Source organism: Musca autumnalis, unplaced genomic scaffold (genome assembly GCF_047663935.1).
Source record: "Musca autumnalis isolate F117 unplaced genomic scaffold, ASM4766393v1 scaffold_2, whole genome shotgun sequence".
Lineage (NCBI taxonomy): Eukaryota > Metazoa > Arthropoda > Insecta > Diptera > Muscidae > Musca > Musca autumnalis.
Genome location: NW_027411755.1, coordinates 150,809,823 through 150,937,306, shown reverse-complemented (window position 1 = coordinate 150,937,306; position 127,484 = coordinate 150,809,823). Strand labels below are relative to the sequence as shown.

The 127,484-nt window shown below is 35.5% G+C and overlaps 10 protein-coding genes and 3 long non-coding RNA genes across 16 annotated transcripts in view; 3 read left to right on the top strand and 10 right to left on the bottom strand.

Annotated features, from left to right (window-relative positions):
• Positions 1-15,018: 15,018 nt before the first annotated feature.
• TM9SF2 (transmembrane 9 superfamily protein member 2) lies at positions 15,019-26,733 on the bottom strand. 3 transcript variants are annotated; one of them, XM_073969540.1, is made up of 6 exons: positions 26,520-26,733; positions 25,818-26,315; positions 18,387-18,581; positions 16,057-17,045; positions 15,827-15,986; positions 15,019-15,757 (listed from the first exon to the last, which is right to left on the bottom strand). In XM_073969540.1, the coding sequence occupies exons 2-6, from the start codon at positions 25,992-25,994 to the stop codon at positions 15,254-15,256; spliced, it is 2,025 nt and encodes a 674-aa protein (XP_073825641.1). In that variant the 5' UTR covers positions 25,995-26,315; positions 26,520-26,733; the 3' UTR covers positions 15,019-15,253. The 3 variants fall into 3 exon arrangements, with proteins under 3 accessions (XP_073825641.1, XP_073825642.1, XP_073825643.1); XM_073969541.1 differs by having other exon boundaries at positions 26,390-26,532; XM_073969542.1 differs by having other exon boundaries at positions 26,439-26,528.
• Positions 26,734-32,486: 5,753 nt separating this feature from the next.
• On the top strand, positions 32,487-45,986 carry Fs(2)Ket (Importin subunit beta Fs(2)Ket). Its single transcript, XM_073969551.1, has 7 exons — positions 32,487-33,004; positions 33,089-33,211; positions 34,911-35,152; positions 35,226-36,254; positions 36,355-37,281; positions 37,426-37,917; positions 45,224-45,986. Exons 2-6 carry the CDS (start codon positions 33,151-33,153, stop codon positions 37,825-37,827), a joined length of 2,661 nt encoding a protein of 886 aa, XP_073825652.1. The 5' UTR covers positions 32,487-33,004; positions 33,089-33,150; the 3' UTR covers positions 37,828-37,917; positions 45,224-45,986.
• Positions 45,987-49,378: 3,392 nt separating this feature from the next.
• On the top strand, positions 49,379-57,921 carry LOC141394734 (uncharacterized). Of its 2 annotated transcripts, XR_012410481.1 has the most exons (3): positions 49,379-51,216; positions 51,461-51,920; positions 55,940-57,921. It is a non-coding gene; the product is annotated as an uncharacterized lncRNA (long non-coding RNA). The 2 variants fall into 2 exon arrangements; XR_012410480.1 differs by lacking the exon at positions 49,379-51,216 and having other exon boundaries at positions 51,237-51,920.
• A 7,209-nt stretch (positions 57,922-65,130) lies between these two features.
• Positions 65,131-66,376, bottom strand: LOC141393129 (aquaporin AQPAn.G-like). The gene is made up of 3 exons (XM_073966083.1): positions 65,974-66,376; positions 65,649-65,861; positions 65,131-65,542 (listed from the first exon to the last, which is right to left on the bottom strand). The coding sequence occupies exons 1-3, from the start codon at positions 66,296-66,298 to the stop codon at positions 65,271-65,273; spliced, it is 810 nt and encodes a 269-aa protein (XP_073822184.1). The 5' UTR covers positions 66,299-66,376; the 3' UTR covers positions 65,131-65,270.
• A 4,575-nt stretch (positions 66,377-70,951) lies between these two features.
• On the bottom strand, positions 70,952-72,414 carry LOC141394732 (uncharacterized). Its single transcript, XM_073969550.1, has 2 exons — positions 72,270-72,414; positions 70,952-71,870 (listed from the first exon to the last, which is right to left on the bottom strand). The coding sequence occupies exons 1-2, from the start codon at positions 72,277-72,279 to the stop codon at positions 71,098-71,100; spliced, it is 783 nt and encodes a 260-aa protein (XP_073825651.1). The 5' UTR covers positions 72,280-72,414; the 3' UTR covers positions 70,952-71,097.
• A 461-nt stretch (positions 72,415-72,875) lies between these two features.
• LOC141394731 (alpha-methylacyl-CoA racemase-like) lies at positions 72,876-74,611 on the bottom strand. Its single transcript, XM_073969549.1, has 2 exons — positions 74,180-74,611; positions 72,876-74,118 (listed from the first exon to the last, which is right to left on the bottom strand). The coding sequence occupies exons 1-2, from the start codon at positions 74,285-74,287 to the stop codon at positions 73,078-73,080; spliced, it is 1,149 nt and encodes a 382-aa protein (XP_073825650.1). The 5' UTR covers positions 74,288-74,611; the 3' UTR covers positions 72,876-73,077.
• A 1,196-nt stretch (positions 74,612-75,807) lies between these two features.
• Positions 75,808-77,832, bottom strand: LOC141394730 (alpha-methylacyl-CoA racemase-like). Its single transcript, XM_073969548.1, has 2 exons — positions 77,029-77,832; positions 75,808-76,968 (listed from the first exon to the last, which is right to left on the bottom strand). Exons 1-2 carry the CDS (start codon positions 77,134-77,136, stop codon positions 75,925-75,927), a joined length of 1,152 nt encoding a protein of 383 aa, XP_073825649.1. The 5' UTR covers positions 77,137-77,832; the 3' UTR covers positions 75,808-75,924.
• A 309-nt stretch (positions 77,833-78,141) lies between these two features.
• JMJD4 (jumonji domain containing 4) lies at positions 78,142-80,272 on the bottom strand. Its single transcript, XM_073966082.1, has 2 exons — positions 79,432-80,272; positions 78,142-79,371 (listed from the first exon to the last, which is right to left on the bottom strand). Exons 1-2 carry the CDS (start codon positions 80,034-80,036, stop codon positions 78,606-78,608), a joined length of 1,371 nt encoding a protein of 456 aa, XP_073822183.1. The 5' UTR covers positions 80,037-80,272; the 3' UTR covers positions 78,142-78,605.
• A 1,870-nt stretch (positions 80,273-82,142) lies between these two features.
• On the bottom strand, positions 82,143-83,241 carry LOC141393127 (uncharacterized). Its single transcript, XR_012410008.1, has 3 exons — positions 82,999-83,241; positions 82,514-82,597; positions 82,143-82,449 (listed from the first exon to the last, which is right to left on the bottom strand). It is a non-coding gene; the product is annotated as an uncharacterized lncRNA (long non-coding RNA).
• Positions 83,242-87,989: 4,748 nt separating this feature from the next.
• LOC141393126 (uncharacterized) lies at positions 87,990-89,577 on the bottom strand. Its single transcript, XM_073966081.1, has one exon. The coding sequence runs from the start codon at positions 89,510-89,512 to the stop codon at positions 88,106-88,108; it is 1,407 nt and encodes a 468-aa protein (XP_073822182.1). The 5' UTR covers positions 89,513-89,577; the 3' UTR covers positions 87,990-88,105.
• Positions 89,578-91,469: 1,892 nt separating this feature from the next.
• LOC141393125 (uncharacterized) lies at positions 91,470-92,236 on the bottom strand. The gene is made up of 3 exons (XR_012410007.1): positions 91,994-92,236; positions 91,842-91,925; positions 91,470-91,776 (listed from the first exon to the last, which is right to left on the bottom strand). It is a non-coding gene; the product is annotated as an uncharacterized lncRNA (long non-coding RNA).
• Positions 92,237-96,600: 4,364 nt separating this feature from the next.
• On the top strand, positions 96,601-96,959 carry LOC141393124 (MICOS complex subunit Mic10-like). The gene has a single exon (XM_073966080.1). The coding sequence runs from the start codon at positions 96,714-96,716 to the stop codon at positions 96,921-96,923; it is 210 nt and encodes a 69-aa protein (XP_073822181.1). The 5' UTR covers positions 96,601-96,713; the 3' UTR covers positions 96,924-96,959.
• A 30,246-nt stretch (positions 96,960-127,205) lies between these two features.
• Positions 127,206-127,484, bottom strand: part of LOC141392411 (lamin-C-like) — a 1,437-nt gene continuing 1,158 nt past the window's right edge. The window contains exon 1 of the mRNA XM_073965356.1: positions 127,206-127,484. This exon is cut by the window's right edge and continues 1,158 nt beyond it. Coding sequence (XP_073821457.1) covers positions 127,206-127,484 — 279 coding nt within the window.

Here is a 127,484-nt window from a genome sequence, read left to right as displayed (position 1 = left end):
AATTTGTTCAATTTACGAGCGTCGAGACAGAACCTGTTTTTCCCCGGCTTCCTGACTACAGTGGTACGGTTACTCCAAGGGCTCTCGCTCTCTTCTATTACATTGAGCCGGAGCATATTATCTATTTCCTCGTACACTATAGCTTGGACAGCTGGGGATAACGGATAATGTCGGTCCTTTACAGGTTCCGCTCCCTCCACTAACTTGATGGTATGTTTTTCTAAAGTAGTTTTGCCCAAACCCTTTTCTTCGAAAGTGTCAAAGTTTTCTATGACCTTGTTTAGTTGTTGTTGTTGTTGGGGTGACAAATCATGGGGGTGAAGCTTATAGGCTTCATCATTTAAAATGTCTTTTGGCAACTTTTCGACATCTATTTCGTTTACTTCCAGATCTCTGGGCACCAAATCATATGATTTCCAAAAATCAATACCCAAATACAATTCTCTTTCTAGGTCGGGACAAAGAAAAAATTCTAATTTTCTGATTTTCTCTTTATATTTCAATTCTAGTGTTACTTTGCCAATAATCCTATGTTGTTGACCAGAGGCAGTTTTAACATTGGTAAACAGAGGTTTAATATCGGCATCTATGGATTCTAAGAATTCCCTACAACTTTTCCCAAGGATACTGATTGACGCCCCTGTATCTAGCAGGCCCCTAATTTTGACCCCTTGAATCTCTACCTCGGCAAACAACCGTGGATCAATTTTAGTATTAAACCTATTTACGGACTCAATCACCATTTTTATTTCATTACGCTTATCCTTAAATTTCTGACGCACTTTTTTGATTTTTGATACAGTTTCCTTTGGAACTTCACCTTCACCCATTATTCTCGCTCGGACCCTATCATAATTTTCTTTTCGAGTTTCAAATGGTACATAATGTCTCATATCGGGATTATAGGTCCCATCATTAGCTTTAGTTATATATCCTAATATAGATTTCCCATTAGTTTTTGAACGATTTTTAAAATTTTGAATTACCTTTAGGGGTTCGCAGTTGGACGTGGCCCCCCCGTAGTGTCCACGCCCCTGTTGCGGTTTCCCTGCTGACAAACATCGCACTGTGGAGTTTTTGTTCCGGGTTTACCGCATCTATAGCAAAACAGTGCCCTGGTTGTTGACTCGCATTCCCGGAACGTGTGCCCAGATTTTTGACAGTTCCAACAACTAATATTTGGGTTCCTTTGTCGCCCCGATTGTAGGGCAGAAACCTCTTCGATTCCCCCTTTATCCTGGTATTCTTCTTCATGATAGTAACCACTGTCAACATCTATTTCATTTGCCTGTCTTATCGGTCGAGATGGGGGTGGAATGTAAGGTCTGTTTTCTCTCCTAAGAAACGTCTTTTCCGCTTCGTTACATTCTATGCGGAGTTGTTCGACAGTAGAAACCTGAATGGGATAAACAATACGGCTTATATTTTCCCTAATATTCCTTTTCATTATTTTAATCATGTCGAAATCTCGCACTGGTTGAAATAACTTGGCCCTCATCTGACCCATAACATGGAAAAAGGCATCAATGGACTCATTTGGTTGCTGTCTCCTTTGGGCCAATTCAGCTATCAACTCAACATTTGTTTTGGACGACTGATATTGGCTTAATAAGTTGTATTTAAGTTCCTCCCAATCATGGAATTTGTTGGTCTTTTCGAACAACCAATACCACGATTCCGCCCTTCCAGTAAGTATAAGGGGGAAATCGCGTATTATTTCGGCCCACGGAATACCATATTGGCGTTGGAAATATTCCAGTCGATAAACGAACTCTTCGACTGACAGTCCTGATGAACCATCGAAATTTAAACCTAACTTATTGATTCTCACCCCATACCGGCGATCGAATGGAACCGAATTGTGATTCTGGGTAGGAACCGACTGGTCTGAAGAAGAATTTCGCCGTTGCGTATCATATTCCCTGGCCCCATTAGTAGTTGAGGGTGTGGGGTTGCTATTTGGAACCGTAGGACCTTTTGTTACTTGTCCTGATGTTGGATTCTGAGGGTCTGCGTCCCTGCTAGTAGAAGCTACGTTTGCTGCCCTATTAGTAGAAACTCCTGGCCTCTCTGGTACCTGACCACGTTCCCCTGTTCTATTCCCTTCCTGTATCGCCTTGGTCAAATTAATTAATGTTCTCTTTATATCATCCATTTCTGTTTTCAGGTTCTGCATTTTAATTTCCAGGATTCGTTGTCCTACTAAGTTTCCCTGAGCTGTTTCACCAGTCTGAGGATCACCTCCCACTGCCCCTTGCAGGTACAGTGGACCCAAAGAATTTGTAACCGGTGAGCTGACATTGATTGTCTGAGACATATCCCTAATTTGACCCTGATTGTTTTGGCTGGTATCTTCCATTTCGAGGTTAGTATTGTCTCTTTTTTTCTTGTTTTCCACAGCTAATGATCTGTTTAAATCAAAAATTTCAGGCCTGTCCCGCTTTCTATTTTTTTCTTTAGTTTTTGATCGGGTTGCTTCATTCATCCCCAACGAGACGGTTTCAGTTTCAACTCTTCTATCAGTACAAAGGAAAACGCCTGTAATACCTTAATATAACTAGTATCTATTAATGTCAATTATTTCTTTACTATGAGGACTTCAGGACGAGATGTGATGTGTGCGGTGATTTTCGGTCTTTCAAGGAGTAACATAAAGGGGTGATGCATAAAACACTTAATACGAAATCACTAACAAAATCATAATTTGAGATGTGACGTAATGAATCATCTTCACGATAACATACTTGACTATTCAATCTGGACAGATACAACAAATCCTAACATTTTCATAGGACGGCTATCTTACACTTGAACAGGCTCACAACACAAATATACTAACAAATATGCTAACACTTTTCCCAAAGAATGATTTGCAACTATCCTGGTTCAACTTTGTACCTGGTAGGCCAAATCCTTCTCTGTTTCGAATATTTTCATTTACCCACTTTTGCTTCAGTATTCCAAAATGTGTCACTCCATACAACATTCTAGCTCATGTCCAGAATGGCTATGGAGTGAAAAAACTTTGGATACTGAAGCTCGAGTTGGAAATGTTGGGCTATTGCTAATCTACTACTGGGCTATTTCCAAGTGTTTGGGTGACATACACTTCTCTATAACATCCGGATTGGTATCCGGATCACATTTTATTGGGCGCCATATTGTTACATGACCTGTTGTAGGGGAGTCATTTTTACATGGGCACCGACTAGCTTTGTCGACTCTCTGGGTGTGGTCCCAACCCATAAACCCCTACTCCTGACATGCAGCAATCATTTAATGAAGACTACACAACATATACACTTAACTAATACAAGATGCATCACCTCCTACAGTACCCCCAACTGTTGACCCATATATCGCCCGCCCAACCATGATCACTACCTCCTTTTTTTTTCACTTAGCGACCCCACGTCCCGCCCACATCACATCACTTACCTCGCCCTTTTGTCCCCTTCCAAAATCTTTAACACATCATCATTTTATATCCTTACACAAAAAAGATCAAATCATATTTATATGTTTTTAAAAAAAAATCCTAATGCTAACATATATTTAAACACTAATACTAACGATAACAAGTCTCACAGTAATCATTATAAATCTTTCTAAATAATATAAATTTTGTTTATGATAAAAGGAATTATAATAAAGAAATTAAAAATTATTGTTTATATGTTTTTAATTATCCAGATTAGGAAATTTTAAACTTAACGCCTATTGGCCCTATGAAAAAAAAATAATATATTTCTTTAAAAATCAACGGCTATCTGCCGAATTAACTATAAAACGAAAGGTCTGTTGACCACAAACATATACCCACTGGGGTTTATTTTTGCCACTTTTTTAATGGACATCGACACATACGCATTAAATTAACACTCGCAAAGCGATATTATGACTCCACAATGATAGTGGTTATACCATATTTAAAACCTCAAATTTTCAAACCCACCCTAGTATCCTCAACAAAAGAGCTCTTTTACTAAGAAATTTGATGGGGAAAAACTATAAAATATTTCCAAAAGTTAAGCTTTGAGAATGATAAAAAAAATATTAAACATGCAATAAACAAATCTTATTTCTAAACAATAATAAATAAAATAGGTCAATAAAAATACTATGAATAATATGAAATAACATGCAAAAGTTAAAATAGGTTATAGTCAATAAAATATCTTCATAAAAAAAAGGTCGCGTTTGCAATTACTGGATTTTCTCCTTTCCCCGTATCTAAATTGTCATTTCCAAGCTTTTCACGTCTTCTTCTAATCATTCGGTCGAAAATGTTCAGTATCACGGGATATTAGCATTGGTTAAATGGTTAAGATATTCTCGCTTGGAAACATCAATATTTCATTATAAGTAGTTTTTGGTTTCGAAGCACTGTGCCATAAATATATGGTATGTGGAATCTATGCAGTGTCTTCAGTTAATGGCAAATCTTTGTGGCGTTGAACTGGGAGATTTGTGCTGATCTTGACCGCGACTCATAGATGGCGGTCTGCAGAGATATTTTTGCATATAGGGAAATACAAATTTCCTACCTTATTAATAGTGGGGTGATGTCCGGGATGGTTTAGTTTCCTCGGTTTCCAACAGATACCACTATGTGTCGGTAACACAGTTTACAGACAATTTGGCCGGCCTAACAAAATTTATCAAAATTAAATATCTTGCTTTTTCTTAATAATTTTCTGATTTTTCCATTACCTTTTATCTTTTGCCGATTTTCTTATCACATTGAAGATTCAGACTATGTCACCAAGGCTCTCTCGCACAAAATACACTCCGTTCACTACCTAATTTTAAATATTTTATTAACACTTTCTTATAACACTATACTTGTTGTGAAAGTTATTAACTACCTTTTTTAACTGCTATTAATGCTCCTTTTATAGTTTTTTTTTTCTTATTCTGTTTTATTTAACTTTTCACACAGAAAATAAACTTCGCTAGGCAATTAAAAGGTTATTTTGTTCAACGCCACTTTTAGAAACTAATAACCTCTCTTTAAATGCTACTCCCTTTTATAAACTCTTTTGTGCGCAAACGTAGACTTCCACTAAACGACATTTTGCAGACAGACATCATTTAAACACCATTTATCCTTCTCTAAATTAGTATAAAGGGGTCCCTTTCTATAGCCATTTTAGAGTTCGGTTTCACTCAAAAAAGTGAGAACATAATTTTCTTCAAAAGTGCTATTTAAGAGAACACAGCTCTGTACCGATAACACCGTACCCTACTATTAGTTAATTTCATGGTTGGCAACGCTAGTCCCTATCGTGTTATTAGTCTCCTGTGCATATCACCTATTTGACAGCCCGTCAGCTGATCTTTAGTTTTTGTTTGTCTCCACACATTTGTATCGTTCCGGGTTTTTTCTTTTTATTAAGTACAATTAATTAAACTTTACTAATCTATTTCTTTTTCTTTCTTTACAGGTATTATCCATGTGACGGCGAACTTCCCATGCAACATCGGTAAGCTCACATATCCTTCCTCGGAATAATATGTGGATTTATCGATAGAGTATGGAATCTCGTGCATTCCGTCACATGGACAATTTTTGCTGGAAATTCGACAAAGCAAAAGTCCTGGCATAGCATACCCAGGCATTATGGGTGTATAACAAATAACTTCGCCAACACCCCAACGATTTCCTCGAAATCAAACATTTGCCACCACGACTATGTGTGCAAATGCAAACAAATTTTTGCCACCCCTAACACTAACAACACTAACATGGCATGGCTAACCTGCAACGTAGTAAAGGTTACCCCTAGCAAGTGCCTCATTAGAAAAATACTAACCCATTCACTAATAATTAGCTATCCCTAGCTCCTCCATCTCTACCGGCAATCGGGGGCTAGGGATCTTTTAAATTTTTGACGTGGTTTAGAGACCGCCACGAAGGCAAAAAAGGTCTCCTCTACGGTACCCCCACGCAAAATTTTTTTTTGCTGTCCAGGGCTGGACTTTGCATTTAAAGGGCCTCGCAACAAATGGTACTGGTATCTCTGGGCTGGAACCGTTCGACGTCTGTAACCGGTGATAGATGTTGCTGCGGGACACGATTTTGTTCATACGATTTGAATGTTTGCTGATCTGACTGAGTATGAATCGTTTTCATAGAGACAGCCGTTGTTGACACTCCGTCAATGTCCGTTGGTATGACATATCGGATTTCGGGGCTATAATGCCGGATGTACTTAGGCGATGGGTAATGTCCCACAATATAATGGTTGGGATTCGATGGCTGATAACATGTCAGCAGGAATTGTCGATTGAGCAACACGTTATGTTTTTACACTGCCTCCTAGATACATACATCTGCTAGCGGTTCGTAGGACATTATTTTGTGTTGTTTGTAATACCATACACTAGAGGTCGCTTAAAAATGAAGTCCAAACATGGGCGGCATAGTTTAGAACTCAGCGGCTAACGAATTTCTACGTAGTAAGCAAGATCTCATTATCCTTAACCCAAACAGTACCCGAGTTGACTTTGAGTAACTTATTTCTCTTCTGGACTTTTAATTTTAGAGCGATTGCATGTTTCGAGAAGGCAAGCAGGTTGTCGAAGATAACACCTAGTGTTTTCACACTTTGGACTTATCTTCTTTGTCCATGACGTGAAGATTGTTGCTGTAGATTTTGGCGCTGATTGCTGCAAGTTTCTTTATTTAAAAAACATAGCCAATGTGTTAACATAGGCACTGATTTTTGTCCTCCAGTTCACTGGTGCATCAATTTGACAAGTCTACGCCTACTACTATCGTCATTTTATCAGGACTTTAGTTTAAGCCGTTTGCAATGCTGTTGACGATAACTGTGACGACTGTGGTGGTGCTATGAGCCTTTTTGAATTCATGCTGGTGTTGTGCTACACGTAGATGTTTAGTCAATCTAGGTAGAATTTCCAAAACCTTGGCTAGGTGGTTTTTCACTGCCTGCTGATTTTTCAGGCGCATGTAGCCGAATTATCCTTGTCATTTTCGTTGTCTCTGTAATCCCTGCAAGCAAAAACTATCGCAAAAGTGACTTAAGCGTGCCGCCGGAAGGCACCCTGAAGTGAACTCAGTTGTGAAGAAATGGAAAACGCCCGCGTCGCTTCTTGGAAGTCATGTAGATGTTTAGTCAATCTAGGTAGAGTTTCCAAAACCTTGGCTAGGTGTTTTTTCACTGCTAGCTGATATTTCAGGTGTTTGTAGCCGAATTATCCCTGCAAGCAAAAACTATAGAAGAAGTGACATAAGTGTGCCGTCTAGTCGATGAAAACAGTCGCGGAAGTCACCCTGAAGTGAACTCAGTTGTGAAGAAATGGACCACGCCCGCGTCGCTTCTTGGAAGTAAATTCGGGGACGCTCTAGAGGATCATTTCCGCGATAGTTCTTGGAATTATTGACGATGTATTTTTACTTTGAAGCTGGGGTAGGTTCAGCGGGGCCAGAGTCGTCACAATAATTTATTTGTTATAGGGCATTAGAGAGAGGAAAGACACACAATTATTCTTTCCTTTTAAAACGTTATAAACCATCCTTTATTGGTTAGTACGAAAATACACTTAACACAACACTATAATGAACACTATATGAAGCGGCGTATGACTTTTCGGTTGGAACGAAGTTTGAGCTTGAAGAGGGTAGACACTGATGGCAGGGCGTATAGCACGGCAGCGGTCGGTAGATGTTGACGGTGATGATTATTGATGACAGGATAGTTGAATTCGCACGGGAATGACCAAAGGACGTTGACGTCAACGTGGCACCACACTGGTGGATATATGTATGTATAATATGTCTAAAGCAAGGAGCACGGCAATCTCCCTCCTGACTCCAAACACACAAATATGTCTAAAGCCAGGGCCACGGCAATCCCCTCCTGACTCCAAACACACAGACACAAATATGCCTAAAGCCATGGGCACGGCAATCCCCCACTTGACTTCAAACACACACAGACGCACACAAATATGTCTAAAGCCAGGGGTACGGCCTCTTTAGCCTTTAGTCTCTACAACCTTGACCACTGGATATAGGGGCTACCTAGATGTGCGGGTTTTCTGGATTTAGGCACATAAGGTTAGGTTAGGTTTAGGATGCGCTGCTGCCGTGCTGGCAGCCACTCCACTCGGAGACCTTGAGGTCCATTGTGATCATCATCATGATGTTGGTGTTGTGATGTCATTGGGGTGTATGTCGGTTATGGATGAGGTGGTTATATTTGCTGCTATATGGCTTGTCTGCAGATGATGATAATAAAGAGTGTGTGGCTGATGGGTATATGGTGATTTGTGCATATGGTGATGATGGTGTACAAGAAACATGGGTTGTGATGTATGTTCTGACTGGTGCTGTGTGCCTGCACATGGTCATACAAGACTGTTGATGGTGATGAAGTGTGCTATGTGGGAGGAGATGTATTGAGTTGGAAAGACGGGAAAGGAGGGAAGTGGAGAGTGATAAGACAAGAGAGAGAAATAAGAAGAATGAGTGAATGTAGAGGAGAATGACAGATTTAGGAGAAGAGATTGATTATTAAAAAGTAAAGTATTTCCCTATTTCGGGGACCTCAAAGGTACTAAATAACACATAGGTAAAATGTATGGGCAAGGTAGGCTGCACCATTTTGACCAAATGTTTTCGAATATTTGTTGATAAACTATCTGGACCAATTGTTATGTAGCTTTTTGTGATTTGACTACTTGCAAGCACATTATTCATTGCGGTGAAAGGGTTGGTATCTGGTCTAAAGACAAGGCAATCTCGATGTATTTTTCTTATTTCACAGTCTGGTGCGAAAGTGCTTCAATTGTCTGCAAAAAAAAAATGCAGCTTTACGGGTTGAGGACTGTAGAGTTGTTTCTCCAAATGATATAGGTTTGTTATCATTTCTCCTAGGATTCGAAAGATTTCTGATCGTGTTCCAAAGCCATATGAAACCAAAATTAGATTTTTCCAGGTTCTTGCGCCATAGACCTGTTTTATGAATGGACAGCATAAGCTTGTCGAGCTGTTTATTGATGTCTTTAATCCTGATTGCTTTTCTTTTTTAAGGCATATCATTGGTCAACTAGCTTTATGGGTTCGTTAGGGAAATTTGGTCTAATATTTTTTATACGACCTGAATGTAAAAGTTACTTACAGGCTTAGATGATAATTTTCCTGAAGAAATTTTCGCTTGCTGGTGCCGATGTTGGCTGTGAGGCTACGTAAAATTAATTTTCTGTTATTCTGCTGAACCGTTGCTAGACAGCCTCTTCAGCCTTTTTAAAGTTCACGAATGTTCTTTCTTCAGAGTAGTTAGTGGGGATGTAAGAATATTTAGTTACGATATTGCAATAGCAATTAGGCCCCCGCTGACCCATGTAACTTCAGGGGAGCTACAACAGAATGCTGTTATAAGGGCAGGGTATTCCTCATTTATGGAATACCCTCATCTACCTGCTCGACAGTGCTGTTTCCCTTGTCATAATGCGCATTTAGGTCACCTAGCAAGATCCTGTGGTCTTCCAGTAGGACAGTGCTTAGGCATGGTTTTTACCCTGTTCGACAGAATGAATCAAGAACACGTTAAATTTGAATTATAAACCCAATTTTTCCGCCTTCATCTCTATCAAGTACTTGTCTATTGTCAGAGAAGGCTGAGGATTTCCTCCATCAATTTCTATTTCCCAGTTTTGTCCCCTGCAACGCTGCTAGAGGGTTCCCCTCCCAGTTCATAACGTCCGTGATTTCTGTCATCTTTCTACATAGGCCATTGTAATTCCATTGAAATATTTTAATGCAAATAATAGTGTTCCTACTTGATGTGATTGCGCCATCCTGGGGTCAGGGGTGGGGAAATGTTTCCAGATGGGGTTTCAAATGGGGATGAAATATCATTGTTGTGTTTCTGGGGGTCTACTTGACATTATTTACGGCAGCAAGAGCCAACGAAGTCAGGGGAATGCTGCGCGATGTTCATAAGTTCAGATGTGTTTCTGTACTGCATAGGAAAAATTTCATGTTATTTTATTAAAGGTTTCACAACGAATGAAAATTGATTTTAATAATTTTCTGTATAACATGACAACTACAAAAAACTATGTTAACTAGATATTTTTCAAATACAATAAGTACAATAGTAGTATTAGGTAGTTCATTCTTCTTTTTCAACACCCCCACTAGATTGAACTCCTAATCCCATCAGTTCACAGCAATACTGGTGTTTCAGTCTTGATAAAGGCTTCGTAAAAATATCGGCGATCATCTCGTTTGTGTTTAGATATTCAATACACAATTTCTTATCTTCAACCAATTCCCTAATGAAATGGTGTCTTATATCAATGTGTTTTGATCGTGCGTGGCATGTGCTATTATGGCTCAAACTTATTGCACTTTGATTGTCGCATTTGTTACTGATGAAAGAAGAATTTCCAAGCTCTTTAAATAGCGATCCCAACCATAATGCTTCTTGCGCAGATGCAGCCATTGCCATTTATTCGGCTTCGGTAGTAGACAATGCCGTTGTTGATTGTTTCTTGGAGTTCCATGAAATGTAACCGTTTTGAAATTTGAAAATGTATCGAGAGGTAGATTTTCTATCATCAAGGTCACCTGTCCAGTCAGCATCGGAAAAACATTCTATAAATTTGGGGTCATCTTTCGAAAATTGAAGTTTATAATCCACTGTGCCCTTGAGGTATCTAATTACCCGTTTGACAGCTTCCCAGTGTGGTTTTCCATGATCATTGTTGAACCTTGACAGTACCCCCACTGCATATGATATATCGGGGCGACTGACCTGAGCGGCATAGGACAAACTTCCGACAGCTTCTTGATAAGGTACGTCATGGTCCATTTTCGAAGAGTTCATATCTTTTGTTAATTTTTGATTGACATCTAATGGTGTAGAAACAGAATTACAATTTTGCATATTAAATCTTTTCAATACACCTTTAATGTACAATTCTTGGTCCAACCACAATTTTCCATTTTCACGATCTCTTGTGATTCTCATGCCCAGAATTTAACTTGCCTCACCAATATCTTTCATTTTGAAATTTCTTCACACTCTCTTCTATTGCTTGATCATTTGTACCTTGCAATGTATCATCATTTACATCATCATCATTAGTGGCATTAGAAACATTATCATCATTAGGGACATTAGACGATATTTCCCCCCACTGAATCGCATCGGCGGAAATAATAGAATTTTGCATAATCTTTTGGCATATCTTCACAAAATGTATTTTCCAAAAACTTAGCATCTCTACTTAATTCAACGCTGTTTCTACCGGGATCAAAGAAACGATATGTCTTTTCGGAGTTGCTGTAACCAACAAATATAACTTCTTTTCCCTTTGCATCCAATTTCTTACGCTTTGGCTAAGGGATGTGAATTACGGCTCTACATCCAAACACTCTGAGATACGTTAAACAGGCGTTAACAGGCGAATATGGTACTTTAGTTTGGTGATAAATACCGTTTTCAACAAAATGCGTCTCATTCTTTCATTACAGTATTCGGTTCCGTTGTCGCTCCTCAAGGCTTTAATCTTTCGTCCTGTTTGATTTTCGACAAATTTTTTGAATTCGACGAACTTTTCAGCAAATTCAGACTTCCATTTCAAAGAATATATAAAAACTTTTCTCGAGTTTCAAATTTTTTGAATTCGACGAACTTTTCAGCAAATTCAGACTTCCATTTCAAAGAATATATAAAAACTTTTCTCGAGTTATCATCTATAAAAGTTAATATATATCGAGAACCACTTAAGGAATCTGTATCCATTGGACAACAGAGATCAGTATGAATTAAATCCAATATACCGTTGACTCTAGTTCCTGTATCGTTAAATGGGGTTCTTGATATTTTCCCTTTCAAGCAAGGAATACAATTTTCTTTACTTATCTCACAATTTATTCCAACGACCGCTCCTGATGCCATTTTCTTCAGGGTTTCATTGTTTACATGACCGATTCGCTTGTGCCACAAATTGCCTTCAATCTTACCTTGAGAAACCATAGCTTTGTTACTTGAAAAATTCATACGAAACATTCCTTCAACCAAATCTCCTGTAGCAATAACATCGCCACAATTGTTGATAACTCTGCAGCCTTTTGAATCAAATACAACTTTGAACAGCGTTTTCAACAATTTTTGAGACAGACAGTAGAACATCTTTAAAAGTAACGTTTTCTTTCTTGGAGTTTCCCACCAATGAAACCATGTTGACATTTCCAATTCCATCGATACGCATTGTAGAATTATTTGCTATGATTACCTCAGAATTTTTTTCTTCATATCGATCACTGAAAAATTCCTTAGTTAAACACATATGGGCTGTGGCACACCGGAATCGAAGTACCAATCATTGTTATTCAATTTACTTACCGTAAACGCTCCCATCGCAGAATTCCCACCATCTTTCTTTGGGAATACTTTCTTGGATGATTTTTATTTGGGCATTTGGCGGCTATATGACCATATTGATTGTAATTATAACACTTTGATCCTTTAACATATTTGCCAATTCTCTTTTTGTTGCCAGCTAGAGCCATTTCATTTGCTTCATTCTTCACATCTTGCAATATTTTCAACTTTATAGCGTCACCTGTTATTTTTATACCCGTGCTTTGAATCCCCATAATCATAGGTTTATACTCATCCGGTAATCCAGCTAATAACATTGATCCGATCCACTCTTCATCTACGTTAAGTCCAACAGCCCTTAGTTTGTGCGCCGAGTTGATTATCTCATTGACATATTCTTCAACATTTGAACAATCTTTCAATTTTGTTGAGCAGAATTTTTGAATTAATCCAACTCTCCTGACTAGGCCATTGTCCTCATAAATTTTTGCTAATGCAGTCCATACAGCTTTTGCACTTGCACATTCTCGTATATGAGGATAACAGACTTGTCCACCAATAAGACTAATTCTGCCTTGGCTTGAATGCTCTTGTCTTCTTTATCTTTCGTCCCTTCAATGGATTTCCACAGACCTTTCATTTGGAAATATGCTTCCACTGCAAACTTCCAGTCTTCGAAGTTTTCGCTTCCGCGAAGTTTCTCCAATTACATATTCGTTGCCATATTTCTTTCTCGCTATTCTTCTCGTATGATCACAAATTATCTTAATTTTCGAGTTTGAAACGCGGAAGGGCCCATAACCTTTTATTTTATTAAAGGTTTCACAACGAATGAAAATTTATTTTAATAATTTTCTATATATGTAACATGACAACTAAAAAAAAACTATGTTAACTAGATATTTTTCCAATACAATAGATATTTTTCAAATCACTAGTCATGCAACTCTGGTAAATATCCTTTTGAGCATTTGCAGACAATTGTATGTCTATTTTTTTTGGTTGTTATATGTGTACGTGCATTTTGGAGTTAGCATGTCGTGGTATTGGGGGTCTGGGGAGATTGTAAGGATGTGGACATTGAAGAAGGATTTGCACAAGGTAAATACTAAATGTGTTAGTATATTCTTCTAGTCCTGAGCACCTTAAATGTATCCACTCGTGGCACTCATTGCACATCATCGATCATCCTTTACATGTGCTGGGAGCAGACTGGAAACACATAAATCAGTGTCAACGTCGTAGAGAAAGTGACTGAGCAAGCAGGCCATAGTTGCCAAGTTAGGGAAAGGTAGCAATCCTTGGACAGTTGCTCCTTGCGTCCACACCGGTGTAAAGAACGAACTGCGATGAGTGATAATGTTTTGGTTACTGTCGTATAAAAAGCCCCCCATCCCCATAAAAAACTTATCCAGTTCTCCAAGCGAAGAATTCTATTATTATCCTGACAAATCCACTCTGGACTACATAACTAGGTTTCTAAGTTGAAAATCCAGTAGTGACTGTGTGAATCATCCATTGCTTGCTTTTCATCCATACCCATTGTAAACATTCAGCTGTAGTCTATACATTTTTGTGTTTTATTTATTAAATATATAGTTTAAATATTTTAAACTAATTATTATTTTATATGAAATTATCATTACTATTATTGTTTTAATATTTTTTATTAATTGTTTTTTTTGTGTTTGTTTTTTTATTACAAAAAAGAAATGGCAATAACATTAAGGGGTCGATTATGGATAGCAACCGAACTCCAGTTGCGTTGCCCACAGCAAATTTAGTAATATAATTTTTTATTTCCGCATTAAAATTTACACTTTTTTACCATTAAATTAATATCTGAAGGTTCAAAACACTAATATTGATTGGATTTGACAACAATTTCCGTCTTTTTACTCATTTTAATTGCATGATTTTCTCTTCTGGCAACGCAACTACAGTTGAGTTGCTATCCATAATCGACCCCTAAATTATCATTGTCTTCACTACAAAATTACGATACGTTATTTAGAATAATAAGGATAACACAAATTTAATTGAATGTCAAAATGAAAGAAAAAGATAAATTTTTGTGCAAGATGCAATCAAATCCGGAATCGAAAAAATCATTAAATGGAAAGTTCAAAAATCACATCAGCATAAAGGAATACTTTTGAAATTTCAAAGGAATTCTCCTTATTACTTAAACAAAATGGTAGTCTTTGAAAATCGCAGGCGATTCATTGAAATTTGAAGGAAAAATGTCTAATTTCAACTACAAATAATAAAATCACCCTTGGGCATAATAAATAATCGAAGACTATGTTCGAAAAATACTTGCTGAAAATACGAACCTTATGTGACGTAAGACCTACAATAATTTCCTATTTTTGCACAATTTACATCAAAATATAAATTAGGTATGAAAATGTTAGAGGAAAGAGAGAGAGAGGGAGTTTTTTTTAATACATTTGCTTTTATGATTCATTTTATTGCGCGTTTCAATCGAAAGATATGTGTTAATAGTGACGGCTATACGCTGAATATAAGGACACAAGACGACTGACTGAAGGACTGGCCACATTCTTAATTTTTATGATTCTCCTGGACAGCCTCATTCTTTTACAGATTACGAAGAAAAGAAAAAACGAACAGAACACAGATACACACATATCTTTACGTTAATTCTATATTGAAATAAATCACAACTTAAATATAATTCTTGTTTTTCATTTATCATATGCACGTGTCAAGAATCCTCTGGACATGATGTTGGCCGCTATACTAGGGGCAGACACACTTTGGAGGAGTCATAACACAATTCTATATAATAAAAAATTATAATAGCTTAAAAGCTATAAATCGTAAAATAAAGCCATTTTAAATGTATACTCCAGCCGGGTGTTTTAATCCACTTTCACTACACTGTAAATCTTGCGTATAAACCAGAAACAAGCAAAGAAACCAATTGAACCGGTCAGCAGGAAAAATAGGAATACCATAATTGCTGTATAGCCAAAGTATAAGAATGTCGAGGGAGCATCTTTTATCGACAGTTTTGTCACGAAATAATGGCAACAATAAATGAACAGATAAACAGCTGTGAAACCAGACGTCAAGAATGAACGCCACCACCAGTGATAGTCTTCTGCACATAAATGGAAATAGCACAATAAGATGGTGGTCTCTGAACAGGTTATGACCAAAATGACAAAGACCAAAAATAGGAAACCGAACATGTAATACATTTGGTTCGACCAAATTGAGGACAGGATGAAGAAAAGTTGTATGAAAATACAGCCAAAGGGTAAGACGCCACCCATAATAATGCCAGGAATGGGTTGAGTATATATCGATTGATCAGGAATTTGACGGGGTATTTGATTTGTGCGTACAGGATGTTCCAAGGACTAGAAGAAAAGAAAAATAAAAACTATTAAATAAAATTTAACATTTAAATAATTCCTTAAATAACTTACCCTTTTACGGAATCCAAAGTAGGCACCAACAAATGTCAATGGCACCGAAACGCCAAACCACAAGGCCAACAGGGCAATCAATGTACTAAAGGGTACAGCACCTGAGGAACCTTCTCCCCACAAAACGAGATTCATTACAAAGAAAAGACCAAAGACAATGCTGTAAAAAAAAATTCCAACATAATTTGCATTCTGCTCATAAACTTTCTCCACCACTCCCTCTCTCTTACCCTGGACACAACATTGATGTTAAAATAACATTACTCTTCCACTTGATGCCGCCAAAACTCTTGTAGATACGTGCCGAAACATAACCAGCTGGTGTTCCCAAAGCCACAAACAATACCATGGAACATGTCATCAAAGCACCACGATTAGCTGGCGACAAGAATCCCAAACAGGCAAATGCCAATGTAATCAAAGTCATGCAAAACACTTGTATACCCGAACCCAAGAACACCGACAACAGCATACCCTTACGTGGTGGTCGAAATACGTCACCATGTACCAATTTCCAACCGAATTCCTCCTGGGCATCTTCACCACTTTCCATTTGATTGTAACGGGCAATATCCTTGTGCAGGGTGCGTAACATAATCATAGCCACCATACCGGATAGGAACAAAACAATAACCAAAGAATTCAAAATCGAAAACCATTGAATATTGGTATGGGGCATAGATTCCAAAATGTAATCCCATCTTGATGACCATTTGACATTATCGTTGCGTGTGAATTCCACACTATAAGTGTAGATAATCGATAGTTTTTCGCCGGATGGTAATGGACTACCCTTAATGGCTAAAGGATCAGTGTTGTCACAATTCAAATTCTTAGGATCCACATGATTAATGGAGCGAGGTGTTACTTTTACGGAAATAATACGTCCACCATTGGCACGGAAGCCAACACCCCATTCTTCAGTTTGGCCACTATGATAGGTTATCTTCAAGTCAACATGATTGAAGGGATAATAGTAGCCACGTCTATTGTAGTTGGGATTGATCAAACAGCCGGCATCACTTTCGCCACGTACCAAACAACCCATTGGAAAACCAGTGCTGCAATATTGTTTATTATTCTCCAATGGATAACACCATGTTACTGGCATATTGTCAACAATCCAATGATGCTGATAATTCAAGCTGATGCCCTTCTTTAGGACCATCATACGTCGATCGCTATCCGAATCGCCACCAACATAGGTTTTAGTACAGACCTGGAAGAAATAAAAGGGACTTGATTAAGCTGCTTGTTTTAATATGCGATACGATCTCACTTATTATATATTGAATCTTAAGTACTCCAATATTAACTATTCTGGATGGAATCAGGAAAAGAAAAGGAGTACCTTCAATATGTTTAATAAAGGTTAACAGTGTAGTATGGAATTGCCGAAATCGGCCTTGAGCTCTGGGGATTTCATTGCTCTTCAAGAGATTTGGTTAGTTATGACCAGAAAGGTACAGCATTTTCGAGCTAATGTACCCCAAATATATTTCTCTTTTTCGCGACGTGAAGATCTATGTTTCGAAACAATTCTTGTCTCATTCGGTTAACGACTGTAACAAAACAGCAACGGTATTGGAAAATTTAAGGGAGAATTAATATTTAATTTTTCTTGATGTTTCATTAATATTTAATATTTATTTATTCTTTCCAATTCCAAGTCCGAAGACCTCATTTATTTCAACATTTTTTAAACACTAATTTTGCCTAGGTTTTTTTAGGAAGATTTCTCCTGATGTGACTGGGGAGGTTTTATGCTTCTTTTCGAATATTTATTGATGCGTTGTCAGTTTTGGTAAAGCAATCGGAAAAGTCCTGATTTTCCTCATACCGACTCATAAGTGAAGATCTTCAATTTATATAAAGTATTTGAATGTTGGCTTATCTGAAGATTTATACACTTTCTAAAGCCACATACCCATATTTAACGAATGAATTTTAGATAATTTCAAAGTCGCTAAGGTTTTAGGTAGACTATGCGAACGCTATTATAGTAATACAAAAACAGGGGTAGTAATTTGAGGAAATCATATATCTATTTAAATAAAGACATTGATATATAGATATCACAAAAATTAATGTAGTTTTCTTTATAAAAAAATAATTAGCAAAATATGTTTAACAAACATTAACATAACATCCGTTCTTCCCTAGGTTGTATTAAGTTCATGTTGTAAGTATGTATTTGATTATAATTACATTAAGTGAATGTTTTGTTGTTTTTGTTTTTATAAAATATACAACAAAACCAACGAGAAAACGTTGTATGTTTGCACAAGTGCTATGCTAGTTGTTTAAACAACTACTCCCATTACCACCCCATCACATCTGAAGCACATTGAAAGGGAAGCTAGTGTCAAAGTAAAAAAAAAAACAAACAAACTGACAGACAAAATGTATCCAAAGTGTAGTATGCGCTTCCAAAATGGAATACAATACTTTATGTTAAAACATTTCATTTCACGTGATAAGATTTTTATCACTAACTTTTAACAACAGAAACAATGATGTATGTACACTCATGTACATACTTAAATATAACATTACTTACCGCCTTACATTTGACGTCTTCGAGGAAATTGATTTTATATGGTCCGGGACGTATACGTTCGCCAAATACAACCTGGCCCAAATTCTCAACAGGAGAATTGTTTTCATTACCGATACAAAAATCAAAATGATGATATTCATAAGGTATAACGGATTCTTCGGTATTCAAGCGATTAACGTAGAGGGTTACATTTGACTGGAAATAAAGAAAAGGAAAAATTTAGGAATAATTAGTATTGCTATGTTGATTTAGAGAAATAACACATCTTTATACATAAATAAATAAATAAAACTTTAATTGTGTTCTAAAATAGTAAAAGTTGCATATTGTTTAAAAATATTTATAAAGCAATGTGTATATTTTTGATTGTACTTGTGTCAATTATGGCTGCGATTAAAGGCCGCGGCACATACGGTCCGTTGAGCATCGCGTTACAACAACCACATGAAAACTTCAAGAACAAACAACATGTGGTTGTTGTTTTCAACGCGCAACGCGTCACACAACGGATTGTATGTGCCGGGGCCATAAGAGTAATCGACGCTAGAGTACAGTTTTGTTCATCATTGCTTTAAAGAAATGCTGTTCTTTGGTATTGTTGAAGTTACGAAGTTTTTCGGCAATTCACACACGACCCGAAGGCAACGAAAGAGCACATAAAAGGGAGCAAATGTTTTGATTTGTTTTTGTTTTGCAGCATGCGTGCATACAACCTTACTAACACACTGTCAAAAGATGCCAATATTCAGAATTTTGTGTGCCCTCTTCTTGGTCGGCAGTGCTTTAAAGTAAAATAATTAAAAATATTCAAAACAAGTGCAAAAGAACCAACCGAGATTGCCGACAAAAAGGCACTGTCATACAAAAAATACATAATCCTACTTATATTTCTAAAATACCATTTGGGCGGGACTTTTGGAACATTCGGGACGTTAGAGAGGGAAGTATGGGGAATTGTAGGATTGTAACAAAGTAGCCTTTGAATCAGTGTGAGAGGTAGAGCTGGCAAACCATCGATATTCCCAACATTAGATATTTTCGATATAATGTTTTAAAATATCGATTGTTATCGATATTATCGTTAAGTTGTCATCACCATTAATTTGGAAATGAAAGTGGCGGAAATGTCAATGATTTTCTTGAAATGTCAATGATTTTCTTGAAATTTTGCACAAGTTTCGCCTTCGCTGGATTTCTATGCAGCGAAGGTCTCTATCCCTGACAGAAGTGAATGGGAGCATGGCAGGCTACTACCCGATAGCCTCTCCATCTTTACTGATGGTTCTAAGATGGCTGAAGGTACTGGAGCGGGGGTGTACTGTGAGGAGCTGAACATTAGGCGTTCATATAAACTCAATACAAATTGCAGTGTTTTTCAAGCGGAAGTCTTCGCAGTATTGAAGGCCTTAGAATTGGTAGTAGGACTGACGGATCAAGTGGGTAGGACAGTCACAGTCTACGTAGATAGTCAGGCTGCCCTTAAGGCGCTTGGGTCATATGCTATCAAATCTAGGATCGTTCAAAATTGTAGGTCCACCTTAAAAACATGTAATTTAAGCGTTAACCTTTGTTGGGTGCCAGGACACTGCAATGTTGAAGGAAACGAGATTGTTGACGAATTAGCAAGGCGTGGTTCCCAGTCCTCTGACCTTACGGTAGAGGAATATGTCAGGCCACCGCTCTGCTACTTCCTCGGCAAACTCAGCAAGTTCTATGCAGAGAAAACCGGAAGAATTTGGCAAGACGCACCTGGTTGCAAGGTGTCGAAGTCAATCTGGCCGGCAATCTCAGGGCGTAGAACTGCGTCCCTTCTCTCACTTTGCAAGTAGAATAAGAATAGAATAAGATCTTTGACATGTAAGTGGGATGATAATAACATTGAGTACTGTAGGTTATGCGAGGATGAGGAGGAAACGGAGACAATCGAGCACCTTTTATGTAGATGTCCTACACTGATGACCAAAAGGCATAGACTATTTGGTGTACATGTGAGTGACTCTCTATCTTACTTCTCCTCTATTGACCCTACTATCCTGGTGGTTTACTGTAAGAGTCTAATGTGGCTCTGGGGCGGGTCAGAATAGGCTTAACACAGTCTAGGAAAATAATCTCTCTTTCTTCTTAAAACAATCTGTTACTCTCCTTTACAATTACTCACTCTTCTTATTCTTGTCTCTTTTGTCTTATCACTTTCACCTTCCCTCCTTCCCATCTTTCCACCTAATCCACAATCTCCTCCCACATAGCTCACCATATCATCATAAACAGCCTTGCATCATCATCTGCAGTCCTACAGCACCATTCAGAATACAATCTGCAGTCTCGCAACATCATACAGAATCGCTCACAACGAGGAACACATCACACCATCTGCACTTACACACCACCATATACCGTATGCACAAATCACCATATACCCATCAGTCACACATCACCACAATCTGTAGTCACGCAACATTATGCAGCCTCGCTAATAGCAAGAATCACATCACACTTTCCACTACACATCAACATCATCAGCACTCACACATCACCATATAGCAGCATCTAACATCATCTCATCCATAGTCTACAGTGAATCTTCCCTTCAACACTATCCATCGTCCATCCATAAAATCCACAACCGCACACTTCATCATCATCAACAGGCTTGTATCAACATATGCAGACAATAGGCACCATTCAGAACCCAGCAAACCAATCGTACCGACATCGTAACGAAATCGGAACAAAATTCGGACGATTCGTCCGATATCTGATCCGAAATCGTAACGATATCTTAACGAAAGTTGTATGAAGTGGTTGACATAATTTCGGAACGAAATGTCTTAGCGACATCGGATCGATTTCGGTCCGATTTCGTAACGAAATCTGAAGAAAATCCTTGGGAAATTCGGATAGGAAATTTCTTTCCGACATTCGTTCCGAAATCTGAACGAAATCGGTACAAAATCTGAACTATTTCCTCTCCGAAAAATCGTTTAGAAATCGGAACGAAATCTGAACGACTTTGCTTCCGAAATTGTTCAGACTTGTCGGATATCAGATATTTGGTTTGCTGGGAACATACATCATAGCTCCCCAGCAAACCAAATGTCTGATGTCCGACAAGTCTGAACAATTTCGGAAGCAACGTCGTTCAGATTTCGTTCCGATTTCTAAACGATTTTTCGGAGCGGAAATAGTTCAGATTTTGTACCAATTTCATTCCGATTTCGGAACGAATGTCGGAAAGAAATTTCCTTTCCGAATTTCCCAAGGATTTTCTTCAGATTTCGTTACGAAATCGGATCGAAATCGATACGATGTCGCTCCGACATTTCGTTCCGAAATTATGTCAACCACTTCATACAACTTTCGTTAAGATGTCGTTACGATTTCGGATCAGATTTCGGATGTATCGTCCGAATTTTGTTCCGATTTCGTTACGATGTCGGTACGATTGGTTTGCTGGGTCATGACTCTTGTACACCATCATCACCACACGTAACATCCCAGCAAACCAATCGTACCGACATCGTAACGAAATCGGAACAAAATTCGGACGATTCGTCCGATATCTGATCCGAAATCGTAACGATATCTTAACGAAAGTTGTATGAAGTGGTTGACATAATTTCGGAACGAAATGTCTTAGCGACATCGGATCGATTTCGGTCCGATTTCGTAACGAAATCTGAAGAAAATCCTTGGGAAATTCGGATAGGAAATTTCTTTCCGACATTCGTTCCGAAATCTGAACGAAATCGGTACAAAATCTGAACTATTTCCTCTCCGAAAAATCGTTTAGAAATCGGAACGAAATCTGAACGACTTTGCTTCCGAAATTGTTCAGACTTGTCGGATATCAGATATTTGGTTTGCTGGGATCATATAACCTCATCCATAACAAACAACATATCACACTTCTACTTCACACCATCACCTTCTATGTACATTCACACTTCACCATACAGCAACATCTATAATCACTTCATCACATACAACACATATACTTCAATTGTCAGGATGATCACAATGGACCTCAAGGTCTCCGAGTGGAGTGGCTGCCAGCACGGCAGCTGCGCATCCTAAACCTAACCTAACCTAAGTTCTCAGAAATGTGAGGGAGAATAAACAATTGCTTTTATTTTATAAAATTTACCGAAAAATGTGTACGTGTGACTACGGGCTTACTTTCTCACACACACATAACCGAAAAGTAGCGACATTTCTATTTATTTCAATGAATTTCAGGTTAGGGGTTTTTATTCCGATAATATCGATAGGTAAAACTATCTATCGATACTGAATTTTTAAATAACAATCGATATTATCGATAGTGCCATCGATTTTTTTGCCAGCTCTAGTGAGAGGGATATGTTGTGTCATTTCGGGTCAATATACAGTGAGCGTCAAAATAAATTGAACACCTCTCATTTTTTTTTGATTGCATTATTACACCGACATAGAGATATTATACGTATAACATATAAATGCAACTTTTTTAAGTATTTAATGGTGAATTAAAATCCTGAAAATATTAGGCCCTTCCCACGTTTCATTAGGGAATAAATGAAGATTGCCAAAATAACCCAAAATTTGACGCGTCAAAATAAAGTTTACACTTTTGCCAAACGCAAGAATTTTCTTACTTCATTAATAAAATGGAGGTATATTTTTGCTTTTGAACTTCTTTTCATCACTTACAAGCCTCCAAACAATAACTTAACGAGTGTTTTGGTGTAATCCGGTGATATTTCCCCCCATTGGACCCGTGGTACCCACTTTCGTGTAATATTGGCATAAAATAGGCTTCTATTGAGGTTTTTTTCGAATTTTTTCGGCAAGTACTCGTACTCTATGGATCTAACCTTCCTGGACCTTCCTCACCTTCTGATTGTTGTGTGTGGCGTGCGAATAGAAGTGAAGAAGATTGTCGAAGACTACTGCCATGGATCCTTGCATTATGAACGCCTATCATCGACGAAAATATGTCCACTTACGTCGTCGATGTTGACATAGGATGAAATTATAGTGCAGTCATCTGTTTACGACACCATCTAAATATCATGTTAAATAAAATGGGGGACAGTATTATTCCATAGGGAAATCCAATTTTAATCTTTCGGAACTTGAATTTATAATTTAGATAGTTATCAATCCAACTTTTGAAACCACTTGGAAGAGTGGAATTCATGATGTCGGATGGATCGTTCGTGTGGTAGTCACTAATTTAGGACATTCACAATCTTTGCAAAGTCGTGGTTACGCTATGAGCTTCCCTTGAACCATGTTGATGTGGAGCAAGATTAAATGCTGTTGCAGGGATGGAAGTAATAGGGATTCTAAGACCTTTGCTACAGGCGAAATAAGGGAGATCAGACGGTACAATTCTCCATTGGCAGTAGAATTGTCGGAATTACCAAGTGGGAAAGTTCCAAGTCTTTTGTCATGCAGATCAAACTTACTCCTCCCACCTCTATAAAATGACCTAGAAATGTCGTCCGACCCTAGGTCTTTGGATTGTTGGGAGTTGGACCAAATTCTCCCAAATTAACCTGTGTTGTGAGGATGAACTGCAAATTACGCTTAAGTTACTTGCATCTCCGGAATACAGCTCGCCTAGACCTATTCTGCACGTGGTCGATTTACACCCCAGTGTTAGGGGATCCCACAATTATTTTCGTAGGGGATCGCTACCAAATATGTGTCGCTCAGTCCAGAGATACTGCCCCCGACTATTATAATAGTATTGGCGGCTTTATTATATTTCACGGCAACATTATTATATTTCACACATGTACGCTGTTCGTGCTCAGCGAATTCTTCAGGTTTCTCCACTGTGACCAGGATGGAAATGTGGTCTGAATTTAGTGCAACATGTGGGACTTACGATAGAAATATCCGAAGACCTCGAACATCCTGCTGTAAGTCCATTGGAGGATTTTTCATTAATGGAACCGAAGTCGGATTCGTCTATCTGTTTCGCAATAAGAACACCGATCGTTCGGAAACTGAGAGAGCCATATCTCGTGACGAGTTAAAATAAAAATTTCAAAATATAAAATTCGGATAACTCTTTTATAATAATTCTGTGGTGTTGATTTAAAGCCTCAGACAGTCTACATTCATAACTAGAGTTTCCCTTGGAATAGGTCGGACAGAGACAGAGATATCCGCCAGGTAGGTAAATTTAATTTTACAAATTGAAATTTTTCTATATCTCCACTTCACCACTTTTGGTAACACTATTTGGACAAATTTGAAGCTCAGCATGTATTATTTAATATTGCTCACTTCTGTTGATATGCCCCAACCAATGCTAGGATATTCGTCACTACATTTAAAATTAAAAAAATGACTTTTGCAACATCGCTGTTTGGCCACATATACCAACTTAATTGGCATAAATGTAAAGGTGAGATTTTCTATTTTATTTGGTATATACATAATAGAAACGTAGATACTTATATGTATACGAATAAAAAGTTGACTATTTTCCCACGGAAATATTTTTCCCGTTTCGAACCCTAATTATGAACTGGCCATAACCAAATCTTCCTCTTTGGTACCCCCATTACCACCAAAAATTTCCTGACAATCCGATCAAAATCTGCGGCCTGATGTGGTTTAGACGGACGGACACATATAACCAAATCTTCGAGACTTTTATATGTATAGTCAAAGTGCACCTAAAGATCAAAAAACAAGTGCCGTACCTCATAACAACAAAAACACTTTGAACTTGGGTTTGTTTTTTTTTCAATAAAGATGTACGAGTTTTTTACTTGAAACTTATTGACACCTTGAACTTGAATGTATTCATGGAAAAATATATTTGCCAAGGCATCTATCTTGATATTTGCCTAGGGTTTATTTTTTATGAAAAAGTAAGAATTTTGAATATGAACTTATTGACATGTAGTTATTAAATTTTAAGGTCAAAGGTTTGTTAAAATCATACCTATTAAACATATTTCGGCACTATTATAGCAATGAACTCGATATAAACGAAAATCTTTTGGGCCTTAACAAAATATTTCAAATTTGTGAAAACAAATGGATTTTTTTTCTACGGTTTGTCTCCCCATCAACTTTGCAAATGTTATCACGACTAAAGATTAAAAAAAACGATTCAATCATTATCACTTCTTAAAAATATACCAATGGAACTTAGCATTTTATCTTTTTTTGCTTTCTTTTGTAAACAAAACAAATGCAATAACAAGAAACAGGCTTATCTATGATACAAAATGCTCACTCAAAAAATTGAAACTAAAACTATGCCGTAAACTAATTGAGTAGTTGGTGTCAAGATAAGAATTTTCGTTACAAATCAAAAAATGCGGAAATTTCTTATCATTAAGACCAGAAACGCACACACTTTAACTTAAATCCCAAATTGGCAGACAATAAGAAAAAAACTACTCTGAGTCATTTATTACTTACCTTGCAATTGCTGGATGCATCTGACTTCATGCAATAGTTTACGGGTGCCAAACCTGGCAAATAGAATTCATGACTGACACCGACAAGCTGCAACAGCAATATCAAATATAGACAATATTCAGCACGCATCACTGTACGATGATGTTTTGGCCAGCTTTTTCGCTGGCTAGCAAACATTTCGTCTTTTCTTAGAACTAGAATTTATTTAGATAAAACTGCCGTCGTTGTCGAATATCTCGTTTCCCCACTCAGCTCTTCTCACAGGAAGTTACGTTTTGCCTGCCTGCCTGGCCCAAAAAGTCAAGTGTTTCTTCTGCTTTCTACTTATGCAGCTTTTTTGTTTGATGTACGAAGATAATTACGATGATGATGTTGTTGTTGAGTGACGGTGATGATGAGTGGACAGCGACAACAGTCAGTCAAATTTGCTGTATTTAAACAAGAAAAACTGATGTTTCTTTATTTTATTTGTATTCTTCTTCAGCTTCAATTTCGGGCCTACGTAGACAAAACATGTGAATAATGTTAATGGAATGGAATTGTTAAAACAAATATTGTTGTTGTCTTTTCACACTTCTTTACACAAAGCAGCTTAAAATATAAATTGCAAAACAATTTTACAATTATTAAATTAATAGTAATATATTAAATATCTCAAGTGGAAAAATTCTCGTTCCTTAAATCGTCGTCGTAAAAAATTACCTTTTTTCCAACTTCTTATTTTTTCTATATTTCGAAACGTCACCGTGATATGGTATTGCCAGATTGTGTGTTTTATTTTATGATTGAGGGGTGGCAAAAATTCATGACTTTTGTGGTGCGCTTGCATGATGAGCATTTAAGGCAGGAATTCAATAAGCTTGTTGCTTGCTTTCCAAATGTCAAAATTAAGGTGAGAACACAGTCAGCTCTTAAGCGCTCGGCACATACGGAACGTTGTGCGTCGCGTTACAACAACCACATGAAAACTTCAGGAACAAACTTGGCATCACTTACATTTTTTTCATGTGGTTGTTGTTTCTAACGCGTGACGCAACGCACAACGTACCGTATGTGCCGGGGCCATTAGCTTAACTTTCCTGCTTAGCTTATTTATTCACTAGGCCGCTTATTTCTTGATATCACACATCGAAGCGCAAAATTCATGGGTGCTATTAACATATTTATTTCAGCTCTGTTCCAGAACTAAAAAGTTTTTACAATTTTTACCACTTTTACACCTTTTTCGTTCCCGTACACAAAATTTATATGAAAATCGTTTACCACATTTACAACTTTTACGACTTTTACCACTTTATAAAGTACGGGAACAGGGCATTTAATTAGTCTGTTCCTTTACTTTTGAAAGTGGTAAAACCGGCAAAAGTAGCAAAAGTTGTAATCTGCTTCCATATGAATTGTATGGTGTCTGAAGTAAAGGAACGCTTTTCGAGTAAAAAGTTGTAAAACTTGAAGATTCTTGCACGTAAAGGAACAGAGCTAATATATCAAATAAAATTCAATTTTTTAATATGTGCTCTGTTCCTTTACGTGCCTGAGGTTACCATTTTTAACCTGTAAAGTGTTCCCTTATGGCCCCGGCACATACGGTCCGTTGTGAGTCGCGTCACGCGTTAAAAACAACAACCACATGAAAAATGTGTAAGTGATGCCAAGTTTGTTCTTGAAGTTTTCATGTGGTTGTTGTAACACAACGCTCAACGCGCCGTATGTGCCGGAGCCATTACTTTTAATAGCATATAATTTATATGAGTCCCAATTTACATTGGGCGAGTTTACTTGCGGCAATTGTCATTTTGTGGGAGAGAGAGGTGAGGCATATGGTAACCCTTTGCCTCTCAGCACCCTCTCTCACCTACAAACTGACAATTGCCGCAAGTAAACTCGCCTCATGTAAATTGGGACTGATAGCAGTTTACCACTTTTACCATTTTCTGGCACTGTTACCACTTTTAAAAAATAAAGGAACAGACCATATATGATAGCAGTTTACCACTTTTGCCATTTTCTGGGCGTCGAGAAAAAAACAACAACAACAGGGCGACGACGACACCAAAGTCCAGCGTTTATCTGTTTGCCGGCATATATTTCAAATGAATTTGAATTTTTCGGCATCATGCCCAACAGTGTAAAAACGGCCAAAACGACACAAAACTTTAATCAAACGTTGTATCTGTTTTCAGCTTTAAGCTGTAATCAAACGTTGTATCTGTTTTCAGCTTTAAGCTGTAAACAGATACAACGTTTGGGTAAAGTTTTGTGTCGTTTTGGCCGTTTTTACACTGTTGGGCATGATGCCGAAAAATTCAAATTCATTTGAAATATATGCCGGCAAACAGATAAACGCTGGACTTTGGTGTCGTCGTCGCCCTGTTGTTGTTGTTTTTTTCTCGACGCCCAACGTAAAACTCTAATCAAACGTTGTATCTGTTTTCAGCTTTATTACCATTTTTAAAAGTAAAGGAACAGACCAATGAATTGTTCGTAAATAATTAGTACCGACCAAATTACAGCCAAATTCTATTTTTCAGATTGAACACGCGTTTATATCAAATTGAATGTCGAAACGAAATGCCAAAAATGAAGCCAAGCGAAGAATTCAATAGTTCAACAATTTTCAACCTTGTGGCCTGAAGCCTCGCTTCGTTGTGGTCTGTCCTATTAAAAACAGTACAATTTCACTTTTGCGCTTTGAAGCGAGGCGGGAAAAAAAAGCAACAACCCCTTTTTTGGGTATCACACATCGAAGCATGTGGACTTATGATTTCACTACATCCTTCGATGCAGTCAACACGGAGTTTTGAAAAATGCACTCCGTTGAATACATATTATAAGCAGTTGCTTTAGAGATCCCTACAAAACAGAAAACACATCATTCCTTCAAAAGAGAAACAAGAGTGTATATATTTCAAAGAATTTGATATAAAATAAAAAATACAAACTAAAAGCCCTGTTCCAGAACTAAAAAGTTTTTACCATGGTATAAGTAAAGAGGTAGATTTAAATGAAAAAAATCTATAGAACCCTTGTTTTTCTTGAATTCCTAAAACTTCAAAATAAAAGCAACAAGTGGGTTTGTTTACAATGCATTTTTTGAGCATTTTATAAAAAACGCGAAAAATGAATGAAGAGTTAAGTATTCTCCACATAATCAAGTTGTGAATATGATAAACTGATTGTTTCAATGCAAATCTCAACAATTTCTTCCATACAAATGGTCTAAAAACAATTTTAAAAATCATTGAATTCGATTGTTTTTAAAATTGTTTGGCATATTATTCAAACTCCACACACACATACACAGTTTGTTTATATTGTTTTGAAGTTTTAGGCATACTCGAATGAAAAAATTTAAATTGCCATAAAGCTTTGGCTAACCTTTCTTATTAAACCATGGTTTTTACAATTTTTACCACTTTTACACATTTTGCGTTCCCGTACACAAAATTTATATGAAAATCGTTTACGACTTTTACAACTTTTACGACTTTTACCACTTTATAAAGTACGGGAACAGGCCAAAAGTTGCGAACGTGTTTGCGGTAATTTACGAGACGGAAAATTTTAATGGTGTGGAGTTGGAGTCCATTTCGAAAGCTGAACTAGTAATGGGAATGCAACATAAAAAAGCCTTAAAGGCCTGGATACATAAGCTGCTTTGTCTGGTTCCCTTGCTTTCCTGCTTCATTTTTGACATAATGAAAATAAAAGAATAAAGGAGGCTGAGCAAATTTCGAACTGGGTTGCCCTTTTCTTTTTTATTCTTTTATCAGAAGCAAGCAAGGTAAGCAGGCAAGGCAGCTTATGTACGCAGGCCTTAAGGGGTTTTTATTATCTTTTGATAAAAAATTGTAAAAAGTAAACAGACACCTTCCCAGCAAGCAATCAGCTGACTTGCCAAAACAGAACAATTTGTCCGCCAACAAAGGAAGCAAACACGTTATATTTTATTAAAAATAAAAAAGAAAATGAAACAAAAAAGTATTTTTCCACTTTACAAATTTGTTCTCCATAAAACAATACAATTAGACTATGTTTTTTCCACAATAAAATTGTTTTTAATGTTCACAAACATAAATCAACAAAAAACTAAAAAACGGCTGATTGATTGTTTTCAGGAAGAAGAAGAGCTTGCAAGTGCTTGCTAGAAGAAATTTGTCCAGCAAGAATTTGCAAGCTCTCAGTGAAAGAACTGTCAAAATGTCTCTCTCGAATCGCTCTCTTTTCCTGGTTTTTTTGTGTTAACAGACGACTTCCAGCAACAATTGGTACAAATTGTTAAAAATTTTAGGGTAACCAGACGCAGCTTTTATACTTTCCAAAAAAACTTGGCATCACTTCTTACTTCATGTGGTATGTGCCGAGGCCTTTATGGCCCCGGCACATACGGTACGTTGTGCGTTGCGTCACGCGTTAAAAACAACAACCACATGAAAAAAATGTAAGTGATGCCAAGTTTGCTCTTGAAGTTTTCATGTGGTTGTTGTAACGCGACGCACAACGTACCGTATGTGCCGGGGCCATTAGTTTCAACGGCACAGCTGATTGCATATGGGCTGTTCCCGTACTTTATAAAGTGGTAAAAGTCGTAAAACTTGTAAAAGTCGTAAACGATTTTCATATATATTTTGTGTACGGGAACGCAAAATGTGTAAAAGTGGTAAAAATTGTAAAAACTTTTTAGTTCTGGAACAGAGCAATAGTTTGACATTTCTAAATTTTAATTCACTTTACAATACCAACACATTTAAATGTCAAAACGTCACGGTAAAAATTGGTACTGCCCTGATGAATAAACACGAAAGTGTTCTACCAGCAACATATATGGCGACATATAGAAGTACAAAAAATGATGCATCTACCTTGATTAATGTGGCAGTTACAAGAAAGGGCGCGGCACATACGGTCAGTTGTATATCGCATCACGCGTTAAGGACTCGGCACATACGGCGCGTTGAGCGTTACGTTATAACAACACATAAAAACTTCAATGACAAACTTGGCATCACTTACACATTTTTCATATGGTTGTTGTTTTTAACGCGTCACACAACGGACCGTATTGGGCCAAATACATACGGTCTGTTGTGTGACGCGTTGCGCGTTGAAAACAACAACATGAAAAATGTGTAAGTGATGCCAAGTTTGTTCTTGAAGTTTTCATGTAGTTGTTGTAACGCAACGCTCAACGTGCCCTGCTGAATAAACACGAAAGTGTTCTACCAGCAACATATATGGCGACGTATAGAAGTACAAAAAATGATGCATCTACCTTGATTAATGTGGCAGTCACAAGAAAGGGCGCGGCACATACGGTCAGTTATATATCGCATCACGCGTTAAGGACTCGGCACATACGGCGCGTTGAGCGTTACGTTATAACAACACATAAAAACTTCAAGGACAAACTTGGCATCACTTACATATTTTTCATATGGTTGTTGTTTTAACGCGTCACACAGCGGACCGTATTGGGCCAAATACATACGGTCTGTTGTGTGACGCGTTGCGCGTTGAAAACAACAACCACATGAAAAATGTGTAAGTGATGCCAAGTTTGTTATTGAAGTTTTCATGTAGTTGTTGTAACGCAAAGCTCAACGCGCCGTATGTGCCGCGGCGTTTAGAAACAACAACCACATGAAAAATGTGTAAGAGATGCCAAGTTTATCGCAGTTATTTTTGTTTTGCGTAACAAAAAATACCAGCTGATTAAACTTGCACTGCCAAAATAAGTTGTTTTAATTTGAATTTTCAGACAAAAACACAGCAAATGTTGACATTTTAAAGCTGAAACACATCCGACGTTTGAGTAAAGTTTTGTATCATTTCTAGTAAAAGAATAAAGAAAAACTGAAACTTGGGAGAACTTTTCTTTTATTCATCTACCAGAAATGACACAAAACTTTACTCAAACGTTGGATGTTTTTTCAGCTTAATGTGCCAAATACATACGGTCCGTTGAGCGTCTCGTTACAACCATGGTTTAATAAGAAAGGTTAGCCAAAGCTTTATGTCAATTTAAATTTTTTCATTCGAGTGTGCCTAAAACTTCAAAACAATATAAACAAACTGTGTATGTGTGTGTGGTGTTTGAATAATATGCCAAACAATTTTAAAAACAATCGAATTCAATGATTTTTAAAATTGTTTTTAGACCATTTGTATGGAAGAAATTTGTGAGATTTGCATTGAAACAATCAGTTTATCATATTCAAAACTCGATTATGTTGAGAAAACTTAACTCTTCATTCATTTTTCGCGTTTTTTATAAAATGCTCAGAAAATGGATTGTAAACAAACCCACTTGTTGCTTTTATTTTGAAGTTTTAGGAATTCAAGAAAAACAAGGGTTCTATAGATTTTTTTCATTTAAATCTACCTCTTTACTTATACCATGGTTACAACAACATAAAAACTTCAAGAACAACTTAGCATCACTTACACATGTTTCAAGAGATTTTTGTTTTTAAGGCGCAACGCGTCGCACAATGGACCGTATGTATTTGGCCCTTAAGTGTACAATAAGCGGTTTTTTGTTTTGTTTTTTTTTTGCGATGCATCTACCTGTTTCTATACAGTTTGATTTTGACAGCACAAATCCAAATCAGCTGTTTTTGGTGGGGGTGATATAAAACTGATGTGTGACCCAAGCACTTAAAAAGCTTCGTTTTTAAAAACGGCGATAAAACTGAATGACTTGGTACTCTTGTCGTTACCATCGAATTTAGTCATTCGTTTTTCGCAAATTTCCAGCCGGGCCACGCGCTTTCTTTGTGAAAATCTAGACAAAAAGAGAACAAAGTAAAAGTAATTTTAATTCGAATTAAACGTGCAAATTAATGTTGAGTATTTGTGCTTTTTTCTTTTGGAAGTATTGAACAATTGAGAATTGCACAAACGTTTATTGAAAGGTGGCAGTGAAATAAAACGAAGCAAAAAATAATTGTGAGACATCCCAATTACATATAAAAAAAACACACACAGATCATAGCAACACAATAAGAAATACGAATAAGCAACAAAGAAAAGAAGCAAACAGCGAGTCAGTGGAAGCAAAAAAAAAGACAGAAATCAATCATTGACAGGCAACGAACGAATCAATACCAATCCAGACGAACCTCTTGTGCATTTAAAGCGAAATTAAAGTTTTGCAAAAATTAAGGATTGAAACTTCAACCAGGAAGGTAAGCAATCGAAAGAAAATACATTGTTAAATTGCTTTGTGAAGGTTAAGAAAAATTTATCTTAATTTCTTCCATGTCACACAGACGTTTGCCTTGCCCTACGAATAATCAACGTTTGGAATCCAGTGCAAAAACAAAGTGCTATCATGATGAATCCACAAATTACCATGCAGCTGATACAGATCTTGGAAAAGACTGTTTCACCAGGTAAGAATTGACTAATGAAAATAAAAATGCATTTTTCTAGCAATTTTATGGCGCTTGTATACACATAATTATTAAAGAGGCCGTTTATTTGTATAGGTGCAGGCAGCAACATTTCTTATTGTTTCCCCCGACTGTATTCGTTACTAATGCCCCTCTTCCATAAATATTTAAAGTAGCTGTGTGTGAGTGCGCGCGTATCGCACTTCTTTTTTGCACACAACGAAAATGGGGGAAGAAACAGAATTGGAATTAAAATTATTTAAGGCAGCTTTTTGTATTGAGTTTGTTGGTGTTTATGTGCTGTTTTACATTTAAGCGACTTGTCTTACGATTTTTTGTCTCCTCTTTGTGGTGGTTATTCTTGTTAGGCAGAGTTGCAAAACATAGTAAGAGAAATTGAAACAAAATTTAGTTTTGCAATGAATTTTGTGCATAAAAAATCATTTAAAGCATAAAATGATTAATTGTTATAAGCATTTTAAAATTTGTATAACATATTTTTATAAAATACCTTCTTTTTACGTTAAGTATTTTTAACAAAATGTACACTTGGTACCATGTTACAAAAAAATGCAACCCTGTGTGTGAAATTTACGAAGATGAGCAAAGAGGAGACAAAAAATCGTAAGACAAGTCGCTTAAATGTAAAACAGCACTATGTGTGTGTTTGTTGTATTTCTTGTTCTTATGTGAAGGGATTTTGTTGAGTACACGCATGGTTGTATTTTGCGGCTGCATTTCGTTTTTCAAATATAACGGACGTTTGGCGTGCATTTAAATAAAAAGGGATGTGTCGAGGGTCAATGTTTAACCATTGTGAAATGATAAAGCATTCTTAAAGTTAGATGTGACATTGCTAAGTTTTTATTATTAGCTTGTGACGTAATTAGGGTTTATACTATTTTAGAGAAACGAACCTTTGCTTAAATCCTAGTGGTATTCAAAATGTTCGGATAACTAAGATGACACACCAAAGGAATGGTTTCATAATTCTCATAATTAAATCATTCCAATTAGAATACTCCCCTTCTTCATCTCTATGTCCTTACTCAGGATGAACGAAATTTGTCAAATATCTCCTAGCATAGTGTCGGTTGCTCCAGTGGCCGCATATGTGAGGATTATTTTGAATGTTGGGTTTTGAAGGAAAGATGCCACTTCTACAGAATGTACATGTGTGTGCAACTGCACTATATTATCTGGTCCCTGCCTGCGTTTGGGCCACATGTCCAGGATAATTTAAGCTTGGTAGGCTATCAAAATAGGCATATCTAAGTTGAGCCAGTGTGACTCTGCTGCGTCTAAGAGGGAGTTTTCACTGTTCGCAATTGTTAGTTTTGTGCTTCGAGCCCATGGGAAGAAACGTTTGGATTCTGATATGACTAGGTCGGCAACGGGCATGGCCTACTCTGACCATAGGGAGACGAACAGAACACACTTGGACTACAGGCAACATCCTGTGCTTTCGTTTGGTTGAGGCATTTGTTGTTTAACACAATACATGCATGATGTTTAGTCTTTAATTGTAATCGTGTCCGATAATGGACTAGGTACATCATCTTATCCTCGCTATCTTCGGACAGTAAGTTTTTCCACTTTCTATGTCATCGAAATAATCATACCATGCACTATACACCTATATATGTCCCCAATCATAACACCGTGTCCACGTACTCAAAATCTCTGTATTATATTTCAGACAAAAATGAATTGTTATCGGCGAAAAACTTCTTGGAACAGGCGGCCGAAAGTAATCTTCCCGAATTCCTTAAGGCACTCTCCGATATACTGGTCACTGTTACCAATAGCCCTGTGGCTCGTATGGCAGCTGGTCTGCAATTGAAAAATCATTTGACCAGTAAGGATGAGACGATTAATTTACAATATCAACAGAGATGGCATCAATTTCCCGAAGCAACAAAGGAGTACATCAAGAAAAATGTAAGTAGAACTGTTTTTATTATGTAGTTAGTTCTCGATATAAATGTACTTTCTGTTTCCATCTACCACATAGATCTTAGATGCCTTGGGTACGGAAAACACCCGACCATCTTGTGCTGCTCAGTGTGTTGCCTACGTTGCTGTAGCCGAATTGCCCATCAATCGTTGGGGTATGCTCATACAAACGTTGGTAAATAAAGTTGTCAATGCTGGTTCCAGTGAAATGGATCGTGAAGCTGCTCTGGAAGCCATTGGCTACATTTGTCAAGATATTCGTTATGGTGTTTTGGAGAATCAATCCAATCAAATATTAACAGCTATTATTCACGGCATGCGCAAGCAGGAACCTAGCAATCATGTACGTTTGGCAGCTACAACAGCTTTGTTAAATTCCCTGGAATTCACAAAGGCCAACTTTGAGAAGGACGTTGAGCGTAACTACATCATGGAAGTAGTATGTGTTGCAACTCAATCTCCCGACACTCAAGTGTGTGTAGCTGCCTTACAGTGTTTGGTTAAGATAATGTCGTTGTATTATCAGTATATGGAACCCTATATGGCCCAAGCATTGTTCCCCATAACACTGGAAGCAATGAAATCAGAAAATGATCAAATCGCTTTACAAGGTGTTGAATTTTGGTCTAATGTTAGTGATGAAGAAATCGATTTAGCCATTGAAAATCAGGAGGCCAATGATGCTGGTCGTGCTCCAACACGTGTTTCCAAGCATTATGCAAGAGGTGCTCTCAAGTTTTTGGTTCCCGTACTTGTTGAGAAGCTTACGAAACAAGATGAATGTGAAGATGAGGATACATGGAGTCCAGCCAAGGCGGCTTCGGTATGTCTCATGCTCTTGGCTACTTGTTGCGAAGATGAGATTGTGCCTCATGTATTTCCCTTCATCAAAGACAATATTGAATCGGCAGATTGGCGTTTCCGTGATGCTGCTGTCATGGCATTTGGTTCTATACTGAGTGGTATTGAGGCGAATACATTGAAATCGTTGGTAGAGCAGGCTATGCCAACACTCATTCGTTTAATGTACGATCAAAGCGTTAATGTTCGCGATACCACAGCCTGGACATTTGGTCGCATTTGTGATGTAAGTAGAAAATATTTTTGAACTTTTCTATATACATATGTACATACATACATATTTTAAAAATTTTCAATATCGAATTACTAAAATTGTTGTTTTGCAGATTATTCCAGAAGCTGCCATCAACAAAACCTACTTGCAGCCTTTATTGGAGTGTTTCATACAAAGTTTGAAGGCTGAACCACGTGTAGCAGCCAATGTTTGCTGGGCATTCATTGGTTTATCAGATGCCGCTTATGAAGCTGCTGAAGGCGGCGAAAATGAAACCCCTGAAACGTATTGTCTATCACCATACTTTGAATACATTATTACCCAACTTTTGGAAACCACTGATCGTCAAGATGCCAATCAAGGAAATTTGCGCGCTGCTGCCTATGAGGCACTTATGGATATGATTAAGAACTCGCCATTGGATTGTTATTTGATTGTTCAACGTACAACAATTGTAATTTTGGAACGACTTAATCAAGTTTTGCAAATGGAAACTCACATTTCCAGCCACAATGATCGTCATCAATTCAATGATTTGCAATCTCTACTCTGTGCCACACTACAGAGTGTATTGCGTAAAGTACGCGAAGATGATGCACCCCAAATTTCGGATGCTATTATGACAGCTCTACTAACCATGTTCAGCTCAAGTTCCGGCAAATCAGGTGGTGTCCAAGAGGATGCCTTCTTGGCCGTTTCTACATTGGTTGAGTTGTTGGGATTGAAATTCGTTAAGTACATGGATGCCTTCAAGCCATTCTTGTATATGGGTTTGAAAAATCACCAGGAATATCAAGTTTGTTGTGCAGCAGTAGGCCTAACTGGAGACATATGCCGTGCTCTCAAACAACTCATTATTCCCTACTGCGATGAAATAATGAATCTCCTATTGGCCAATTTGTCTGAGCCCACATTACATCGTAGTGTTAAACCACAGATATTGTCAGCATTTGGCGATATGGCTCTTAGTATTGGTGGTGAATTTGTTAAATATTTAAATGTGGTCTTGGAGATGTTGAGAGCTGCATCACAATTAGAGGTAAGAAATAAGAAATTTTCTTTTCTATGTAAAACTCCAGTTATGATAGAGTTTATATTGCTTTATTTTTATTTATTCATTGTAAAATGTTAAAAAATTACCAAGATCACGATTGCGAAATAAAATAAATTTCCTTTCTTACAGGTCGATCCCAATAGCTACGATATGGTTGAATATTTGAATGAATTGCGTGAAAGTGTCTTGGAAGCATACACCGGTATTATCCAAGGTCTTAAGGGTGTTGAGAAAACTCCACATCCAGATGTCTTCCATTTGGAACCACATCTTGGGCACATTCTTATGTTCATCAAACGCATTGCTGCCGAAGGTGACAATCCCGATTCCATGATTGCCAGCGCTGCTGGTTTTATTGGTGATTTGTGTTCCGCATTTGGTCCCCGCCTATTAGCTTTGGTCGATAATGCCACCATTCAACAATTCTTAGCCGAAGGCAAACGATCAAAATCCAGTCGCACCAAATCTCTGTGTAATTGGGCATCAAAAGAAATCAAAAAGTTACGCGATCAACAACCCATAGCTCAGTAAATTGAAGTGAAATTCATATTTTAAGGAGTCTCACTTCAAAGTAAGATCACCAAAAATATATGAAATTCAACAATAAACTTTCAGAAAATGGTAAGTTGTAATTTTAATTTTTAATGATTTACAATAATTTGCAATTTTTTTTAATAACCTTTACTTTTAAGTATTAATTGCTGCTATTTACACAAATTATAAGATAATTATGATATAATTATAAGATTTATCCCCAGTTTATATATTTCGAAACGAAAATGTGTGCGCATGAAAGACACCCAAACTTTAGTTTTTGAAATATTAGCGGTATTCACTCATGTTGGTAAAGTGGCATTGTAGATCTTGTACATCTTGTTAATATTGTAGATCTACAAGTGTTTACAACATCACAACAACAAAATACATGAAAGTTTAATTTACCACAGGGTTGTTAATTTACTCGACCTAAAAGTATTGTAAACATTCCATTGTAGTTTTACAAGGGTTAGAACAGCTGATTGTTGTGCGCCACTTTGTTGTCAGTTTTATTTTATGTCGCAGTTTTTTTTTTTTTTTTTTTTTTTTTTTTTTTTGGTAGAATAATGGGAAAAATAAGAATAAAAGAATGTAGGCCAAGAAAAAAAAAACAATTTTTTATGAAAAAGTGTAATAAAACTGTAACTAAAAGATAGACTTTCGACGACGTTAAGATGCTTTGATTTGTTTACGATATTCACAAGAAAGACATTCACACTTCGTTGTAAAAAACCTTGGTACATATAGTACATTAACAAGAGTTGTAAATCTACAACAATAAGTGAATACCGCTATTATTTCATTTGCTTTTACTTCAAAACAAAAAACAAATTTGAAATACACACTCAAATTTGGTAGTTTTTCTTCATTCGTTTTCTTATCGACATACATAAACAGGCCCTTAAAGAGACATTTTAAGGTGTTTTAGAAATGGACAAGAAGGAATACGTTTATCACAAAAATTTCATGACAGGACATCATTTAGTTAAGACTCGTTGTTTGTTTAATGGTTGAATATTCGCTTCGCACATAGAAAATGGTATTTTAGAAAATGAATCCAATCAAATATTAACAGGTTTTATTCACCGCATGCCCTAGCAGGAACCTAATAATCATGTACGTTTGGCAGCTACAATAGTCTTGTTAAATTGTCTGTAATTTACAAAGGTCAACGTTGAGAAAGACGTTGAGCGCAACTGCATTGTGGAAGAAGTCAGTGTGTCAGCTTAATCTCGCGACACGCAAGTGTGTGTAGCTGGCTTACAGTTTTAAGATGTCATTGTATTGTCAGTATATGGAAGAGAAATAAGACAGAGATGCAGACTAACTTTCAAAACGCTATAAAACTGTGTTGTTTCAGTTATTGTTTATGCATTGTAAAATGCACATCGTTGCAAAATCTACCTAACACATCAGTTGTGTACCTGATGCTTATTTTGTTTGTATTCTGCGTTTCAAATGCGCATCAGTGACGTTTTGGAGTATAATATTTCCCATTAATTCTGTTTCACTGCGATATGGAATAGAATGCTTAAGACATTTATAAAGCAATTGACGTTTCGGAAGGAAGTCAGCCGTAATCTCATGGATACCAGACAGCCTGTCTTCTGTTTATCGGACTAGGACACCGGCAGAGAAGGTGTTCGACTGTTTCAGTCTCTTCCACATCGTCCCTTTTTTGCTCTAAGTGCTGTTTTAAGTGTGAGACCCAACATATTTAGCAAAAAAAAAAAAAAAATATTGTCTAACAATCGTTGATATGCGACGAGTATCCCGTATGTGGTAAACTTAGGCGAATGTAGTTAGGAAACCCTCGGGCGAATACCACAACGGCGGGATTCATGACGGTCAGAAAAGTGGGCTTTTAGTTGGGCATTTGAATAGGTGTTAGCATATCGTGTGGCCCGTTTTATTTTATTGTGCCGACGATCGAGAAGGGTTTTCACATAAGAAGACATCAGGTTTGGAGTTTCCTCCACTGAGTGTCACTAACATTAGCAGACAAAACATGTGTTCGAACCGGTTTCCTTATCAGCAAAGCAAGTGCTATGAATTAGCACCTGTGATGAATTGAGGCGGCTACACAAACCGCATCTCAGTCACAAAAATTTTCGCTTTTCTAGGTAGTCGTTGTTCTTCCTCTGCCACGGATGGTGGGTGATCTCCGAGCACGGCGGTGTTCATATAATAGTAATGTATTCATTGTAGCCTCGGCGACTGCATCAGTATGAATATTCCCCAAACATGTCTGATAAGACTGTTGATCAAGAACTTCCCGTTTTTATGTTTGTACCTCTCTCTCTCTCTCTCTAGAGTCTAGGCCATGATCTTCATGACATGCCTGGGCGGAGGTACCCATCCACTATATGGTTATTTAGATTGTTTTGCCTATAGCATCTAAGCAGATATTGCATCGACAACAACATCCTGTTATGCCAACACAAAGACAAACTTTTATGGGCCGATTCCGTACAGCGAGGCGAGTCATGTCGCGTCGTCTATCGTCTCTGCGACAAAATTTAAAAAATGTACTACGTACAGCGATAGAAAATAATCGTCGATAACAAGTTATTTTTATTTTTTTTATTTTATTTTTATTCGTTAGTAAAAATGAACGGCGACAGCTAATTTGTGGGTCGATTCCGTACAGCGAGGCGAGTCGTGTCGCGTTGCCAAGTGCAATTTTTCGATTCCGTATGGCAATATCGCCTGACGTCGTCAAATTTTGTCGCCGAAATGTTAATTTTCCGGCGACAACAAATTAGCTGTCGCCGTACATTTTTACTAACGAATAAAAATAAAATAATGGGCCGATTCCGTACAGCGAGGCGAGTCATGTCGCGTCGTCTATCGTCTCTGTGACAAAATTTAAAAAATTCACTACGTACAGCGATAGAAAATAATCGTCGATAACAAGTTATTTTTATTTTATTTTTATTCGTTAGTAAAAATGTACGGCGACAGCTAATTTGTTGTCGCCGGAAAATGAACATTTCGGCGACAAAATTTGACGACGTCAGGCGATATTGCCATACGGAATCGAAAAATTGCATTTGACAACGCGACACGACTCGCCTCGCTGTACGGAATCGGCCCATAAAAAAAATAAAAATAACTTGTTATCGACGATTATTTTCTATCGCTGTACGTAGTGCATTTTTTAAATTTTGTCGCAGAGACGATAGACGACGCGACATGACTCGCCTCGCTGTACGGAATCGGCCCATTGTTGTCGCCGGAAAATGAACATTACGGCGACAAAATTTGACGTCGTCGTGCGACTTTTGCCATACGTAATGGAAAAAATTGCAACTGGCAACGCGACACGACTCATGTCATGTCGCGTCGTCTATCGTCTCTGCGACAAAATTTATGGGCCGATTCCGTACAGCGAGGCGAGTCGTGTCGCGTTGCTAAATGCAATTTTTCGATTCCGTATGGCAATATCGCCTGACGTCGTCAAATTTTGTCGCCGAAATGTTCATTTTCCGGCGACAACAAATTAGCTGTCGCCGTACATTTTTACTAACGAATAAAAATAAAATAAAAAAAAAAAATAAAAATAACTTGTTATCGACGATTATTTTCTATCGCTGTACGTAGTGCATTTTTTAAATTTTGTCACAGAGACGATAGACGACGCGACATGACTCGCCTCGCTGTACGGAATCGGCCCATTAAAAAATGTACTACGTACAGCGATAGAAAATAATCGTCGATAACAAGTTATTTTTATGGGCCGATTCCGTACAGCGAGGCGAGTCGTGTCGCGTCGCCAAATGCAATTTTTCGATTCCGTATGGCAATATCGCCTGACGTCGTCAAATTTTGTCGCCGAAATGTTCATTTTCCGGCGACAACAAATTAGCTGTCGCCGTACATTTTTACTAACGAATAAAAATAAAATAAAAATAACTTGTTATCGACGATTATTTTCTATCGCTGTACGTAGTACATTTTTTAAATTTTGTCACAGAGACGATAGACGACGCGACATGACTCGCCTCGCTGTACGGAATCGGCCCATTAAATTTTATCACAGAGACGATAGACGACGCGACATGACTCGCCTCGCTGTACGGAATCGGCCCATTATTTTTTTTTTATTTTATTTTTATTCGTTAGTAAAAATGAACGGCGACAGCTAATTTGTGGGTCGATTCCGTACAGCGAGGCGAGTCGTGTCGCGTTGCCAAGTGCAATTTTTCGATTCCGTATGGCAATATCGCCTGACGTCGTCAAATTTTGTCGCCGAAATGTTCATTTTCCGGCGACAACAAATTAGCTGTCGCCGTACATTTTTACTAACGAATAAAAATAAAATAAAAAAAATAAAAATAACTTGTTATCGATTTGACGTCGTCGTGCGACTTTTGCCATACGTAATGGAAAAAATTGCAACTGGCAACGCGACACGACTCGCCTCGCTGTACGGAATCGGCCCATTAGTCTCCTTATGTAAATGGTCCACTGAAGATATAACCGCCTTAATCTGAACGTAAATTCCCCGTGAGTTTTATCTCTCCTTTAAGTTGAAATCAGAAAGACAAAACTCACGAGTAGTTTAAATTCAGAAAAGAGGCTGGAGGGAGACACTCTTTTGAAAATATTGGGAAAATTTGCGATGGTTTGGAATTTCTGATGTCGTTTGTCGCAACATCGCCCATCGTATGGGACCTTTATATTCCCTTGTCTTTCTCTTCATCGATAGCTCGCCAAAAGGAAGATTTTATCTTCCTATGGTTCAAGAGTGTTTTAATCAATGTTTTTTTCCTTATGACATCGACCCACCTTTTAACTTCCGATGTCAATTCAATGCTGAGGCCTGCTTTCAATAATAGTGAAAGCAGTTGATATGTTTAAGTACTTCTCCTAATTCTCTTAGGATACATGTATTTATGTCCGGAGCTGCTTGTGGAGTTGAGGCTGCACCTTACAACCTGTCTAAATTTCTGGATGTCGGTTTTGTGCGTAATGAGTGCCACCAGACAAGAGACCCATAGGATAGGATGGTCCTTACCACTGTGTTATGCACCTAGTGTATAATCGTTATCTGAACCTCCGAGCTCTTTCCAATCGAACTCTTGCAGTAATAGATTGCGATTAATTCTCTCTTCGTCCGCTCCTCAACGTTCTCTTTCCACAATTGTACGTAGGTACTAAAATTCGGGCGAGAGATATAGTGCTCTCCATTCATCGGAAGGGTTGGAGAATTCTTTGAAGTGGTTCCCCTTGTATTTTTTGTTTACATACAAAACAGAGGAGTTATTAATGTGAAACAATTAGGAAAAAATATGCTATTGGTATTATGTTTTCTCTTCCCATGAGTTGAGGTTATGTAACGACTTTTAATATTTTATTTGTTTTTATAAAATTCCACATAGAATCCATGTTAGTTGAAGAGCCCAACCAATTTATTTTTAATATAAGTTTATTTATTCCTTACAAAAAATCCTAGACTTTCGCCACAATTTACTGGCATGGCACCGACGCATGCTTTAGTGTCCCATACACCATTTTTGACTTTTTGAGATATAGTTGGTTTCTAGGGTTTTCGCGTATGCTTTTTTGAGTTTGTGGTCGGCGTTGTCCCATCGGCTTTTATCTTTAGAGATATCCACTTCTCGGCCTGAAAGCTCATGTTCTTTTCAGGTATGAAATTAACATTTTAATAACTTACAAGCAAGCTTACAAGTTTAAAAAGGCGTTCCAAAAATTCGAACCTTAATTTTCGATATAGAAGATTTGAATTTATTGAGGCAAAGGTTTGAATATTTTTTGTCACTTTGTTCCATGTGATCTACAAAATTTTGGATTTTTGTCATAAATGTGGATATCGTCACCAGAAATGCCCAAAGACGTAACCCCCAACGTAATCCTTTGAGGGTTACGTCTTTGGGCATTTCAGGTGACGATATGGAACAAATAGACAAAAATTCTGTTTTTAAAAAATTCTCTATAACATGTACATATATTCCACCAGATATTCCTCTATCTTTTCTCAATGATGTTCTATACACTATTACTAATAAATCTAGTCAAAAATATAAACATATTCTTCAGTCAGATCCAACCTGCTGTGACGAAAACATTAAAATGCGATTATCTCAAAACCGGAAAATGGCGTTTAGGACACTTAAGCATGACACCGACGATATGTATATCTATTTATTGTTGGTCATCTGTAGTGGGATTCTGTAACTCATTTTTGCTGTTACCTACAAAAATCGGTAAAATTAAATCGCAAAATTATGACTAAAAACATAAAGAAAAGTTGGCATCGCTGTTTGTGTCGGTAGAGGCTAGCGACTACTTTTTATTCATCGTAAACTTACCGAAAAATTTTGGTAATTATCGAAATTATAAGCATTTTAATTTTACCGACAATTATCGATAACAGCAAAAATGAGTTACAGAATCCCACTACTGATCGATTTTGATAGAAGAAAACATAATTTTTTCTGTGAAGCTGGAGTTAAGATTTCAATAAAATTTGTTTTACAATTGGTTTACGGGTTGTAAAGATAAATTTATTTTCTTCAAAATAAAGTTCTAAAAAATTGGATAATTTTGAAGTTGAAAATAAACAAAGATTAAAAGCAATTTATGTGGGTTATTATACTGACGACGTTGATAATTTCTCTAAATCTATAGAAAAACATCGTCCGGCAATTTTCAAAAAAAAAAAAAAAAAAAAAAAAAAATCATTGCACATGAACCGTATTATATACGTCTGAAACTATAGACGAAATGGAGTAAAATGGCATTTAAGATTTTTCGTTTTCCCATCCTGTTGACCTTTTTAAGGACATTCAAATTTCAAAGAACAACATTTAAAAATAATTTAAATACTTGTACTCATCGCACGATGCTGGTGTTGGTCTCATATTAAAGAGGAGAATATTGGCTTTATATAATAATTATAAATTATTGCATTGCATAAAAATCGAATTTGCGTTGCTATTTTAACCTGTAAGAACCTGGTTTATTGAGATCTAAGGAACATTTTTGTAGTTGGTTGTTTGCTTCAAAATTATAAAGGAATTTGACCTGAATATGACGTTTGGTGGATTTTATGTGTTCAGAATTAGTTCATTAAAACAAAAGCTACAACTTTGTCTCCGAGAGCAAATTAAAATTTGTTAGCGGTTTAGAAGATATGAGCCTGACAAAATCATCCCGGGACATGTGTCTTCTTATTTTGGTCTTCTATCATACTGCGATGTCAGAAAAGGGTTTGTTCGTGATTTTTTTTTGAAAATTGTTCGTGTCGCACGGTGATTGTCATTTTACTCCATTATACATTAGTTTCAGACGTATATAATCCGGTTCATGTCCCAATCGACTAATCAGCAATGGGATAATAACAACATTTTTATTTTCTTTACAGCAAAATCCGCTCCCGCCCCTTCACACTTAAATTTAAATTATTTTTTGCAATTAAGATAAATCAACGAATCGACCGTGTTCAAAATGGCTTTGTTAAAATTATTTTGATGTGCCGAGAATTACTACCAACGCCAGATATCATCATTCAAAGGTGCATTGTTTTCTTTTGTGTATGTATATGTATTAAAAACAAATCGATTAATTTTTGAAATTTCCACTGTAAGAGAAAACTGAAAAGCTCATAATCCTAGTAACTTGTAATTTTTTTGAGGACCTTCTTATTTGACTAAGTCAACAACAACATATTCACTTTGAAGCCTTGTTGCTTTCTCCCCTCCTTTAGCATTTTAGTATTTAAATTTTGTTTTTGTTATTTTTCCACAAACTATTTATTTATAAAAAATCTCTTGAAAAGGTATTTCTTACAAAATGATTGTACTCATTAATGTATTTAAGTATTTTTTCGTTGATTTTCTTCCCAACTTTTTTTACTATCACTGTCGAGCATTTTCTATAATATTGGCTTATATATAAAATTACATAAACAAAACATTAAATACTTCAACAATATATCGAGAAAATAACACTGTATACTATACAACATTATTATTTAATTTTCTTATAACATTACTTTTGTTTTTAGTTTCATTTAGTTAAAATAGGCATTTCCTCCCCCCTACACCTCTTCTTGTTTCCATAACACTACAATAATAATTTTTAGTTCTTATTCTTTTAAAAAAATACAATTAGTTTTGATACGAAAATAATCTTACAATTTAATTTTTTTTTTCTTTTCAAAATTTTAATAACATAACAGTGAATAGAAAAATAGGTACTCAGTTATTTAAAAAAATCATTGGTCTCTTATAAAACATGCAGAATTTTTATAGTTTTTTTTTTTAATTTTTGGAGTGTTGAAAAACAATTTGGAAACACTTGAGACAATGATTAATTATGCCACAGAATGTCAAGTGAAAAGGTTTATACACACTGAAACAAATTTCTGCGATTTCTAGGGGGTTTTGACCTCAGTTTCACAACTTTTCAATTTAATTATGAAAAATTTATGGAACAAGTGCTAAACATAACACAAAATTTCATTTCTTTAAAAGGTTGTGTCCCATTTTAAGGATTCTTATTCATATTTTCTGGTTTTTTCATTATATCAGCCAGAAAATTAACATATCTTTCAAATTAAATTAAAAAAAATGTAAGATGTGTATAAACTAAAACTTGACAAACTGTATATAAAAATTTAATTAAAAAGTTTTCCTTTTATTTTCTTTCAAACAACTTGATTATCTTGAAAAACAACACATAATTTAATGGAAAATTTAGCTTAAAATCTTTAGGAAAAATTATTCAAAATAACAATTTTCAAAATATGAAAAAGAAAAAAAAAATAATAACAACAGTTAGTATGTAAGCAACATGATTTTTCACATTGTGTGAATGAATTTCGAGTGAAATAAAAGTGAATTGCATGATGTGAATTTACAAACATTAAAAACAAATGTATGAAATATATGCTGTGCATGTGTGTAAGTATGAAATTTCTAAGTATGCCTGTGTGTATGTGATAAATATTGCGTGAATTTATTAATTATAAGAGTATGATTGTGATATAAGAGTTTTTCTTTTAACTTGAGTGCATATTTTTATGTGTGTCTAATAATTTGTGTGAATGTGTATTTAGGGCAAATGTGATTTTTCAATAGACAGACAGAGCTTAGAAGAGAAATTATTTTGTACTTTTTCTGTAGGGGTTGTGGTAGAATCTAAAAATGAAAATCGGGGTGGAAATATTAACTTTTTTGTTCGACCAAGTAGGTTTTGATTTTTACCTAACAAAAAGTTAAACTTAGGATGATTTTTTTGCCAGAGATTGATGAGTTGTCATGTAAACTATCAGTGTGTACTATTTTTAATGCCGACAATTATCAACTGAACATTTGCTTATAACTTCATTAATTGTCGGAAGGTTTGATTAAAGGACCCGTAACTATCGTAATTGACAGTTCCTTCTTCGGAAACCTTATGGTACATTGTGTTCATCCTATAGAGTACTGAAAAGGAAGTTATACAAAAATTTTTGTTGGACACAGAGGAGATATTCAAGAATTATAAAGAATATAAGTATAAAGGAGAGGAAGTATTTGTCGCGTATTGAGGTGGGATAATTTCCTTTCGTTGCACCCTTCTCAGACCCTTGGCAAGATGAAAGAATATTTGGGGGGTTATTCTGAGTGAAATTTTCCCGTGAGTTTTTTCACTTTCCACCTTAAGTTCAACGGCGGAAAAACAAAACTCGCGGAGAATTTTTCGTTCCAGCCCTCTTTGGCTGGGTTTGGCAGGAGGCTATCAGCCCAATTATGAATATCAACTCCCCGTGAGTTTTCTCACTTCTTCCTTTAAGTTGAAACGGCAAAAAGACAAAATTCACGGGGAGTTTATATTCATAATCACCCTGTATCAGAGATTGTATCGTATGCTCATCATTATTTGTTCATGAGCATGAAAGAAAACTGCGTGATTTTACCCACTCTCCGTTAAGTTAAAATGGCAGGCAGACAAAACTCACGGGGAGTTTTCATTCGGAATAACCCCCAATAAGTGCTTGATTGTCCCTGTTTCTTCTTCATTTTCGAATAGCTTACCGTAGTCAGCAATTTTATCTCTATCCCATTTGCAAGACATATATCTGATTCCGCAGTGTCCCGTGATTCTTTCTATTTCGAGTTTCATTTCGGATTTTTTCATGAAAAGTAGAATGTGTTTCTTCGCTTCGGAGACCAGCGGTCCATTGTTCTCATCTTAATCTAGGATGACCCGCCCCATAGCCACTTAAGGCTCCAGCAATAAGTTAACAGGTATGCAGGGTCTATTGGAGGAAACATTAAGAGAGTGATACCATCTCATCTTCTGGCTACCTATCTGCAAAGTCTGTCATTCCCACTAATAGTTCTACGGCTGTCAATACTGCGAAAACTTTGAGAACGAAATGGTTCAGAAAAAATGAAAAGTTTTTTGATTTGTGTGAATGGTACGGGAATCGTATCATTTGTTTGTGTTCATTGACGGGCGCCTAATGTTCACTTCTTCACAATACACACCAACACCAGCTCCCGTGTCTTATTCCATCTACGACATATTTTTGAAAATAAATAGCATTGTCTTAGCTGAAAATTCAAGGCGGTCCAGCTCTGTTATACAAACTCCCAGATTTTTAATTCGACATCTCCTGTCCGATCGCCTCTCGATGTGGAGAAAATTGTGGAGAGAAAGGGAAGCCGAAATAGAAATATGGGCAAAATATGTGTAATAATGGAAGAATAGGAGAATGATTCCGATATGAAATTAGAACAGAAATGCAACAATGAAATGTCACATCGGGATATAAGTGAATACATGGAAAATATGTCGCTGGGGTACAGAACAGATACAAGACCATCGCCATCAGCCACTGACATGTTGACGTACACACAAATTTAACTACTTTTATTATCGAATCGTCCGGATTACCGAGTCGTGACAAAAATCACATAATATTATATTTAAATCTTCTCACTAGGGCACTAGACCAAATATGGCCCCCTGTGTCACCCCTATCTAATTCCTTGAGTATCTCGTTCACCACCAAAAGCCATAGCAAAGGTGATAAAGAGTTCCCTCTGTGGGATGCCTTTAGTGACAAACTTCCTTACGAAACTCTCTCCAATATTATTCTGCTTTCTAGCATTATATCAATCCAACTAATTAGGACACTCAATAGTTCCTAGAGCCGTCAGTAGGAGAAAACCCTTAAAGTTCACCTTCAGTATGTGGATCAAGACAAGCGGTGCGTTCTGAAGCATCCAGGAGATTTATTGGGTAATCTATCAACAAAGATCGAAATCTTTTTCTGCTCCAGCAGTTCCAACAGTCCGCTCTTTAGTTAGTTTTACTACTAAAAAAGTACTGGAACGAAACTGTTCTTATCGTTCCACATGTCTTTCACAGACAATAAACTTAAATTTCATATTTTTTATTTCTTAAGCTCTGTCATTTTATTTAGAGTGTGAATGTGAATTTGAAATCTTTTTTCCTCTCAATCTATGGAAGCCCAAAAAAAAAATAGAATTTATTTTATTATAGAATTTTATATTGGGATTTTCAAGAAGCTGACTAAAAATATTTCCTTGAAAATAAAATGCAATAAAAAATAAATTCCTCTTGCGTCTTGTTTTATGTGTTGTCCTTAAACTTCAAATATTAATTATTGCAATTTATTTCATTTAATTCTTTTAAAAGTATGAATGTATGTGTGTGAGAGTGCAAGTGGATTTTGTTATTATTATTTTATGATTGTTTTTGCTTGTTTGTGTCAAACAATTGATTTCAAATATTTTATGATTGAAGACTTATTATTGCGCGCGTGCGTGCTTGTGTGATATTAATTGTAAGTTAATTTAAATGAGAGAAACAAAAAACATTTAGACTATAAGAATACAACAACAACCAGAAACATTAAAAACTAGCTCAAAAGAACAAATACAATAAAGGATTTTAAACGGATTTGAAATTCGCAAAAAATGTAAAAGAAATTGAAAAATTAAAAAAGAAACATTTTTATATTAAAAAAAGTTAAAATGTTGTAACCCAAACAACTACATAAAAAACAACCTTAGTAAACATTTAACAAAACAAACATACAAACAATGAAACACAATATGCAATTGTTTTTGTTTATTTTACACATATAAATATATATTTTTTATTATTTAAACAACAACAAGAAAACAAACTAAACCAAACAACATATTACTATATACATTATGACGTACTATTAGACTATATACACAAAACTTTTTTACAAGAAACTAACGAAACAACGTTGAAAAAATGACTTAAAATAACAAGAAAACAACTGACGACTTAATGCCTCGTACAAATTTAGAATTTTAGATTAATTATTAAATAAAAGAATACAATCGTTAACGAGAAAAAAACACTAAATACATACAATTACACTCAGAAACATCAACATGCAAAGAAATGGAAGGATTTATGCAAATTATTAAATATTTTGTATTTCTGACTCTCTCTCTATAGGGGATATCTTTTATAAAGTGGCATGTATAATTGCCAATGTTGCAACTGAACTATTTATGTTTTATGTTTCCTTTAAAGACAATTTGAAAATGCACATTCTGCAGGTTTGGAGTACACCCCTTACTTTACAGATGTAAAACATCAGAATTCTGCCCAACAGATATAAAAATTTCAAAACTTAGACATCTTTTAGTTTATGAATTACCACGAATGAAGATCGTGCACAACTCAACACATTTTCCTTGCTGGAGGGAGGTAAAAGTTTTTAATTTTTGGTAAAACAAAAAGATTAACAGCAACTTTAGAGAGTTTCCGAATCACATTTGATGGGTGAAATTGTCCTTTGATGGAAAAAGTGTCATCATCCGCCAGTTTAACGGGAATTGTTCATGTGAAACATTTTTCATTAGAAACTTCGGTTTCAACCACCTGCTCACTTGGAATTACTTTTCCGTTATGATATTCTCGTTTTACCGATTTATCTGTGGTGGGACTACAAATCTTTGATTAAGTTTTTAATTCACTAACATTTTTCTTTTGTTTTTGTTCATATAATAATTAAACATTCTACTCATTGTACAGACTTATACAACAACATCAACATGTACGAACTCACGCGACTTAAAACGACGAACACTATGGAAGACACTTTTAATGAAAAAGAAGATACACAATACAAAATACTATACATAATAAAAATTGAAAAATAAAACTAAAATTAAACTCAATTTATTAAAATTACTAAAACAAAATGACCGTTTAAGATCTTTTACACATAAAAAAATGAAATATACAACATAACATCAACAACAACAAAAATACATGTAAACACATGTATTTTTTGACACAACATCACTTTTTTAATTTAATTTAAAAATATAACTTTAGACATTTTACTTAGGGGTCGATTATGGATAGCAACTCAACTCCAGTTGCGTTGCCGACAACAAATTTTATAATAGAAATTTCCATTACCGCATCAAAATTCATACCTTTTACAATTAAATTAATAGCTAAAGGTTCAAAACAATGATATTGAATGAATTTGACGAAAATTGCTATCGTTTCACTTATTTTAATTGTATGATTTTTCTTCTGGCAACGCAACTACAGTTGAGTTGCTATCCATAATCGATCCCTTAAAAAGTTCAAATTGTCAGTGGTGGAGGTCGTTTATAAAACATATTTCGCAATCTTAAAATCATGAAACTAGTTTTTTCTCAAAATTTCAAAATTAAAAAAGTGATGCGAGCTCATTTTATCTTAAGTAGTGAGTGAGAGTGTGTTCGTGTGTGTGTATGTATGTATGTAATGTGTGTGCGTGTGTGAAAGAACTTTTTCTTCTATTAATTACATATTTTTATTTAGTGTGAGATTAATTCTGGTGTGATGATGATTTATAATGTTGATGCTGATATGATATACACTTGGTATGGATGTCTCAAAAAATTTCTATTTACAGTTCTATTAGACAAGCTACATTATAATTAAAAAATATATATATTAAAAGAAATCGTCGAAAGAAAAAAAAAAACAACAAATATTTGCTGCTAAATTTAAATCCAGAAGATGATCCCCCCCAATTGTGAGCAGTAAAAAGCGTGAATGTAAGTTTGTAATAAAATATTCTATGCATTTTTTTAGATATGTTATATTGATAATTTATTTAATAACTCTACTTTGAAAATTTTGAAAATATCTGACTACTTATACAAATAACGTATGAATGAGTTAAGTCGGACTCTGGAAAAAAGTTGTTTTTAATTTTCGTTATTTTTTGCTGTTAAACATTTCAGTACATTTCAGATTTTTGGAAAAAGTCGAATTCTATAAAAATTATATGCAAGAAAATACTCATAACTTCACTAAGTCTTATGCCAAACTATGAAAATTTTCATTGAAAACTTTTTGTCATTTTCTTCTAAATTTTCATTGACGTCTACAGACATTTGTGAAATCATACATATGAAAATGTTGATATTTTCATTGCTTTGCATTGGTTTGAGAGTTACGAATTTAAACACAAAGAATAATTTCAGATTACAGAACCTTGTGTACAGAGTTCCACCCCCTTCACACCTCTTGTCTATAAACTCATTTTCACGTACTTGAAAATTTTCATAGTCTGGCATAAGACTAATTTTAGTCCAAATAGAAAAAAATATTTTTTTATTTTGCACAGTGGGCTTGGTTGCAATTTTCGCGATTTAATATTCAAAATATAAAAAAATCAATTATAAATGTTAGTGTTCAGATCCAAACTCCAAACTTCCAAAGACAACGATAAGCGTTTGTCATGAAAGCCGTGCAATGAATGGACACATATCCATCGCTGTAAAAACAAATTGCATTTGAAAGAGGAAAAGTTAGATGATAGCGAAGCCGCTCGAGAGGTGATATGTCTGATGAGTCTCTACCAAAGGTGGAACATGTCAAATACTGGGGTCTAATTCTCGCATCCATTATCGAGCGAGTTTTTGTTCGAAGACAAATTACGAACGATCGAAATTTTTGCATTTCCTTATACGATCGAAGTTATTTAAAAAAGGTTATCGATACATACGGTTATCGAACGGTGAAACATATGGCAAACAAGAAATATTACAAACAAAGAAGATCTTGTGCGGCAAGTTTCTCGTAAAATGAAATGAAAACATGAAAATTGTGAAAAATTAAAATAGTGATCCGAAATAAATTCCACTATGGAAAAGCATAAAAATCGCATTCTGGAATTGGAAAATGTATTTTTAAGAAACAGTCCCTTTTTGTCTAGTTTTTTTACTCATTTTACTGGAAAAAGTCTTTAGTATGTGATTTTTATTAGTTTTATTGCAAAATGTTTCATTAAAGTTCGTTTCTGCCACAAAAATAATCATTTCGACAGCAGATGTGTGGCGGGAAAAAACTCGCAAGATTCCACTCGAAAGTGTATTCGACAACAGATGCCGTAATCCAAATACCGAAATAACTCGATCACGTATGCGAGAATTAGGCTCCCTGGTGGTTGTGTGGGTTCGAATCTTCGGCTTTCCTTTTTCACTTGCAAAAAGCATCAGTCATTAAGCTCGACTCCAACGAGAAATTAATTAAAAAATATAAATGAAATAATTAAAATTCAATAAGTGAAAGCGAGAGGTGGGAAAAATATCCTGAAGAACACTATCAGGGTTATCATGAATAAAAATTCCGTGCGGAATTTTTCCCTTTCCTCAATTTCATAATTTTTTATTTCCATAGTTATGTGCAAAAAGGGAATATTTTTGTCGATTCGGCAAGAATATTCCATAATTAAGTGATTCTAATAATTTTTAACTTTTTAAAATATTGATTTTAAAATAATATCACTCTTTAAAATTATTTTCCGTGCGGAAAATTCCGAGGGAAATATTCATGATAACCCTGTATATATTTATCTGGAGGTACATGGTATAAAGAAAAAGAGGTCCTAGTGACCACCTACAACAACCAAGTTCCTAAAAGTTATTTAAGCAGCGTACCCGATGTATTGACATTTCGACGAGTATTCCAATTTATCACCGACTATTAATATTAAACATGTAGCCTACCTTCCCTCATTATAAACTCAGCCTTTAGGCTAACGATGGTATATGAGTGAAAGTAAAAAAATACCTTGGGTGAATCCAAGGATTTTTTCTTATTCCATGCATGGTAGAACAATATAAGGTAACAGCAATACCCAGCTGACTGAATTGGACTGTAATGTTAGTGTCAAATTCCGTACGATTTTATTTTCATTTGTTTCAAATTTCCATGTATATTGGGAAAAAATATTTTTTGGGGAAGAAATCAAATATATCATTCCGAAAAAAATAATTCCCACAAATACTTCTTCATATCGAGGACATGTAACCTCATCCAAGTCCGAACGACGGCGGTACAACATTTGTTTATATGTGTGGTATTTTGTTATATTTGAAAAAAATAAAAATAAAAATAAAAAAATAAAAAAATAATAAACATGTGCCTTTTGATTTCAAAAACAAAAGACTGAAACAGCTTCACCTTTCTCAATGAATTTCCAGCGATCAAAAAAATGTTTGCAAGAATTCTACCTTCTGCGAGAAATTATCCATTTAGTGGAAACATTCAAATTGAAAATGAAACGAATTTTCATTGATGTTTTTCAAAATATTTAATGAAATGTTAAAAATATTAGTTTTTTTAATTCCAATAATTTATAGACATTTCCTGGTTTTGTTTACATATACCGGTGACACTAACATAACAAACAAAAACAATTTTCTATGTGGTTGTTGTTGAGTTGTATTTGTTGCATTATTTACGTAAGCTTGTTTGTTCTACCATGCATTCCATGCACCTAAACTCTTCCATGTAGTTTCAAAAAATATAGATTTTTAAATGGACATCTAAAAAAATTTCGTCCAATTTTTTTACAGACAATTTGATGATGATTTACCCATGTCCGTCTGTCTGGCTGACTGGAGCGCACGATAACTCTTGAACCGATCCGGCGATTGGGACCTAAATTTTGGCTTCGTAATATTTTGTCCAAACCTAGTTTAAGTTCGAATCGGTCCACTCCTTCGGGTACCTCCCCACAGAAGCTCAACAATTTTCGTAAAATGCTTTCGAACGATATCTCTTGAGATTATCCGATTTTGGTTCATACTTTGCAAATCATAATATTTTTACCAGTTACATAGATCAGGTTCGAATGTGTACAATATCGGTCTACATCTTCGGATACCTCCTACACAAAATTTCGAAAAAGTGCAGTTTAAGAGCTGATCTCGAATCTACTATTTGATTTTTGTTGTGAAAACTTGTATTCGCTGTCCCCATTACGATGCTGCAAGTTTTTTCAGGTCAACTCCATACTTCCTGAGAAATTAGCTCGAAAGCTGTAAAAGAGGACTATATCACCATGTTGTTTTCAGAAGTGATGGATCGCTTTGGTCTCAAATTTGACCTTCGTAATATTTTATCCAAACTTAGTTTAAGTTCGAAGATGGGCTGGGCCACACCCCCTCCCAAAAGTTGAAAATTTCAATAAAGTGGTACACTCGATATCTCTTGAACGGTGCTACCAATTTGGATATCCTAATATGTTGTCCAACTTTAGTTTAATATCGAAAATGGTATATATCCTTTGGGTTCTTCGAGTACCTTTAACATTATTGTTTAAGTGCAGGTTAGGTTCTGTTAGAAGATCCTTTCTAATATTATACCAACTATACTCTTTGTGATCCTGTTTCCGATCCGATTTTCGTGGGAGATAGCTTCCACGCTTCCAGACTATTTTTTTTTTTCGTTTCAGTCTGCATGGCTTTCATGACAAACGCTTTTTAGAGTAGCCTTCGGAAATTATGAGTTTGGCTTCAATTTCCAGCCCGGCTAAAGTTGGTTTTTATTTGAAATTTTGTTTGCTAGGCCGAATTATTTAATATTAATTTTTATTAATTTCTTGTTGTTCAGCGCAACTGGAAATAATTACTCTCAATATTATAAAATAATATTTTCTAAGAGTTATTAAATAAATTATTTACTAATTTTCGATTACGTTTAAAACTATATTATGTATTTTTCATTCATATAACTTTTCGAGAAATATACTTTTATTAACATTTTTCTTTTACCTTTTCAGGTGTTTTCTTTTAGAAAAAATTAAAAATTTTCTAAAATGTGTGACTGGTTCTAAATGAATGATGTTGATGGTCGTGGTGATATATTGACAATGATGTTATGTAAAAAAAGTGTGAATGCTGGACAAACCAAGCTTTTGATAATTGGTTTCATTTACATTGTAAACAGAACACAAATCTCAAACCAAAAAAAGAAAAATACATCCGATTAAATGGTATATATTTCTAGCAATATATCCTCTAAACATAACACTGAAGACAACAACCTACGGAAACATGACAAAATCTTATCTGAGATTGTGTGGATGCTAATGATATTTTAATAATTTATTATTTCATTTTCGTTATTACTTCTAATGAATGTATGGACCATCCAATGATTCAACTATGTAAAATCCTTTCCATTTTGTGCGTAGAGTGTAATATGTATTAGAATGATAAACATTAATATGTGTGCGGGTGCTCATCATTCCATTTTCGTGTATTGAATTAAAGAAAAGCAATGTAAATGATAGAATTTAGTATGTATTTAATAAACAAATGGTAGAATATGATAAATGTGACGATGATGATAATTTCAATAATGTTGAAGGTGTTGATAATAAAAATGTAATGAAAAATGTATCCAATTTGTATGATGTGTAAACTCTAGTAATAGTATTTTGTATGTATGAAATCTTAGTGTAATATTGAAATGTATGAATGTGTCATGTATGACTGATAACTAATATATAAGACAAAAACCCCCCAAAATAACATTCGAAATAATTAACAACAAATAACTTATGACACAAAACAATTGAACATTAAAGACTTACAGAACCATTTATACGGACCAAAAAAAAGAAGAAAAAAAAACAAGTAAAATCATCTACAAAAGTGCTTAACATTAACAATAGAAATACGTGACTTTTTATATACTCAACAAGCAACAACAACAGCACGACTCAATGGACTGAAACTTTTCAAAAAAAACCATAGCAACGAAAATAAAATAAAAAATAGGTAAAAAACAATAATTTTAAGGACAGAATTTTGAGAGTGAACGAAAAAGCAATAGCATAGCGGCAAACAAAGTTTGAAACAGAATTATTACACCCAAGAAAGTTAAGGAAAGATTAGACCTACAAAGTTTGTTATCGCCATGAGAATATATTCCTTATTATTGGGTTACTTTTTTAACAATGGATTTCAAAATGTTTAAAATGGAGTATGAATTAACTCAATATACATAACACGGTTTTATATAATTATTACAAAAAAAGTGGAGAATATTCTATACTAATTTCAATAATGACTGTTTCAAAATTTGTTTAAGAGATTTTTAGGAAACTAGACGAAAAACAACAAGAACAAAACAAACATATATTCGAATGTTAAAAAGAATATTGTGCGTGTTATTAATTTTAATTTATATTTTGTGATATATAGTATGTATGTAGTGTGTAATGTATGTGTTGAATGAGTGCGGATGCGTGTTTGTTGTTTATCCTCCTCAACTCCTTCATTTCATAGTTATGTACGACGTACAACTAAGTAAGATTCTTTGTATGTATGACAAATTTGTGTGTGTTTTATTGTGCTCTAGAGAGTGTGCCTCTTCCCATCATCCAAAAGTTATTTCTCTTTAAATAGGTTCCTTAAACGTAAATATTTTGAACCCAAACAATAGTTGAATTGACATTTTAAATTGTATATCTTATCTTCTCCGGTCTACACAAAACTCTTATATAAATGTTATCCATTTAATAACAGTTAATTTTTTTAAACCAAAACTCTTACAAAGTATTTATCATTTAACTTTTTTTAAAGGAACTTAATTTCATTTTTCTTCTAATTGTAATTTCTATTAAAAACCTAAGATTCAATTCAATGAAATAACATATTTATTGTAATTTGTATGACTGATAGTTTGTACGTTCAAAACAAAATTTTATGTGTGTGAAAAAATAAAGAATCATTTTTTTCTTTCGACGCAAACAAACGACGAATGTCCATGTGTTTTATTTTAAAATGTATAAATAGCAAATATTTTAGTAACGGTGGTGCAGAAAGCAAGCTTAGTTGTTGATATAACTGCACATTCGACCGGTATCTTAAGCTTTCGAAGGACTAAGACAATCTGTTACAAGAACAACAACAGCAACAGCGCCTTAGACCAGCTCAAGCTTTCCATATGGTCAGTCAACCACTCAATATGGAATGCTTAATAAAATTCATGACACAATCATACAGGTACCCGCATCAGAACAATTGAAAACGCAATATTAAAAAACAAAACTTTAATTAAAAATTTGTGTATTGCGTTTGTTCCCAGCAAAAAAAGTCCTCCCAAAATCATGGGTTTCGTAAGGGATTTTTGGCAGCCGTAACTACTCTCAAACCCTCTTTCTTCCCCATTATTTTTACAAGGGCATGTCGCACTCAGTTTGTAGTTATTTTAGGACCACTAGAATAACTAGTTATTCTGTGGCCACTAGAAGTTGAAAAGTAAGTTGAAAAAAATTCTATTTTTAGAACAATTGATGTAGAGAATTTGTTTTTATTTCATCACACTTCTTACTTTTATTGTACTTTATTTTATTTTGCTGTCTGCCCGAATTGAACCCACGAACCCTCTGATTTTTAGCCAAAGACACTACACACTATGCCACACACTCGAATATTAAGGGTTGCTTAAGAACTTAAATGTGCAGTGTACACGTGCACCACGAACTGTTATTTTTTAATTAAAAAACTCGCGTGCCGACGGTGGGCGTTGAATACACAACCGTAGGATTTATAGTCGGACACACTCTCACTGTGCCACCGTCGTCATTAGTGAGGAGTAAAGTAAGTAGGTTTACCTTGTAATTTTTTTAAGAGGTAACCCATTACTTTTCGGATTACTTGTAGTGCGAAAAGAAACTTGTTTACATTACTTTGTAAAGGGTTACATAATGACTACCGGATCCAAATTTTTGCTGGGTTAATACCTGCCCAATGCAATTTTGTTGATATAATGGTGTGAAAAGCTTTATTTTTGGAAAACATTTTTAACATTTCACAGTACTGAACTGATTTTTGTTGTAGTTGTTGGCTGATGTATTTACAAAGGTAATTGTGCCATGATACAATTTCAATAAGTAAAAAATTTGCTTATTTATTTCCCTGTAGGAAGTGTGGGGTCATGTGTTGACATGTCGCCACTTTGTCTACTAATATGGTGACAATGTCAACACTTTGTCACCAGGTTGTCAACTATTGATACCTTTACCTTCCCTGTAGGAAGTGTGGGGTCATGTGTTGACATGTCGCCACTTTGTCTACTAATATGGTGACAAAGTCAACACTTTGTCACCAGGTTGTCAACTATTGATACCCTGTAGGAAATGTCAATAGTGAATCTATACTGACTTACTACTGACATTGTCAACAGTACTACTGACAAACTGTAGACAACTAATGTAATTTCCTATAGACATTTTGTATGAACGTGTCATTCGAAAGTCAGTACTGACAATGGAACTAGTATGTCAATAGTAAGTCAGTAGTTCCTAAGGAACCATGTGTTGACATTGGAGGTAGTGAGTCAGTATAGACAATGGAGGTAGTGAGTCAATAGTACCAGATTTTCAATAATAATTTTTTAGCTTATTTGGAACTTTTCATAGATAAAACAGCTATATAGTACGTTTAATAAGAAGATGAAGCTACACATTTGTTTAAATACTATATTTCATTAAAGAATAAAACAAATAATATTGAAAATGCTAAAAACGCACAAATTGCGTATTACAGTATTTTTATCTTTTTAAATGGCTAAGCCAAAGATTCCACATATGTAAAAATTAGTAAATAAAGACAATGTTTTCAAGGCTACATATAAATAATAAAAAAGTTTTCGTTTTATTTTCTTGGCCAAGTCGCACCAATGACTTGTCTGCTTAAAATAGTTCTTCTGTTGCACTTAACGTTTTATCAGGCGATTCGCTGAATGTTGATATAACATCTAGGAATTGAAAAGAATAAACATGTATAAATAAACATAAATAAAAAATATGTCCTTAAATTTGCTTGCCTATTACAGATTTATAACATTGGAAAAATCTCACAATCGATTTTTGCCAAATAATTCTTCAACATTGTAATTCATTATTATGTTTAGTTGCATTCAGCATTTCCAGCGAGACGGGACAATATATACATCAGGCTCCACAATCTTCTATAAAGGTTCCACATAATGTCTAATTGTCGAAATTTCACCAAAAATGTTGTTAGTCGCCTCAGAATTCGTACTTTGCTATAGAATTGTTTATTTTTCACATGTCTTTTATATTTTCTTTTGCTCATACTTGTTATTAAAATTATATGCTTTAAGTTTTCACGATATTTTATTGATTTTTACAAAAAACTTTTTTCACCAACCGCAAAAATTATTTTACGCCAAACAATTAAGAAAATTAAAAAAGGATGCTTCGTTGGGCTATCATCTGTCAATATACACAATGCTTCTTCTTATTAAGGTAAAGGTATCAATAGTTGACAACCTGGTGACAAAGTGTTGACTTTGTCACCATATTAGTAGACAAAGTGGCGACATGTCAACACATGACCCCACACTTCCTACAGGGAAGGTAAAGGTATCAATAGTTGACAACCTGGTGACAAAGTGTTGACTTTGTCACCATATTAGTAGACAAAGTGGCGACATGTCAACACATGACCCCACACTTCCTACAGGGTACCTTTACCTTAATAAGAAGAAGCATTGTGTATATTGACAGATGATAGCCCAACGAAGCATCCTTTTTTAATTTTCTTAATTGTTTGGCGTAAAATAATTTTTGCGGTTGGTGAAAAAAGTTTTTTGTAAAAATCAATAAAATATCGTGAAAACTTAAAGCATATAATTTCAATAACAAGTATGAGCAAAAGAAAATATAAAAGACATGTGAAAAATAAACAATTCTATAGCAAAGTACGAATTCTGAGGCGACTAACAACATTTTTGGTGAAATTTCGACAATTAGACATTATGTGGAACCTTTAGAGAAGATTGTGGAGCCTGATGTATATATTGTCCCGTCTCGCTGGAAATGCTGAATGCAACTAAACATAATAATGAATTACAATGTTGAAGAATTATTTGGCAAAAATCGATTGTGAGATTTTTCCAATGTTATAAATCTGTAATAGGCAAGCAAATTTAAGGACATATTTTTTATTTATGTTTATTTATACATGTTTATTCTTTTCAATTCCTAGATGTTATATCAACATTCAGCGAATCGCCTGATAAAACGTTAAGTGCAACAGAAGAACTATTTTAAGCAGACAAGTCATTGGTGCGACTTGGCCAAGAAAATAAAACGAAAACTTTTTTATTATTTATATGTAGCCTTGAAAACATTGTCTTTATTTACTAATTTTTACATATGTGGAATCTTTGGCTTAGCCATTTAAAAAGATAAAAATACTGTAATACGCAATTTGTACATTTTTAGCATTTTCAATATTATTTGTTTTATTCTTTAATGAAATATAGTATTTAAACAAATGTGTAGCTTCATCTTCTTATTAAACGTACTATATAGCTGTTTTATCTATGAAAAGTTCCAAATAAGCTAAAAAATTATTATTGAAAATCTGGTACTATTGACTCACTACCTCCATTGTCTATACTGACTCACTACCTCCAATGTCTATACTGACTTACTACCTCCAATGTCTATACTGACTCACTACCTCCAATGTCAACACATGGTTCCTTAGGATCTACTGACTTACTATTGACATACTAGTTCCATTGTCAGTACTGACTTTCGAATGACACGTTCATACAAAATGTCTATAGGAAATTACATTAGTTGTCTACAGTTTGTCAGTAGTACTGTTGACAATGTCAGTAGTAAGTCAGTATAGATTCACTATTGACATTTCCTACAGGGTTGTCATAGTATTTTATAAATATCGATTTGTTAGCTGGGTTATCTATCCAAGATAATGAAAAGTAATCTTGACATGTCAAAGGGTTAATGAAAATACGATTTAAGGGAATTGGTTAAGATACCATGGCAAAGGGGAGTTTTCATTTAGAATAACCCCCATTATCGGATTTTCAAGGTCAGGGCACCGAATAATATGAAGGCACATTAACAACAAAAACAGAATACATACAACTAAAAAGTGGCTATGATTATCGGACGTCGATGCCTTGAATTCTGTAGACATTTCAGTTTTGGTCCTCCAAGGATTAAGATACGAATAACTTTGCTTTTTGCCTTCGGCCAAATTTATTGAGAATCAATCTTACAACTAAACAGGTTGGCTTACTGTTATAACAATATAAATAAACATGTGGCTTTTCGCCTCCTTCTTAACATCCGATTAAATTGCTGCAGGAACACTGCTAGCACTTGTCTAATTGAGCATAATTCTTTAACAATAGAACTGTGTGCATGTATAATGGGTCGATTCCGTATTGCGACGCGAGTCATGTCGCGTCGTCAATCGTCTCTGCGACAAAATTTAAAAATTGTACTACCAAAAGCGATAGAAAATAATCGTCGATAACAAGTTATCGGTGATGTAGCGGAGCGTTTTTTGTTTTGATTTGAATAAATAAGAAAAAAATTATCAGAGCAAGTTGTACACAAAAGTTATAGGGGGTTATCATGAACGGCAATTCCCCGTGAATTTTTTCACTTTCTCCCTTAAGTTGCAACGGCGGAAAGACGAAACTCACGGGGAAATTTCATTCATGATAACCCCCATAGTTTTCTAAAATGATAAGCTCAGTGGAACTATTTTTTGATGACAATTAAGAAAATATAGTTAACGCAGCATCTATCAGGCGACACTTAAGAGATAAATCGAATCCTTTAGCATTTCCATCAGTATTGTGAGTATGTTTGGTTTCCAACATTCATCAAAATAGTTAATTTTTTAGGTTTAAAGCGTATTTTCGGCTTCCAAAAGACGTTGTTATTTATATAGTAGAGGCATTAAAAAATTACTTGGAAATACCCACAGATCAACAGCAATACAGCAAACCTTAAAGTGTGTGCTGCTTTAAGATTTTTTGCAGATTTTTGAAAGCTTCCAAAAACCCATGGCAATGACTTTAACCTCGGGATGGCTCAGCCCACATTGTCAAATGTATTAAGTGAAGTTCTGGAGTTAATAGAGGAAAAACTGTGTAAAATTTGTTTGAATTGTTTCTAAATTAACAGAAGGGAAAAGCGTCAAAATAAAAACTATTTTTATTCAAAACCAAATTTCCCGGGCGTTGTCGGATGTATTGACGAAACACACGTACATGTAATGAGACCAAAGATAGATGTTCGCTATTTTTATCTGAATAGACATTTTGGCATTAAATGAGCTGGCCAACTATGCTCGGATCGAAATGAAATTTTTATCACAGGTAGATGTCGTCACCCTGATCACAAATATATATAACATTTGTTGCGGAAGTCCATACTTCCCGTGATATGGGCCTTTGAAGTTCCAAAAACTTCTTTGTTAAAGGCCAGCTGATAAGAAAAAAATTTTAAATTAAAAAAAAAGTTGTTCCCGTGCCCTAGATTTGCACCTGTCCATAGGAGAAAGTCGGGTGCCACCGTGGTGCAATGGTATGCACACCCGCCTTGCACGCTGAAGGTCTTGGGTTCGATTCCCCGGCTAGTCAACATCAAAATTTTAAGCGGTGGCAAAATACCCCTCAGTAATGTTGGCGACATTTCCTGAGTATTTCAGCCATGTAAAACTTCTCTACAAAGTGGTGTCTTAAGACACGCCGTTCGGACTCGGCGATAAACTGTAGGTCCCATATCATTGAGCTAATATGAATCGGGTGCACTCATTGATATGAGAGAAGTCTCCCTTGTCCCGTATGGGATGTTTGTGGAACAATTATTATATATTATAGGAGAAAGTCTTAAATTCCCGGCCAAAGGCCGGCTACTTGAAAAAATACAATTTTAAAAAAAATTTGAGCATAGTGCGTCAACTCAACTTATTCCGACAATTTTTGAGACATGTTTTTCTTTAGTTTGGATTTAAAATGGGTCCATACTCTGTGCCATTCATTTGGTGTACGCACACAACCTTCCACACCTCAACAAAAGTGGCTTTAGTTTCGCCAAATTGCTGTTTTGTAGTAATTTTTACCATTATAAGTACTGAAACACCAAAAAACGTATACAATATTAAATAAATTCAGTTAAAATAAATGAAAATTTGAATCATTGTGGCGTTTTATTATTGGGATAGCGTTTGCAATTTTGTTTTTTCAAAATAGTCTGGCTTAATCCCATTGTTGTTGTTTTAATATTTTAAAACAACTATTTTATTAGTGGAAAAGATTTGGCATTGTTCGCCAAGGGGTAAGGCAGGGAATACTATAGTTTCGATCCACGCCACTGCATCTCATCAGTTCCCTTGTTTCTTGTTTGTGGATATTCTCCACCGAAGTTATTTTTCAATAACTTCTTCAACAAAACTTTTTTTACCCAAACATCAATCGTCAGCTCGAAGTATAAAGGTAAGCAAAGAAAAAAGTTCAATGAGAAGTTTTTCCTTGGCAACCTCATACAACTCCGACGAAAGTGTCTGCGAAAACAATTCAAACCTCGACGACGTATACAAGTGGAAGAGGCGATTTTTGCCATACGTAATGGAAAAATTGCAACTAGCAACGCAACACGACTCGCGTCGCAATACGGAATCGATCCATAAATAAATCCCAAAAAATACAATATTAAAAAGGGGCATTAGATACGAGTCATATTTTTGGTTCGTAAGTGTTAATTTTTTTGACTATGTTGTCTCATTTTTTCCCGAAGCCAAAAAAGATTAAATAAATTTTATTAACTTTAGGAAACAGTAGCCCACATATCATTGAGCTTATATGAATCGGGGTGCATCCATTGATATTAGACAAGTTTCCGTTATCCCATCTGGGATGTTTGTGGAACAATTATTATTTCATAACAATTTCAAGAATCTATGTAGGGGACCTCCCAACTATAATCTCAATACGTTCTTTTATTAAGATCTTCCTAGAAAATTTGGGAAATCTAGAATCAAAAAATAACCAGCCTAATCATGAATATAAACTCCCTGTGAGTTTTCTCACCTTCCCCCTTAAATTGAAACGGCAGTAAGACAAAACTCACGGTGAGTTGACATTCATGATTACCCTGAACAGTTTTAAATATTCATAACAATTTTATTAATAAACAACATTTTAACACAATTAAAAAAGGCAACATTAACATATTAACAAATAAAAAAAATATTTAATTTTCTTATAATACAAAAATTATATACAAAAAATGCCAAACACATTTAAGAAAAATCTCTGGCAATCTCTAATTTCTTCATTTCACGTTCATAGGCATGAATGCGATACTTATCAGAGGCTTCAATAGGTTTTGGTGCTGGAGGCGTGTTTGGCTTTTCCAAAATTTGTGAATAAATCATACATGCAACAATGCCACCCAGTATGGGTCCAGCCCAATAGACCCAATGTGATTCCCAATTATCAGTAGCAAAGGCAGTGCCAAACGATCGTGCAGGATTCATACCCGTACCAGTATAACGTATGGTACCCAAATGACCTAAACAAATAAATTTGGAAATACAATTTATTGTTATTCAATTCATCTGTTGCATTCGGATGTTATGCATACGTATATAATTTTAAAATAAAAGAAGAAAACATACCTAAAGTCACCGCCATTCCAATACTAAAGGGTGCAATGAATCTATTATCCGGTTTGTTCGAATCACACGCTCCAAAAACGGTTAAAACCAACAATAAACCCAATATAAATTCAATACCTAAACCCTGCAGCTGCGTAATGTTTTCCGCCAATGTTGTGTGGCCCAAACCATTGTGGTATGCTTCGTCTAGCAGAGTTTTTACTGCACATGTACCTGCAAAGTAAGATATGGGGAGATAAGTAAGTATGTAAGGAGGCATGTACAAGATTTTCCTATTCTTATGTTTGGCAAGAAATTTTAGAAGAAAATGACAAAAAGTTTTTACCTGCTGCTGAACCCATACATTGAGCCAAAATATAGAAAATCATACGTATAAGGCTTACACGGCCAGCCAAGGCCATGGCAACGGTAACAGCAGGATTTATATGTCCACCACTAAGACCCCCAATTATGGTTATTCCCATGAAAATGCTAAAGCCAAATGAGAACGCTTTAAATGTTCCATCTTCCGGTTGGGTACAAGCACCAATAGCAAAGAAATTTAAAATGAAATTTCCCAGAAATTCAGCTGCTATAGATTTCCAAAGGCGATGATCTTTCGATCGTAATTCTTCAAATCCAATGGAATATTTTGGCGCCGGGGTAGACATATTGAAAGTTGCAATAAAAAACGATGGATGATCACAAAAGAAAAACACGCACTATTCGCAATGATTTTAAGCATTACAAAAACAAAACATAACGGTAAATATATTCTGAAATGTGGTTGCCATATGTCGTGGAATCATTTGATTATTTAAAGTTTGGCAACATTTGGGACATGCAGCTGCCACATGCCCGAATCTTTAAAATTGAATTATTGGAAACGTATCGTACAAACATATATGGGCAATGCTGCCCTGCAAACATTTCTCAAAATTGTAGACTGTTTGCTTAGAATAATCTTCTGTGATTCCCAACATTTTTTTTCTTAGATTTGTAACATGTTCGTCCAAGCGAATAACCTTTAACTTGGGAGGTGAAAATGTAGGACATACTTTTTGACGTGATTGTAAATTTTACAAAAATTGTATATGTATGTGTAATAGGCCTGTTCGATAACTTCGCAAGTAAAAAGTTCATGCAAATACTTGCAACTACTTCTCATTTCTCTTTTACACCTATTCATAATATTATACGTGATTTATATCAAAGTTTTGTAGAAAGTGTATATGAGAAATATATATAACCACCCAGCCAGCATTTGGAAGATTGTTTTTTAAAAATCACATTGAGGGGTCATTTTAGAGTCCTTTTGGTGATCAAAAAATGATTAAGTCGCTTGTATGATCAGAAAGGGACTCGAAAGTGACTCCCTGTAACGATTGAAAAGAGTTCAAATTAAAATACAACAACAAATGTGTAGTAATCACAAATAAATCAGTTAGGCGTTTAAAAAGTGACTATTTTTTCGTTATTTATTGTCACATTTTGATCATCAGAAGATTGAAAAATGCTTAATCAAAAAATGGTCATCCAGGTGTTTGAAAAGTGATTATAATTATGTATCTTCTGATCATATATTAAACAGATAGGTGATTAAATACTGATTGTTTTGTTTTATTTTTGTTTTGTTGAAAATAATTCTCATATACACTTTCTACAAAACTTTGATATAAATGTAACGTATAATATTAAGAGTGTAGACAAACACAACACATGTTCAGGTAAAGGGGATAATTAAAAGTCATAGACAAGCAGAAAAGACAACACAACAAAGGAATGGAACAAAAAAAAAACAAAGAAGAATAAAAAGAAAATTTGTTTAATGTTTTCGTCTAAGAAAAAGACTCATAAGTGACTCCCTAAAGACTCATAAACGATAATAAACATGACTCAAAAAAGACTCAAAAAAAGTCCCAAATTGATCAACAAATCACCAATAAATGATTAAAATACTACTCGAAAAAGACTTTATATACCATCAGAAAAAGGGCAAAAATGACTCGAAACTAATGCAGAGGAAGACTCATTTGTTTAGAAAAGTCGCCTGAGGTTACGTTTTCCTCCCGACAAAGGAGTCATTTATGATCAAAAATTCGCTCATATTCCAGCTTTTTAATCGTGCAGTCGGATCAAAAAGACTCGAATTTGATTAAAATTTTCAAAAAATGCTGCGTTATGTTTGAAAAAAAAAAAACAAACCAATCAGTGTTTAATCAAAATATGATCAGAATATACATAATTCTAATCACTTTCAAACAACTGCATGACCTTTTTTGATTAAGCGTTTTTATACCTTCCACCATAATATGGAGGGTATAATTAAATTTGTTATTCCGTTTGTAACACATCGAAATATTCATCGTAGACCCTATATAGTTTATGTATATATTCTTAATCAGGGTAAAATTCTAAGTCGATTTAACCATGTCCGTCCGTCCATCTGTTGAAATTTTGTATAGAAATTTCTATTACTCCTAGGATGTTTGGTATTGCAAATGGGCCATATCGGCCCACGTTTGATATAGCCCCCATAGAACGGTACCACCCGATTTTTGGTATATTGAAAGTTTTAGCTTCATTATCACACCGACTTGGCTGAAATTTGGAACTTAGTCATCGCTGGGGATATAAAACTTTCCCCTAGAATTTTATTGTTATAGGTCCACGCTTTCATATAGCCCCCATAGAACGGTACCTCCCGATTTGCGGTATTTTGAAGGTTGTGGCCTCAATATTCCTCGGAAATGGCTTAAATTTGGGGTCATAAAACTTTCCCCCAGAAATTTGTCGGTACAGGTCCTCGCCTTTGTATAGCCCCCAAAGAACAGTACCTCCCGATTTTCGGTATTTGGAAGGTTGTGGCCACAACAACCCACCGAAATGGTTAAAATTTGGTATTTAGTCTTCGTTGGGGGTACAAAACTTTCCCCCAGAAATATGTCGGTACAGGTCCTCGCCTTAATATAGCTCCAAAGAACCGTACCTCCCGATTTTAGGAATTTTAAGGTTATAGCCACAATAATCCATTGAAATGACTGAAATTTGGTACGTAGTCTTCGTTGGGGGTATAAAACTTTCTGCCATACAGGTCCATGCCCCCAAAGAACTGTACCTCCCGCTTTTCGGTGTTTTGAAGGTTGTGGCTGTAATATTCCATCGAAGTGGCTAAAATTTGGTGCCCTATAGAATGGTACATCCCAATTTTCGCTATTTTGCAGGTTGTGGTCTCAATATTCCTCAAAATGGCTGAAATTTGGTATTTACCTCCTGTTTTTGTAAAAGTTTTTATTTTTCTCACACGAATTGTCAAATTTTGTAGACCGATTTACTCGCCTTAGCGCAAATGTAGAGCACTGATTTTAAAAAGAGGAATTCATAACCATATATGGAACGCGCTTACGAAACATTAGGTCCGTCTGTCATCTGTGGTCTGAGCTATGGATGCCTGAATTATTACGAATATAGACGAACGAACAAAAAATAGTTACAAAAACAGGGGGTTAGTCTTCGTTTAGTTTTGTACCCCAGACTTTCCACCTGAAATTTTTAGGTATAAATCCACGTCTTCATATTGCCCTTATAGAACGGTACTTCCCGATTTTCGGTATTTTGAAGGTTTTAGCCACATTATCTACCCGAAATATTGGAAGTTAGTATTTAGTCTTCTTCGAGTCTAAAAACTTTCCGTCAGAAATTTGTAGGTTTAGATCGTAGTTTTAATATAGTCCACATAGAACGGTAATTTTGGTATTTTAAAATTGCTGAAATTTGGTATATAGTCTTCTTCATAAATGAAAGGAATCTAATTTTTTTTTTGCCAAGGCCATATTTATTTGGATAGATATCTTATATGCTAACAGAATGGCTTACTTACTGTACTATTTTAAAGAAATCCCGTAGCTACTTCGCTACCTACTCCATAAAAAGGAATCTAATTGTTCCATTTTACTTCAATGCATCGCGTGGTAGATGGTATAACAAGTTCGGCCCGGCCGAACTTAACGTCGTTCTAATGGGTATTTTAAACGATATGTTTTTACATATGGGTTGTCACTTTTCATATACAAAATGTATGTATATGCAAAATGACAATACATATGTAAAATAACATATCGCGTAAAGTACCCATTACTTGTTCAATCTTCAGGTGATCAAAATGTGACTATAAACAACGAAAAAATAGTCACATTTTAAATTGAACTCTTGTTAATCATTACAGGGAGTCACTTTCGAGTCCCTTTCTGATCATAAAAGATACTTAATCAGTTTTTGACCACCAAAAGGACTCTAAAAAGACTCCGCAATGTGATTTTGAAAAAACAATATTCCAAATGCTAGCTGGGATTGAACTAAAATTCATCAACATTTTGATGAAACAAACTTTTGAACATATACAGAAGCTGACTTTGTTAAGAAAATTTGGCCTGTCATTAATTTTTCGCGTTTTTAGGTTATTGATCTAAAATATCAACGGCCTGTTTCTGTATATCGAAAGAAGAATGTGTGCGAAAGAAACACGCCCAAACTCTTGTGTGTTTTTCAAATTTGTTTTTTGTTTTGAAGCAAAAGCAAAGGTAACATTGTTTCGAAAACTAAAGTTCGGGCATGTTTCATTCGCACACATTCTTCTTTCGACATACAGAAACTGGCTGCAAATAAACTGTAAACCTGTTGCATATTTAGTTATGGTAGTTCTGACAGAATAGGCAAATACACCCGGCCTTGTTTTTCACAATTTTTTCGAACTAGCCTACCTTCTATCTAGATTATTGTACCATATAAGTTCAAGTTGGGAAATTGCAGTCATGACATTGTTTTACGAGGAGACGATACAGACAGTGAATTGTCCAAATTTGAACTCATTTGTCTCAAAAATGGTAAAACCAACGAAAATATCAAACAGGACAATGTTGTAGAGAAGTTTCACTGCTACAACATTTTCTTTAGTCCGTTTTGATAAGGCTTGCAGTTTCCAAGAAAAATCGTAAAAACCCATAAAAATGTTAACTTTGAACGCAATTTATTTTTAAAAGCGCTCCAGCGATTTTTTGGTTTTTTTTTTATTTTTCCGATCTATAAACATTGTAGTTTCAGATCCGCAACAACTTCCCAAGTGTAAACACCTTCAAGAGCACCGTGATATTCGTATTACTTAAGAAAAATGTTATAGAAATGATTAACTATGGCAATTTATTCCCAATTTTGGACGAAAATAGCTACTACCAATCATTTTGCAACAATATTCGAGGTCTCATATGAAAATAAATGAAATCAAACACTTATTACCCCTGTCCCACGAATATACACAAACAAATTCCTATGACTAAAAGTTTTATTAGTTTTGTTTTATACATTTCGATGTATGTACATAATACATATATACAAATTAATGTGTGTAAAATTGATATTAGATTAATTTAATTAATTTGAAGTTAATGAGATAGGTGTCATGGGCAAGTAGTATTTATGTTCTATAAATGCTCGATTCTTGTATAAACGAAGTACAAAAGACAGGGGTTTTTGTTAGAACTTGAGATTTGGACGATGCATTGTGTGGCCATATTTTGGATTTAACTGACGGCATTTGCGAGTTCATTGTTTTAGGTTGCATTGTGTGGCAAATACCAAAATTGCCAAGCAGCGATTCATCTAAATAGTCTCTTCTAAAGAGATTACTGCTTGTTATATTTTCCGATGGTCTTTGTGATATGGAGAGATTATTTTTAGCTGAAGTTCCAAATCGCTCACTAGGCTTTACTGACAATTTCTTTGTGGTGAGTTTAGTAAGTTTACTTGCAGGCTGTGTGTCTGTGGTTTTAGTAGATTTATTACATGTGATCTGTTTCTCTGCGGTATTAGATGTTGTTATTGAACGCCGAGTTAAATTTAAAGATTCCTTCTGTTTCTCTGTGGTTTTAGATGTTGCTAGTGAACGCCGAGTTAAGTTTAGGGATTCCTTCTTTGGTGAGACATCATCTTTAACACGTATTTTTGTATTTATTACAGTTTTTACGCTTGAACGGGCTTCTGCGGGTTTTTTTGTTCCAAGACGTTTAACATTTTTGACTGTTTTTTGATTACCACCACCAGAAATGCAAGCTTGTATTTTACGTATGAGTAATTTTCGGGTTGAGTCTGTAACGGGAATGTTTGTAAGGCCACATTCTACGCATTTTTTACGCAATTCCTTATTGCTGAGTTTTTCCAAATCGGCCATTATTTGACTGCGTGCGATTTCTGTAACAACATTAAAAAGATTTGTATTATTTTTTTATATCAATATGGGCCATTATTATATACTATTGGATAGGTTTAAAAACACAAAATAAAGCAATTTGGATGCATTAAAAGTATAACTTTCACATTAAAATTTAATGCAAAGAAACCCCTCCTTGAAAATAATGATCACTTTTAACTAGCGGGAACCCTATAAATCTGTACGTAAAATTCAAACTACAATAGGGGTAAGAGTTTTTTATTTCTTTGTTGGAAACGGTGTAGTTTACAAATACAAGAAAATAGAAATGAATCACAAAATCGTTCGGAATTTCAACTAATCGCAAATAACTTATTATGTCCACTAAATATCTAATTGAATTTTACCATTTCTGCAGACAAATTATTTAATAAATTTACCTCTTCTCATCCAAATTAAATGAAAATAAACACGTGTAATATTCCAATATTTCGTTTAAGATTATTTTACATGAAAATATGCGTAACGACCTGATCCATTGAGAGCTAATTTCAAAATAAACATCGACGCCAAATAGAGAACAAGTAGAAGAATGCGCAGTGTTGTGTTAATACGAATAGTCAAGTAAAAGAGAAATGAAACTTGTTTGACATCATCCCATTCAGAGACGTGGCAGAGTATGGGGGCGCTTCCCATTTATGAACTGAAGCATACAAATTGTTGAGACAGGTTGCTAGCAATAACAATTTTAGACGAGTGGATGGATATTATAACTGCAGATTATAGTTGTCCCAGTTTTATGAATAACGATCTACAGCTGAAAATAAGGTAAGTATCTAATTAAATAGGATTACAGAGATGTTGACTACTGCAGATTATGTACAAATGCAGGATAGAAACGGCCTCTTTTTTAAGACAAAAAGGCACCACTGCAGCTTCTAAAAATAACGACGGCAGAGGCTCAATATTATAGATGGTCGATATAGGGATCATCATAAAGGTTGTCTAAATCACACTCCCTAAATGAAATAAATACAAACAATATTGTTTTTTTTTATACTATGTATGTATGTACATATATGTACATACATACATATCTTTATTTAAACAAAATAAACCCTTAGAAGATTAACCTATATTTACTAAATATTTAATGTATAAAAAACATCATTACCTTATCAAAATCTCTTGACAATCTTATCACAATATAAAAATCATCCAAATATTATACTTTAGAGGGACTGCTGATTACAATTTAGCTTCAGTGGGTAATATCAACACTTTGTCACTTACTAATTTTTGCAATTCGACATTGCTTAGTTTCAAATCCCGTATCATATCCAAAGCCTCTTCAATAGCTTCTGATGATGTACTGGGAAGTGTTGAAAGTTTACCAGGTGTTCGGTTTAGGCGCGGTGCAGGACATGGTGCCAAACAACCATCATCCAGCTTTTCAAATGATCGACGAGTTTTATTATGATCATGATCCAAAACTGATTCCCAGTCAATAATGGGATAAACACAAGCATCAACATCTTCAAATATGGCCGACCATTCAGCTTGAGTTTTTTCCAGGAATCGTTTTGTGACCATATCTTTGGCTGCCTTCTTTTCATCTTCGTCTACAAGCACTTGAGAAAGTTCGGGTAGACCTAATTTATTTTTAAATTCATCGAAAAATTGATATTCCAAGCAACCAACGGACATATATTTTCCATCCTTAGTCTCATAGACGTCATAAAAGTAAGAACCACCATCGAGTGCATTGGTGCCACGTTCACCTTGGAACAACGTAGGTACATTACGTGCCATAAACAACCAACTAGCTACATATGCGGCACCATCAATCATGGCAGAATCTACAACCTGGCCACGTCCTGAACGATGACGCTCCAAAAGTGCTAGGCAAATACCCAATGAACACATTAGACCGCCACCTGCAAAATCGGCCAAGATATTGATGGGAGGTTGAGGTTTCTCGTTTTTATGACCCAGCATTGATAAGACACCCGAAATGGCAGCATAATTTATATCATGACCAGCACGAGCAGCTAAACGGCCTTGTTGTCCAAAACCTGTTAGTCTGGCATAGATGAGTCGGGGATTGTCTTTGCATAAAAGTTCGGGTCCCAAATTAAGTTTTTCCATAACTCCAGGGCGGAATGGTTCGATAAGCACATCCTGAGTTCCGGCTAATTTACGGGCAAGTTGTTGTCCTTCGGGCACTTTTAAATTAATCGCCAATACACGTTTGCCACGATTCATGCAATTCAAAACATTATCGGGCACCTTTGAAAATAAAACAAATGTGTAAATACGCGACTGGAAGGTTGATAGCTTATTTACTCACCCTATCTATCACTGTAACCTTTGCCCCAAAGTCAGCTAAAATTTTGCCACAAAATGGTGCTGGTGCCAGACCAGCAAATTCCAAAACCTTTATACCTTTCAGAGGCATCTTGTATGCCACCAATTCGTTGCTGCTGCCTAATACGATCTGTTCCCAAAGAGCAATGTTAACCAATTAATATGCCAGTTCACATTATAAAGCAAAGTCGGGAGTTTGTGTTTTTAAACAAGGCGATTTCAAAGAGATTAGCTTGTTCACTCGCATTGAGTTGTATAAAGTATTATTTGTTGTTGTTTCTTTTTTTAATTTATTCCGGTGCGGGTCTATATTTGTTGGGTCTTGTGTTTGATAATGCGTCCAATAAAATGTTAAATGTTTATTAATCAGCTGTGTTGTTGCTGTGGTGTTTTAGCGGATAGTTAACCAAAACAAAGAGTAAAATAGCACAGAGTCGTCGTATGTCTCTCATTGCTTGGAGAGAAAGAAATAGGAAACCAGATAAGGTTAACGAAGTTTGAAGTTTTGACATCCAAACTTGAATTGGCGCAATCTTGGCATTAAAGTTTAGTCGGACGAAATCAGGATATATTGAGATTCCAGATAATACAATAATCGCGAATTTTTCAAAGAGAGTTTTAGGATAATTAGAAAAGACCCTTGGAACCTTTTTTAAGATTTGTATGAGAATCTAAACATAGAAAACATGTCTGCATTTTTATGTTTTGGATGATTATTCGAAGGATGAAGATGGAAAAATTATAATAGACGTTGATTTTTAAAGATCGTTAGGAGTGCCCAAAAACAACAATGGACGTAGCTTTAAAAAAAGAAAAAAAAAACGATGTTAGGTTTGACATTTAAACTTGAATTATGGCGCAATCTCAGCATTAAAGTTTAGTCGGACCAAAACATGATATATCGAGGTTCCAAATAAAGGAAGTCGCTCGGATTTTTCAAAGTTTTTTAGGAGAATTAAAAAAGTAGACCATTAGCCCTATTCTGTAACTTTTTAACAACTTTACTCATTGTTTATTTTACAACAATTTCATTTGTTTGTTTTGTAGTTGTTACAAATACAAAAGAAATTTTAACAACTTTGTAGTCGATAAAAGTTACAGAATAGGCCTACTGTACTGTTGTTTTTAAAGATTTGTATGAGAATCCAAATATTCGACGTTGATTTTTTAAAGTTCGTTTGGAGGATCAAAGCACGACAATATGTAGATGTTGCTTTTATGTAGATGTTGCAGATAAATATTTTCAGTAAGACCATGGTGCAAGAAAGAAGATTATGATGATGTCTTCATTTGCTATCAAAACATATTTTAAATCAAAAATAAATAACAAATATTTTGCTGCTATAAAGAATACATATCTGTTACAACGTCTTTATTTAAACTTCGCGAAGAATATTTTATCGTTTTCTTCCATTTTTTTTAGATTTTTCGGGTAAAAACTTTTGACAGCATATGAAGACTACGGCCTGTAGGGCTATTCTGTAACTTTTATCGATTGAAAAGTTGTTAAAATTTCTTTTGTTTTTGTAACAACTACAAAACAAACAAATGAAATTGTTGTAAAATAAACAATGAGTAAAGTTGTTAAAAAGTTACTGAATAGGGGGGCAGAATTTGCCTTTTTTATCACCTTCCTAAATTCGCTTTGAGTAGAACTCAATATGAGCTAACGAATTTAATTTTTTAAAATCTATACATACAAATAGTTTATTTTCGTAGAACTGCTGATTACAATTTAGCTTCGGTGGGCAATATCAACACTTTGTCTGTTACTAATTTTTGCATTTCGACATTGCTTAATTTCAAGTCCCGTATCATATCCAAAGCCTCTTCAATGGCTTCTAGCGATGTACTGGGACGAGTTGAAAGTTGGCCCGGTGTTCGGCTTAGGCGTGGTGCAGGACAGGGTGCCAAACAACCATCATCAAGCTTTTCAAATGTATGACGAGATTTGAGGTGGTCATGATCCAAAACAGATTCCCACTCAATAACAGGATAAACACAAGCATCAATATCTTCAAATATGGCCGACCATTCAGCTTGAGTTTTTTCAAGGAATCGTTTGGTGAGTATATCTTTGGCTGCGATCTTTTCATCATCGCTTACAACTTTTTGCGAAAGTTCGGGTAGACCTAGTTTATCTTTAAATGCATCGAAAAATTGAGGTTCGATGGGAGCAACAGACATATATTTTCCATCCTTAGTTTCATAGACGTCATAAAAGTAAGAACCACCATCAAGTGTATTGGTACCACGTTCACCTTGGAACATCCATTTTACATTATTACGTGCCATAAATAACCAACTAGATACATATGCAGCACCATCAATCATGGCAGAATCTACAACCTGGCCACGTCCTGAACGATGACGCTCCAAAAGTGCTAGGCAAATACCCAATGAACACATTAGACCGCCACCTGCAAAATCGGCCAAGATATTGATGGGAGGTTGAGGTTTCTCGTTTTTACGACCCAACATGGATAGAACACCAGAAACAGCAGCATAATTTATATCATGACCAGCACGAGCAGCTAAACGACCATGTTGTCCAAACCCCGTTAGTCTGGCATAGATGAGTCGGGGATTGTCTTTGCATAAAACTTCGGGTCCCAAATTAAGTTTTTCCATAACTCCAGGGCGGAATGGTTCGATGAGCACATCATGATTTCCAGCTAATTTTCGGACAAGTTGTTGTCCTTCGGGTACTTTTAAATTAATCGCCAATATACTTTTGCCACGATTCATGCAGTTCAAAATATTATCGTTCACCTTTGAGTATAAAACAAATGGTCAAATATGCGACGGAAAGTTGATACCTTATTTACTCACCCTATCTATCACTGTAACCTTTGCACCAAAGTCAGCTAAAATTTTGCCACAAAATGGTGCTGGTGCCAGACCAGCAAATTCCAAAACCTTAATACCTTTAAGAGGCATCTTGCCACAAATTCGTTGCCGTGCTACCTAATGCGATACGATCTGTTCCCAATGAGTAATATTAACCCATTAATATAAAAGTTCACATTATAATGCAAATTTGGGAATTTGGATTGATTGCAAAAAGATACTGTTAAAGTTGTACTGATTATGCTTTGCTGTTGTTTCCCTTGTATTGATAAGTTATTTTGGTGCAGGTCTATATTTCAGTTCTTGTGTTTGATAATGTGTCCAATAAAATGTTTATTAAACAGGTGTTTTTTTTTGCTTTTGTATTTTAACGGGTAGGATAAAGAGTAAAATAGCTAAACACATATTCGTTGTGTTTTTCTTGGAGAGAAATGGGAAGGCAGATAAGGTAGAGAAAATAGGGTTGACATACAAATTAACTTCCAAATCTTTTTTGGACAGTTTTTAGTGGGATGTAGAGACGACTTTAAGGGAAGATAATATAAAAAATCGATTTCGCGTCCAAAGTAGACAATTGAAGAGATACGGCACAATCTGTTATCCTAATCTAATGCTGAATATGAATTTTTTTCCATGTCATGCAACAGTTTGACACGATGAGAGTTAGTTATATTACTTGGACTGCTCTGGAAATGGCGTGTAAGACAGTGCAATTAAATTTTTTGCAGGAATATGACGTTTTATAATTTTGAAATAAATGGCATACTTGTTCTTTCCTCGACATATGAATTATTATATTTTTGGCCATAACATGTCGCACCTATCAATAAAAGGGTAGTAATACTACGTTTATATATAACCGGATTTAACAAACCCACTGGGTTTTAAATGTCAATTCCATTACATATACGTCAAACAAATCCTCATAAGGAAGGTTAACCCTGCAAAAGGCTATAATATAAACATGGATTAACTCAACATTTTGAAATTTTTACTTTTTATTAAAAACTATGCATAGTGATCAACTCCAACAACTGTAAAAATTTACCATTATGTTGTCTACTCTTTCGTCAATAATACCTCTTTATGCCTTCATAGTAACTACTAATATATAAAAAGTTTTTTTGTCTCTACAGTAGGCTTATTCTGTAAATTTTAACAACTGCCGATATTGTTTAAATTTCTTTTGTTTTTGTAACAACAATAAAACAAACAAATGAGATTGTTGTAAAATAAACAATGAGTAAAGTTGTTAAAAAGTTACAGAATAGGCCTACTGAAAAACAGAAAATTGTGAGTTACTATCCATTTGTTGAACAGGTGCAATGTGATGAGTATTGAAATATAGACACCATATGATTGGACCGGGTGGTTCCTGTACTATCCTAAGAACTTTTTGCAATGGAGTTTAAGGAATTATGACTTTCGCAATGAGTGAGTTTTTACGATAGGCTTTATTTATAAAAAATCTTATTTTTTTGTCATTCAAAATAAGTATATATAGTGTGTATATATTATATACTATAATATAAATATAATATTTAAATCTATTATAATATTCATGATGATGTTGGTAATGCTGATGATGAATTTAATGTTTCCTTTAATTGTATACATTTACGATATAAAACTATGCGATCATCACAAATAACCGAATCCTGTAGCATTAAATCAACCACCTCTGCAATGCGTTGCAAATCATGTTGTATGTGATAATGATTAGGTGTATAATGATCAAAAAATGTCAAATTGGAAGACATTATTGTCGTCGGTGGTGGTGGTGGTGGTGGTGATGATGATGATGAAATTTGTTGTTGGTGGTTAGTATCTGAGGCAGTGTTATTATTATTTCTTGCTATCAAACGTCTCTCGGTTATTGATTGTATGAGTTGTATAAAATCGAGGTAGTTTATGCCAAAACTTGCACGCAACATTGTCTGACAATGTTCATTGAAGTTATCCATTTGGCGACAGTCATCTATTTCGGCCATCACACGTTGCATTTGTTGCGACAGATTGTTCCAAATACGTTGTAGATTGCAGGCATTAAACCAATTATGATTTACAGATATAGTATCGGTAACGTTGCATACTTGATGATACCAGCCACTGGGTACAAATATGGATTCATTTTCTTTTTGCATTAGTACATAAAAATGGACGTTATGTTGGTCTAATAGTTGTTCATCGATGCTAAAGGGTAAATTACCCAAACGATCGGCAAGTTTTAACTCTTCTCGGGGAGGTAGGAGTAACCATTTCTTAATACCAATTATGTTGGTTGACCAACTAAATGATCCAAAGACATCAGAATGAAATGGCGTCCTAAATGGAAACAGATTTTAATTAAAACTTGAACATTTCATCAGCTAAACAAATGCTTACCATGTCCCCTTTGGTCCCATATAAACAAAACGATAATCATCACTGTTCGTAGCCAATAAATGTTCATTTAACCAATCCGAGGCAAAGTGTTTAGGAACTTTATAAAAGTCATAGTTGGGATTCTGAGCTTTCAAATGCCAGTCTTTTAGGTACAATAAGTCGGTGGTATTTTCATTTCTGTTACTTAACTCAGTGGGATTGGTAGTATCATGTTCACCTCTCTGCTGCTGCCAGTATTCCAAGAAATCATAAAACAACATTTCACTTTTGGCATGGCTATTAAAATACTCCACAGCACAATTAGCAACTGGTACAAGTATATTGCCAATTTTTTCCTTGAGGTAGTCATAGTTTATGGAGTTGGGGTTGACCCTATCAGATGCACAGCCTGATTTTGATTTTATCCAATTGCGACATTCCCAGCTGTTTGATACCTGTTCCAAAACAACCGGTATATTACGTTCCATAAAAAGCCAATAGAAATCATTGTAACTTATTTCGTCGACTTGGAAACGTTGTATATTCTGTGGTGGATACTGTGGGAACTCTTCGTTATTGGACGATGAATGTGTATCCAAGTCTAGAATCTCTAAATCACTGGCCATAAGAGGTTAATGAATTGATGTGTTGTTAAAGAATTATTCCCATATCAGAAACAAAGATCACAAAGTGAATTACACAAAAAACATAGACAAAAACTAAAATTGAATAAAAAGTAAATTAAATAATTTGGATGTGATGACTAGAGTTCAAAGAATCCTTTCAGTGAAATAATAATGGGGTCTAGTTCAACAAATTGCAATTGAAGGAAAATAGCGAACAGCTGTTCCACGCTTAATGTAATAATTAAGGTAGCCTAGCCTATTGCTATCGTAGCAATTCATAGACGGATATGACTAATTAATAATTCCCCGTAGTATAATCGTATGCATACATAACTATGTTCCCACAATATCCCCCAAAAGGACAAGGGGGACTTCTCTCATATCAATGAGTATTCGCCATGATGAAATAAATAGATCTTGGAACTCGCCGATTCATGTTAGTCCCAATTTACATTAGGCGAGTTTACTTGCGGCAATTGTCAGTTTGTAGGTGAGTCCCAATTTACATTGGGCGAGTTTACTTGCGGCAATTGTCATTTTGTAGGAGAGAGAGGTGAGGCATACGGTAACCCTTTGCCTCTCAGCACCCTCTCTCACCTACAAACTGACAATTGCCGCAAGTAAACTCGCCTAATGTAAATTGGGACTGAGAGAGGGTGCTGAGAGGCAAAGGGTTACCATATGCCTCACCTCTCTCTCCTACAAAATGACAATTGCCGCAAGTAAACTCGCCCAATGTAAATTGGGACTTAGCTCAATGATATGCGACCTACGTTTTATTGCTTATGCTTTGTTTACATTTACGAAATCCACTCGATTTCAACTGTTAATTCCATTGCTAAAACGTCAAATGAAATCCAATGATTTCAGATAAGTTTTCATTTGACGTATACGCGAAGGAATTGACAGTTGAAATCAAGTGGATTACGTAAATGTAAACCAAGCTCATGTTACATGCGCTGTTGTAGGGGGATCATTTCCTTATGGGGCCCTGGCTAGCCATGTCGCCTCTCTGGGTGTGGTCCCAACCCTTCACCCCTACCCCTGACATGTAGCAATTAAATCATGAACAATATACTGACACTACTACACTAACACAAAGATGTATCACCCCCATAATAAACCCCCCACCTGATGACCTATATGATGCCCACCCAACCATGATCAGTACCTCCTTTTCTTCTACTTACTGACCCCACAAACCGCCCACATCCATCACTTACCTCGTCCTTTAGTCCTCCTTTAACTAACTCAACACATCATCATTATGGTCTTAACAAACATTCAAATCATTTTATTAATGTAAATTACTAATACTAACAAAATTATTCTTATCAATACTAAAAGTCTTCTTATGATTTTTAATAAAAACTATCACAAAAAAAAAATAAAGAAAATGAATATCAAAATTATTAAGTAAAAGTTTAAATAATTGTTTTAATTTATCAATAGTTTCCCTGTTAGAAAAAAAAATGAAATTTAAATTTCAACGGCTTTCTGCCAAATCAATTAAAAACGAAAGGTCTTTTGACCAACAAAATACATAAATCCCTCAATGGGTTTCTTTTATATCCAACACAATGAACTTGGACATACAAGAACAAATTTCACATTCGCAAAGCGATATTTGAACCCACAGTGAAAGTGGTTTTTAAACATATAACATTAAAGAAATCACACCCACCCTAAAGTCTTCAACAAAAGAGCTCTTTTTACGAAGGAAATTGATGGGGAACAAAAAAAAACTATATTCAAACTTTACGCTTTGAGAGTGCTGAAAAAAAGAAGTTTTAACATGTACTAAACAGATACTTAAAATATATATTAATAATAAAATAAGTCAATACAGATAATTAAGAATAGTAATAAATAAGATGGAAAAGTAAAATATTAAGTCAATATAAATTTAATAATAAAACTGGTTCAAGAATGGTGACGTCGCTTTTTATTCACCGATTTTCTGTCTTCACATCACTCAGACTTCATTTCCAAACATCTTTTCATGGTCATCAACAATTACGTTTTACAGTTTTTTTGGTTATGGTTAGAATGCTCAAATCTTCTAACTTGGAAAATCAATGTGGCACTAGGTGCATATTTCGGTAGAATGGACACGGTAAAATTATTACAGTTTGTTGATGTCTATGTGGATCTTATTCCGTGTCTTAGATTATTATAACAGTTAATTCTTTGTGGTGCTGAACCAAGATCAAGCGGACTACTGGTATAGCCACTGCCCCGTAGATGGCGGTTGGGCAGAGATAATGGCTCTAGATAATTTTTTGTTTGGGAAATAATCTTTCCTACCTTATGGCAATACCGGGGTGCTGTCTGTGTTAAGTTGACTTTACTATACTCCACAAGATGCTGCTGTCCGTCGGTCGGTCAACCAGTGCGTGTAAATGTGGCTTGCCTATCCAAGGAATAAAAAAAAATTAACTTTTTTGTTTGGTAGATTAAGCCACTTTCTAGATTACCTCTATGGCTTTCGCCTAACACTTGTTAAATATTCCTTCACTGGTTTAACAGCACAAAAACAAACACAACACTCCACCGCAAACCTAATTTAATCAGAATAATTTTACATAAATTTGTAATAATTTTTATTTATTCTCAGACTAATTATAATAATAATATAATAATTGTTCCACAAACATCCCATAAGGGACAAGGGAGACTTCTCTCATATCAATGAGTGCACCCCGATTCATATTAGCTCAATGATATGGGACCTACAGTTTATCGCCGAGTCCGAACGGCGTGTCTAAGACACCACTTTTGTAGAGAAGTTTTACATGGCTGAAATACTCAGGAAATGTCGCCAACATTACTGAGGGGTATTTTGCCACCGTTGAAAAGTGTTTTGATGTTGCCTGGCCGGGGAATCGAACCCACGACCTTATGTGTGCAAGGCGGGTGTGCATACCATTGCACCACGGTGGCACCCGATTATAATTATCACCTTTTATTCTGTATATTATTTCACTTAGAGTTTAATCTCTTTGATTGTAACAAAATTACACTAAAATTTCACAGGTTTTCAATAAAAAGGTTATATCCCGTTCAGCACCAATTTTCTAACTATTAACCTCTCTTAATTCGCTACTCTCTTTTATAGCCTTTGTAGTGCGCAAATGCAACTTTCCACTAATCGACATTTTGGTAATAAGACACCATTTATCCTACTCTAAATTAACATCCATGGTCCCTTTCTAGTTAAATTTTCATAATTAAGTTCATTAGAAAAATAAGAGCCAGAATTTTCTCCCAACTGCTATCTAAGAGCACACAACTCTAGGTCGGTAACACCGTATCCCTACGTTGCTTAGTTCCTCTAATGTAAATTAGTTCCATTTGGGTTATCCTTCCTAGTGAATGACTTTCATAGCCATCTGACAACTGTCATTGTTTTGGCTTTTAATTCGTGAGGTGGTATACATTTTGGTGTCGTTCTAATTTTATTTTCCTTATTTACAGAAAAATACATAAATTCATTTTCATTAATCTATTTTTCTCTTTCATTTCAGGTGTTCCTCATGCAAAGGAGTGCATGAGATTGCCCAAAACGTCAGTGGATGCATATTTTATTGAAATGGAATGTGTGTTCACAGATAGAATTTTGGGCTGCCTCATGCATTTCTTCACATGTGGTTTTCTTGCAATTTAAGTCCTGGCCAGCATACCCAGGCAAGAAAAGGGTGTATTAATTAAAACACACAATCATTCATCGACACCCCAACGATTGGCACAATATCCAATAAAACATTTGCCACACCGAATATGTGGCCCCAAAACAATTTGCCACACAACAAAATAAGAGGCAACAAAAAAAAACAACAACAAAAACTTGCCTCCCCGCCAACAACAACTAACCTCACTAACAAGGCATGGCTAACAGTGAATGTTACCCGCAGCAAGTGCCTAAAAAACACAGATACTAACCCCCTTACTACCATTTAGCTCTCCCTAGCTTCCTCATCTTTAGCGGCACATTGGAAGCTAGGGATATTTTAATTTGACCGTGGTTTTGAGACCGCCACGAAGGCAAAAATGGTCTCCCCTAAAAAACCCTCCACGCAAAATTTTTTTTTGGGGTCAAGGCACGGACTTGGGCTTCGAGGGCCTCGCAACAAAACTCCATCACTGGCAAAGTATGCCGACAGTGATGGTGTGCGATGGGCTTGCAGATTTTTGGAGAATAATGCGGATCAAGCCCAACGTGGGGAACTCTCACGCCCTGAGATAAGCCGGGCAAACTTATTAGGGAAGTATTATCACGATTTTGTCTTAACAGTTCCGATACTTGGTGACGGGTTTGTTTCTTTCCAGGGCTGAACCACAGGATAACACTTTTCGGACTTTCATATGGACCATCTAACGAAACATGTTGGGGTTTATATCGGACCATGAGTTGGGTAAGTTTTACCTAAGGGGTGTATACTTAAATTAGGAGTGTATAATCAGGATAGGGGTATAATTAGGCTATGTGTATAAATACGATAGGTGTATAATTAGGGGAAAGGTGTATAAATAGGAGAGGTGTATAAATAAGAAAGGTGTATAATTAGGCTAGGTGTAAAATAGGGACATTGACGAACATTATAATCTCAGGTACTGGTTTATCACAGGTATTATTAAATCACTATATTGCACTATTAAATTGAACCTAAAACTACTAGGACAACACAAACACACTTGCTTAGTTCTAATAGTATCACAGGTTCATTTCAATATTGCACATTAGGATTTAATATCCTTTACGTGATAAATGCCAATAGGCTGTCCTTGAAGATTCTCCAGCTCGTACATATTGCCTCCTACAGGTTTCACAATCCGACATTTCAGGAATTTCTTGCAAAATTTTGCATTGACATTCCTTTCAAAATCGGATTGGACAATATTCCGCCTATATACCTCCTGGCCTGGTCTAAATTTTACGACACGGGCCCTCCGGTTATACCGTTCGGAGCTTCTCTCATAGGCTTTATGGAGATTTTCTTTTACCTTTTCTCGTATAATCCCAAGTTTTTCGTGTCTCTGTAAATCTGTCAATTCGTGGTCTGTCATTGACATCAATTTCCGGGCCAGGTTATAATCTTGTCCACTGGAAAACATGTGGAACCCATATATTGCGAAGAATGGCGTTACTCCTGTAGCCGAATGTATCGAGTTCCGCAATGCACATTCGATTTCATTCAGATACAGGTCCCAGTCTCTGTGATCTTCTTCTAGATAAGTCCTTATAGCAGTGATCACAGACTGGTTAACCCGCTCAGAAGCGTTTGACTGAGGGGAATAGTAGGCAGTCTTTAAATGTTTAATTTTATACGAGTCGATCATTGATTGAAAAGCCTTAGAGACAAATTGGGCCCCGTTGTCACTATGGATCACTTCGGGGACCCCAAATTTATAAAATATTTCCTCTACCAAAAATTGCACAACGTTTGCTGCAGTGGCTTCTTTCATTGCCTTTAAAAAAGTAAACTTCGAGAAGTGGTCGACAATAATAAAAATATAAGCATTCCCCTTTTTAGATCTGGGATACTTTCCCAGAAAATCGATGTATAATTTTTGAAAGGGTCTGTCGGTGACCACTTCTTTTCCTATATCGGGCATTAGATGTTGGTTGCTGGCCTTCGATTCTTGGCATTTTTGGCAATTTTTTATAAATTGTCTGACCTGACTTGCCATTTTCGGCCAATAGAAGAATCTTTTGATCTTTTCCAGGGTCTTGGTTATCCCTCCATGGCATGCCGTAAGTGAGGTATGTGCCTTCAAAATTATTTCATGGGTAATCCCGGTTGGTAGCCAAAGTTTCCACTGAAATTCATCCCCTATTAATTGATCTGGAAGACTTTTCTTGTAGACCATACCATTGTCTACTTTCAGATCTGGCAACCGTTGGCTATTTTCATTAATGGTTTTGATCAGGTCGAGATACTCCTCGCTTTCAAATTCAGTCGTTTCGAAGTCTAGAAATTCTTCCATATTTAGTTCATCGACCTCCTTATCAACAGGAGCTCGAGACAACATATCGGCCACAACATTTTCCGATCCCTTTCTATGTTGGATCTCAAAATTGTATGCCTGTAATTGGAGTGACCACCGTGCTAATCGACCACTCAGATCCTTTAAGGACATTAGCCACTTTAAGGATGCGTGGTCGGTTATCACGGTGAAAGGCATCATTTCTACATAAGGCCTGAATTTCCGAATAGCCATCACCGCTGCCAAACACTCCTTCTCGGTCACGCTATAGTTTCTTTGACACGAGTTTAGCTTCTGTGAGTAGAAGGCTATAGGGTGTTCCTCCTTATTGTCATTCAATTGGTATAAAACGGCCCCTATGCCATACTCTGAAGCGTCGCACTGTATGTAGAAGTGTTTGGTGAAGTCGGGATGGCGTAATACGGGAGCTGAGGTAAGGGCCTTTTTCAGATTTTCAAATGCCTTAATCCCTGCCTCACTAATTTCAAACTTTTTCGACTTCTTGAGACTATCAGTCAACGGGGCAGATATTGTAGCAAAGTCCTTTATGAACCTGCGGTACCAGCCCGCGGTTCCAAGGAAACTCCTAACTTCGCGTGGGTTCCGGGGTACTTTTATACTCCTAATCGCCTTAATTTTATCGGGATCTGTCTTCAGTTGTCCTTGGCCAATAATGAACCCTAGGTACTTCAATTCCTGAAAACAAAATTGTGATTTCTTCATTCCTATGGTTAAATTTGCTTTTTTCAGGCACATCGCAACTTCAGTTAAGAGTCGAAGATGCTCTTCAAAATCGCTAGATATAACTAAGAGGTCGTCAAGATAGATGAAAACGTGTTCTTTTAAGCGCTGAGGAATAACTTTATCCATAAGTCGGCAAAGGCGCTGCGCTGCGTTACAGAGCCCGAAAGGCATTACCCTAAATTGGTATAATGGCCTCCCGGGGACTGTAAACGCAGTACAGGCCTTGCTTTCCTCGTCAAGTTCGATTTGCCAGAAGGCATATTTTAAATCGACACTGCTTATGAAGTACGTTTCATCTATCCTGCTCAAAATCCCATCAATATTTTGAAGTGGGTATGCATCTTTCACTGTTAGTTTATTTAGTTTTCGAGCGTCGAGACAGAACCTGTTTTTCCCCGGCTTCCGAACTACAGTGGTACGGTTGCTCCACGGGCTCTCGCTCTCTTCTATCACGTTGAGCCGGAGCATGTTGTCGATTTCCTCGTACACTATAGCTTGGACAGCCGGAGATAACGGATAGTGACGATCCTTAACAGGCTCTGCTCCATCTATTAACTTTATTGAATGCTTCTCTAAAGTGGTTTTCCCTAAACCCTTCTCTTCAAAGGTGTCAAAGCAGCTTATGACCTCATTTAGTTGTTGTTGTTGTTGGGGAGATAAATTATGGGGATTTAGCTTGTAGGCTTCATCATCCAGAATGTCTTTTTGCATTTTTTCAATATCTAGTTCATTCGCCTCAAGAACCTCGGGTACTAAGTTAAACAATTTCCAAAAATCTATGCCCAAGTATAATTCCTGTTCCAGGTCGGGACATAGATATAATTCTAGTTCTCTAATTATCTCGTTATATTTTATTTCTAGTTTTACTTTTCCCAGTATCCTGTGTTGCTGACCAGAGGCAGTCTTTACGTTTGAAAATATCGGGCTAATGCCGACATCTAGGGGTTCCAAAAATTCTCTGCACCCTCTTCCCAGGATACTGACCGAAGCCCCGGTATCTAACAGACCCTTAATTTTGGCCCCCTGGACTTCTACCTCGGCAAATAATCTTGGGTCATTCTTACCACCAAACTTCTTGACGGAATCTATAACCAAACTCATCTCTTTATGTCAATTTCTGAATTTTTGGCGAATTTTTCTAATTTTGGAATCGTTTCCCTTTTGGACATCGCTATTACCCATAATTCTTGTTCGAACTTCCTCATAATTTTTCTTTCTGATTTCTAGCGGTATATAATGCCTCATCTCAGGTTCAAAGGCCACATCATTGGCTTTTGATATCTGGTCTAATATTGATTTATGTGTTATTGACTGATTTTGGAAATTTCTTAAAACTCTTAGGGGTTTACAGTTGGACGTGGCCCCCCCGTAGTGTCCACGCCCCTGTTCCGGTTTCCCTGTTGGCAAACGTCACACTGAGGTGTCTTGGTCCCCGGTTTTCCGCATCTATAACAAAATAATGCCCTAGTTGTGGCTTCACATTCCCGGAATGTATGGCCTGATTTCTGGCAGTTCCAACACCCGATGTTTGGGTTCCGTTGCCTCATGGTTTGTAGGGCATCTACTTCCCCCACCCCATCTCTATCCTGGTTAAAATCTTCCGGATAATACATCCCATCATATTCAACCTCATTGACCTGTCTTTGTGGACGAGATGGTGGTGGAGCATAAGGCCTAATTTCCCTCCTGAGGAAGTTCTTTTCAGCTTCATTGCATTCTATGCGAAGTTGCTCCACTGAAGAGACTTGAATGGGGTATACTATGCGGCTAACATTTTCCCTTATGTTCTTCTTCATTATCTTAATCATATCAAACTCACTTAGTGGTTGAACCAATTTTGCCCTCAATTGACCCATGGCATGGAAGTATGTATCTATGGACTCATTTGGCTGTTGTCTCCTTTGGGCTAACTCGGCTATTAATTCCACATTAGTCTTGGAAGACTGATATTGGCTTAATAAGCTATGCTTCAAGTCTTCCCAATCATGGAATTTGTGAGTCTTTTCAAACAGCCAATACCATGACTCTGCCCTTCCTGTGAGCATGAGAGGAAAATCTCTTATTATTTCAGCCCACGGAATGCCATATTGTCTTTGGAAATACTCCAGACGATATACGAATTCCTCAACAGAGAGTCCCGAGGAGCTCCCATCAAAACGAAGACCTAACTTGTTCATTCTGATTCCATACCTTGGGTCAAATGGTACTAAACTGCTACTCTGGGCCGGGAACTGTCTTACCAACTGGTTAGAAGTATTGACACCCTGTGGAGCTACGTTTTCCCTATCGACTCTATTTTCCATTGTCCCATTGGTAGATGCCATACTGTGGCTATTGGGGACCTGACCCTGTATTGCCAACTGGTTTGGTGGTGGATTTAGTTGGTGTGCTACACCTCCGCTAGTGGAAGCTACATTTGCGGCACTATTTGTAGAATGAACTCGCCTTTCGGGTACCTGGTTATGAATTTGACCTACCCTATTCCCTTCTTGTATTGTTTTGGTCAAATTTAACAACATATTTTTAATTTCATCCATTTCTGTTTTCAGGGTTTGGATTTTACTTTCCAGGACTCGTTGGCCTAACAGATTTACCTGGGGAGTGTTTTCATTTCCCTGGAGATCCCCTCCCACTGCACCCTGCAGATAAACTGGTCCTAAGGAATTAGTAATCGGGGAGCCAACATTGATGGTCTGAGACAGGTCTCTAATTGTACCCTGATTATTTTGTTCGGGTTCTGCCATTTCAAGGTTGGTATTATCTCTCTTTTTCTTACTGTCAATCACTAACGATCTATTTAAATCAAAAATTTCAGGCCTGTACCTCTTTCTATTATTTTCTCTTGTTTTGGAACGAGTTGTAATATTCATCCCCTACACAACAGTTACGAATTCAAATCCTAAGTGGTATAATCTACTATAATATCTAATATAATCGGTATTTCTTACAGTCAACTTTTTCTTAATATACGAGGACTTCCGGACGAGATGTGATGTGTGCGGTCATTATTGGTCTTTCACAAAGGTCTATTCTAGGAGGTGATACATAAAACAAATTTAACAAATTACTAACAAAAGTCCCAAATTTGCGTTGTGACATGATGTATCGTCTACACGAACACATCTTACTATTCAAACTGGACAGATACAACAGATCCTAGCAATCCACTAGGACGGATATCTTACATTCGAACAGGCTCACGAAACAAATAAAATCGATACTAACATTCAAACAAATCTTCCAGAGAGTGATTTGCAACTACTTTAGTGCACTCATCTAATGTAGGCCAAATCATTCCCTGTTTTGCATATGTCATTTCCCAACTTTTGTCATAGTCTTCCACAATGTGTCGCCACATACAACATTCTGGCTAATGTCCAGAATGGCTATGAAACGAACGCACTTTGGGTTACTACAGCTACAGTGGGAAATGTTGGGCTATTTCCAAAACTCTAATTGGCTATTGCCAAGTGTGTTGCTGTCATACACTTTATCAAATTATCCGGATTTACATCCGGATTACATTATTTTTGGGCGCCATACTGTTACATGCGCTGTTGTAGGGGGATCATTTCCTTATGGGGCCCTGGCTAGCCATGTCGCCTCTCTGGGTGTGGTCCCAACCCTTCACCCCTACCCCTGACATGTAGCAATTAAATCATGAACAATATACTGACACTACTACACTAACACAAAGATGTATCACCCCCATAATAAACCCCCCACCTGATGACCTATATGATGCCCACCCAACCATGATCAGTACCTCCTTTTCTTCTACTTACTGACCCCACAAACCGCCCACATCCATCACTTACCTCGTCCTTTAGTCCTCCTTTAACTAACTCAACACATCATCATTATGGTCTTAACAAACATTCAAATCATTTTATTAATGTAAATTACTAATACTAACAAAATTATTCTTATCAATACTAAAAGTCTTCTTATGATTTTTAATAAAAACTATCACAAAAAAAAAAATAAAGAAAATGAATATCAAAATTATTAAGTAAAAGTTTAAATAATTGTTTTAATTTATCAATAGTTTCCCTGTTAGAAAAAAAATGAAATTTAAATTTCAACGGCTTTCTGCCAAATCAATTAAAAACGAAAGGTCTTTTGACCAACAAAATACATAAATCCCTCAATGGGTTTCTTTTATATCCAACACAATGAACTTGGACATACAAGAACAAATTTCACATTCGCAAAGCGATATTTGAACCCACAGTGAAAGTGGTTTTTAAACATATAACATTAAAGAAATCACACCCACCCTAAAGTCTTCAACAAAAGAGCTCTTTTTACGAAGGAAATTGATGGGGAACAAAAAAAAACTATATTCAAACTTTACGCTTTGAGAGTGCTGAAAAAAAGAAGTTTTAACATGTACTAAACAGATACTTAAAATATATATTAATAATAAAATAAGTCAATACAGATAATTAAGAATAGTAATAAATAAGATGGAAAAGTAAAATATTAAGTCAATATAAATTTAATAATAAAACTGGTTCAAGAATGGTGACGTCGCTTTTTATTCACCGATTTTCTGTCTTCACATCACTCAGACTTCATTTCCAAACATCTTTTCATGGTCATCAACAATTACGTTTTACAGTTTTTTTGGTTATGGTTAGAATGCTCAAATCTTCTAACTTGGAAAATCAATGTGGCACTAGGTGCATATTTCGGTAGAATGGACACGGTAAAATTATTACAGTTTGTTGATGTCTATGTGGATCTTATTCCGTGTCTTAGATTATTATAACAGTTAATTCTTTGTGGTGCTGAACCAAGATCAAGCGGACTACTGGTATAGCCACTGCCCCGTAGATGGCGGTTGGGCAGAGATAATGGCTCTAGATAATTTTTTGTTTGGGAAATAATCTTTCCTACCTTATGGCAATACCGGGGTGCTGTCTGTGTTAAGTTGACTTTACTATACTCCACAAGATGCTGCTGTCCGTCGGTCGGTCAACCAGTGCGTGTAAATGTGGCTTGCCTATCCAAGGAATAAAAAAAAAATTAACTTTTTTGTTTGGTAGATTAAGCCACTTTCTAGATTACCTCTATGGCTTTCGCCTAACACTTGTTAAATATTCCTTCACTGGTTTAACAGCACAAAAACAAACACAACACTCCACCGCAAACCTAATTTAATCAGAATAATTTTACATAAATTTGTAATAATTTTTATTTATTCTCAGACTAATTATCACCTTTTATTCTGTATATTATTTCACTTAGAGTTTAATCTCTTTGATTGTAACAAAATTACACTAAAATTTCACAGGTTTTCAATAAAAAGGTTATATCCCGTTCAGCACCAATTTTCTAACTATTAACCTCTCTTAATTCGCTACTCTCTTTTATAGCCTTTGTAGTGCGCAAATGCAACTTTCCACTAATCGACATTTTGGTAATAAGACACCATTTATCCTACTCTAAATTAACATCCATGGTCCCTTTCTAGTTAAATTTTCATAATTAAGTTCATTAGAAAAATAAGAGCCAGAATTTTCTCCCAACTGCTATCTAAGAGCACACAACTCTAGGTCGGTAACACCGTATCCCTACGTTGCTTAGTTCCTCTAATGTAAATTAGTTCCATTTGGGTTATCCTTCCTAGTGAATGACTTTCATAGCCATCTGACAACTGTCATTGTTTTGGCTTTTAATTCGTGAGGTGGTATACATTTTGGTGTCGTTCTAATTTTATTTTCCTTATTTACAGAAAAATACATAAATTCATTTTCATTAATCTATTTTTCTCTTTCATTTCAGGTGTTCCTCATGCAAAGGAGTGCATGAGATTGCCCAAAACGTCAGTGGATGCATATTTTATTGAAATGGAATGTGTGTTCACAGATAGAATTTTGGGCTGCCTCATGCATTTCTTCACATGTGGTTTTCTTGCAATTTAAGTCCTGGCCAGCATACCCAGGCAAGAAAAGGGTGTATTAATTAAAACACACAATCATTCATCGACACCCCAACGATTGGCACAATATCCAATAAAACATTTGCCACACCGAATATGTGGCCCCAAAACAATTTGCCACACAACAAAATAAGAGGCAACAAAAAAAAACAACAACAAAAACTTGCCTCCCCGCCAACAACAACTAACCTCACTAACAAGGCATGGCTAACAGTGAATGTTACCCGCAGCAAGTGCCTAAAAAACACAGATACTAACCCCCTTACTACCATTTAGCTCTCCCTAGCTTCCTCATCTTTAGCGGCACATTGGAAGCTAGGGATATTTTAATTTGACCGTGGTTTTGAGACCGCCACGAAGGCAAAAATGGTCTCCCCTAAAAAACCCTCCACGCAAAATTTTTTTTTGGGGTCAAGGCACGGACTTGGGCTTCGAGGGCCTCGCAACACTCAAGCATAAGTCAGAACCATGGCCCAAATATACAGGTCCTCTCTCAAGCGAATTCAAACAAAAACAAAGATTTGAAATGTCAAAATTCATAAACAAAGGCGACAAATTTGTTTTCAGCGACACGGAATATGTTTGGGGCGAATTTCTTTATTGTCAATTAAGGTAGATGCATACATAACATTTTCCGAGAAAAAGTTGTTGACGCAGTTATTTTTGTTTGGCGAAACAGAAAATACCAGCTGATCGATCTTTAACTGCCAAAATAAGTTATTGTAAATTAAATTATAATACAAAACACAACAAATGTTGACATTTTACGTGTACAACATAAAGTTGATTTGTTTTCTTTTTTCGATATACATCTACCTGTTCCTCTACAGTTTGTCATTTCTCTACCTCACAGCGAATTCAAATGACAAATATGAATTTTGACAGCTCAAATCAAAATCATTTGTTTTTGAGAGAGGACCTTTATAATTGGGCCATGGTCAGAACGATGTGTCTTATAGTACGGTTAATACTATGTTTACACTTACAAAATCCACTCGATTTTAACTGTCAATTCCATTGCTCAAACGTCAAATGAAATCCAATCGATTTCAGATGAGTTTTCATTTGACGTATACACAAAGGAATTGACAGATGAAATCGAGTGGATTTCGTAAATGTAAACATAGTATAAACCATGGTACAATAATACAGGTAGCATTATCATGTCAGCTGATGGTAACATAATGTGTCAACTGCATTGAATTGATGTCAAATTTTGACATCTTATGTTGCCAACAATTGCCGATGCGGCTACCTGTGTATTTGTACCATGGTATAAACTAGAGATTTTTGACGGGTTAACCCACTTCGAGAGGATTTATTTGACGTTTGCGCTATGGAATTGACATTTGAAACCCCAACCCACTGGGTTAATCCTGTTAAGTGTAACCATTTTGTACATTTAACATGTTTTATGTCATGTTCACACGAGCGTTTCAATTACGTTGTTCGCCTGTCGAACGACGTACACGAATTAACCCGTTTCCACGACACCATTCGTAATTAACAGAAACATAAACAAAATTTCATTCATGTTTGTTTCCTTGTTTTCACGAAAATTTGAACCGAAAACACATAAAATATACATTAAAAGAATAGGAAAAGCAATAAACTTTCCTTCAAATGTATCTTCTATATTTAACTACACACATTTCATTCGTTTTTTCCATAAATTCTAAATAATTTTGTATTTTCAATATATTTGTACATATATGTTTCGATTTTCAAAATTAAAGAGAGAGAGGGACATGTCAAAACAATGTTTGTGTATACAGACTTTCAGTTATTTGTTTTCCTTTGTTTCTGATTTTTTACGCGATTTTGAACTAATGGACAAGAAATGTGTGTAGAATTAAAAAGGAAACACAACCATCTTCCTTCTGCATCTTTATAAAATGTTTAGTTCATTAATATTCATTCATCTGTTTCCGTTTTTCTAAAAATGTTTATGTTTTCAACAAATTTTTCAATTTTGAATTTAGACATGTCATAATTAATTTTTCCGATAAATTCTCTCATTTGTTAGGGATGGGACATACTTATTCGTCGATCGGAGAGTATTTCTAATCGAACAACGTAGAAAAATCGTCGTTCGTTCATAGAATTTTGTGTGGGGAAATAAGTAATTTATTCGTAGTTATGGGCCGAACAACGAATAAAGAACATGTATGATTTAAGTTGTCAATTCCATACAATAGCTGTGTTCCTTTACTTACCTGAGGATACCATTTGTTATCATTTTTAACCTGCAAAGCGTTCCTTAACCCCGAAAAGTGGCAAAACTGGAAGCAATTTTTAAGAGAGTGAGAGTGGAGAGAGAGCGAAAATGTCTTTCTCTTCTACCACAGGCTACCAGCAAAATTTCTGCAGGTAAAAAATGGCAGAACTGATTTTTCGACTTTTGTTTGACGATTATTTCACAATGAAAAAGAAAATGGACGGAATGGAAAATGGAAGAAAAAGTCGAACGCTGACAAAACTAAATTAAAAACTGTGAAATAAAAGACGAAAATTGACTTTTTATGTTTCTTTTTGACATTGCTGCCAGATCTACCATTTTTCCGTTCCTTTACTTTTCTGGTAAAAATGTTCATGTTCATCTTTTACCACCCTTACCATTAAAAAAGTAAAGGAACAAAGCTAAAATTGCTGTAGTGGGGAATTCGATTTAAGAACGCCTAATTTCATGAAATTCACGCTAGTGTGCACTGGGACCAAGGAAATGTGTATAAATTGTTGAAATTTAAAAAAAGTGATATTTTGACTTTTTGTTAAATATTTTGAAAAACATGAATGAAAATTCGTAACATTTTCAGTTTGAATGTTTTATATCATTGTCATGGATAATTTCTCGCAGAAAATAGAATTATCGTAAATATGTTTGGGGTCGCTGGAAAATCATTGAAAAAGGAGAAGGTATTTGAATCTTTCGTTTTGGAAATCAAAAAGCACATGTTTATTAGAGCTTTAATTTTTTCAAACTTAACAAAATACCACACCGCCTCCACAGGCGGTGTTTTAGTGTGCGGCAAGTCATTAGGACTTGGAGGAGGCAGGCAGTTTTGCCATTTTTACACAAGTGAGTTTGATGGGTTTCTACTGGTTTCTAATGGCTTTATCACACCATATGCTTTTCCACGTGTATGTTGTCACTTTGGGTATACTAATATATAGACCAGCTGATGTCATACATGTGAAAAAGCATATGATGTGATATAGCCATAACGAAGAATGCATTAGGGGCCAAATACATACGCTCCGTTGTGTGACGCGTTGAAAACAACAAACATATTGCTAGGTTTACATTTACGAAATCCACTCGAAATCCATTTCATTTCATTTGACGTACACACAAAGGAATTGCCAGTTGAAATCGAGTGGATTTCGTAAATGTAAACTTACTTTATGAAAAATGTGCAATTGATACCAAGTTTGTTCTCGAAGTTTTCATGTGGTTGTTGTAACGCGACACTCAACGGACCGTATTTATTTGGCCCTTTATTGTTTATTGTGTCCATGGCACAATAATACAGGCACAACGGGAAAAACAGCTGATTATCACACTAGTTTTCAAAATGCATTATTGTGAATAAAATCACATACAGAAGGTAAACAAGCAATTCACAGCAATGCGTTATTGTGAACAATTTTGACGTTTGGTATGATTTGATGTAACACCTTCTTATTCCACCATGGTTATTGTGAACAATTTTGACGTTTGGTATGATTTGATGTAACACCTTCTTAACAGAATTGGAATGGAATTGACAAATTTTTTGACGCGAATTAAATCACATTTAGTCTAAATGCGGCTTAATTTTGTCTGCCATTTGCTGTACGTACTAATTCAGGAATGCCAATTGCTGCTGTCAAAATGAGAAAACCACCAAACAGCTGATATAATTGAGTCGCTAGGCCGTAATTCATAAGAGGAGAACGAACGAAGAGTTTTTGCATTTTTCTCAAATAACAAACAAAAAATACCGATTCCCAACAAGATGCCACAAGTCAGCAAATCAGAAGATGAATTTGGAAAGAAAATCGATCGCTGCATTACCGATATGGGTATAAAAAGTGTCAGCGGTTTGGCCATCGGTTCGGTGCTGTCGCTGCTCATTTTCAAGAGGAAAGCATGGCCCCTCATAATGGGAACTGGTTTCGGTGCTGGAGTCTCATATAGAACATGTGAAAAAGATCTTAATATGTAAATTTTCGAAATAAAAATGTAGAAAAATGCTAAACAAGTGATTGCAGTTATTACCCTAGGGATTATGTGAAAGTATATTACTTGTGCATTTTACCTAACTAAATCTGTGTTTTTGCTAACATACCGTGTAGTGTAGTTGTTGCAAAGTTCGATTTTTCAAACAATAAATCTGTTACGTAATTTTGGTTTGCTATGGCAAATTCTCATATTTAATTTTTGACATTACATATTGATGATGATGACGAGAAACGATGATGAACAAAAGTGAAACATTTGGTGAAAATTGAAGGTGCTATAGACTCATTAATGATATGGAGCATTGTAGAAGACGCTTTCTACTACTGTTAGTCATCATCGAGTTGCCAGATATTTTAATAAGGCGGCTTTGGGGCATTTATTAAAAAAATGTGGATTCAAAATTTTCAATGGGCAAGTAAATGTAATAAAATAAGTCCCAATTTACATTAGGCGAGTTTACTTGCGGCAATTGTCAGTTTGTAGGTGAGAGAGGGGACTGAGAGGCAAAGGGTTACCATATGCCTCACCTCTCTCTCCATCAAACTGACAATTGCCGCAAGTAAACTCGCCTAATGTAAATTGGGACTAATATACATTGTATATGTATATAAGCTCTGTTCCAGAACTAAAAAGTTTTTACAATTTTTACCACTTTTACACATTTTGCGTTCCCGTACACAAAATTTATATGAAAATCATTTACGACTTTTACCACTTTATAAAGTACGGAACAGGCCAATAATTGTTCCACAAACATATCAATGAGTGCACCTCGATTCATATTAGCTCAATGATATGGGACCTTCGGTTTATTGCCGAGTCCGAACGGCGTGTCCGAAGACACCACTTGTAGAGAAGTTTTACAAGGCTGAAATACTCAGGGAATGTCGCCAACATCACTGAGGGGTATTTTACCACCATTGAAAATTTGATTTTGCCTGGCCTGGGAATCGAACCCACGACCTATAGCGTGCAAGGCGGGTGTGCATACCATTGCACCACGGTGGGTTTGGATTTAAAATGTCAATTCCATAGCGCAAACGTCAAATAAATCCTCTCGAAGTGGGTTAACCCGGCAAAAAACTCCAGTGTAACCGTACTATTAACGCTGATGTACTTAACATCTGCGAAGCTACGTGTTTCAAAACGTCAAAAAATACGCGTTTTTAACGCTGGTAAAATGTAAACTGGTATCATTTTTATTTCTAATACATTTAGATGCAATCAGCCTTATTACGGTTGACATAGTCGTATCCAAAATTGCAAGAATTCTCTTTCTTCTCATATAAAATTAAAACAATAAAAAGTAATTTAAGAAAATTAAGATAAAATGTTTTATCTATAAATTCACTTTTTTTAATTTTTTAATCTTTGTTTACTTATAAGGATGATACAATTCATAATGCCCCAGCGCCATTTGGCATTTTATGGGCTAGCTTAAAACTAGAAAATAATTTTTCGCTTAGCCTCAATAATTATATTCTTCTTCATGATGGAATCTACCAAATAAAACTCTTGCATTTAAATTATACCTAAATGGTGGCAAAATTAAACGACTAGCGTTTTATTTGAGAGATTCTATCATGAGAAAGAATATATTTATTGAGGCTAAGCGATAAATTATTTTCTAGTTTTAAGTGCATTTCCAAATAAAACACTGAAACTTAATTTTGTTAAATTATTTATTATTATAAGTATTTTGTTGTAGTTTGGATTTTTCGAACAGCATAATAAAAGCTATTTCAACTTGCTGAGAAATGGAAAGACTATTTAGCTTTCAGGTTAATTTAAAGTTGAAAGCGATAATTAAAATTGAAGGAGGACCTACTTGGCATTAATTTTTAATGTGAAAATTATATTATTAATTCTTTCATATTCGTATATTTTGCGCTTTCAAATTCATCCAATAGTAAAGAATGTACCTATAAAATAATGACCCTAAATGTTTGCATTTTCCCAGTCGATAAGGGAATAACAAGCCCACATAATTGTCAAATTGTTTCTTTTACATCTCACCCTGCGCCTGTTTGACGTAGGCGTCCCGACAACTGCAAAAACAGTTGTAAAATTATGAATGAACATCATCGATTTCTTTTTGTTTTTCGTTCGCTTATTTTGTTTTTGTTCATCTTCTTTTGTTTTCAACACATTTCAATTATTATCTATCTTATTTTTACAAAAAAATATCAAAAATTTGTTAACCCTACTGTCTGTGAAAAAAAAACAAGTAAAAAAGTATCAGTCGGCTTTGCCGACAGAGATACATATACCCTCAGCCATGATACAATAAGAAGGTAGCAGCAACTGCCGTTTTTGGTAACATAAGATGTCAAAATTTGACATAAATTCAATGCAATTGACACATTATGTTACCATCAGCTGGGCTGATAATGCTACCTTCTTATTGTATCATGCCCTCAGCCTGTGTGAATTGAAACTTTCATTTATTCACAATATCAAATATAATACCGGATGTACATTTCCAGACTACATCCTAATACAACTGTAGATAACATCTATAATTACCTAAAAGCTAGATTGAATAATTTACGTGACACTGACTGCAAAATTATGAAATATAATTCGTCAACGCCACGTGTCATATCATCTTTTAAATTAACTGTGCCTCATGAGTTCTTTAATGTTAATTATAATTAAATGATTCATTTTGGCCAGAAAGTACACTAGTTAAAGAATATATATACAGAGAGAAATCTAATACTAATAATCCTGTAGTTATTCCTTCAGTCGTGCCTGTTTCAAAAAACCAATAAGTTCGCTATCCTTACTTTACCAAAATGTTAGAGGTCTTAATACTAAACTTAATAATATTTACTTAAAATCTTTTGGTTGTGATCTTAAAATCCTAGTTTTTACAGAAACTTGGCTGAAACCAGGTATTCGTGACACTGAGATTTTGTCAGATCAGTACCAAGTATACAGAAAAGATAGGTTAAACAAAATTGGTGGAGGAGTATTCATTGCAGTTCATAATTCCATTGCATCAGAGCGAATTATGCTTACTGAATACCCTTATATTGAATTTGTGTGTGTTAGAATAAAATATTTAAATCAATCCTTTATTATAACGTGCTCCTACATTGCCCCAAACTCAGACATAGACATTTATCTTAAACATTCTGAATTAATAAAAGAAGTTTCATTACGGCATTCAGCAAATTCTGAATTGATTTGTCTTGGTGATTTTAATTTACCAAACTTAACATGGGTCTCAGGTGACAACATAGTAGATTATGTACCTGTTTCATCAACAGAACTCTCTACAGACATGTTATCCTTCTGGGAAAATATTTTTGATCAATGTCTCTATCAAATAAATAATATCTATAATTCTAAAGGCAACATTTTAGACTTAGTGTTTTCTTCAACCATAAACTCTTCTGTATGTGCAAGTCCTCCATTCTCAGAACCTGAAGATATGTATCATCCCACCCTTATGGTAACTCTTGAACTCAATAATAGTTCAACTACTAAAACTTTATCGTAAACTAAGCCAAGTAAACTAAATTTTGGTAAAACTAATGTGATCCTTCTGCGTTCTATCTTATCAAATAATACTTGGTTACCTCAGGGAAACATTCATTCCCGTATTTCAAATTTTTATAAAGTACTTAATGATGCATTAACAGTATCAGTTCCTCTCTTAAAGATGTGCTTAGAAATGGGTCCTGCTTGGTTTACTCCACATCTCAGGAGTTTGCGCAATATGAAAAGTAGAATGTATAAAAAATTTAAAAGATGTAATTCCACTTTAAACTTTACCAATTATGCAAAAGCTAGAAATGCGTTCAACAGAGAAAATTCAAGGTGTTATTCAAATTACTTAATTAAGATGCGAAATAATTTTCATAGTAATCCTAAAAACTTTTTTTTTTTTTTTTCTTTCGAACGTTCCCACGCCTCACTTTCCCACCCCTGCCGACCGAGGGGGCGACCTCCCTTTTACGTAGGGATCGCGTACACACCATGATCCGCATCATGGTGGGGTATGAGAGGGAAATTGATAACCAGCTACAGAATTTACTTCATCAGCTAGTTAGTTACTTACTAATACATTTTTATATACTATTCATTTAAAAATAAAATTATGTTAGATTTTATAAGGTCAAGGCTCATGCCAAAGTCTACATTACAATACATGGAATTAAAATCTACACACATTTTGTTAATAGGATCTCCCATAGAGTAATTCGTGCGGTGGAAATCTCTAAATAAGGGTTGATAGTTTCTAATTTTTCTACAAGGAACATTTATTCTAATAGATGATATTAAGAAATCCGAGGGAATATTACCCATTAAAATTTTATGCACCATCATAGTGTTTAACATTGTGCGTCTACTTTTTAATGTAGGTAATCGAATTAATTTTAACCTGCTTGTATATGAAGGCAAGACAAAATCGCTATTCCAATGTAAACCTCTCAGTGCAAAAAGCAAAAATTGTTTCTGCACTGATTCAATTTTATCAGAATACATTGCGTATTGAGGGTCCCATACAACAGAACCATATTCTAATATAGGTCTTACAAGTGACGTAAATAGTTGTTTTGTTATATAGGGATCTGAGAATTCTTTGGCCCATCTTTTTATAAATCCTAAAACTCCATGCGCTTTATTAACAACTAGCTAAACCCGGTGCGCTTCGCTACCCCCTTTAGATTGATATGCATTTGAAATTTTACGGATTTTTTGAAATCAGAAAGAAATCAAATTCAAAAATTTAAAGTAAAGTATTTATTGTAATGCTTTAGGATATACAATGTTTTTTTCCTTCAGGAGCGTAAACAAACAAATCGGCCGGTCTACCAACACGTGAACATGCAATGTAGAGCTGACCATGAGAAAAGCAAGAACATGCTAAATTTAGGCCGCATACACGAAGAGTCTGTCCTTGGGATTTATTTATAGTCATTGCAAATGCCAAACGTACAGGAAACTGCAATCTTTTAAAATTGAAGGGCGTTTCTGTTGCTATTAGAGGGATTCGAGGTAGAAGTACATCTGAACCTATATACTTCCCAGTAATAATCGTTGCCTCAATTAAATAGTTATGTAGTTTTTTTACTGTTAACCTTGGACCATTGCAAAAGCGAGGTGGGTCTATGTTTCTTAATAAAATAATAGGAACACCAACTTTTAGCACTAAATTATGTGGTGGAAAGCCTGAAGATCCAACGAACTTAGGAATTCAACTGGATAGTATCAATGGATTTGTACGTTCGTGCGTTTCCTGAAATTCTATTGACTGAAATTCTTTCAATATAATTTACCAATTTGTTTTGTAGACCAATTTCCGCCACATACTCCAAATTTCATTACAAAGCGTGTTTGGTGCATCAATTACATGAAATCGGACGAAAATATATATGGGAGCTATATGTAAATCTGAACCGATTTCAATATAATTTGACAATTTTTTTGTAGATCAATTTCCGCCACATATTTTAAATTTCATTGAAATTGGACATACATAAGGTGTTTATTGCATAAAATACATGAAATCGGCCAAAAATATATATTGAGGTACATATATCCAAATCTGATCCGATTTCATTATAATTTGGCAAACTAATTTCTACCAATTCGTCAAAAATTCCAAATTTCGTCAAAATTGAACATACATGGCGTGTTCGGTGTAGAAAATACATGAAATCGGCCGAAAATATATGTATATGGGAGCTATATCCCAATCTGAACCTCAAAATAGTTTGGAACATTTATTTCTGCAATAAATTCCGTCACACATTCCAAATTTCATTGGAATTCGGCATACAAAACGTGTTTTATGCATCAAATGCATTAAATCGACCAAAAAAATATATATCTAAATCTGAGCCGATTTCAAATTACTTTGGCAAATTTATTTTTAGACACACATCGCATTCCAAATTTGAAGACTGTATCGATAATCGTTCGTTAGATATCAGCATACAAAGTCTACATTTTTTGGAGGTACCTTTCGATCCTGAGGCTATATCTCCAGATCGGGGCGGAATTTTTAAGAATTATATAGCATGTGACACTTTCAGGCCATGTGGTAATATACTCTGAAAGTTTCAGGAAGATCGGTTCAGCGGTTTTTGAGTCCATAAACTTCAAAGAAACAAACGTACAAACATTTTCCTCCGTTATAGATATACTCGTAGATACCTCACAAATTTCATCGAAATAAATATGGGAGCTATAGCCAATTCAACACCGATTTCAATACTTATTTCTACACCAAATTTAATTACACATTGGACATACATAGCGTGTTTGGGGCATCAAATACTTGAAATCGGACGAAAATATATATGGGATCTATATCCAAATCTGAACCGATTTCAACATAATTTGGCATGCTCATTTCTGCAAAAAATTTAGTCACACATTCCAAATTTCATTGAAATTGGACATACATAGTAGGTTGGGTGCATCAAATACATGAAATCAGCCGAAAATATATATAGGAGCTATATCCAAATCTGAACCGATTTCAATATAATTTGGCATACTCATTTCTACAATAAATTTAGTCACACATTCCAAATTTCATTGAAATTGGACATACATAGTGGGTTGGGTGCATCAAATACATGAAATCAGCCGAAAATATATATAGGAGCTATATCCAAATCTGAACCGATTTCAACATAATTTGGCATACTCATTTCTACGACAAATTTAGTCACACATTCTAAATTTCATTGAAATTGGACATACATAGTGGTTTGGGTGCATCAAATACATGAAATTGGCCGAAAATATATATAGGAGCTATATCCAAATCTGAACCGATTTGAATATAATTTGGCATACTCATTTCTACAACAAATTTTGTCACACATTCCAAATTTCATTGAAATTGGACATACATAGTGGGTTGGGTGTATCAAATACATGAAATCGGCCGAAAATATATATAGGAGCTATATCCAAATCTGAACCGATTTCAACATAATTTGGCATACTCATTTCTACGACAAATTTAGTCACACATTCTAAATTTCATTGAAATTGGACATACATAGTGGTTTGGGTGCATCAAATACATGAAATTGGCCGAAAACATATATAGGAGCTATATCCAAATCTGAACCGATTTCAATATAATTTGGCATACTCATTTCTACAACAAATTTAGTCACACATTCCAAATTTCATGGAAATCGGACATATATAGCGTGTTTGGTACATCAAATACTTGAAATCGGACGAAAATATATATGGGAGCTATATCCAAATCTGGACCGCTTTCGATATATTTTGGCACATTTATTTTTAGGCTAAAATCCATCACACATTTCAAATTTGGAGTCTGTATCTGTAACCGTTCTATAGATATTTGCATACAAAGTTTAAATTTTTTGGAGGTACCTCCGATTCTGATGCTATATCTCCGGATCAGAGCGGAATTTCGAAAATTTTTATAGCCTATGTTACTTTCAGGCGATGTAGTAATATACCCTGAAAATTTCAGCAAGATCGGTTCAGCGGTTTTTGAGTCTATAAATTTCAAACAAACAAACAAACATACAAACATTTTTCTATTTTATATATATAATATAGAAATTACATGATTATTAAATTTTAATTTTCGATCCATCAAAAGGCCAAGATCAACAAATGATGCTACATTTAATAATTGAGAACCGTTAATATTGTATTGCCTTATTAAAGAAGAAGATCTGGAAAAACACATATGTTTACATTTTTTTAAGTTTAAGTCCATACAGTTGATTTTACACCATTGAAAAAGGCTATTTAAATCACTCTGGAGAAGATCAGCTTGCTTTTCCGATTTATGAGTAATGAATAGCTTGACATCATCAGCGTGCATTAGCAATCTAGAATGCATTATTGAGTTTGGCAAGTCATTTATAAATAAAAGAAAGAGAACCGGTCCGAGGTGACTTCCTTGCGGAACACCCGATGGCACGTCAATTGATTTTGAGACACATCCATCAAACAAAACTGTTTGTGATCTATTTTGTAAATAAGAAGATATACATCTTACTAAATTAGTATTAAAGCCCATATAATCTAATTTATACAACAAAAGCCTATGGTTAACCCTATCAAATGCTTTGCTGAAATCTGTATATATTGTGTCAGTTTGATTATGCCGAACAAATCCTTTTATTACATTCGATGTGAATTCTATAAGGTTTGTTATGGTCGAAAGACCACTACGAAAACCATGCTGATATGGACTTAGCATGGGTTGAATTTTATGGGAAATTACAGAAGTAATTAATTTTTCGAACAATTTAGGAATTGCACTTAATTTTGCAATTCCTCTATAATTGGATACATTAGTCAGACTGCCTGACTTATGTAAAGGTACAATATAAGACTTTTTCCATATTGCGGGGAAATGACCGAATTTAAGGGAATAGTTAAACAATAGAGTTAAAGGGGTTGACAATGCAACTGAACAATGCTTCAGAATTAAACTAGGTATTCCATCGGGACCTGGACTTTTAATGGGTTTTAAACATCGCAGACTTTTGGAAACGTCTTGGTATTGTAAGAAAGGCATGTAAATTTCATCAATCTGAGATAATTTATAAGGATATGTATCTCTAATTTGGCAAGATGCACTTGAATAAGTTGTAGCAAAAAATTCTGCAAAACATTCAGCAATATCTGTGTTTTTAGTAAATTCTTGATTATTGAATTTCAGTAAAGAGGGCTTAGAAGGTGTTTTTCTTTTTAAATTAACAAAGTCATAGAAGGACTTAGGATTGGACTTAAAATTGTCTTTAATCTTGTTAAGGTACTCATTATATGATCTACGAGATTCTAGCGTATACTTAGACCTAGCTACAGAATAATTGGCGTAGTCAATTGAAGAACCTGACTTTTTATATTTACGAAAAAGTTTATTTTTGGAATTTTTTATAGTTGATAACTCAGGAGTAATCCATGGAAATTTATAAGAATTTGTGACTTTAATAGTTGGAATACATTCAAGCATAAATTTATTTATGATCTCATAGAATTTGTTAATTTTAATATCAAGATCAATATCACTGCTGCAAAGACATACCGATGTCCAGTTAACAGAAGAAATAAGAGAATTGAGTTTCCGAAAATCTGTTTTTTTATAATTAAGGACAGTTTTTAACACTTTGGACTGATTTTCCCCAAAGGAATGATTATGGGTCATGGTTATACATAATGAGGGATGATGAATATCTTCAGGAATAGAAATTGGTGGAATTCTAATTATTTCAAAATATTGAGTAACATTTACAAATGCTAAATCAAGGATTCTATCGTAACTATTCAGTATATCGTTTATTTGATGAAGATTGAGGTCACAAAATCGACTAACAATTTCGAATGTATCTTGATTAGCATTCGCCCGGGATGTTAGTGGTGTTAGAGCTTCAGAATCTGGTAATAAGAGCCATTTAACAGAGGGCATATTAAAATAAATTCGTAAACCCTAAAAGAAAATACATGAATTTCCTAGTAGCATGAGACTTGGTTGTAGTGAATCATGTGACCCTAATGACATTGCAAATATGTTTGCTGACTTTTTTCAAAATACTTACTCCAAATTTTCAACTAACTCCCTTAATTACCCTTATAATATTCATAAACTTAACCAGTTTCCTCGCACTATTCTCACTGAGGATGAAGTATTAAATGGTTTATTGTCATTGAAATATTCAAACTCACCAGGTCCTGATGGTGTTCCGACTTCTATTTTAAAATCATGTGCATATGAACTTTATCAATTATTTTCAATTATTTTCAATGACTCGTTGACATTGGGATATTTCCGACTTGTCTGGAGATCTAGCTTTATTATTCCTTTGCATAAATCTGATAGTAGATGTGTGATTGAAAACTATAGAGGTATTGCAAAACTAAGTGCAATTCCTAAACTTTTTGAGCTTCTGGTTTCACGCCGAATAACTCATTTCGCTAGATCTATAATATCACCTTATCAACATGGTTTCGTTAAGGGTAGGTCTACCTTGACAAATTTATTGGAACTTACATGTCACGTTCACAATGGATTCGTAAATAAATGTCAAACTGATGTTATATACACAGATTTCAGTAAGGCCTTTGACACCGTTGTACACGAATTGTTAATATATAAGCTTGATTCTATGGGGTTCCCATCAATGCTCTTGTCTTGGATACGTTCTTATCTACAGGACCGTACCCAAAGGGTTTCTTTTAATGATATTCTGTCAAAAAATATAACTGTGCATTCTGGTGTTCCTCAGGGTAGCCATTTAGGTCCATTACTTTTTGTACTCTACTTAAATGACCTTCCCTCTGTTATTCGTTGCTCTAAAGTATTAATGTTTGCTGATGATGTTAAACTGTTTAGCAATCATGATTCTTATAATCAATCAATTAATCTGCAACATGATTTGTATTCTCTTTCCAACTGGTGTAGTGTCAACGGTATGTCATTAAACTTAAAAAAATGTAAAAAATTGTAATTTTATAGATCTCGTCCTGATTCTTGCGATTATTTCATAGGTTCGCACAAATTGGATAATGTAGACTCGTTTGTGGATCTTGGAGTTATTTTAGATAGTAAATTACGTTTCAACTTACATATAGAGTCTTGTGTTAATAAAGCCAAGTCATTACTTGGCTTTATAAAACGCTGATCTAAGGAATTTGACGATCCATACGTGACCAAACGCTTATTCACTAGCCTTGTCCGACCAACATTGGAATACGGTTGTGTACTCTGGAGTCCTTTTTACAAATGTTATTCTGATAAGATAGAATCAGTACAAGTTCAATTTCTTTTATTTGCTCTTAGAGGCTTTGGGTGGAGCACAAGTGAATCTCTTCCACCATATGAAAACCGTCTAAAGTTAATTGACCTTCCAACGTTGGAAAAAAGACGTTTAATGCTCAGATCTATATTCATTATTAAACTTTTGCGTGGACAAATTGAATCACAGTTTTTAATTGGCGAAATCAATTTTAATGTACCTTCACGTAATACTCGAAACTACATACCACTTAAATTAACGTTAGCGAAATCTAATTATGAAATAAGTAATCCACTCCGATCTTTATGTGATGAATATAACAAGTTATATAATAGGATGTCTTTACCGGAACCTCTGCATGTCATAAAAAACTTTATCTTACGTTCTTAGTATTGTTGTAGCAGTTGCCAGGCAATATGTTAGATTAGACCTATTTTATTTCTTGATATGTTTGTCTTTAAAATGTAACTTTCTAACCGGCTGATGTTTTGCTGTAGCTGGTTTTCCCTATTCTACTAATCCCCCATATTCCGGAATATGAGGTGTACGCGCTCCCTACGTTAAGGGGAGGTGGCCCTCTCGGTCGGCAAGGGCGGGAAAGAGTGGCGTTGGGAACGATCGAAAAAAAAGGATCTTCGAAGTGTCCCTAAAAAATATTGAACTTTTGTGGATATGGACCATTTCTGAAGTAAAACTACCTTTGGACTAAATGTTAGAAGATCCAAAGTTTGTACGGTTGCTCCGTTCAACAGGTATAGCGCGTAGCTTTTTAGTGACATTTTTTAACTTTGAGTGGGGGGAGGTATCGGAAGTTGCGCAGTGCCCATCTTCGAAATTAAACAAAGCTTGTAAAATATTATGGAAGCCAAATTTTGGACCGAATCGGCTGATCCGATAGAGAGTTATCGTGCTCTTCATTCAGCCACTTTACATGGTTCCATAGGGGTTTTTATAACATTAGGGGTAATTTCTCAGGACGAATGGATTTGCGACCTAAAAAATTGTACCGTCGTAATGGCAGCAGCGTATGCAATTTATGGGCCGATTCCGTACAGCGAGGCGAGTCGTGTCGCCTTGCCAAATGCAATTTTTCGATTCCGTATGGCAATATCGCCTGATGTCGTCAAATTTTGTCGCCGAAATGTTCATTTTCCGGCGACAACAAATTAGCTGTCGCCGTACATTTTTACTAAAGAATAAAAATAAAATAAAAACAAGTAAAAAAGCATTAAGTTCGGCCGGGCCGAACTTTTCATACCCTCCACCATAAAATATTCATACCTGTCCCCAACTTTAAGTGAGTACGTTAAAATGTCAGATAATGTACATAAAATGCTTCATTCGGGAGGCCCTTTTTTATGGTGCCTATATCTAACTGTTGACAATTTTTGGTTGGCTAGAAATTGGGAGGTACTGTTATATAGGGGTTATAATAAAACATTGGCCTATGTTGACAGTTTTTGATGGGAGCTTTTAATGTCATAATCGGTACATAACGTGGGAACTTCAAATGTCATTAACAGCTAGTTCGAAAGTATCTGGGCTATACGAAAATATGAACTTAAACGAACAATTTTTATTGCAGAATTTTTGTTGACTTTTAAATTTCAAATTACAGAAAGTTCGTCCAAAAAAATCCTTAGAAAATCGGGAGGTTTGTTTTGGGGCTATACAAAAACATTGACCTACGTTCGGTTAAACATTTTAAGTAAAATCCTCAAAGTACCGAAAATCGGGAAGTATCGTTATATTGGGGCTATGTTGAAAATTGTTGATGCAGATGTGTGGTGACCACTACAACCTTCAAATGCCAAATTACAGTTAGTTCTGTTAAAAATTGTAGCTAAAATTGCCAAATTACTGAAAATTGGGAGGTACCGTTACATGGGAGCTATATCCGAACATGGACCTATGTTGACAATTTTTGATGGAGAGGTGTTGTGACCACTAAGAACTTCAAATATCAAATTACTGCTAGTTCGGTTTAATATTGTAGCTAAAATCATCAAATTACTGAAAATCGGGAGGTACCGTTATATGGGGGCTTTCTGACAATTTTTGGTGGAGAGGTGTGGTGACCACTAAGAATTTCAAATGTCAAATGTTCAAATTACAGATAATTCGGTTAATACTTGTTGGTAAAATTCTCAAAATACCTGAAATCGGGCGGTAAAATTATATGGGGGCTATTCCAAATCATGGACCTATGTCCACTAGTCATATAAGTTTATTGACATTTAAGAACCCTAAATGTCAATTGATAGCTAAATCGGTCTGAAGATGTAGATGAAAACGTCAAAATGCCGTAAATCGGGGGTACCGTTATATGGGGGCTATACCAAAACGTGGACCTAGGTCCACAACTTTTGTTATATAAGTTTAGTTACACTTAAGAACCGTAAATGTCAAATTATAGCTATATCGGTCTGAAAATGTAGCTAAAAACGTAAAAATACCGTAAATCGGGGGTACCGTTACATGGGAGCTATGTATATCCGAACATGGACCTATGTTGACCATTTTTGATGGAGAGGTGTTGTGACCACTAAGAACTTCAAATATCAAATTACTGCTAGTTCGGTTTAATATTGTAGCTAAAATCATCAAATTACTGAAAATCGGGAGGTACCGTTATATGGGGGCTTTCTGACAATTTTTGGTGGAGATGTGTTGACCACTAAGAATTTCAAATGTCAAATGTTCAAATTACAGATAATTCGGTTAAGACTTGTTGGTAAAATTCTCAAAATACCTGAAATCGGGCGGTAAAATTATATGGGGGCTATTCCAAAACATGGACCTATGTCTACTAGTTATATAAGTTTATTGACATTTAGGAACCCTAAATGTAAAATTATAGTTAAATCGGTCTGAAAATGTAGCTAAAAACGTCAAAATACCGTAAATCGGGGGCTACCGTTATATGGGGGCTATACCAAAACGTGGACCTATGTCCACAAGTTTTGTCACATAAGATTATTGACATTTAAGAACTTCAAATGTCAAATTATAGCTTCATCGGTCTGAAAATGTAGCTAAAAGCGTCAAAATACCGTAAATCAGGGGGTACCGTTATATGGGGGCTATACCAAAACGTGGACCTATGTCCACAAATTTTGTTATATAAGTTTATTGATACCTAAAAACCCTAAATGTCAAATTATAGCTAAATCGGTCTAAAAATGTAGCTAAAAACGTCAAAACACCGCAAATCGGGGGGTACCGTTATATGGGGGCTATACCAAAACGTGGACCTATTTCCACAAGTTTTGTTACATATTTTTATTGACATTTAAGAACCCTAAATGTCAAATTATAGCCAAATCGGTCTGAAAATGTAGCTAAAACCGTCAAAATACCGCAAATCGGGGGGTACCGTTATATGGGGGCTATACCAAAACGTGGACTTATGTCCACAACTTCTAATATATAAGTTTATTAACACTTAAGAACCCTAAATGTCAAATTATAGCTACATCGGTCTGATAATGTAGCTAAAAACGTCAAAATACCGTATATCGGGGGGTACCGTTATATGGGGGCTATACCAAAACGTAGACCTATGTCCACAACTTTTGTTATATAAGTTCATTGATACTTAAGAACCCTAAATGTCAAATTGTAGCTAAATCGGTCTAAAAATGTAGCTAAAAACGTCAAAATACCGCAAATCGGGGGGTACCGTTATATGGGGGCTATACCAAAACGTGGACCTATGTCCACAAGTTTTGTTATATATGTTTATGGAGACTTAAGAACCCTAAATGTCAAATTATAGCCAAATCGGTCTGAAAATGTAGCTAAAAACGTCAAAATACCGTAAATCGGGGGGTACCGTTATATGGGGGCTATACCAAAACGTGGACCGATATAGCCCATCATCGAACTTGACCTGCCTGCAAACAAAAGACGCATTTTCCCAAAATTTCAGCGTCCTATCTCCATTTTTGTGGATGCTAGAGTGATTACCACAGACGGACAGACGGACGGACGGACGTGCTCAGATCGATTTAGAATTTTACCCTGATCAAGAATATATATACTTTATAGGGTCGCAAATGAGTATTTCAATGCGTTACAAACGGAAAAACAAACTTAATATACCCTCCATACTATGGTGGAGGGTATAAAAAAATAAAAATAACTTGTTATCGACGATTATTTTCTATCGCTGTACGTAGTGCATTTTTTAAATTTTGTCACAGAGACGATAGACGACGCGACATGACTCGCCTCGCTGTACGGAATCGGCCCATTAATACAACAAAGATCAAAGTGATTCGAGAGAAGACCGTAAACTGATTTTTTTTGAAATTTTGTGCGGGAGGTACCCGAAGGAGTTGACATATGCAGTCCATATTCGAACCTGATCTATGTCTTGTAGAAATATTACGATGTTCAAAGTACGGACCAAACCGGATACTCTCCGCCAGAGTTATCGTGCGCACAAGTTTTCCGAACATTTTTGAACTTTTATGGGAGAGGTACCGGAAGGATTGGACAAAATATTACGAAGGCCAAATTTTGGACCGAATCGACAGATCCGTTCGAGAGTTACCTTGCGCTCCACCCATTACACACGGTGTCAAAGGGATTTTTTGCAACTTTCAGGTTATTTTCTCAGAAAGTATGGACTTGCCCCTGACGAAACTTGTACCGTCGTATGGGGGGCAGTGAATACAAGTCGTTACAACAAAAGTCAAAGCGATTCGAGAGCAGGCCCTAAACTGAACTTATCCGAAATTTTGTGTGGGAGGTACCCGAAGAAGTGGAACGATTGAGTCCTTATTGGAACCTTATCTAAGTCTGGTAGACGTTTCACGATTTGCAAAGTATGGACCAAATAGGTTACTCTCTTCAAGAGCAATCGCACGCACAAATTTTCCGAACATTTTCGAACTTTTGTGGGTGAGGTACCGGAAGGAGTGGACCGATATAACCCACCTTCGAACTTAAACTAAGTTTGGACAAAATATTACGAAAGCCAAATTTTGGACCAAATCGGCTTATTCGTTCGAGACGGACGGACATTGCTAAATCGACTCCAAATTGTCTGAAACACATTTCGCCCAAACATACTTGGGGTCAAAAACCGTAATTCCGATGAGGCACATTTTGCCCGTATGAAAGTGTTTATACCCTCGTTAGCATAATTGCTGAGGGTATAAATATTCAAAATACCGAAACATTAAGAAGTACCGTTGCATGGGGACTATCCCAAAACGTGGACCGACCTTTCGACATTGTCAGTGAACTATTAATATTTATACCAAAATTCATCTGACAACGCCAACTCCTTTTATATTTGGCCACCGTTTATTTGAACTCGCGACATAGTGCAACGTTTTTTTGAGGTTATGCACCATTATCTCAGGAACTATGGACTTGCCCTCGAAAAAAATATGGACTTGCCCTCGAAAAAATCTTGTTACAAAAAATTTCATAACGATTCGTAAGGTGTCACTAAACTGAACCAAAATAATTAATATTTAATTTTATATTTGACTACTATCGACATCACCAACATCAATATGCTTCTATCTCTGTGAGAAAATGTCGTGATGATCCGATCAAAATTCCGACCTGTAGTGTGATTGCAGAAAAAGTGGAAAAAAGGGATTTATTACACATATTGCAATATCTCTATTATTTGACCACCTACGTCAACCTACTTTGCATAATTTTAAAGATGGGATTTTCTACTTTCTTAGTCAGGCTTTGCTTTTAGATGGTCCCCAAGCAAAGGTGCGATATTCGTCATTATTATTAAAATCGCAAAAATGAAAAAGTTGGGTTCTATTAGCGACTATTGCGATATCTTCGTTGTATGACCACCTACGACAACCTACGTTACATCGTTGTAAAGGTGATATTTTCAACTTTCATTGCCAGGTTTTGCTTTTGGTATACCCCTTATATACGCTGAGATATTTGCTTTGGACTAAAATGTGACTTTTTCTCCAAATAACTTTTTTGCTCATTTTGACCCCTAAATATTATACGACCATCACCAAAATCAATAGGCTTCTTCATCTGTGAGACCCCCATTAACCCTCAAAATTTCGTGACGATCCGATCAAAATTGTGACCTGTAGCGTTAATTCCAAAAAAATATAAAAATGGGATGTGTTACCGACTATTGCGATATCTCCGTTATTTGGTCACCTACGCCGACCTAGTTTGTATCACTGTAAAGATGGGATCTTCTACTTTTATAGTCAGGCCTTGATTTTGGAAAGTCCCCAACCAAAGCTGTGATATTCGTCATTATAATTAAAATCGCAAAAATGAAAAGTTGGGTTTTATTTGCGACAATTTTGATAACTTCGTTGTATGACCACCTACGATAACCTACGTTACATCGTTGTAAAGGCGATATTTTCTACTTTCATTGTCGGGTTTTGCTTTTGGTATACCCCATATAGAAGCTGAGATATTCGCTTTGGAAAAAAACGATGTATTTTTATCCAAATAAGTTTTTTGCCCATTCCGACCCCTAAATATTATCAGGCCATCACCAAAATCCAACAAAATTTCGTGACGATCCGATCAAAATTGCGACCTAAAGCGTGATTTCCAAAAAAAAAATGGATAAATGGGATGTATTACCGACTATTGCGATATCTCCGACCTAATTTTCATCATTGTAAAGATGGAATCTTTTACTTTCATAGTCAGGCTTTGCTTTTGGAAAGTCCACAACCAAAGCTGCGATATTCGTCATTATAATTAAAATAGCAAAAATGAAAAGTTGGGGTTTATTTCCGACTATGGTGATATCTTCGTTGTTTGATCACCTACGAGAACCTACTTTACATCATTAGAAAGGTGATATTTTCTACTTTCATTGTCGCTTTTGGTATACCCCATACAGAAGCTGAGATATTCGCTTTGAAAAAAAAAAACGTTGTCTTTTTATCCACATAAGTTTTTTGTCCATTCCGACCCCTAAATATTATACGACCATCACCAAAATCAATAGGTTACAAGGTTTAGATGGACAGACGGACGGACACACATAGCCAGATCAACTCAGCTCGTCGAGACATTAATTTTGGTATATATAAGTATGGGTCTACGACCATTATTTCGATGCGTTACAAACTTTTTGGCCAAAACCAACTTATAATACCCTCCCCACATAGTGGTGTAGGGTATAATAACCACATTCGGGAGGTACCGCTCTATGGAGGCTATATTAAGACATCGACCTGTACCCCCAACGAAGACTAAGTACTAAATTTCAGCTATTTTAGTGGTATATTGCGGCCACAACCTTTAAAATACCGAACATCGGGAGGTACCGTTCTATGGGGGCTATATGAAGGCGTGGACCTATACCGACAAATTTCTGGGGGAAAGTTCTATATCCCCAACGAAGACTAAGTACTAAATTTCAGCCATTTTAGTGGATTATTGTGGCCACAACCTTCAAAATACCGAAAATCGGGAGGTACCGTTCTATGGGGGCTATAGGAAGGCGTGGACCTATACCAACAAATTTCTGGGGGAACGTTTTATACCACCAACGACGTCTAAGAACCAAATTTCAGCCATTTTGGTGGTTTATTGTGGCCACAACCTTCAAAATACTGGAAAACGGGAAGTACCGTTCTATGGGGGCTATGTGAAGGCGTGAACCTATACCAACAAATTTCAGGTGAAAAGTTTTATACACCCAACGATGACTAAATATCAAATCATCCATCCATCCATTTTGGTGGGATAATGAAGCTAAAACCTCAAAAATACCGAAAATCGGGAGGTACCGTTCTGTGGGGGCTATATCAAAAGGTGGACCGATAATCCCATTTTCAATACCAACCATCCTGGAAGTAATAAAAGCTTCTGTACCAAATTTTGACGCTCTATTTTAAAAATTGTGAGCTGTATCTTGATTTCAACAGACAGAGGGACGGACGGACAGACGGACATGGTTTGATCAACTTAGAATTTTATGCTGATCAATAATATATATATATGTATACTTTATAGGGTCTCCGACGAATATTTCGATGTGTTACAAACGGAATGACAAATTTAATTATACCCTCCATATGGTAGAGGGTATAACAACGAATTCAGATATGTTACTGAAATTTTGCACACACACAGCCTGTGCCTTTGGGTGATAATGTGCCAAATATGACAATATTGGCTAATGTTTTGGTATAGCCCCCATATAACAGTACCTCCCGATTTTCCGTATTTGGAGGATTTAAGCCACATTTTCGTTGCAAATTAGTTGTAATTTTGTACTTAGGGTTCCTAGTGGTCACAAAATATTTCCACCAAAAATTATGGACATAGGTAAAATTGAAACCAAATATTTTTGACACTCACTGTACTTATAAATAATAACCCCCATTTGTATAAGTATTCTTTTGTTGTAGTTTGGATTTTTCGAATAGCTTAATAAAAGCTATTTGAACTTGCTGACAAATGGAAAGACTATTTAGGGCCATTATTATATGTGTTCTTTTACTATTGGATGGATTTTAAAACGCAAAATAAACCAATTTGGAGGAATTAAAAATATAATTTTAACGTTAAAAGTTAATGCCAAGAAGGTCTTCCATGAAATTTAATGATCACTTTTAACTTTAAGTTAACCGGAACGCTATAAATCTGTTCGGTAAATCCGAACTATAACAAAAGAAGACTTATAATAATGGGGGTTAGATTTCAGCTTAACTTAAAGTGATAATTAAAATTTAAGGAGGACCTACTTGGCATTAATTTTAAAATAATTGTTAATGTAAAAATTATATTTATTATTGGTTTATTTTGCTTGTTCAAATTCATCCAATTGTAAAAGAATGTATGTATATAATAATAGCTCTGTTCCAGAACTAAAAAGTTTTTAAAATTTTTACCACTTTTACACATTTTGCGTTCCCGTACACAAAATTTATATGAAAATCTTTTACGACTTTTACAACGTTTACGATTTTTACAACTTTATAAAGTACGGGAACAGACCAAATGACTCTAAATGTGTGTATTTTCCCAGTCAACAAGGTGAATAACACGCCCACATAATTGTCAAATGGTTTCTTTTATATCTTACATACATATTTAGGTAAATATATTAGCGGAACAAAGAAGTATTACTTACAATATTTAGAACAAAAACAATGCTTACAGAAAACCCCGGACACTAAGGCCATACGCGATCGTTTTTTTCTGAATTAGTACCAATAATGTTAAATGTAATAAACTTGAAGAGATTTTGGTTTTTTTCCCAAAAGTGTTTAGCATCTTTAATATTGTTATGTTAATATTTGTGACGATTGTGACTTACGTATGGGAACTTTTTGTTATTACATTTAGTTTAACAAAGGAATTAACCAGAATATTGTAATGTATTCTGGTTAATTCCTTTGTTAAACTAAATGTAATAACAAAAAGGAAAGGGGATTTTAAAGTATCTATGGAATTCTGAAAGTTGGATACATACACGTACATACATAAGTGGGAGAATTTCAATAGCATAACAAGAATACAAATTATACATATCGTCTGCTCCGTCGGAAAAGGTCGTAAGTCCCTCTCAATAAATTTTTCAGGAGGAAGAAAAAACATTCCAGCGCTTTCTGCATTAAAGATTTTATTATGGTGGTAAAGACAGTATTCTTCGTTTATTTATTCCGCTTCAATACCTGTACTTTGTTTGATAAAATTCCGTCGCGTTTGGGAGATAATTGGATGTCTTTGGACTTACGACCTTTTCCTTGTACAGTTTTGTATTTTTGTAGGGACTTACGACCTTTTCCTACAATTTACGGACGTTTTTAAAATAAAATATTTATACTTCACAAAACAATGTGGAAAGGTTTGTTTTGTCCAATATTCGTGTAACATCGCGAAGTATTCGTCGTAGACCCCCTCCCCTTGCCATTTTTTCATATCTTGACGAGATAAAACGATATAGCTATGTGTCCGTCCATCCATTAACAATTGTAATAAAACTCCAGACCTCAATTTTGGACCGATCGTCACGAAATTTTGTGGAGAGGTCGGGTTCCGACCAGAAGTGACCTCATTAGATGTTGGTTGTGATCGAAAGGTGTGAAATGGACCAAACCTGTAATTATTACCCTACTTTGTAGCTGTCCTGTAGATCGCAGTAATATTCCGATCAGAGCGAAATTTTAAGAACGATTTGAGTTTAAGACTGAGAATAAGCTTGCAATTTAACATGGTGATCAGATAATTATTAGCGGGTTTAATGGACCAAAACCTTTAGGTGAAATATAAATTAATAAAAATGAAATGTCGTTCGTTGGCAATGACATCAGTTTAGAACGGCTGGACCGATTTGGGATTTGGGTTTGACCACGCCCACTTATACTCCCACTGTTTTCAATTTTAATCTTTACTACAAAAACTTCTGAACCGATTTTCCTGAAGTTGCCAGGATATGTATAGGGATGGCCCCCGGTAAAATAGGATGCTTATTTTATTGAATTCCAGAGGCGGCGGGGTACCTCCCCTATGCGACATTTAAAAAAACGATATATTTTCAATGTTTGAGGATGTATCGGTTTAAAATTTTACGAATTAATCTACAATCTAGGTACTTCTTTGGTTCCTAAAGAAATAACCACGCGTGCTTTTCTATATACATATGTTATATCTCCAATATTACTGAACCGATTTCTCTCAGCTCAAGGTTTGCCGTTGTTATGTATACTTTATGCATTTTTTTAAACGCTATATGTATAAGCATGATTATGATTATATCGGTTTCATCATACATTTTGGAAGCAATGATGACAAGATAATATCGGCAGTGAGCGAAAAAGTCCGCCAGGGAAGAGAAAGGTTACAGACCAAATCTGTTGATAAATATAAAATTCTCCTAGGTTTGATAATGGACCGAAGAATTGATGTACCTATTTTTGAATTGTCACGCACAAATTCCATAAAAAGTTGTCATCAAAACTCATTCGACGGGTCAGCACCACGGACCGGGGTCTGTTAGTATTTAATATAAAACAAGATTATTTTAGTTTATATATCTTTATTCCTTAAATGATAAAATTAACTAAGATGTACGACAGGAAAAAGCCAGTGATATTTTACAAATTTTTCTATATGTAAAGTATTTGAGCACATACAGCATCCCAATCAGATTAATGAAAAGACCAGAAGATAATCTTTAATAATCAGTTCGCTTATAGAATAAAATAGATTTCTAATGTAAAATTTCGTTGAAATATAGAAATTCTCACATTTTTGTTCAAAAGTTTGGTCCACTGGCTCCGCCACATTTCATCCGATTATCATCCAAAGGTCTAGGCTAGTTCTTTGCATTGTACACCAACCGTGGATGCCGTCAAACATTATATCTGAACTACATTAGCTGTAGCATTCTTTTAAAGTATACATTTTCCTGTGGACTTACGACCTTTTCGTACTCAAATTTGTACGTTTTATGGACTTACGACGTTTTCCGACAAGGGCAAAACATATAGAAAAACGCGACATACTACCATCTTCTTTGTATCATACGACGTGTTTTGACTTGTACTATCATTCTGTAACAAAAACGCGATTTCCAAAAAAATGGACTTACGACCTTTTCCGACGGAGCAGACGATATTCTTAAATCATAAAAAAAAAAACAAAAAAAAAAATGAATAAGTTTTGAATGAGACCAAAACTGCCAGCCAATCACAAGATAAACATTGGATGTTTGGATTTTTTGTACAGCAGGGACATATATAGGGCCAGCGTAAATATAACCAAAACATACATATCGTCACCATAAATGCCCGAAAACGTAACCCACATGAAAATCTAAATTCGTTTTTCGATTGAATCTGATACATAAATCTATAATACATGCTCTGGAAAAAGCTTCTACGTTCAAAAATAACGATCCTATTCAAGAAATGGCATTTCGGAAATTGGGGTAAAATTGAAGATATTGCTGTAATGACGGATCCCAAAAACAAGCGTTTTCGCGGTTTTAGTTTCAGTATTTACACCCACTCGTACACGATTGATAATACTCCAAATACTCGCCCTCATAAGATTGATATTCTATAAAACAGTTTTTCATTTTATAACGTTTTTTGCTTCTCCTGTAAAGTTTTGGTTTTGTGGGTTTCGTCTTTGGGCATTTATGGTGACGATATGTATTTATATTATAGAACAATTTTTGTTTCTTTTGTATTTGAAAAGCGTTAACAATTTCAAGGAAAAAATATATTGTATGGATTTGTGATTCCCTCGTCTTATCAGTACAACAATTCTACAGAACTGGCCAAATGTCCATATACAGTGACTGTCACTGAAAATAATGCAACCTGAAATAATAAATGTAAACGTTGATAACTTGGAAACGACTTAAGATTTTTTAACAATTCAAAAAAACAATTTTGTAGGCTGAAAAGTTGTTTAGTAATCAAAATGGTGGAATAATTGGTTCCCTATCGTTTTCAGTAGGTTTGTCATTGATTCCGATAGATAAAATTATGTTCCTGATGTTTTTGTTTTTAAAACATGATTACGACATTATTAACAACGTTTCTAAAAACTTTTTTCAAAGAAAAGTGCGAAAACTTTTGTTCTATGCCCTGATTTTTTCCTCTATCAGGTCAATGCCGTTAAAGGCTAGTATAATATGGGGCAAACCTGGCTGAAACAGGACTTTCCAAATATCATTAAACTGTTTGTACGTACTCTAGACATAACGCTTAAGGATTTCTCATATTCATTTTTGAAAAATAACTTTAAAAACTAGAAATTTCTAGCCATATTGCCTACAAAGGGACATTAATTATAATCATGTCAAAATTACGTCAGGAACATCATTTTATCTATCGGAAACAGTGAAAAAACTACTGAAAACGATAAGAAAACAATTATTCCACCATTTTGAGTACTAAAATCGCATAAAAAGCGAACAATTTGGAAATTATTAAGAGCAGTACACATTGTCAGTTTTGAATGTCGATATTTCGCAGTTATCGATAACTGTCCAACTGTCCAGCAACCACAAAACATGTTGCGGTTGCATGATGAATGACAAAAATGAACGGCCACACTAGCAAGCACCAACAAAACTGTCATTCAAAACTGGCAATGTGTACTCAGCTTTAATCGATTATTGTGGTGCATCATTTTTAATGCTCAATTTAAAAATGCCCATATTTTGATTTCCTGTAAAATTTTAGTATAACGGTACTGTAAACGGAACATTTCTGTATGCCATCTTAAAGGCAATTGTTTTATCAACCTTTACATTTTTTATTTCAGCTTGCATAATTTTCAGTGACAGTCACTGTACAATTTATATTTTAAAATGTAAACAAAAATGGGAGAAACCGCATTATTTTTGATATTTTTACTAAATAAATCATAATAATTGACTGTGATTTAGCATTTCGCATTTTCTAGGAAGGGGAAACTCTCTTGTAGACTGGTTTTAACTCAAAGGAAAAAAAATCGATATCGGTTTTTTTAAAATTGTCAAAGTTTGAGCACAATACGAGGGCCTATCAATGAAAGAGAATAGTTAGTTTTTCAAAAATATTTTTATTTTTCAATATAATCTCCTGAAACTTCAATACACTTAGTCCAACGTTTTTCTTGCAATTCTATCCCTTGATTAAAATAGTTTTCCTCAAGGTCTTCAAAATAGTGGTTTACAACTGTAATTGCATCTTCATTTGAGGTAAAACGCTTGCCAGCAAGGAACTTTTTTGGATTTGGGAACAAGTAAAAGTCACTGCCCAGCTAGCATTTGGAAGTGACTTACTCACTTCATCTACCAAAAGTAATCGCTTTCTGAACTTCTTTTCTATAAAAGAGCGATACTTTATCATTTTACAATAACAAATGTATTACTGTTCAAATTAGATCGATCTGCAAGAACTACCTAGTGTCACAGAAGAAGATGAAAATTCTGCATTTGATTGTTTACACAAACAATTTACATTGTTTTACTATTTCTTCTCGTGAGAGAGATACGGTGAGAGTTTTACAGCTATTCCTAGTATTTGCAAAGACCAACAACAAGAAAAATATCAGTCAGTTTGATATTGTAAGTGCGAAAGGTTCGTGGAAAAGTGAAATTGAAAAAATTAAATTAATAATTTAATATTTAAACATTTATAAATTGAAATGTAAAAAGTGCAGTGACTAAATAATTGTGAATGATAAAAAGCAGAAAAAATAATAATATGTATTGTGTATAATGTGAGTGATATTTAGATAAGAAAAAATAAATTTCATTTTCTTTATCATAGAGTGAATTTGAATATTAGAAAAAAAAACAAAAAATCGAAAAAATTCCAAAAATTCAAAAGTGCCAACAGTACTTATTACACTCATTCGACAAAGAAAATTAAAACAAATAAGTTTGCAGAAATAATGATAATATAATTTGACTTTTAAAATGTAAACATTTTCGATTTTAATTTTTGTTTTATTTATTTATTTATTTATTTATTTATTTATTTATTTATTTATTTATTTATTTATTTATTTATTTATTTATTTATTTATTTATTTATTTATTTATTTATTTATTTATTTATTTATTTATTTATTTATTTATTTATTTATTTATTTATTTATTTATTTATTTATTTATTTATTTATTTATTTATTTATTTATTTATTTATTTATTTATTTATTTATTTATTTATTTATTTATTTATTTATTTATTGGTCATTGCCACTATTTTATGGTAAAATATACAATATCTTTCAAACAATGTACTTATTTGTCGCCTAAAGGTACTATATCCAACAAGCATTTTCTATCGCCCATTACCCGAAGCAGTCACTCCCGGGCGATAGAAACACACATCCCCGATATCGCATTCTAATTGATGTAGGCACACCGTACGGGAAGAAATGAACCACGCACTCGTTTCCTCATAAATGTGTCTCATGCGTTGTCTTTGAAAGAATCGCTTTAGTCCAGAGTCGAGAGTCACGATGGCGATATTTTTATGAGGAAACGAATGCGTGGTTCATTTCTTCCCGTACGGTGTGCCTACATCAATTAGAATGCGATATCGCGGATGTGTGTTTCTATCGCCCGGGAGTGACTGCTTCGGGTAATGGGCGATAGAAAATGCTTGCTGGGTGGGAGCTAAATCAGGAGAATAAGGTGGGTGGTGGTAGTCAAGCAACTCGTACTTTAATTCGTTGATTTTAACCATTGTTAAAACACTCTTGTGCGCTGGTGCGTTGTCCTGATGAAAAATTATTTTTTTGTGTTGTAAGCCAGGACGTTTTTCTCGAATTTGTACATTTAATTGAACCAAAAGGTTGCAATAGTACTCTGAATTTATTGTTTTACCCTTTTGCAGATAGTCAATCAATAAAATTCCTTTGAAGTCCCAAAACCCCGTTGCCATAACCTTACCAGCCGATTGAATTGTTTTTGCCTTCTTTGGGGCACTTCCTCCAGCTTCAGTCCATTGTTTGGATTGTTCTTTTGTCTCTGGAGTATAGTGGTGGATCCATGTCTCATCAACAGATATGAAACGACGCTTAAAATCCATTTTATTTCGCTTAAAACGATCCAAACAAGCTTGAGAAATGTTCATTCTTATGCGTTTTTTATCGACTGTTAACAAATGCGGCACCCATCTTACAGAAAGCTTTTTAATCTGTAGTTCTTCATGCAAAATTAAATGGACTCGATCATTTGAGATGCCCATGATATTAGCAATTTCACGCACTTTTATTCGTCGATCATTTAATACCATATCATGCACTTTGGCTACAATTTCTGTTGTTGCTGTTTTTGGCAGAGTACGTAAAAATACTTTAAATAACATTTCCAATCGTTTCGTTTCGTATTTTCCATAGGAACAATACACAACGAAACATAACCCACGTTGGCCGAGCTCTCTGTTTAGTTTTGTTTTGTTTACATTCGTGAGTGCAAACAAAACGAAAAGCGAAAAGTACTCAATTCCACAAGAGCAGATAGAAAACGGAATAGTACTAAACACATGTGAATAAATCAAAAACGTTTGGTGGTTGATAAAATTCACTGTGGTATGCTGATTGGTGGTTGATAAAATTCACTGTGGTATGCTGATGCTAACTTATAGGGTTGTTAAGCAATCACATGTGTGTGTGTGTGTCTGAGTGTGTCATTGACAATACGCACGGGAAACGTTTCCCAAAAATACTTCTTGTTTCGGTGGTGAATGAAACAACTCGGCAAAGCATAGCCGAAGTTACATTTCAGCAATTGTACTGTTTCCATCTTTTTAGATTGAAAAGTTTGTGTTTTTGTTTTGGTTGTGAGAATGAAACGATTCAGAGAAGCTGAAAAGTTTGTGGCTTTGTGTGATTGGTACGGGAATCGTTTTGTTTGTTTCCGTTCATTGGTTTTTGGACGTCCACTACGTGGTTCATCTTCAATGCTTGTACGACCACGTTTAAATTCAGCAACCCAATTTTTTACTGTTGCATATGAAGGAGCACTTTCACCTAACACATTCATCATATCATTATGAATTTCTTGTCCCGATAAACCTTTTTTATGTAAATATTTAATGACAGCACGCATTTCTAAGTTGTCCATTGTAAAAAACATGCGGATGCGTCTTTTTTGAACACCTGTTTCTATATGAAGGAGTTGCCAGATCGAAACAAAATTTAACATGTGTTCATAACAGAGATGGAAGTTTCCAAAACACTTAACTTTTTTCTGTTTATACCACGCTTTTTGTGCTAAGCTAAGAAGTTTCCGAACTGCCCTCGTAGGTTGGTTTTAACTCAAAGGAAAAAAATCGATGTTAGTTTTTATAGGCGGCGTCATCCTAAAGTCTTTAGTTTTGTTATATTTAAAAAATTGTCAAAGTTTGAGCACAATATGTTAACACGTGCCACTGGGTCCTCGAATTTCATGGTTAAGATCTCCTTAAAGCCACGCTTGATTCTTCTGGGACAGATTTGCCTTCAGATACTACGCACGGTGCGCCTGAATGATAAGAAAAATCAAAAAACTAACAAAAAATCACTTAGAGGTTTTTAAATGAATTAGCCTCTCTGAATTTTTCCTGTGCTAAACAACTCTCCTGACGTGCCTGGGTGGCACGAAGAGACCTGGGCTGTATTTTTGGCAGGTTTGAATTTTCTTCCACTGCATAACGATAACATTTACATAACACATTAGCACCGCATAGCTTACCAAAGGCGGGTAGTTTGCTTTGTAAAAGGTCAACAAAGTTCCTTTGACAGCACACCAAGTGCTGCCGGTTAACGACTTGAGAACATGTTTCTTACTTCTAATCTTGTCGCAAATAGCTGTGGCATGCGCGGACGACTTTAACATGCTATCGAACGTTAAACCCAATATCTTGGAGAATTTAGTGGCTGTAATCAGGGCACTATCGACCAATATGTTCAGATGTAGGCTCATTTCAGCTGTCCAAGAAATGCAAAAAAATGTATAACCCTAATGTACATACATATGTATATCATCGACGATAGGACCCGACGCCAATATCATAAAATTATCCGCATGCATTACATTATCTTCATGCCGTCAGCAGGGTGTGGAATTTCAGAAAGGTTTAGGTTATACAGTGTCGAAGATATCTCTCGGCCTTGGGGAACTCCCAGTTTCTCTATACGGATCTTAGACTGACGTCCACACATATAGCTGATTATCATCCATCGTTTCAAACACGAATAGAGGGAAGTCTTCCCTATGGTCTCGAATAGTTTGGCATGGTTGAAGGTATCGAAGATCTTCGATTGGTCACACGGCCCGTTCCGGTTAATATGGGCCACTGGGAAACTGCCTTTCATTAGTGGGAGGAGTAGTGCCTCTATGATATTAGCTACTGGTGAGAGTAGTACGATAGCCTCTGTTGATTGCAAGGAAATTTTTCAGACAATATGGGTGGCTAACCATATGTTGAGGACGCTTATGAAATACTCAACACCTGGTTCATCCAGGATTACCAGTGAGATTCCAATTCCATTAATTATCTGTCAAATAAATGGGATATTCACAAAATCGTGAATCTCATTGAATCTCAAGTTGTTAAAGAAACATTTAATTAATTTATCCTTGGAGTGGAGTTAATGACTGATGATTTTTGCAAGTGAAAAAGGTTTCGCCGTTGTTTTAGTGGCTCATCAGACATATCGGCTGTCATCGAACTTTTTCTCTTTCAAATGTCCATTCAGTCTGTTTAATTATAGCTAATTCGATCAGAATATACTGCAAAAAATTCAAAATACCTGAAATCGGCGGTGCCGTTATATGGGGACTATTCCAAAACATGGACATATCTCCACAAGTTTCAGTTGATAAGTTTTCTGACTACTTTGAATCCCATCAAATTGGGCCGAAAATGTCAGTAAAAACCTCAAAATACCTGAAATCGGGCGGAACCTTTATATGGTGGATATTATAAAAAGTGCACTTATGTTCACAATTTTTGGTTCAGAAATTTCTAAATGGCAAATTAGATCTAGTTCGGTCAGTAAATGTAGCTATATGCTATATACTGTTATATGGGGGCTATTTCAAAATGTGGGCCGATATAGCACATCTTCGAACAGCCGGCAAACAAAAGACGTATCCGTACCAAATTTTAGCATACTATCTCAATTTGTTTGGATGCTGGAGTTATTACCACAGATGGACATGGTTATATCGACTCAGAGTTTCACCCATACATTATATGGTCGCAAAGGATTATTTCAATGTGTTATAATAATATTGTTACGGAATTAGGTTTAACTAATCTCCGTGTGATGAGACGACTCCTAGTCTCATCACAAATGCACCCAAGAAACTAAAGGAAAAATAACCTAAGAGAATGAAAACACCCGCGTTAGCGATGTTGTTCGCTTCGTTGCTTTAGAGAGACTCATTCTTTATTTACATTCTACCTTAAAACTAAATCTTATAATCTAACAATAACACACATACACATACATTCCGTTTGGACGCACATTAGAAATGCACGCTGCATCTATAAATACATTATGACGCCGTGCACACACACGTTGCGCCGATAATGGAAAATACATATTTTATTATCGACCCTTCGTTATCTTTACCATTTTGGGTACGACATTTGTTCCATTATTTATGGCCGACAGTTGATTATTTTTAGACATAGATTCTTAGACGACATGCTTACAAAGAAATCTACCTGACTCTATTTACACAGAAAAGAGTCTTCTACAAAATTCACCATTCTCCCCGCCTTAAAAGATTCTAATCTTTTAACAGTTAATACGGAACATTGAACATTTTCTTGCTTGCTATTTATCTGACTCAATTTACATAAAATAGTTTAGATACAAAACTAAGCACTCTTCTGGTCTTAGAGTATTCTAATCTTTTAACAATAATGTATGAAGGTTATTTGTTACAAAATAGGAATATTATCTTAAACATTGTCATAATGTAATACTTTTCATTTTCTGCTGAAGGCATTATTTAGTTTAATTATTAATAATAAAAAATATAGAGCATTATCATGACTTAATTCTAGGTGATGGCACCCAACACCTTCAGCAACCAGCTAGGATGAGGACTTCTTTTCCCTCTATGAAATACGTGGTAAATCCATTTTCTTCTTAGAGGATTCTTCTCGGCACTAGAACTTTCTTCATTAATTATACGATGATTGGACACATGACGTATAATTCTACGCTTGACACGATCTGCACCGGCAACTTCTTCATTGGCATTATATAGTGTTGTCTTTATGTTTTCTCCACTTTTCCATTTTCGTGGATTCATCATTATTTTTGCTGGTGGTTCTTG

Coding starts and splice junctions, on each gene's coding strand:
- TM9SF2 (XM_073969540.1), bottom strand. CDS start 25,994: ATGTTTGCTAGCCAGCGAAAAAGCTGGCCAAAACATCATCGTACAGTG. Junction 18,582..25,817: donor ATGCATCCAGCAATTGCAAG/GTAAGTAATAAA, acceptor CTTTATTTCCAG/TCAAATGTAACCCTCTACGT. Junction 15,987..16,056: donor ACATCAATGTTGTGTCCAGG/GTAAGAGAGAGG, acceptor TTTTTTTTACAG/CATTGTCTTTGGTCTTTTCT.
- LOC141393129 (XM_073966083.1), bottom strand. CDS start 66,298: ATGTCTACCCCGGCGCCAAAATATTCCATTGGATTTGAAGAATTACGA. Junction 65,862..65,973: donor ATGTATGGGTTCAGCAGCAG/GTAAAAACTTTT, acceptor CTTACTTTGCAG/GTACATGTGCAGTAAAAACT. Junction 65,543..65,648: donor TGGAATGGCGGTGACTTTAG/GTATGTTTTCTT, acceptor TTATTTGTTTAG/GTCATTTGGGTACCATACGT.
- LOC141394731 (XM_073969549.1), bottom strand. CDS start 74,287: ATGCCTCTGAAAGGTATAAAGGTTTTGGAATTTGCTGGTCTGGCACCA. Junction 74,119..74,179: donor AGGTTACAGTGATAGATAGG/GTGAGTAAATAA, acceptor TTATTTTCAAAG/GTGCCCGATAATGTTTTGAA.
- LOC141394730 (XM_073969548.1), bottom strand. CDS start 77,136: ATGCCTCTTAAAGGTATTAAGGTTTTGGAATTTGCTGGTCTGGCACCA. Junction 76,969..77,028: donor AGGTTACAGTGATAGATAGG/GTGAGTAAATAA, acceptor TTATACTCAAAG/GTGAACGATAATATTTTGAA.
- JMJD4 (XM_073966082.1), bottom strand. CDS start 80,036: ATGGCCAGTGATTTAGAGATTCTAGACTTGGATACACATTCATCGTCC. Junction 79,372..79,431: donor ATGGGACCAAAGGGGACATG/GTAAGCATTTGT, acceptor GTTTCCATTTAG/GACGCCATTTCATTCTGATG.
- LOC141393126 (XM_073966081.1), bottom strand. CDS start 89,512: ATGGCAGAACCCGAACAAAATAATCAGGGTACAATTAGAGACCTGTCT.
- LOC141393124 (XM_073966080.1), top strand. CDS start 96,714: ATGCCACAAGTCAGCAAATCAGAAGATGAATTTGGAAAGAAAATCGAT.